Source organism: Papilio machaon, chromosome 6, assembly GCF_912999745.1.
Source record: "Papilio machaon chromosome 6, ilPapMach1.1, whole genome shotgun sequence".
NCBI lineage: Eukaryota > Metazoa > Arthropoda > Insecta > Lepidoptera > Papilionidae > Papilio > Papilio machaon.
The window spans coordinates 2,457,365-2,589,111 of record NC_059991.1 but is presented as its reverse complement, the minus strand read 5'-3'; the positions used below and the strand labels follow the sequence as shown (position 1 = coordinate 2,589,111).

At 33.0% G+C, this 131,747-nt stretch overlaps 8 protein-coding genes across 15 annotated transcripts; 4 read left to right on the top strand and 4 right to left on the bottom strand.

Annotated features, from left to right (window-relative positions):
* Positions 1–23,096: 23,096 nt before the first annotated feature.
* LOC106715984 (folliculin-interacting protein 1) lies at positions 23,097–44,113 on the bottom strand. 3 transcript variants are annotated; one of them, XM_045678224.1, is made up of 14 exons: positions 43,901–43,976; positions 43,393–43,740; positions 42,273–42,462; positions 40,472–40,584; positions 39,554–39,729; positions 39,159–39,269; positions 37,871–38,010; positions 30,999–31,123; positions 29,934–30,074; positions 29,413–29,562; positions 24,854–26,340; positions 24,583–24,709; positions 24,187–24,298; positions 23,097–23,964 (listed from the first exon to the last, which is right to left on the bottom strand). In XM_045678224.1, the coding sequence occupies exons 2-14, from the start codon at positions 43,401–43,403 to the stop codon at positions 23,758–23,760; spliced, it is 3,090 nt and encodes a 1,029-aa protein (XP_045534180.1). In that variant the 5' UTR covers positions 43,404–43,740; positions 43,901–43,976; the 3' UTR covers positions 23,097–23,757. The 3 variants fall into 3 exon arrangements, with proteins under 3 accessions (XP_045534180.1, XP_014364885.2, XP_045534181.1); XM_014509399.2 differs by lacking the exon at positions 43,393–43,740 and having other exon boundaries at positions 43,901–44,113; XM_045678225.1 differs by lacking the exons at positions 40,472–40,584; positions 42,273–42,462; positions 43,393–43,740; positions 43,901–43,976 and having other exon boundaries at positions 39,159–39,277; positions 39,554–39,627.
* A 468-nt stretch (positions 44,114–44,581) lies between these two features.
* On the top strand, positions 44,582–46,032 carry LOC106715999 (bifunctional peptidase and arginyl-hydroxylase JMJD5). The gene has a single exon (XM_014509415.2). It carries the CDS (start codon positions 44,842–44,844, stop codon positions 46,030–46,032), a length of 1,191 nt encoding a protein of 396 aa, XP_014364901.2. The 5' UTR covers positions 44,582–44,841.
* A 1,595-nt stretch (positions 46,033–47,627) lies between these two features.
* On the bottom strand, positions 47,628–52,323 carry LOC106715994 (isovaleryl-CoA dehydrogenase, mitochondrial). Its single transcript, XM_014509409.2, has 9 exons — positions 52,153–52,323; positions 51,344–51,470; positions 51,044–51,122; positions 50,849–50,954; positions 50,282–50,443; positions 49,305–49,460; positions 48,695–48,886; positions 48,177–48,345; positions 47,628–47,813 (listed from the first exon to the last, which is right to left on the bottom strand). Exons 1-9 carry the CDS (start codon positions 52,279–52,281, stop codon positions 47,680–47,682), a joined length of 1,254 nt encoding a protein of 417 aa, XP_014364895.2. The 5' UTR covers positions 52,282–52,323; the 3' UTR covers positions 47,628–47,679.
* Positions 52,324–55,529: 3,206 nt separating this feature from the next.
* On the bottom strand, positions 55,530–72,476 carry LOC106715985 (bifunctional 3'-phosphoadenosine 5'-phosphosulfate synthase). 2 transcript variants are annotated; one of them, XM_045678209.1, is made up of 14 exons: positions 72,344–72,476; positions 65,953–66,127; positions 64,178–64,350; positions 62,695–62,832; positions 61,649–61,768; positions 61,053–61,193; positions 60,626–60,688; positions 59,989–60,228; positions 59,410–59,565; positions 58,667–58,772; positions 58,191–58,333; positions 57,416–57,577; positions 56,664–56,772; positions 55,530–55,713 (listed from the first exon to the last, which is right to left on the bottom strand). In XM_045678209.1, the coding sequence occupies exons 1-14, from the start codon at positions 72,380–72,382 to the stop codon at positions 55,604–55,606; spliced, it is 1,875 nt and encodes a 624-aa protein (XP_045534165.1). In that variant the 5' UTR covers positions 72,383–72,476; the 3' UTR covers positions 55,530–55,603. The 2 variants fall into 2 exon arrangements, with proteins under 2 accessions (XP_045534165.1, XP_045534164.1); XM_045678208.1 differs by lacking the exon at positions 72,344–72,476 and adding an exon at positions 70,179–70,432.
* Positions 72,477–73,046: 570 nt separating this feature from the next.
* On the top strand, positions 73,047–78,419 carry LOC106715996 (putative uncharacterized protein DDB_G0291608). The gene is made up of 9 exons (XM_014509411.2): positions 73,047–73,274; positions 73,359–73,436; positions 73,613–73,751; positions 74,185–74,317; positions 75,533–75,698; positions 75,993–76,046; positions 76,605–76,882; positions 77,471–77,599; positions 77,927–78,419. The coding sequence occupies exons 1-9, from the start codon at positions 73,166–73,168 to the stop codon at positions 78,023–78,025; spliced, it is 1,185 nt and encodes a 394-aa protein (XP_014364897.2). The 5' UTR covers positions 73,047–73,165; the 3' UTR covers positions 78,026–78,419.
* A 10,209-nt stretch (positions 78,420–88,628) lies between these two features.
* On the top strand, positions 88,629–103,005 carry LOC106716014 (protein FAM13A). Of its 4 annotated transcripts, XM_014509438.2 has the most exons (12): positions 88,629–88,759; positions 96,376–97,026; positions 97,150–97,246; positions 98,180–98,455; positions 99,044–99,215; positions 99,473–99,609; positions 99,892–100,173; positions 100,625–100,732; positions 101,241–101,468; positions 101,687–101,800; positions 101,925–102,149; positions 102,536–103,005. In XM_014509438.2, exons 3-12 carry the CDS (start codon positions 97,223–97,225, stop codon positions 102,707–102,709), a joined length of 1,740 nt encoding a protein of 579 aa, XP_014364924.2. In that variant the 5' UTR covers positions 88,629–88,759; positions 96,376–97,026; positions 97,150–97,222; the 3' UTR covers positions 102,710–103,005. The 4 variants fall into 4 exon arrangements, with proteins under 4 accessions (XP_014364924.2, XP_014364928.2, XP_014364927.2 ...); XM_014509442.2 differs by lacking the exon at positions 97,150–97,246 and having other exon boundaries at positions 98,252–98,455; XM_014509441.2 differs by lacking the exon at positions 97,150–97,246.
* A 6,847-nt stretch (positions 103,006–109,852) lies between these two features.
* LOC106716006 (27 kDa hemolymph protein) lies at positions 109,853–116,184 on the top strand. The gene is made up of 7 exons (XM_014509424.2): positions 109,853–109,950; positions 114,091–114,200; positions 114,577–114,689; positions 114,882–115,045; positions 115,327–115,448; positions 115,700–115,828; positions 116,115–116,184. Exons 1-7 carry the CDS (start codon positions 109,911–109,913, stop codon positions 116,121–116,123), a joined length of 687 nt encoding a protein of 228 aa, XP_014364910.2. The 5' UTR covers positions 109,853–109,910; the 3' UTR covers positions 116,124–116,184.
* A 2,609-nt stretch (positions 116,185–118,793) lies between these two features.
* LOC106716007 (27 kDa hemolymph protein) lies at positions 118,794–128,942 on the bottom strand. Of its 2 annotated transcripts, XM_045678338.1 has the most exons (8): positions 128,675–128,942; positions 128,029–128,204; positions 122,366–122,478; positions 120,870–121,033; positions 120,147–120,280; positions 119,812–119,952; positions 119,323–119,364; positions 118,794–118,999 (listed from the first exon to the last, which is right to left on the bottom strand). In XM_045678338.1, exons 1-8 carry the CDS (start codon positions 128,709–128,711, stop codon positions 118,910–118,912), a joined length of 897 nt encoding a protein of 298 aa, XP_045534294.1. In that variant the 5' UTR covers positions 128,712–128,942; the 3' UTR covers positions 118,794–118,909. The 2 variants fall into 2 exon arrangements, with proteins under 2 accessions (XP_045534294.1, XP_045534295.1); XM_045678339.1 differs by lacking the exon at positions 119,323–119,364 and having other exon boundaries at positions 128,675–128,938.
* Between the last annotated feature and the right edge of the window lie 2,805 nt (positions 128,943–131,747).

The following is a 131,747-nucleotide window of genomic DNA, read 5'->3' as shown; positions in this document are numbered from 1 at the left end:
TTTGTAATAGCTACACAGTTTCGTAGAAGCTACAACATTTCGTAGTAACTACGCAATTAATAATTAGTATTTCATTATTTGTCGAATGTTAAAGACACTTTTAAAGGAGTATTAATATTCGATTCGATTTAAAACCTTAACTAATGTAATAAAAAACTAGTCTTTAAAATAGAATATTTTTTGGAAGTTCAATTTATATGAAATTGACTGACTGAATAGACATGAAAAACGCATCGCCGCACGAGCGCTACGCAAACAGTTGTAACTTCCGCTACATTCAGGTTGACATTTTCTATTTTTCATTCGTGTTAAAGCAACAGTATTTACCGTAGAAGTCCATTAAACGTGGTCAGTATATTTCAAACTAATAATAGTACCTATTCAATTGTAAAAATATGTTCATCATTTATGATACCATTATTTTAGTACCTAGTTTTTTAGCATGCCTTAATTCTACACTCGTCTTGTGTTAGTTAGAAATTCCCTTAGCGTAGATTTCTCATATTTAAACCACACTAAGAAACTTTATTAGTGACTGTTTAGCGACTCTTAGAATGACATTTAGTATTTCCTTGTAGATTATAATTATAAACCGAGGAAAGTTATACTTATTTTATATTTAAAGAAATAAATTTCGTTACCTATTACTTTTACTGTCTATACTGAATACATGCTTACTACTGATAAAATCTGTGGTACAGTAAGGGTCGCTCGAATATGATTCTCCCTTGTTTTACCTGGAATAATGAGGCCATCCCTAACATCCCCTTTACGAGGGCAAAACTCGGTCGGAAGGGATCACACCGTACCTGCTAAGTACAAAGCTTGTTTTATAAATTGAAATAAATATTTGCTGTAAGAACGCTGTTTTTTTAACCAATATTCAAATATTATAAATCATCCTAGTTGTATATTTTTTTGTAATTTAAAACTGTTTCTCAATAGTTTTAAAAAGTAATAAATACTGCCGACCATTAAGCTAATGGTTTCGAACACTCGAAGCGACCCTCGCAAAAAACTTTGTTTATGTTTGCTTCTGTTTTTTTCATTAATTAATTATAAAACTTCACGTCTTCTTGTTTCCTTTTCTTATTTCTAATTACATTTAGATTTAAAAAATAGAATCCATTACAACGTTGCTTTCTGGTTTATTCATTAACGAGGTTGATAAAAACATAGATATGAAAATATATGAGAGTACAATTACTACCTAAAACTGTCTTCTAAAAATATCTTCGTTAATTTTAGGGTAATTCCGATTCTAAGTCAGTGGTCTCTACGAATGGACTAAAAATAGCTATGCAAATAACTTTCTACATTATTATCAAGCAACAAGGCATGAAAGCGAATGTAAAATGTAATTTATTCACCGCTGCGGGTAATAAAACTGTCCTGCAGGTTGTGTACTCTATAATCTTTTCGCCTACAAAACAGCAGACGGGGTCACAACTCTAGGTTAATTATTTCTGTCTCTACCATTTTTTACCACTATTCTAAATCAACAAGAAATCTCAAAACATTTACACTTCCCTGCAAAGACTGTATTTATAATATTTAAAGGCTTTTTATTTACTTACATATTGTTATTTTCAATCTTTATTTTCTTCTTTCTAGAACGAACTGTTTATTGTGGTAATTTTTTTAAAATGTTACTATCATTTGTTCAAATTATATTAAATCAAATAAACAATAATTCATTAATTATTATTATTAATTTTCATTCTACATAACTAAAATAAGTAAATTAATTACACAGTAGTGTTGAAAATTTAATCAGCAAGAATTTGCTCAAGCGCGGTTAAAGTTTTTTATTTGACAACGTTCCATATAATGTGTAAACAAAGAAGCTTATACAAAAAGCTGAACGTGCTTAAAAACTTATTCTCCCGCCGGCTTTAAATACAGCAAAATAGTCTGAGTGCTCGCTAAGTTTTGTCGGAAAATTATTACTTGAAATTCTGTTAGCCCGTATATTGTTCTAGATTTATTTCACGTTGCTATATTACTATCTACTACTATATTCTACTAGGGATAGTGTAGCTTCTCAACAGTGATACAATTTTTCAAAACGGTTAAGTAGTTTCGGAACCTATTCAATACAAACAAACAAAAATCAATTTTACTAATATTATAAATGCGAATGTATGCATGGATGGATGGATGGATGTTTGTTTGTAGGTATCTCCGGAACGGCTCAACGGATCTAGATGAAATTTGGCACAGATGTAGAACATAGTCTGTAAGAACACATAGGCTACTTATTATGTTTTTTTTTTTAATTTCGCGAGGACGGAGTCGTGGATAAAACTAGTATTTTATAGAGAGGAAACTCTTTATAATATTAATATAGATAACTTATGCCAATAAATGTCTGCTAATGTTCTATATGATGGAATCCGACCATAGACTTTTGTTTAGTTTCTTATCAGACATAAATGAAAACGAGATTCAAATGTTCAATTTATTTTTCTAATACTTTCACTCATAAATGTCTTGAATATTATTGTGTAGGTGATCGATATTTCTTCATTGATTATAAGAAAAGTCTCGGGGGAAGGATTCGGACCAATCCTAATTGAATCGGTCACAAAGATATTAGATGGGGGAAAAAAACGTTGAAGATGAATGTTTTATGTATTATTCCTTACTTGATATTTCCGCGGCTACCCACTAATTCATTTCTTTTTTACATCGCCCATATTGGCAACTTCATACTGGGAACCTTCAAAACGTACATGTCCACATAGAATTACAGCTGATATTTGGTTATATTTTTCTAACCTTTGTTACGTTTTAAATAGGAGGTCTAAGGATATCTTTTTTCCTTACCCCTCACGATGAAATAAACGAAAAATACAAATTCAAATTCTCAATAGCGGATAACCCTTCGATATATCAGACTGGTAAAAACTTGTCTTAAATGTGTCCAACTATGGAAGAACCCAAAAAGTTTTAATTATTATCGCTCGACAGTTCCATTACGCGTTTAATGATGATGATGTTCGTGAGAGAAAGTTTTAATGTCGTTCCAACTAAATGTGTGCCACAAAATAGTTTACGAGATCGATATAGATTTCTTCAGTAATACTTGTATCAAAATAATATATAGACTTCGAAAATACTTGACTGGTTGTAAAATGAACATGAAGCCATGTAACCTATCTTCTTAAATAATAATAATAAATTAAATAACACACCAAAAAATACTATATTTCGTCGTAAAAGCGTTACGCTTCAAAAAAAGTAGTTCCAAAAGATACATACTTGTAATGTTATATTATTATTCGTACCAAATTGTCAAATTATTTGTCACGTCTTTTTAAATCTTACTAATATTAAAAATGCGAATGTTTAGATGTATGGATGGAAGGATGGATGGATGGATGTTTGTTTTGAAGATGTCTCCGGAACGGCTCAACGGATCTTGATGAAATTTGGCACAGATGTAGAACATAGTCTGAAAGAACGCATAGGCTACTTATTGTGTTTTTTATTTATTCCGCGCGGACGGAGTCGCGGGCGACATCTAGTTATGATTTTTTTTTAAAGCTAAGTATGTTGTTAATATATTTAAATGAAAGGAGTAATTTAAGCTGAGATTAAAATATCTTTTTTTCCGCTCTTATACAAGTTAATGTTCAAGCAATCTGTGTTCGCAGAGTTTTTACATAATTACGGAAGTAAAAATGAAAATTGTGAACGACATTATAAATTTAAAAAATCCAAGTTTACTTATATAGGGATACTTTTGTAACAATTTGTGATAGAAAACAAAATGTAATTATATTTAAACAAATTGATCTTAGTATTTTTCTGTGACAATTCATTAACTTTTTAACACTACCGTGAAAACCGTACCGTTTAAAATATATTTTTATCTCTGTTTTATTCAGAGATTTGGTCTCAGAAACCAACTGTAAGTATACCACCTTATCAGTTATGTTATTAATCTTCATTAAAGATATGAAAACAGTTATTAGGACTATAAGAAAATATTACTTTTGCAATGAAATGTAAAAAATAACATAACCTAACTTGAGAAAAAAATTCAGAATAAGAACAACTTTTTCTTGTAAAACTTTCTGAATGAGGGTTACCATTTAGAGTTTTCAAACTCTCATCAAAACTTTGGACCTTTTTGCTTTTAATTTTCTGGCTTATTAAGCAAGCAAGATTTACAGGGTTTGTTAGAATTTTTATAGGTATACACAAAACACATTTTATCCTTAATCAGTGCATATTCTTTTTAGCTTTTATAAAACTACCAGCAATTGTCCGAAACTTCTTCAGCGCAAGATTAAAAAATAAATTGAATAACAGTAAAAGTCCGACCCAATTGCCAACCTCACCTGCACGCGTTGGTTGCTTTAAGTAACCAATGGCGGTGGTCCACTACATCTGACCGCCGCGGTGCCCCCTGCTAGACAACAGACGAGGCTCTGGCGACCCAGAAATGGCGGTATAACCATACACCCGTTTGGGCAACCAGACGGAAGAGGCTATAGCGGCCTAGAAGTCTAAATAACTTCTAAAATGTCTAATGGAGAAGGCAACGGGAAACCACTGCATAATTTATTCCCTAGTCATCAGTTTACCATGGAGAAGTCAAAGAATGCCGCCCAACTATTTCGCCTCGCAAGGGACAAAAGAAAATATGGAGAACTGATCGCCAACCTTCGCTAGTCGAAGAGGCACTTCAAGAAGAAGAAAAGTCCCATGAAAATCGGTCCAGTCGTTTCAGAGATTACAAACGGAAAAACAGAAAAAAAATTGAAAAATTGTTATTTCTTTATAAGCAACTCAGATACGGTTCACGGAATACGAATTTTACTTTTCAATATTACCTACAGACACTCCAATTTTATTAATAATATGCATTTAACTACGATCCCATCTGAAATGAGTATTTAAAACATATTGTTAAGTCACTTATTCTAAACATAATGAGAGGAACGATAAAGTATTCTTTTGCTAGTGCTTCGACGGTAAAAACTCACTTTTAGGTAGCATGATAGGCAAAAACCGCCTTATTTCTAGAACAAAAGACAACTTTGGTACCGGTGTAGTTATAGTTCTCCCCGCAACCCGCTATATCAAAAATTATGTTCTGCGCTGCGACTCGCGCGAAATTAAAAGCCGCTAAGATATCTTATATACCATGTTAAATCTTAATACATTCATAAACGTTAATATGAAACAAAGATTATCCTTATTTCTGGTATCTGGTACTTGGATTTTTTTTGATGTCTTTAATTCAACTGAAGAAATGTCTGATTTTTTCTAACATCATTTAGAAAATTTCAATAATACCGAATACGATCAGTTTTTCGGTTAAAGAAATGTTCAGACTAAAAGAATCCATTGAAAAAATTTGTACCAAAAAAAAGAATGTTCACATCTAAAGATCAAACGCTTACCGCAAGAAGCGATCCTGTTAACTTTTTGCCTTTTGTTCGAACAATAATTGACTTTAACGAACTTTTCGAGCCTTTTCGCGATTTTTGCAATCGATATCAGGAACTGTGTAGCGTGTAATTACAAGATTACTTTACTTCTTTCCACTTCATTTATAATTATATAATAGCATACATTTGTACAAAAATACATATTTATTTGGATAATAGTGTAGTGAAATTGGTCAATGTTGCGTTAAGAAATAAAAATGATGTAAACAAAACTTTCATATCAAACAAATGTGGTGTAGGTTTGGCTTAATAGGAGATTTGTATAAAGCTTTGTTTATTTTATGGCCTGAATACAACTGAAATGATACGTATACTATATTCTGAAAAAAAAACTTTAGACAGATGACTAAATAACAACACAAAACGATTCGTTCAACAAAAAAAGGTAGACAAAATCTCTTTAATATTTTTTTAATATGTGAATATTTTACGTTGAGTCATAAAGTAATGTAAGTATTAATTACGAATGGATGATATTTTATTTTTATTTTTATTTAACTGGAAAACTATGTTTTTACAGTCTTCGCAAATAGACAGTAAAAAATGATAGTATCAAAATCGCGAAGAGAATAAGAACAATTGATAAAGAATAGGGAAGTATAAAATAATTCAAAAAAAAGTTGAACAAATTAAAAGTAAACAGGAAAGGTAAAAAAAAACAAGCGGCTAGCGAACCGGACAACCAAAGAATTCGCTGCTTAAATCGCTTACAATGTCAGCAAGCCTACGTCAGCAAGTATATGTTCATCATCATCAACCTGCCCTTATCCCTATGGAGGGTCGGCACAGTATGTACTACTCCTCCATACATCTCTATCAGCCGTCATATCTGAATTTACCCCTTTCTTACGCATATCCTCTTTCACACAATCCATCCATACTTTCTTTGGTTTCCTCTACCTTTACTCTATCATTCAATCTCATTACTTTTTGAATGTACGATATGTTGTATGAAAGAAATATAATTAACAAGATAACCATTACATTGCATGCGGTGATAATGAAGCAAAGCGACGCACTGCACAAGCCAATTACTGCGAACATGAGCTTCGTCGAGATAAACTAATTAACGAAGTTGTACGTTTGCGCATCACGGTATGTTTTATAAGTGTCAATATTAATAACACATTTCTATAGGCCTTTCCAATTATAACGAAAAGATTCAAAGCAAACTTTAATAACATAGTATTGATGGGATGGTTAAAAAAAAATGGAGGAGGCTTTTTCCGCTATTGGCGGTCCATACAACTGATTATAAGTAATGTTTAGTAGTTTATTACATACTTTGTAGTTGTAGACTAAATAAGTAATAATTATTGTTACAAGTAGTATATATGCATAAGTTGTAAGGAATCAACAAAGCTTTTTATTTTATTTATTGATGGGTGAGTACTTTAAACCTGCTTCTCTATTAATAAAATTGGAGTCCCGGTATTTAATATGGAAAAAAATACATTTCGTACATATGATATATTTTCGTAGGTGATAACGAACAACATTAAAAAAAAATCTGTCTGTTTGTATGTCTGTTTAAGAGGCTAGGTTTTACGGTAATCTCCGGAAAGGCTACATATTATTATTATTTAACTGTAGAATTAGTACTCACATTCATATTTGTGTTAACTGTTTAGGAAAAGCTCTTTTAAATAATATTAGCAAATCTCATTTATGGATATGGAATGCACGAGAACTATCACAATTCTGAATGTAATTGAGTGACGTAAGCAAATTACGCGGAAAATTGAACACGACGCAAAATATAAGGGTATAATAGTGTCAAACATGAATGTGCTTTATTAAACTTAACGTAAATTTTCACTGCCGAAACAAATATTGTTAACTGGTTTTTTTTTTAAATAGAATGCGAGCGTTGATCATTTATTTTTATATGAGACAGAGCTCTCTTAAGCACTTTTAATGCCTTAAAAATATTATTTAAAAAATGAAAGTTTTTTAACGCTTTGTACCATGTAAAAATATTACTTATCTATATTGCAATAGATATACGACCTTAATTCTAAAAAGGATCGTAAGAAGTAACATTTCGTTTTTACGGGTCTCGAGTTATACGTGAAATAAAAGATCTTGTACAATCCAACGGCAGTTGAATAAATATTTATGAATCTTTGGAATTCGTTTCGGAATCCCTTCTCAACTTAACAAATTGGTTTTACCTTTACCGAACGACTTCTTGTTTCGGAAAAAATTCAATATGAAAAATTAAAAAAATAATCTATTACCTACCAAACAAACATCTATCCATCCATCCATCTAAACATTCGCATTTGTAATATTAGTTAGATTGTCTCATTTGAAGAAAAAGAAGACAGTAGTAAGACTGTAAAAATGCCATGTTATTATATGACATCAAGATCGTAAAGAGGGAATTTCAGTAGTTTTATCATGAAATGGTTTAAATTAATTATTATTACTTTCTCAAATTATATTATATATAGTAAAAAAGAAAATAAAAATCATTACCTGTGTACAAAATAACATATTTTGCTTTTAAGATACCATCTCAAAGTAACGCTTTCATCACTTTCTTGATAATTTAATGAGAAATTAATTAATATAAACATAATTAATAAATGAAAGCAACACTTTCTTGCAATATGTACATTATGTAATCGAATACATAATGAACATATTTAATATTATAATGTGGAATCCTTAATATATTAGATATGTTCATTTCACGTTTGACTACGCTATTAATTTGAAAATTAGGTTTATCATCCATTTCATGTTTTGATTAAAAGTATTTATATAATATACCATATGTAATTCAATATTTATTTAGACAGTGTTTCAAATACATTTTAGGTTAAACATACGTCAACCTTTTGTGCTCTCTTTTTTGCTCTCGCTTTTATACCTTTTGTGACTCCAGTGCCCGGCCCAGATTTTCGACAAATCATGGTCATTGAAACGCGATCTTTACTAATAAATTATGAAGTACTTATACCGAAAGCATTGTTGTTGAGTAACTGTATTTTTTGGAATAATACAGTTAAAGTTTACGATTTTCTATATGCCGCTATCCTGACATATATCTTTTAGTGAAAAAAATAATTTAAACCAAATTGAAATTGTTTTTTGCTCAGGCAATATTTTCTAAAAATTAATTTGCTACCAATCTAACGCCATCGTCGTAAGGCGATGTTCAATTTTATTATCCTTAGATGCTTTTACCTCTTTTCCGAATAAATTGTTTAACGTATTTCTCTTCGCACCTTTTTTATACAACAAATTGATGTTATTTATTATTATTTACAACTAGCTGTCGCCCGCGACTCCGTCCGCGCGCATTTAAAAAATGGGGGGGGGTTATGAAAAATAAATGTTGGCCGATTCTCAGACCTACTGAATATGCTCACAAAATTTCATCAAAATCGGTCAAGCCGTTTCGGAGGAGTATGGCAACGAAAACTGTGACACGAGAATTTTATATATTATAAGATTTATTAAAGACCTTAAACGATTTTGAAAATAATGAAAAAGTAAAGTTTGTAAATTACAATATTTCAAGCATCCTTTTATATTTGCATTCATATTTTCTAACAACAAAGCTAAGCTTTTTCATTTACTTGTTCCTGTTTAAACGTAAGCGCGTATTAACTACGTTAGAATATTAAGACCGCTCGGTCGAGCGGCTTTGATAAAAGACGTAATTATGCAGAAAGCTCCGCTAAAAGTTAGCGTTACAAAGGCGATGTTTATTTTTTCTGTCCTTTGCAGAGCGGAACTTTAAGTAGAACATCTATTAAATGTTAAAGGTAGAAATAGAATGAATAAATGCACGCTTATGAAACTGGAGCTGGTACATTCCGCGATGTCATATTAAATTTAAATAAAAAAAAAATAGATTATAAATTCAAACACGTTTGATTTATAAAGATCTCTGACAATTTCAAATAGCGACATTTTTAAACTTATCTACGTATATTTAGTTATCTTTTCTAAATCAACGCATTAGATAAAAGCATTTAATAAAGTATGGTTTACTTTCGCATTTTAATTTAAATTAAAGGTCCCTTTTAGCCGTTAACTTTTTATCAAAGGTGTAAATCTAAATAAGTACTAAAATAGACATTTTTATGGCTTACAATTTTCAGAAAATGTATTACGATATGGCTTGTACACAAATATCCTAAAATATATACCCTCTTGTCCCGGTGAACGACTGAAGAGGGTACTAGTCCTTTAAATATCCTGGGACCCTTTTACCCTTCAAATCTCACATAACATTATTTTCTCAACGCTAAGTATCTCTTGAAATTCACCTTTCTTAGATGCCAAAATATACCTATCAGTGAGAGGATGAAATAGTCTCGTGTAATTAATTCTTATTATTGGTGTAATACTTTACAAGTTATACCGCAGCGTGTCTCCTCGGTAACAAAGCTTTATCATTAAATTCGTAAGCAAATTTAGCGATGTGCGTGTTATACAAATGTACCTAATGAACTTAGAATAACATCCCTATTTAATTATCTTAATTACTTTTTAAGAAAATTAACATTGACACGTACGTATAATGTGTTCACAGAGTATACTCGTACAGGTTCGATTAAATTTAATGCTTGAATTGAATATTAAAGAATCATTAATTCTATTTAGTTGTAAGTAACTTGTGATTTGGAGATTGTATTACAAAATATATTTTATTAGTCTTAAATCTTGATTTTTTTAACTATTATAAGGTGTTTGAATATAATTTTACAACTTTTTATTTGAGAGAAAGTAAAAAAAATCTTAATTCAATCACATTAAAAAGTGTTTTAATGTTTGCAAAAACTCTATCTATTGGCGTATTCTAAAACCAAGTCCAATAATGAAAACTATTATCGAATTGAAGATTGTTATTGAATAAAATTTGAGATTAACTATTGTATTCAGCCAGCAATAGCCATAAGAGTTTTTTAAACAATAAAAGCAGGTTTTAATACAATTATGAATTTTTATATTATAAGTCATCTTCTCATCCACCGACAGCGCTGCGCTACATTTGATGTGCATAATCATATTACTAACACTGTAGTGAACACATACTACGCCTTTGTGATTTGACGCCGAGCGCTGTTCTGTCTACTGCGTTATATGCTCCTGTGCTGATATGAACTATATATAGCTTTATTTACTTTACAATACCCTCAGTAACCCGCAGAGCTTCGCACAGTTATACGATAAAAGAATAGCCTATGACAGACGCTAATAACAGGGCTTTCTATCGGTGATTTTTCAATCATCATTTATGCGTTTTAATTATTTTTAATGTCTGTATTTTCATAAAAAGAAATATTAAAATTCATTAAAGAATAAACTATAAAAAAGCTAAATATATCAAACAATAAAAACATTAAACTTTTCTTCAGCGTAAAAGGTTATTGCACCTGAAAAGTTAAGACCTTTAAAGCGAGGTTGAGCTGATAAGCACGTAATTATGCACCGACCTAAGCTTGAAATTAACATTGCAAAAACTGGTTCATTTCTTATTTTTTATTACAAAGAACTGTGTAAAAAGAACTGAACAATTAAGATACAAAAATAGAATACAGTCCATTGTTTAAAATGAAATTTTATTTTTCGTTTGTATTTATGCAAACATTATCTCTAAAAATTGTATTTTTTATGTAATATAAGGTGGCAAACGAACAAGTGGCCACCTGAATAAGCCGAAATGGCAAAGAGACTGCTGTCCATAGACATCTGCAATTGTAGATGCGTTTTCCACCTTTAATCGACTGTGGAGGAGACGTTCGGAAATAGAAAGTTTCCCCCTCCTACGCGTCTCCTCATCCATAAAATTTATTTCGCCGTCCCGTGTTTTTGGACCGCTTTTATCAATATTAAGACCTGAAATAATAGAAAATAACCGTGCGTTTTCATGTGGTAACAAAATAAACATCATATCGCTTTTTATTTAACGTACACAATAAAAGTCGATCTTAATCATGTACTCCTTTTGACTGTTGATATTAAAAATGTAGACGGCCGTGAAACTTTCCTAAACTTAATCGTTGTTCGCACAAAGGCCTGACGAATGATAAGTTGCCCTTGTGGTGGGTTTAATGAATAACTTTAAACATTGTTGTTAACAAATTTTCGATAGCATTCTGATCAACGATAAAGTTTTCACGGTAAGTACCTTTGATGGATTTTTAATATAAGACGTTTTAATTATATTATATAAATTTGAATATTCTACGTTCCTGTTTTTATTACATTTATTTTTTATGTATCATTAATTAATAAATTTACTTTTGTACAGCCTTACTTAAATATGTTTACCAAAAAAATACCCGAAAATTACGTCGAATAGAAAGGACCATAAAAATATAAAGCTCAAAAGTATTTTGTGTTGATAAATTCCTCGGGACCAAATTCCATTGAAAATATTCATGAAAGAATTTTTTACTTTGGGTTAACAATATTTTAAGGATAAACCTGGATGAATTAGAATACAAAAGTCATTTGAAAGTATATGGATTTTAATGTTATGTCCTTGTTTATTTTCTAGTATGGTATTATTGTCATGGAATAAGTGTGAATCGTTCTATTTAGTTATATTTCTAGTTGGTAAAAGTAGGAGTAAGTAATAGTTAAATAAAATAGGAATACCAGTGTAAGATAGAATACAAATTCCCTCCTGTAATTCCATCCACTTTCGTAATGCGATATCTCGAGTTTCGTAGGGAAGTTGGAAAGTTAGACAACTCCACGAGCTATGTTCTGAATACAATGAGGAATATTTATTGTACGCGAATTTTGTATACCTATAGTGTATACATTTTGATTAAATATCAGTATAAAAATTAAATTAACAAACATCACGTAATTATATGAATCATCTTGAAACACTCTATTCTAAATTAATATGAACCGTGCATATATTTCTTTTACACACACTTTAATGTAAATAAGCTTATGTCAAAATGTAACTAAACACTTTCATTAACAAGTTTTTTTTTTATTTATTAAGTAGTAAGATTTCGTTAACAAGTGTCATATAAAATTGCCAGACGAAAAAAACTATGTTAGACAAATAAGACACAATTTTTCATTCTTACTCAGCCAGGTACACATCCATCCATCTCTCTGCTTCACATTGTGATTGACGGCTGTGTTGACTTTATCTATTTTAATTAGATTGATAACAACCATTGTTGATATATATATCTTTAGATACAAGATTATATTATACTAAAATGAAATAATTAATATATAAATAAGTATAACAATAAAAAATGTTTATTGTATATGTCCTGAAAATGAGTAATTTTTAATAGACTAAATTAAAAATGTCTCATATTCGTCACAGTTTTAATAATGTAACTGTCGCATTCAGGATTACCTCGTTATTAGTAAAATTATAATGTAATGTTAGTTGATATTTATTACACTAAATCGACACAAAGGATCAGTTAACGACTTTGACTGCCGCTGTAATTAAAACAACCTATTTCACGCCTAGTTCGGTGTAAGTACCAACAGTATGAAATCTAGTTTGTACTTACATCGAACTACGCGTGAATGAAGCCATTATTAAATTAGTTTACAAAGACTCGTTAAAAAATTCGACGTTAATTACGTGTTGTGTATTAAGTTCAGAGGTGACAAGTTATCTTTGACATAATTTAAGTGGCAATTAAAATTCAAACACTTTTGCCTGAAAATACTTAAACGTGTACTTAATTTGGTGAAGAGGTGGCGTCCTCAAAGTGTTAAGAGCTTTTGAGTGCTAATTGTTTTAGTATTTTACGCTGTAATTACAATGTGCTAATGAGCACATTTCACGTATGTAAAACAAATTCTTTTTAATATTTACAATTGCTCTAAAAAGACTACGGGAGTCAGATACGACACTTATTTGAGAGATTGTCATCGAGAAAAATGTAAAAACTGTTTTATTAGTTATTTACACCAGTGTCTTAGTCTTTGTCTCGACATTGAAATGAAAAAAAAAATCTTGGTAGTAATTTTTTAAGCTCAATACTGAAAAGTGACTTTTAATATCTTTCAAGTAAATGAAGCTTGATATTAATATCTTGTTTACATTACCCGGTGTCCACAGAGTATTAACAAAGTTAGGTCTGACAATTCCACCCAGTTACGCAGTTAGATGACGTAGTTATTTCGGAGATAACGCACTTATAGGCTTACGTAGGCTTTTTTTATCGAACAATAGGCGTATAGAGAGTAGAGTGACCTATTTTTACTATAATAGTCATAAAACTGTCGGATATCTTTATATTGTATATTTTGCTTTTTAATTTTTACATGCCTGTTATAAATATTGGAATATACAGATTTTATCTTGACATATTTAACAAAAGGTTCAAAAGATTTCAGCATAGTTAAAATATGTATTTTCAAAAAAAAAAACATTACTAAATTCGAAAAATAATTGTAGCAAACTTCACAACAGAATCACGAATTGCAGAATATACATTAATTTTACTTTTAAATTCCAAACATAATTCGTTATTTCTTTTATTTTTTTTTTCTTCCTAAATATATCTGTGGAAAATTATTGCTATACTAAAACCTGTCCGTTTAACCTCTGACCCAGTTTCCTTTGTCACTTGCAAGCTTTCAGACAGCTTTTGTGGTGGAGCTTTCTGTGGAAAGTGCGATTCATCGTCGACCAATAAAATGAAGAGGAAAATTTAAAAGACAGTTCTATACAATACCTTATTTCTCGTAACTATTATAACAACAAGTGAATTCCTTCATAGTTTTTGTTATTTTAAATATTTCCTTAAATTAAAAAATTCCTGATAACTCTCCTTATAACTTATCTTCGATTTAATTGAAGTCAAATCTCCAGCAATAAAAGTTCGGGTTCTATTAATTAAAAGACCACGACAACTTTGAAAGAGAACTTCAAAGAGGAAAGTTTTTCCTTGATATCTGAAATGTCAGTTTTATTAAATTTCGATTATTCCACCCGCTTTGAGATCCAACTACCTTAAAGTAAAAATGAGCGAAGAGCCACGTTGCAAATTATATGTATGTTTTGTACAAATAGCCGTGGGTTTTCACTGGCGGAGGACCTGTATTAAACAACATTGTTTATTCAAAGAAAATTACATGGATCATATTGTGGTTTTTTTATTACCGTTGGTTTCTGAGATCAAAATCTCTGTATAAAACATATCGTCATCCCTTTCATTATCTTTGACAAAACAGAGATAACAATATGTTTTAAACGGAGATTTTCGTCTCAGAAACCCACATTAAGACAGCGAAACCCCACTGTGAAAAGGACATGTACTGACATTTGTACTTTTTTGTAATTCTTTCTAAACTAAACTGGTAGAGAGTATTTTATTCAATAACCTATTTTTATTCTAAGTTTGTTTCGATAACACGTGCCAAGGTGTGATAGGAAAAGTTTCCAAACTCAATTGTACGCAGAAAAGACGAAAAGGTTAAGTTGATCCCTGTTGTGGCAAACGGTTCACGGATCACAGAATTTAGTTCTATAAATGTTTGCTCAGGCTAAAAAAGTTTATTTAATAGAACACGTAAAGAGCAAAATACGATCGAGGCGATCCTTTTCCTTTCGGTTGCAAATACACATAAACCCTATCGAACAAAACTAACTCAAAATACTCACGTGAGAAATTCTAAACGAGATTTTAGATAACTCTGAAATAATGCTCATAAAATTGTCTATTTATCCCACTTCGTACTTTAGATTGAATTCATAATTTGAAGTATTTGAAAATGATGAGTAAATCCGAGTCCGCAATGTTTTCATCCATTTACGCCAGAAGGGCCTAATCCCAATTCAAGTTTAAAATTTTCCATCCATCAGACCGCCGCGCCGGCGTAAATCCGCACCAAAATTTGTTTTGTTCGTTATGTAAATAAATGCAAAAACTTCGTACTTTCACTTTTTTATTTTATTTTATCGTTTCAAAAAAAATATTAATCTCTTTAAAAATACAGTTTTATAATTATTGTTGCCACCCAAAATATTTTTTATATAATTCCGTGCAACGATATAATTGAACAATGTTCACATTGCAACGTAAAATCCATCTTTTCTTGTTTATGTTCAAAAACATCGTTATCAAATTGCATTAGCAAAAAACCTATAAGAACAATTAAATTAATGTGACTTATGTTTTACCAACATTAAGGAACATGAGATGAGAGAGATAGACATTTATTTGTTTTTGTTCAGTTGTGTTGGCAATGAAAACCCATGGTTACAGGTTTAATTTGATCTAACTTTATCCTCCAATTTCCAGTTCATAGCGTAGTTTAGTTAGAAAGTTAGTACGAATATATCAAGCTGCGAGCTTGTTTAAATAGTTTTACTAAACATTCTACTAAAATCCTTTATTGTATAATTTTGTACGTGTTACATTCTTATGTGATAATATTTTTTTCATTATGTACATAAATATAAAATTAAACAAAGTACATAATAGACGACGTATTGTTTCGTTGGTTCATCATACCCTATTTTAGTTACAAACTGCAGACTGTAGAACACGGATGTATTTTGTTATTTTTTATTTAATTTTACTTTATTAATAGAAAATGTAAAATATTTTTTTACACAAGTGTAATAAATCTACGTATGAATGTAATAAACCTACTAGTATAATCTATTATTACCCGTAGTAATTCACCACGTTCAATACCTTACTCCAAGCTTCAAGGCTCGGTAGACGTGACACAAAACAGAATTTACATGTTCCGTGCCTCGTTAATATTCATATAGTTTCCATTGTAATGTAGGACTAAGATTGTGCTACACACAACAAAATTGATTGCAAAAAAATGATGATCAATTTTGAGTTTACTAGCATGTCATATTTATACATGTAATAGGAGTCGCCAAAGACTCCGTCCGCGCGGAATTTTAAGAAATTTATTAAGCTAATGTGTTATTCCAGATAACGTTCTGCATCTATATCAAATTTCATCTAGATCCATGCAGCAGTTCTGGAGTTACCTACTTCGACAGTTGATACCCATTGAAAAAGTACACACAAAATCGATACACGAACATTCAACTTCAAAAACATCTTATGTGGCCGCACATGAAAGGGTTTTATATAAATAAACGTTATTTGAAAGTTGTATAACTTGAGTTCTTTATCGTTGTGTACTCTACAGCGTATAATAGGGATCGTTCTTTTCACTTTGCAAGAAGGAATTGATCCTTATTCAAAATCAACGAGCATTAATACAATGCAGTGAAATTAAAATATAGATGCATTAATTTGAAATGCTTCGATTAAGGAAAATGAAAATCCATGACATGCTTTTTAACAATGCCTGGAAGACACTGACCATTATAAATGGACTGGCTATAAGACGTAGTATTTTGTGCCTATTTGATTTTCACCATCTTGGCGCCGATGGTTGCGGTTTGTAGCGGTGGTGTGGATTCAAAGTAATACGAGTAATATAGATAGAATTAACTGTGACTTAACATCAACAAGCACGTTTACATCGGAATGAAACAAAAGTTGTCATTTCCAAGCAATCGTCTATCTAATAATTGAGATCAGTGCTGGAAGAGTATTGTATATAAATTATCCACAATTTGTGGCAAGAAAAGCCACCGTATCGTTTTAACTCTCGGGTTTTATGTCTTCAAAGGATCTTTTAAACCACATTGTTTTTAATGAAATTAAGTTATTCAAGTGTTCCTAAGGGAAATCTACACTGCTCTTCTATACACTCGAGGATGTTAAGTGAAGAGATTTTATTTTTTTATATGTTATGAAAAATGAAAATTAATTTTGAATACTTTTTACATTTCTCTCGACAATAAACAGATTGATATTAATACGACTTTAAATTATACGAATACCACTGCATGAAATTTTAAACCTCCAAAATTAATATCACTAGAACAAACGTTGAGATTTACGATAACTACAAGGGTTGCGTTAAATAGGCTTTATTAAGTTTACCCAAACTTAATTGCCTTTGTTAGGGGAATATATCTCGTGATATCGCCATAGTTTCTGTCAGTTTGCACGTTTAGAAACAGCTAGTGTAATTAATTAACCAGTTGTATACTTAATGGATAGTATTTTATATATAAAAATAATATAAATAATCTTTAAAAGTAATAAAAAAATACAATTATACCGTTTATGAATTAAAAAAAATTAATTCTCACTTTGTTGTGACTTAGATTTATTCATAGAAGTGTAACTTATATGTTTATATGCGTGTATAGAAAACTAAACTCCAATGTGAAACGATGTTTGCGAAAAAAAGTCCTTTCTTACGTAATACAATAACACTATAACTATATATGTATATACACCGTGTTTGTTCACTATGTCGTCTCACAATTGGTTCTTCACCGTCTCTGTGTTACCATAATGTACAAGCTGTTGTAGAACTTGTAAAAACATTCATTATATTTCTATAAATAAAACGTATTTATACAAGATTCTGCTTATTTGTGTTTCATTACTTCTATATTACCCTATTAGTACTCGTTACATTTCTACAAAATTATCATTTTCTTTGAAGATGTGTGTTGAAGAATTTATTAAATAAACCACGACTATCTTCTACTTTGTTTATGACTTGTCTACGTAGCCAGTATAAATGTACTTTAATTTTTTTACCTCATAAACTCTAGATAATTTTGCCACATTAAAAGAAAAGGATATCCAGAAATTACGAGGATAAGTACTTTAAGTTTTGGCGATGCCATAGTATTAGAACATACTGTATCACATTTCCCTACGCACAAGCTAAGGCTTTATAAACAGGGTCACACCTTTGTGTCTTTTCTCTACGCTGTGCTCTCACCTCATTAAATTATGAACATCACTGCTAGTACAGAAGGCTTTTATCTCTCTGACGCTTTAATATCTAACTTAAGTTTATATAAAGGTTTTTAACACAAAACTTATTTTTAACACTTTCGTAATTGTCTATTTTGGAAAACCGTATGTAAAAAAAATCATTGAGTGAGTGAAATTATTAAAATTTTTGCAAAGAAGTGGATTTAAAAATCTATGTAATTTTATGGCGAAATACAACGAGCTACGTTCAAGTTCCGTCACTTGTAGCCCTGATTAAAATGTGTGCCTTACAGTACAATAGGTGAAATCGAAAGCTGACTTCGAATGTGGAAAATATTTGATAAATAATAATTTTGAAACAACAAAAAAAATTTGTTTGTCTTGACGAGGGTTCTAACGAAATGGCCACTGAATTTACTTCAAATGATTTCTTTCAAGTTGGTGATCTTTTATTACCTGTATTAATACTAATAACTATCTTGTTTCAAACATTTTTATAAGTATACGTAAACGATATTTTCATAATAGTATGCCAGAATAGTTTGATTAAAATGTGTTTACAATATAACAACTTATAAAGCACTAGCTGTCGCCCGCGACCCCGTCCGCGCGGTATTTAAAAAAACGTAATAAGTAGCCTATATGTTCTTCCAGACTATGTTCTACATCTGTGTCAAATTTCATCAAGATCCGTTGAGTCGTTCCGGAGATACCTTCAAACAAACATCCATCCATACATCTAAACATTCGCATTTATAATATTAGTAATATAGAAAATTACAAACTAGAGACAACAATACATTCGTCTTATTTATTTACAAGAAATATCACTAGCAGTAACTTTGTATCGCAAACAAAATAAGGAAAAAGAAAATCCACTCGTACGGCGTTTAATGTGATAAAAGCTTCACTTGCCGAGCTTCGAGCCGATGTAATTGTGCGTTGAAAAATAGCAACGACCCACGTGTTATTTTCCTCTACACACTTTGAATAATGTCTTTTACACGTAATTTATGCGATTTTATATAATGAATTTAAACAAACTAATAAGATAATGCTTTATGCTTTATTATCTTCCTTTTTGTTGTATCGTTACTTAAATTAACGCATTTAAAATTTAACTTTTAATATACTAATAATATGAAGGTAACATTTTTATATATCTTATGGTGGCAAGCGAACAAGCGGCCACATGAATTCGCCGTAATAGCGATAATACCAATGTTCTTATACATCGCAATTGCAGCTGCGTACCTTTAAGCGACGGAGGAGAACACACAAAAAGAAATTGAACACACAAAAAGATAATATTTCCCCTTCTTATGAGTCCCTTCCTTCGTCAAATCCCTTTCCCACTCCCATCCCTTCCTTATAATAAAAGGGTGGGAAGGGTAAGGGGATTAATATTGGGTACCTGATAATAAGTTTTCAAAAACAGGCAATGGAAAAATCATAGGATTTTATAATGTACATAAAAATTCACAACCACATTGTTCGGCTCATGAAAATTTTAGGGAACAAAGGATGTTTTGGGAACTTGTAGTATGTTAGTATATAATTCATAAATCAAAATTGTATTTTAGCTGTTCTTTGTTATACGTCGTACATACGATGATATTGATTGATATGTGAATAATAAACTACGTCAATTCAAACCTTCCACGTAGTAGAAATATTTAAAATAAAGACGAGTATGGTATGATTTGTTTTTTTTCCCGGGGTATCGCATAATTAAAATCAGGGTTTTGGTGGTTTTTAGTGCATAGATTAACAAAAAAGTATGTTATTGTTGCGGATCGCATATTTTTGAAAATTCTGTTATTTGACATGAATTTGTTACGGGAATGTATTATTTTTGCTCCTGTTTATGTTAAATACTAATTAATAAAACGCATTAGATGTTATTGGGTTCAAAAAATACGGTACAGTTCCAAGCGACCGTTCCAAAGTTTTACCATCAATCAAACTTTTACATTACCGAGACATTGCGTTTTATTACAACTTACCCAAACTCACAATAACCAACAAACAAACTTTCCTTTTTCTAGACAAAATGAAACAACGTTTAAGGGAGTAATAAATCGATGTTTAATAATTTTGATAAAAAAAAGATATGCACAAAATTAAACAATAATATTAATTAAAATATGTCATTTTATAACAAACATATCTGATGACGTTTACAATTTAAATTTTTTACGAGACGTTTGAATATTGTTTCTCACTTTTAAGACTACATGCCTTGTTTTTTCAATGATATTTTTTTACTATTTCAACATGCTTTTGTATTTGTTCACAAGAAATTCCCAGACTCTATTAAACCAACTTGTAAAACAACATAAAAAAAGTAATAAATCTCTAGCTAAGCGCCCCCAGCAAGGGTTGCTTTGAACATATTGTTTTTCTTTTGTTTTAAGCTAACACAAGCCGAGTGTGGGTTTGTTTGAGCCTACCTACGTTTTGTCATTGTATTACTCGGTCGTTCAAATATTTTACAAGGCAAAACTTTAAAATCTTGGATAGCCAAAAAAAAATCCATACAAATTTTATATTTTCTGTAAAATATATACATATACGTAAATACAATCTATACCGAATTGAAAATATTTTCTCTGTCCAAACGGTAACCTGATTATAAAGTAATCCAGAACTGCAATCGTATTAAATTGTGTTACTGCATACGTTCAACGAATACTAAATTTATGTGACGCGTGCCGGTGCACCGAACAACTATTATTACAGTAACATTTTACCATTTGTTAATTTCCCACGAGACTGGGCTTTTCGTGGTCACGTTTTATTAAAGACTAGCTTTCGCCCACGAATCCGTCCGCGCGGAATTTAAAAAAAAAACAATAAGTAGGCTATGTGTTCTTCCAGACTATGATCTACATCTAAGCCATCTTTCATCGAGATCCGTTAGGCCGTTCTGGTGATACCTTCAAACAAACATACATCCGTCCATCTAAACATTCGCATTTATAATATTAGTAAGATCGATTTTTAATACCTTAATGTGCTATTTGGGACATTAACTACCGAAAGTCTTTACTTATAATACTAGCATAGAGATGATTAGAGAATGTTTAAGTTTGGTATTTGAGGTTAGGTTTAATTTGTAGGTTTAGTTTATAACAGGTTATTAGGATCACAAGCTAAACCTTTTCTCTCAAACATGTCCAAAAGCCTAAAATGTATTTCAGGGTGTTAAAAAAAACTACATATTTGTAAGAAAAAAAATAATTTATTACATTAAAGTATAAAAATTACTTCTTGCAAAATGACAAATAAAAAAATAACCTGCACACAAATCGATTTCATAAATTAAGGTACTTATTACATGCGGAGTATTATCAGTGTGCTTGTTCCTTACATACAGATTAAAAATAACCAAATATGTAAAACGTACAAATAACCCTGAAAACATATGACGGATTAAAAGACTATAAATACATATAATTATGGTCAAAATTAATTAACAACGACAATTTAATTTCCTAATACTGAAGTTATTACTACATTTTCAAAAGGAATAACGAAGTCTTTGTAACAAAATAACGAATAATTTATCTGAGTTTCTGAGACAAAAATCCCAGTTTAAACGAATGTTATCTCACTTTTGTCAATAGTAATGACAGGTATGACGGTATTTGGCGGGGTCACGGAAGAAAGCAAAAGCGTTCCCGTGGCGCCCGCCATAATGCGTTAGAGGGCAGTCAGGTTTTAGTGGGTATTCCGGTCACCTTCTGTGGCCGGCGAGTCCCACACTCCCTACGCCATTGCACAGCCCGGCGTAGGCGTGCGTAAACGCATTTCCTGATTATAAAAAAAAAAAAAAAAAAAAAAAAAAAAAGGTATGACGGTATTTACACATAAGTTTTGGTCTCAGAAACCAACGGTTAGACAGTAAATACAAATAAAGGGCAGTATTGAAATGAACTTGATTAGATATATCACTCAATAGTTGCCAGTGTTTAAAACACTATTATTATGATTTAAAAATATATTAAAAATAACATATTTTCATTCCTAACACAATCACAGCAAAAACATCAAAAATCATTCCAATCAAATTGAATTACAATATAATTATACATGTATATATATACCAACTCTATTAAATCACAGATAGTCTCCCACTAATGAACAAAGCTCAATAAGCAAATATAGTACGCAGCATTTCACTTCGGACATCGCTCAAAGTGAGACGTATGGCAAATATGGACTGAATTCAGTTTTGTAGAGCGCTCTCTCTATGGCTCACTGCACCTCATATAGAGCTATTTAGTGACGTCACAAAGACAAAGACAACGCTCTACAAAACCGATATCTCTAATCCCCGAAGTGACAACTCAATTGCCTCGTATTACGTCGACGTTTGGAACATTAAAGCCAATATTGATAAAGTACCTGATAAAAATTTATTTGTAATCTATTATTATCTAATAAAATAAAAGTAATATGATATGTTCGTTTAGAAATGTTTAAAGCCGCTACTTCTCTAAATTTCCAACTACATTTATTATTGAAAAATCTTATATTTTTAACATTCAGATATTTAAAAAAATCTTATTACAAATGGAAAAGCCGACAAGCGAAATAGTAGATTCAAAGACAATTCGTATTTCAAAGTTAAAAAGAAATTTCATCAAACTTGTTTCCAACGCGTAACCTCAAATTTTGACAGTGACGTAAGTCATAATTTTGACAGTGACAGTTACAAGGTGGGGTAAGAAGTGAGCGAGGGATCTAAAGTTTAAAAAAGTTCAAAAGTCATAGATATAGGTCAGTCTTATAGCTATGGGGACGTGTTGAAATCAAGTTTGTGTGGTGGCCACGGCTACCTGTAGCTGATGCCGTAGCGATTGGCCAGCTGCGGCGTGTGTGTGGTGGCCACGGCTACCTGTAGCTGATGCCGTAGCGATTGGCCAGCTGCGGCGTGTGTGTGGTGGCCACGGCTACCTGTAGCTGATGCCGTAGCGATTGGCCAGCTGCGGCGTGTGTGTGGTGGCCACGGCTACCTGTAGCTGATGCCGTAGCGATTGGCCAGCTGCGGCGTGTGTGTGGTGGCCACGGCTACCTGTAGCTGATGCCGTAGCGATTGGCCAGCTGCGGCGTGTGTGTGGTGGCCACGGCTACCTGTAGCTGATGCCGTAGCGATTGGCCAGCTGCGGCGTGTGTGTGGTGGCCACGGCTACCTGTAGCTGATGCCGTAGCGATTGGCCAGCTGCGGCGTGTGTGTGGTGGCCACGGCTACCTGTAGCTGATGCCGTAGCGATTGGCCAGCTGCGGCGTGTGTGTGGTGGCCACGGCTACCTGTAGCTGATGCCGTAGCGATTGGCCAGCTGCGGCGTGTGTGTGGTGGCCACGGCCACCTGTAGCTGATGCCGTAGCGATTGGCCAGCTGCGGCGTGTGTGTGGTGGCCACGGCTACCTGTAGCTGATGCCGTAGCGATTGGCCAGCTGCGGCGTGTGTGTGGTGGCCACGGCTACCTGTAGCTGATGCCGTAGCGATTGGCCAGCTGCGGCGTGTGTGTGGTGGCCACGGCCAGGAGGAGGGGCACGTCGTTGACGTCAATGTTGAGAGATTTGGTCAGCGAGGCGATGTCGCAGAAGTCAGTCGTCATAAGCAGATCAGCCAACGTCTTCGATAGTACGCATAGCTCTCGTAATTTGCCCTCTAGATATTGTATGCACTAAAACAAATTATCAAACGATAAAACATTGACAACTAAATTATAATTCTCTATCTTCGATAGCTACTAATTTTCAACATTTATTAACCTCTGTATTATGGATTCGCAATTTTACAAAATGTCTGGAATTTAAAATTCTAGGCTAGTAACATAGCGACCACGCGACTATGTGATAGTAATTCAATATAAGTGTTAAAATGTGTTTGTTCAGTTCGTGTGTACCTGATAGGCGGGTACTTTAGCGTGTCGCATGAGAGGCAGCGCGTCTAACATCCCGCCCACCAACGGTGACAGCCCGCCCCAGCCACAATCCCGCCCCACCACACGCACCTCCCTGACAAAAATAACAAACAAATTTATTTATAATTTAAAAACTCAACATCTCAAATTACGATAAGATTTTAATCTTACTAATATTATAAATGGGAAAGTTTAGATAGATGGATGGATGGATGTTTGTATGAAGGCATCTCCGGAACGGCTCAACGGATTTTGATGACATTTGGCACAGATTTAGAACATAATCAGGCAGAACATATAAGCTACTTATTAAGTTTTTTTTCCACGCAGACGAAGTCGTCGAAGTTAACTAAGATAGATAATAATAATATTAGTTACCAAGTGTTAGTATCTCCAATGATAGCGACAGCTTGCATGGGCGTGTCCAAAGTTTTGTTCAGGTACGATGTGAGGTCTAGGTCCCGCCGCAACTCAGTCTCCCAACTTTTAGGGCTTGAAATTGTTCCTGGAATAGAAATGATTATATAACCAAAGATTATTCATTAAACATATTGGTCCTTCGAGCCGTATAACAGATTTTACTGCGCTATATTCAAATTCAAAGGAAAAATTTAGAAGCTACGGTAGACAAAAAGCTAATTCTACTCACCTTGTAAAATTAAATCAGGTATATAGTGTTCAGTGACACCGCCCAACAGAGACGCGTCGAATCCGGACCTCATCTGGCACTGGTCAGATCGACAACAAACACTTGGCAATGGAAATTCTAGAACTCGCTTCACATCTACTAGTTCCTTGGGCTTTTCCACGCGTTGTCTAAATCTAGGTTCCGGCGCCGGCCTCGGGTTGTCACTCGCGCTTCTTAAGTCTACTATAATAGTGTTCTCGTTTCGTTTTCTGACAAAAGTCTTCGGCGACATCTCGCGTTGCTCATCGCCCACGATAACCTCCTTAGCAACTTGTGGTTCAGACTGTCGGGGCATGTCGTTCATGTACTCCATTTCGGAAGCGTTCGTGGGCGTCTGCAGCAGCGACTCCATCAGCTGACACTTGTAGCACGTGTCGCACCGCTCCTCCTGAATGGGCGGTACTATCGTCGGGTCGAACTGGAAGTTGTCCAGTTTTAAGTTCCCCGGTTTCCCTATATAATGCCTATCTAGTATCTCTAAGTTTTTGCTCTTCATATAATTAGTGACTATCTGTGGGTACTTATCGAATTCAAACTTAAAACCGGAATGTTTTATTGGTTTGGAATGTTGCAAGGTCTGGCGGCAGCACTTGGTGGGGCTGTCGGCGCCGCACGAGCTGTCCTGTGTGCAGACGTCCTCGCCTCTCGCACAGGTCTCCTGCGCCGAAGGGACGGGCTCGTTGTTCACATTCGAGGACTTCTTCACGCTCCTCCCGCCGTTCGATTTGTTCTTCAAACCGACCAGCTTCTCGTCGTCGCCCAGAACGAACACCACCTTGTTCTCCGACTCCAAGTCCGACCCGGAAGAATCTAGGCTCGAGTCCGAACCTTTCAATGAGATCAATACCGTAGGGTTCCTCCTCATCCCGCCGACCGACTTTTGACTGCATATCGCCGGCTCCGAAGCAATAGAGAGCTTATCATTAAAATTAGAGAGCGTCGCCGACCGTTTGAGGCTGACCTCGCTCGAAACTAACGTGCTAACACTACTACCACTATTCTGAGTATTGAACGACGGCAGTTTTAAACTATCGGGCGATTTGAGTCGTCCGGCGCTACTCCCGCACGACTCGCTCCCCCCGAGGCCGGAATTCGGTTCGACATTGACACACTTGACTATGCTTTCTTGGAAATCACAGTGTTCGTATGCGAAATCGGTCCTGGTGACGTCACCGCAGCGGACGAAGTAGGTGAGCACGGTGAGGAGCTTGTTGATGAAGTGCGCGTTGGTGGTGCCGGCGATGATGGTCCTGGCGGTGCGAGGCGGACAGCCGATGCTGCCGCAGAGGTCGCCGAGCTGCGCCCACAGCGCGTTGTAAGGGCGGCGACACTCCTTGGCGGCCGGCTTCGCTTGCGCTCCGGCGAGGGTGATGGCGTCGTACGGGCTGACGGTGGTCACCCAGCCCAGGTGGTGAGTGAGCACGTTGCTGACCAGAGTGCTGATGAAACTGGAACAAACAAATTTTAAACTTTAATTATTGTACTCAATATTATTGAGTATACAAAACGGTATGTTAGCACTAAAAAAACTAATCTTTGTTTTTGACTAGGCATGCATCTTAGCATGTTTTTACAATAAAATTATATGTTTATAACATTCATATTTTTGATAATATTATCTCATCAACTAATAAAATTTTCAAACAAAAGCGAGTACTCTCACTTCTGCCAATTTATGACAACATTAACAAGAAATATTTCAAATTATAATACACATTTCGCCCACTTCTGTGTTGAATAGATGATATACTTACACATATATTTTACGTTATTCTAGACAAGAAACACGAAGAGGAAGATTATTTATGTTGAGATAACGGGAAGGGTGGGACATTCACCTCGCGTTCTTGGTGAATGAAACTAACATTTAAACAAGTAATATAAAAAAAAAATAGTTTTTACTTGAGCCATCCACATTCAATCTCATTACTTTGTTTATATGATTATCATCCCTCCGCATAACATGTTCAAACCATATGTCAAAATGAATTATTTATCATTATTATAATTCAGCGTCATATTTAAGATAGATATGTGAAATCCTATCAATCACAACACATAAATTTATTTTTAGAATTTATATGTAAAACAATACACTATTTCACACAATTCTGCGATATCACCTAATTAGATTCTCAGGCAATTTACACGAACAATGCGCATTGAAATACCAAAAGCGCGAGTATCACGTGAACCTACGTAAACACTCCATATAAAAATAACCAAAGAAAACATGCCCGAGCTAAAAATAAAACAAAGTTACAATATGACGCTCTCCTCATTCACACATGTTTCGTAATTGACGCTCAAACAGAATTAAGCCAGAGACAAGACGTTTTGCTTTTCTTTTTATTCAGCCGAGTCATTAATCGCACGACATATTGGACGAAGGCCAACTAAGAAAATATACTTTTTGGTAATTAATTGTATTAGATAAGCTATTAATAACAAATTCATATTGTTTTAATTAATTAACCTAACAGTTTTTGTACTTATTTCTGGCAATAAATTGAATTAGCATTTATAAATTTATTCAATATAATTATACGAGCATCCCAATCTCACAAATCATGTTATTTCTAAACATAAAAAAAAAATGTCTTACGTATTTGACTAGTTTTATCATACCTCATATTGTAGAAATAAAAAAATTGTATGTGAAAATTATTGCTGATCAGTGTGTGCTTACCCTTAATATCATGTGATACTATTGCCAAAGTTATCAAACAGGTAATAAAATTAATCTACGTCAGCGTGTACCATATAAAAAAATTAAAGCTTTACATATAGAATGAAATGTTCTTACCTACTGACTTAGTCACGTGTTTAGATTCTCAAATTATCGACTCTCGATATAGAATTTAAATATCGAACACTCGTGACCGTTACTAAGACGATTCGAGATATTTATGAAGATTGATAGCGATGGACGATTTACATTTTACAAAAATACTCGAAAAAACAACTCAATGAACACAAACAATGTAGACTCGTAGATCGTACATTCTAGAATATTTTCTGTTGTCAATATTAATATTAGTTTACATGACACGTCTTTTACTTTGACAATTACAAATGGTATTTGAAGAATGTATCCAATGTTTCAACGATACAAGAGTATGTTAAAAAAATACAGTCGAATTGATAACCTCCTTCTTTTTGAAGTCGGCTAAAAAATAAAACTATGCTTTAGTTTCGAAGAATTTAACCGAAAGAGTGAAATTTAATTGAAATCCAAAATAATAAGATAATTTGAAATGTGAATCTTACTAATATTATAAATGCGAATTTTCGGATATATGGATGGATGTTTTTTAGAAGATATCTGCAGAACGGCTCAACAGATCTCGATGTAATTTGGCATAGATGTAGAAAATATCTTTTTTTGTTTTTTTTTTTATTGATTTTGTTTTTTTTATTCCGCGGAAGTCATAAGAAAATAAGTAAAGGAAATTTCCGCATTTAATGTGACACAAGTGACTTCATTGATTTTTATTCCAAAACAGCCAACGTCATTAGTAAACGATCAATATATGTTTATTGAAATTTATCGTAGGTGTCCACAGATATATTGTCATCTCTTTTTATATGAATAAAATAAAGTCAAACTGTTCCGACGTAATTGTGTAATCTTTCACCTACACTTTGCGTTACAAATGGAAACCGCCCAAGAGAAATGACGCGCGTCCGAATTATACTGACAGACAAACTGTCGGAACATAATGTGCACTTTGGAAGGGCAAGCCAATGACGAAAAAGCTAAAGCTATATTGTTATGACAATCTAAGAAAACAATATTGAATTGTATGCTGAGGCAATACCACATAGTAATACTTACATCAAATTTTTACAAACATTTATGTTACATTGACAATAAAAGATGGTAAAATACATTTATATTCACTCAAAAAAAAAACATTATTAAACAAAGTTGGCAATCAAACAATAAACTGTTTCTAACAATGCAGGAAATCTTACTAATATTATGTATGAATGGATGGACGGATGTTTGTCAAAACATCTCCAGAACGACTGCATAAATATCGCTGAAATTTGGCATAAATGTACTATAGAAAAATTGGGCTACTAAGTTGTTTTTTATATCCGGACGGATTCGCGGACGACAGCTAGTTTAGTATTAAAAAAAAAACTAATGTGTCATTCATTTGAATGCTGTCATTACATCGGATAAATGTATTAAAGTCGTATAAAGTTGGCTGCGATCCACAAATACTTTAGCAACTATGTATTTGATACATTCTTATATAATTATAATCTCATTGGCAATAGCTCAGGCGCCAGAAAAATATTTATACATTAGCTATTTGTTACAGAAAAAAAAATCGATGACGTAATGTATTACGAAGATTTAAGAAAAAAAAGGGATTCATAGTTTTTTTGTTTTAATCCCACAATTTTCGACCTAACATTATTACATATGCTCCAAAAGTTAGACAATCTTCAATTAAACCTTACATAAATAGCGAAATGTGTTTGTAATAGTACGAATGTTTACTTACAAATTAGTATCCTTGGTGTCGGCCACTTTTAGCACTGCGCAGATATCCGACAACAAGCATTCTGACTGCTTAGCGCAGATGCGCGGCTCACAGCTCAGCAGGCTCAGCCACGACGACTGCAGCCGCGGACCGTACATTAAGTCGGATAACCTAAAACAAAACGCTAAACTGTATACAATATTTAAGATATGTGAGTTTATACGACTTTATAGGGTAATAAGATTGGTTACCCCTGGCATCTAGTTCAGGAGTAATCAACCGATGCATTTATTATTATTATATCACAGAACTATCACAGTTACCTTGTTTTACAGTATAAAGAGTATTCGACCACCCAATATCGTCAAAATAGCAAAGTAATCAAAGCACATAGATATCAACAATTCGTTAAGACAGTACGAGAAAATTGATGACCCTCAAAGGTAAATATCGTTCCCATTCTAGGAACAGAGTTAGATCTCCTATAGGTAGTCTTAAGATGTAACTGTGTGAGCATTTGTCGATTCGATAAAAGATCTCACCATCTCGCAGCATCCACCGCAGCTGTATGTAACGTAGATACAAAGTTTCCTCCAGCACCGGCCGCCATTGTCGCGGCTCGCAATCGACACACCAATGCTTGTAGCTGAGGCGAATGTTCCACACAACGACGTATGAAATCCCTGACAAATATACACTAACTCAAAATACAACACCTTCTTATGTTAATTACCGTGAGTTTCTGAGACCAATATCTCCGATTAAAAAGTTATCTCTGTTTTGATGATTGATGTAAAATAATAATTACATTGTTGACGATATGTTTTATACAGACATTTTGGTATCAGAAACCAACGATTAGAGATTTAAAATTATCGAGGAAATTTCGGAAAAATGTTAACCATTCGAATAAAATAGTAATACAACTTTTAAAACGAACTTTTATCATTCCGAAAACGACATGCATTATTTTGATAAATTAAATACAATATCCAGCTGTATTTGCAAAATCTCCATTTAAACATATGGTTTTTATCTGTACAGGGATGAGGATATGTTTTACTCAGAAATTTTGGTCTCAAAAACCAACGGTTATGAACCTAATTTATATTCGAGTGAATGTCAAAATTAGAGTGATGAAACGACATAACAGTATTATTTAACAAATCTAAACTCTATTTCGTATGCGTAAGGTTGTAAATTAATGGTAACGTTATATATGTTGTGTGTACGTGTTTGTTATGGCTATTACCATCATAAACCAACTGTCACGAGTTAAGGATAAGTGAGAGTGATAACAAACTAACTGATAATAAAGGTAGTAAAACAACTTCAGTCCTAGGCAAACAATCAAATATCGTGTTCAACAAACAATCATCTTAGCACTCGCAATATACTTTATATTCTGCTAAACTTTTCTGGCTCGAATGGCACAAGTGAAACCAAATTGCAATAGCTTATTGGGGGTCCCCTGTTAAAGTCAAAAATTTCCACAAAATCATAGTCTTGTTTTTGTATATTTCAATATATAGCGCCTCTCATCAGGCCAGATAATTTAGTCGCACTATACTAGTATATTGATTACGTTAGTAAAAAGGCTTACTTACATATCAGATGAATCAGGTACAGTGATCAACAAAGCTAATCCAAGCTTGTTCCTACGCGGCACTACGCCAGATGTTGCACTGAGGAGGCTGTCACTTGTGCCGCTCGTTGTACTATTTTTGTACATCTATGAACAAGAAACACCTGAAAAGTTTACATTATGTCTCTCTACTTAACGTATCCAAATAATTTTACTGGACTGGATGCATATTTTATAACAAAACATCAAAGTTATATATGCAAGCATAAAATATTTGGTCTATTGACGCGTTCCCACTGTCGTAAAAACTGTATTATAGCAATTTTTACATCCTTCTCATATTCTTTGAAAAAATAGAGATAACAATGTTCTTATACATGTTTCACGACAACTTCACACTTAAGCGATATTTATTGTACAAATACGAGTCCGGATACATTTGATTTTTATTGACACATCCTATCACAAGACCTTGCGCACCTCGGAAATGTTTCTAACGTGTTAACGCATTCAGTGTGCTCAAATATATTTTGTAAACATTAATAATACACTGTAACCGTTGAATTCGACTACCGTAAAAAATATATGTAATTTGAAATTATAAATGCGAATATTTGGACGGATGGATGGATGAAAGTTTGTTAGATGTCTCATTTTAAACATATTTCGCTGAAATTTGGCATACACGTAAGAACATAGTCTAGAAGAATACATAGGCTACTATTTATAATTCCACGCGATCAGAGTCGCAGGCGACAGCTAGTTAGGCTTAGTTTTAGACTCTCTTTTATCAGAGATAAATACAAGTGTCACGTGCAGGGCCGGCGTTTCGATAGGGCGCCGTTGGGCGACCGTCCACGGCGTTGGACATAAAGGGTCGCTACAGGACTGCAAGTTTCACAGTCTTACATAACCCTGATACGCCCTCCCCTCCAAAGACATGATAATAAAAGAAAGCGTCCTAGAAATCCCCTCAAGGGTGCTAATAGAATTATTATCGTTACTGGTCACGGCAATGGAGCCTTTTTAAAGCGGCCCTCTTAATTTACCTAAGTGTTTGTCTGAATACAATTTTACGTGGGTTTACACTGCAGAAACACCACAGACAACATATTTTTGTATAGATGTTTGTATAATGAAAACTCGGTGACTTTGACGAAAGCATATGAAATAAATCATATTAATCCTCCCGTCAGGGTTAGTCTGGATAACCATTGATTGATTGTCAAAGACTTATCGGTCAATGACGTCTACTGGAATATAAGGAAACTTAGCAGATTTTCATAGATTACTAGATGTCACCCGCGACTCCGTCCGCGCGGAATTAAAAAAAAAACTATGTGTTCTTCCAGACTATGTTCTACATCTGCACCTAATTTCGTCAAGATCCGTTGAGCCGTTCCGGAGATACCTTCAAACAAACATCCATCCATCTAAGCATTCGCATTTATAATATTAGTAAGATGTTATATTAGAAAGCGTAATAATAATAATTATTAAGGTTATATAGGTTACATAACATCACGCCACACAACTGACAAACAACGAAAGTCTACAAAAAAAAACAAATAACATTCTTTGTATAATGTTATCTGTGACAAATATAAAATGAATTGATAAATCGCAACTCAGATATAAAATCAAAACAAAGACAATTACATTAGTTTTTAAAAAACAAGTCTATGACACGGTAATAATAATACCGAGAGTGAGAGAGATACAGTTATACCCAATTCCTGTGACGTGACAAAGACAGGGATAACTATCTTCTGTCCCTTTCTGCGTACCAGGCTTTGGGGTTTGTTTGGAACAAAGGTTGTCCCCTACAAACAACCTAGGTTGTCCCTAACAAAGTTTGACATTCGTGCTATTTTTCGAAAATTGTGAGTACTTAGTGACTGTAATTGTGCAAAAATATTTTGATATTACAGTTTTAGTAAGGTAAAGTTTATAAAACATGGTATACTGCTGTATTGTCGGTTGTAAAAGCCGTAGTGAGCGAAAAGAGAAAAACATAACCTTTCACTCGTAAGTACTGAAACTACGCACCTATTCACATGTATTCATACTAAATAAGGAAGAAAATACAAACTAGTTGTTCTTTACAGTCTTTGTAATAACTAATATGTTAAAATACGTGTAAAATCAGCTAAAATAAAATGTATTTTTCGAACATTATGCGCCCAAACGCAGATGTCATTTGTGTCAAATAATATACTGTAGATCTGGGAAACAAGCGGCCATATTAAACTTCTTTTCAAATTGGTTGGTTATTACCCGTAAAAATAATACCACCATCTTGTTGTAAAAATTACCCTGAATTTAGGGGAAATAAATTATAGTATGTATAATGTATATAAATGAAACAATTCACATTTTTTATACTATTTTCAACAGATTTCAAAAGGAGTTTTTAATTCTGGTATATGCTGTGTTTTTAAATATTTGATACTTTCTTATCCCGTTGATTTTAAAGAGTATGCTTTTTAATTTGTCCCATGTAAATTTTGTTTCTTAGAAATTACAATCAAAATAGTTTAATATTAAGTAGTTTTACATGTAGTGTTCGCTGTAATGCTATACAGAGTAATTTAAAATTATATGACTATAATATTGGTATGTTTTTTGTAGCTTTTTATGAAGACTAAGGGCTTTGTGCATATCGAAGAAAAATAGGACATCGTTTGAATGCTCGTCTAATGGACCTAAGACTGAAGAGATGCCGCGCTTTGTTGAAGCGGTACGCGGGAAAAAAATATCGGGAAATTCTTTTTTTGGAGTCACTCAAGACATCCTTGATTAAGGCAGCCGCCGATATTGACATGGACCTCGTTCGTGCTGTGATAGACGACTGGCCGCGCAGATTGAAGGCCTGTATTCAAAATCACGGATGTCATTTTGAATAAACTTTAGTGTCATAAGAATCTATGTTTTGTTAAGTTCATTTTGGTATATAAATGGTCACATAATGAATAAACTTGTTTCAATTATTTTATATTAAACATGTGACAGAATTTATGACCTGACTAAGTATTACTAAAAAAATCTGTTTACGTAATCTTAGTCACATAAACAAAAATTACGCATTGTTTTTTATATTTATTACGTTTATTAATTACAATTTAATTGGGAATATATAAATTGGTCTATATTAAATTATATCGTAATTATTCATTTTCGGGACAAAACAAATAACTGGTAACCCCAATCCTTTTACTTATATATAGGTATAGTCTATAGTACTCTCTATCTGTCCCTTACGGGTGTACGCGCGTGTCATATCTATATAATTCTTCATCTGAGTTAAAAAACGACGCATGGTCGCGCAACTGTCATTGACAGCTGACAGGCTATTAGCATAGACTGACGTGAAGCGCGTGCTTGTGAAACTTCATTTAAAGATTTTCTCTTTTGGTATTGTGAAGTTTTTTATTTTTATTTTAATTTAATGGCGATCCTTGACAATTAAACGTCAAGCCAAATGTTGTCTCTAAATAAGAATTAAAAAAAAATTTGCAATAGCAGAGTTAAAAGCCGTTAGTTCAAACTACATGACCAATCGCAGTAGTTCAGGCTAGATGAAGCTAAGACTTTAAACAGCTAGAAAGCTGTCCTGTTTGTGGATCGAATTTTAAAAATCCCTTGTCAAATGAACTTATCCGATGTGATACATCACCATTATTCATAAGCGACTACACATTTTCTTTTTTTTTTGTAAATGAGAATGCTTATTATTCAGCTATACATTATAAGTCTATCTATCTATATCTATGCCTTTTCCCAATTATTTGGGGTCGGCCTTCCTTGTCCTAATTCTCCAGACAGCACGATTCCTGGAGTCTTGTTCGTCAAGGTCAATTTCTTTTAGATCCTTTTGGATCGTCGTCAGCCAAGTGGTCGGTGGTCTTCCGCGATTTCGCGTCGTCGTGGGCAAGTTTAAGGCCAGCTTAACCATGTGATCTTCGGGTCGCCTCTGAACATGACCATACCAACGCAAACGTCTCTCTTTTAATTTTTCAGAAATGGGAGCGACTTTAAAACTTCCTCTTACATATTCGTTTCTTATCTTGTCCATTAGGGTGACACCCGCTGACCAGCGTAACATGCGCATCTCCGTGCTGTGTAGCCGGTTCAAGTGTTGTTTGTTGGTGGCCCAGCATTCTGAGCCATACAACAAAGCCGGCCTTACCGCAGTTTTGTAGACTTTTCCTTTTAGTTTTAACGGTATTCTAGTGTCGCAAAGTACGCCTGTGAGTTGTCGCCATTTAAGCCATGCCGTAGCGGTTCTATGCTGCACATCATCGTCTATTTTTCCATCGTGGCTTATTATAGATCCTAGATATTTGAAACTATTAACTTTTGGCAGAGCTACTTGACCTACTAAAATGCGAATATCATCTCCATTTGTTACTCCGTCAAATACGCAAGACATATGTTCGGTCTTCTTCCTACTAATCTTCAAACCATTCCCTTCTAGAGCTTCAATCCACGACTCCAAATCTCTTTGAAGGTCGTTTTCATCTTCGGATATAAGGACAACATCGTCTGCATATAATATATTCCACGGCAGTTCCTTTTGACATCGTTTGCTAATATAGTCAATAGTGGTGTTGAACAGCAGTGGACTAAGGGCTGAACCCTGGTGTACCCCAACCGTTATTGCAAATTTCTCACTCGTTCCTGCGGGGGTAACTATTTGAGTTGTTATATTAGTGTACATATCCTGAATTAAAGCGATGTATTTTTCGGGCACAAGCTGAGCTCTTAATGCTTCCCATATCAGGTCGCGTGGAATATGATCAAAAGCTTTCTCGAGATCTATGAAGACCATATGGAGGTTAGATCGCTTATGTTTAGCTTTTTCTAGCAGAATACGAATGGTCTGTATTGCATCTGAGGTACTCTTTCCAGCTACAAAGCCACACTGGTTAGGGGTTAAAGTAATGATATTAGTCAGACGGTTATTTAAGATTCTTTCCCATATTTTAAAAGTATGGGCCATCAATTTAATTGCCCTGTAGTTTCCACAGTCTCTTACGTCACCTTTACCTTTATAGAATGGGACAAGAAAACTATTACGCCACGAGTTTGGTATCAGATAACCAGCACTTATTTTGTTAAAGAGCTCTTGCAACCATGGCGTTCCGTCTTTTTTCAAGCTTTTCCATACCTCTATGGGAATTTCGTCTGGACCAGTAGCTTTATGACTTTTCATTTGATGAATGGCTTTATGAATCTCGTCTTCTGTTATGGGTGCTATGGGTCCAGATACCGATTGAGGTGGTGTGTGACTAGTTGTTCTTGGATGTTTTATATTTAAGAGATCTTTGTAATACTCTACCCATCTGGATTTAATTGTCTCGTCGTCAGTTACCAGTTTGTTTGTGCTGTCATTTATATATTTAAACGATGTCATATCTTTAGAGTTATTATGTCGAATCTTCGCAATTCTATGTATGTCTCTTTCTGATTTCGACAGCTCTAAGTTGTTATAAAATTCCGCTCTAGAAACATTCCTTGTGATAGCCACGTGTCGTTTTGTTTCTTTCTTTATTTGGATGTATTTTAAGCGATCGACTTCATCTCCTGTTGTTTGCCAGGTTTCAGCTATACATTATAAGTGTCCAATATTTAAAAAATGTAAATTATTTTTTAATATAAATAGGCAAAGAATATAACTGATCAATTCACTATAATTACCGCGAATATGTTAAAGGTAATTTTATTGAAATAACTATCGTAAATAAGCTAAGAAATAGTAGACTAGTCCATAAACAATGTTTTACAATAGATATAATCTTACTAATATAATAAATGCGAATGTTTGGATGGATGGATGGTTTGTTTGAAGGTATCTCCAGAATGGCTGCATGGATCTCGTTATAATTTTGAATAGATGTAGTCGGGGAGAACACATAGGCTACTAATAAAGATTTTTTAAAATCCGCGCGGACAGAGTCGCGGACGAAAGCTAGTTTATTATATAAGAGAATTAACTGCGTATACACAAGTGCAAACAATTATGTGTATCTGTTAATTATCGGGGCTCAATTAGTTAATGATAACGGCTCACATGACTGGTGGCCGGTAGTCGATTCAGTCGCTCAAGTGACGTCACGAATCACGCGCTTCGACGCCTATAAAGACATTTTAATTTTAAACCAGCTTGATTACTGTCACGATGTAGTTATCTTGGTTTAGGGCAATGACGAATCAATATTTTGGGAACGTCAGTAATAAAATCAACACTACGATAAGTGTGAAATATCCCTACGCTGCAGTATGTTCCTTATAATAACGAAATTAAAATTATTTGATGGCATCAAAATTATTTGTTTATATGTAAAGGTTCGCTATCCCCAATTTATAGTATTCAATAAATGCGAGTAAATTAAAACGTTACACATGTTGTGATTAACGTGTACTAATTTTATAAAAAAAAACTGATAGAACTTTACAAGGAATGCATTATGAAGGAATAAAGGAATATACGACATTATAATTGAAGAAATCTATTATTTTAGATCCTGTACTCTGAGGCATTACTTAATAAAATTACCATCCATTTATGTATTAAATTCGCCTTAACAAGTTCCATGTCAGTGCCATTTTTTCATCTTACTTAATATTATAAATACGAATGTTTAGATGGATGGATGTATTTTTGTTTGAAGGTATCTCCAGAACGGCTCAACGAATAAATTTGGCACAGATGTAGAACATAGTCTGGAAGAACCTATAGGTTACTTATACTTATTAAGTATTTTTAAATCCCGCGCGGACGGAGTCGTTGGCAAAAGCTAGTATGAAAATAAACTCCTCAGGCAACTTGGTGACAATAAAGTTGTTAACAGATGAAATCTAGATAGAATTATATATCAATGGGTATGTTACCTGTGAATCAGAGCTGGTGGTGTTAGTGGGAACACTGAGGAAGCTGGTGCCGCCGAGGTCGAAGCGTGTTGCCATACTCTGGAAGGTTCTGCGTTGCCAACTGCCTGTACTTGACACGCTGAGCTTGCGACCCGGCGGACCTAAGGAATTAATTACTTTAAATACGCGTTATTTATGAAATTAATAATTTTTAAATGTTACATAATAGTAATAGTTAAGTAGACAACAAATCCATTTGAATTATGAAGAAAAACTTTTTTTTAATTCCTGCTTTTTAATAACTTTCATAACGTTCGCCATGTAATTAGTTCTTTTTTTGGCTTTGCTTACAGAAAGATCAACAATATGTCATCAGTTTCCGGTCGATACTGACGCGGATGCCCTAAATATTACACACTGGCAAATGTAATGATCGTAACAATGACGTCACAATTCGATCAATGAAATCGTACGTTCTTATACAACTTGATACTAATCCAATTATTAATTCATTATGCTGGTTTCACAAGACAGCAGAGCACTAGAACAGTGTAGTAAGACAGTACTCTTATTGTTTGAACAGTAGGTATGCGTTCAAAGAATAACAATACCGCATCATTTAATGTTCTGCCCTTGTGTGAAACTACCACTAGTCTCGTATTGGAACGAATAGAGAATGCGTTGTCAGCCAACTCAAGTTGAAAATAAAATCCCATTAGATCCTATTTAGTCTGTTAGCAACTCTAAACGGTACGTTATGAATGGTGTAAAATTAGATCTGATTATTTTTAGTATACAGTTTTAATTCAATCTTAAATTAAGTACGTAACTTTAAAATTTCTGAACGAAAATTTTACAGTCTTTTCGTTATTAAAAAGAAATAACTTATAGTAAACTGTTACGTTAAGTATTTTAAATAAAAATATTTATTTATCTAATCGACGTAAATCTATTTTTATATACTTAGCTTAAGGAAACATCATATTTCAAGCAAATCAGAGTATTGATAACGTTATCCGTCATCTCTTAACAGCATTAGGTGCAAATTGTTTAAAAAATCACATCACATGATTTGGGAACCTCGGATGCGAAATTTATAACGAAAATATTGACCTTTATGACATACGTGACAAGTAATGACAAAGATTATGACATTTATGACGATGCACAAGCGAAAATTCCCTGCCAAAGTTCAAAGTACCACAAGATTCTTTTCTCGTCTTATAACGTCTTATGTATTATAACACTGACACGTATACTTTCAACGAAAAGATAAATAAATCAGATTAACAATTAAAAAGTTACTCACAAATGAAACTCAACTCTTCCTGAGTGTTACTTCTATCCCCGGCGTCGTACATAGAATAGTGTTCGAAGTTGGACCCCACGCTGCTGTAAGGGGATTGCTCGCTGTAGAAACCTGCACAACTTTATAAACTTTATTTATGATCTTAACACATAAAATTAAGAACAGATTTCAATATAAATTGTGACTCGGACTATGAATAGATAGATTAACATTTTAGTGTTCACTTTTGTTGAAATACAAACAATTTACTAAAGCTAAGATATTACATGTAAATATTATCCAAAATTCTAATTGTCTAAGTTAGTAATATCTGTGAAATATTTTCTAGGGAGATTCGGCGACAATGAACGTGTTAAAATATAACAGAAAGATAAACTATATGTATACAAACTTACCCGAATCTCCCCTATCGATGGAGAAGCTCAGTGACACCTCCTCCCCTCTCCACGACGGCACGTTTAAAGGCGTCGAGGAGTTTCGCACCACGTTATTGTTGGTTTCGCTGGTCTTCCGCTCGACACGACTTATCCGTCGAGACATCGGTACACAGAACACTTTCGTGCACATAAACCTAATAGAAGAAATACGACTTTACAGTAAAAAGATCATGTTCAAGAAAGATTTGAATCAAAGTCCATTATTATTAATGTATCTTTTAGAATCTCAACACGATTTTTTTTTAAAGCCGTGGAAGCTTACAGTTATATGAACACCTTTTTGTATATGTGATTCATCAATGTAAACTAACTGTTTATATGTGAATATCAATAAATAAACTCTATATTCTAGTACAAGAGTTGAGAGCATATGAATGAAATTGTTTCGTATTATCTACACCACTTGTATTAAATCGTTCGAGTCCATTCCTGGCTGTTTGCCAACATCCTCCGGAATCTCGTAAGGTCAAGATCACGACAACATTATTCCGGAAGGTAAAAAATGGAACAAACAAGATACACTTTCGTACGAGAGTTCGCGAAACTTTAAAGAAACATGCCCTAAAATTAAACACTTCTGTATTTTGAACAGTGTAATTTACATTTGAATTTAATATTGTTCTCGTACTATCACAAGCGAGACATTGGAATAACAGTTAAGTAACGGGAAATTTGATAGATCCTTTTATATTTGTACTTAAAAAGTATACCTTATAGTATGTTATTCCCTGTACGTAACTAAGAGCTTAGGAGCTTTACACTAAATTAAAATTTACTTTTTAAATTCCTTGATTGTGGCTTTTCTTTTACGGAGCTTCCAGTTTCGAATGATTTATTTTATTTATTTATTTTTATTATTATTATGTACAGACTTACCTTTTAGGATCATTCATGATGTGAATCTTCAGCGAGACATTCTTAAAATTCATTGCGACCGCGCCGAATATCATGTCACCGAGAACGCTCGCGTCCGCCGCCGGCCCCTTGTACTGCGAAACATTACTAATGCTTATGATCTTCAATGCTTTCTACTGCAGGACAACGAACTGTGGACCTAGCACGAATATTTGTGACAATCACCTTCGTATCGTTAACGCCATTTATGTCAAAATTAGTATGAGGTTTTTGATACATTACACCAGATGATTGTCGCAAACATTTGTGCTAGGCCCTGGGCCCCATAGGTGCTCTATTTGAAACATTTATATAATTACATCTAAAAATTATTATAATGTGCCAAGGATATGATAATTTTAACGAAAATTTTCAGTATAGGAGATAGTTTCCGTAGTCCTATTTAATCTAGTAATCTAAAACTAGGATAATATCTATCTAATAATCTAAAACACTACTTACAAATCCCTTAAGTAGCTGTTTGAATAATTCAAATTAAAGTTAAATATAATTAAATGGCGATATTTTTAAAGAATTCGTTTTACGTGTTGGCAATATGTTTCTTTTTCTTTTCTTTTTAACATTTAAAATCCTAGATCAAACAATCGATGTCGTTGTCAACAAACATACTACGTGACAATTAAATAATCGAAAACAAGTTTATAAAAAATTCAACAAAAGATATCAGATAAGGAAAGAATTACAAATACACATTATATAAATAGATGAATCTATTGTTTTACAGTATAATAAGAACATATAATGCCATAAACGGTTACAATTATCGCTACACAAAAAAGTATATACATTATAGGCGAGTACTTTTATTAGTCCCACTTATGGCGTCCGTTATAATCATAAAGGCTAACATATAAAGTGGATCTAAATTTAGATCGCAAGCGATGCGTATAAACGTTGAATCGTACCGATCTCGTGACAACGATGTCTCAATTGTAAAGTTATTTTTATTCAGTTTGTTAAGGCTTCGCTAATTCACGGATGTTAGCAAACATATCCAAAAACAGGGACATATCAAGACATTATGTTTTATATATAAACAATAAATATTTTTACAGTTTAATTTTAGTTTCTTTTAAATTATTATCAATTCATATTACTATCTGAGAATCTTGTTGAACAATAGATTTATATGCAACATAACTTCCTTATAGCTTGCCAGAAAAGGTTAATATTTAAATTATATAATTGGCTTTAAAATACGTTTTGTCCCTTATTTGATGTGAACAATAAGGTTAATTAAATTTATACTCTACTACAAATTCGGAAAAAAGTAATTCAATCTTAAATTTTTACTAATATTATTAAATTTCTTTTCATCCAAACATTCACATCTATATATAAAAGAAAGTCGTGTTAGTTACACTATTTATAACTCAAGATCGGTCGAACTGATTTAACTGAAAATTGATGGGGAGGTAGCTTAGAACTAGGAGAAGGCCATAGGAACTTTTTTATCTTGTGTGCATTTTTTTTATTCCGCGCTGACGAAGTTTATAATATTATTAAGATTAGTTTAGTTTATGCCACAATAATTTTCAATCAATGAATATGTTCTCTAGATGGTTTGTATTTTAAGGGGTTAAGTATTTGTAAGAAAGGAAACAGTAATTGTACTAAATATGTAGAAGATTCACAGATAATAATAAAGAAATATGAACTAAACTCAACAAGTTAAGTTGGGTTGGATCATCAGCAAGTCACTCCACTGTTAGACGTAGACCTTCTCCAATTATCTCCCACTAATATTTAATATTTAACTTACCACATAGCTGTATCCATTTGCCACCTCCACAATACATGGGTTATCATTCTTCTGGTGTTGATCAAGTTTTCCATTCTTGTCAGCTGGGATTCTCTCTATAGTAGATGAATCAAAGAGAACTTTTCTTCCTCTCCAGTCACACTCTTTAAACAGTAGCAATCTCACTTGCTCTGGTGTTATCTCACAGGACCTTCATAAGAAATATATAAAATATAAGATTTCTGTATTAAGTATTCTTAATGTTTATATTTATCTATTATAGAATAGTTATTAATTTAAAAATGTTATAAATATCTATTTTGTGTGAATTAAAAGAAATAATAATGATCAATCTAAAAAAAATAACAATTGATAATAATTATCATATTGTTTTGTGAAGAATCTGATTACATCTCACTGTTCTTAATCATTCAAACTAATAAACTAAAAGGAATTTAATGTACAAACAAATTTACAGACACACTACTCCAAATTCAGTATTTCTGGGTTAGTGATATAAAAGTTTAATGATACTACAAATAGAAATAAGATACTTTTAACATATAACTATGACAAGGAACTTATGACATAATTGAAGTTTTTTAAACATCCAGAAATCTTTTGTTAAAAAACTTAATTTTGTTAAATTAATTAATGAACCAATGAATCCAACTGGACTTAAAATTCTAACAAATGTCAGAGAGAAAATTTGCTTTGATAAAAATACAGATTAAAATAATTGTATTATTTAATAGTGAACATATTTAATCAGAATCTAAAATTAAATAAAAATATCAAAAGGTTTCACAATCCTAAAACAAGTGAATTGGTTACATACTAAATATAGTATGTGCAAACTTTCTCTTTTACTCATAAGCAGTCACATGCTTCTTGTACATACAACAGTAACCTGTTTCATATGGTATTGTTTATGCATGTCAACAGCTATTAAATCTATAAACTGTACATTATTTCAAATAATGCTGACACATAATAAACCACCATTTAATTCCAACTCAACAAACAAGTTTACACTGCTCAGAACTACTTTATTTAGGTTTTAATTTACTATTAATATTCTAGACATGTTATAACTTGTGAGATGTCAGGTTATAATAAAAAAACACTGCAATTTAATTACCTAAATTTCATTTTATTTCATAGTCATGTATGGATAGACCTCACAGCTGTTCACTGACATGTAAAAAAGGAATCCTTGTCACAAACAATCACTGCCTTACAAAATGCAATTCAGAAACTTTGATTTTAAATGCACAAAGACTGCAGCGATTCGACTGGCGATCGGCCGACCGGAGTGGAATGTGCAAGTGTACTAGCCTCTGACTAAATAGTAAGTAAACATAGAAGTACGCCTCCCCTCTTCCTGAGTGACGCGATCGTTGCGCCCACGCCCGCCGCCCGCACCCCGCCCTTATCACATGCTCGTGCCTCCCGTAGTATTTGTCGGCTGTCGGTGACGCTCGTCCAACTGCCACCGATGTTTGCGTCAGAACCAATTCATGATACGAAAGTACGACGAACGATTTTAAAGAGAAGAAACGACGACGATTCGTGCGTCAAATATTTCAATGCATGCCACGCTCTCAAAAACATATCCTAAATGAATAAAAAGCATTCTCGACACCTACCTGGCCCAGTTTCTTGAGCCCCGATCAACGTAATCGAGTTTTCTCTTTGTTGAAAAGATCTTATCCAACAATGCCATTTCCTCACATTAAACATTTCACGACATTTTCATGGTCACATTTTCCATGCATCTTTAATTGTAACAAATTATCACAGGGCTATCAAAATATTCATTTATGTATTTCTAAAACACTTCGGATGTAAATAATCTGACACATCACGTGCGAAAGTCATATGATTAACCATAGACAAGAGTCTGTATTCCAATGCGAGGTCAAGGTCAATTGAGGATTTTACGTAAACTAGTTTTTGGAACCCTAAATCTTGAATTATTACCTAATCCTCCTAAAACACTGCCTTGTAAATTGAAAATATTATAAATAGGGTGTGTGTAAACTAAGTGAGTATTTTAAGTTATCTGTTGAATACCATAGACTAAAGACTCATATTCCTATTCACGCAAAAATAGATTCGTGGTTCAAGTAAAACCTTTAAAATTTCGTAACTACTAGCGATAAAATAGCTATATTATAAATAAATTTCTATAAACCGAAACATAGTTTTTTAAATGATATGATTTAAATTTAAAAATACTTGATATCTGAACTAATAATATTTCCGCAAAACTTTTACGTGAAATCGTCACTTGTCATTTGTCACATGTCAGTTTCACTACAAAATGAGTGAGATAAATATTTTGATTTTCGCAAACTTTTAATTGATTACCAACAACTTGTATCCCTTGTTCAAATATTGTTTTATTCATAAATTCCTACTTTTTTAATGTGAGTGTTATTCAAGCTGCGATATTAAATAAGTAAATAAGTATTTAAAATCTTAGTTTAAAATGTACAACCAAAACAATTTCAGGGTCACGTTTTTCCCATACTACTCGACTTGTAAAGTTATTAAATTAGAAGACTAAAAGTCTTTTCTTGTTATCATGGGCGAAATGCTCAATAGACTAGTCCAGTTTCAAAATCAAATTTTAGTTGAACTTCAAGAAACATCTGATCTTGGTTTTTCTAGTAGTTCACTACTAACAAAATATGTAAGAAACATTAACTCTTTAGATTCAACGACCTTGTTAAAAATTGAAGCCATACTTGATTACATGTATGAACTGATAAATGCTGGAAATTGGAAAGATGTGAAACTGTCCTGGCGAAAAACTATAACAGTAGCAACTTATCTAAAACTAATAGTTATTTTTAAGTCGTCTACTGAGTTAACAGAAGACTTATTCAAAGAATTATTCAAGATAATTGACCATGGTATTCTTTTTGGATGTCCTCTTAAAAATGAACCAAAGCTTTTACAAAAGTGTGCAGAAATCATGAATTCTTCTCGGCCACATGTTAATAATATTGAAAACATGAGTAGTGAAGTAAATGATGTAGATATTCAAAGCAACTATGATAGTTTATGTAAAATTGATGTTTTAAACTGCCCTAGTATGGAAACATTTTTCAGAGACTACATTTTAAAAGAAAGACCGGCTATTTTAGAAAACTGTATCAATCATTGGCCTGCACTAGAAAAATGGAAAGATCAAAATTATTTCATAAAACTTGCTGGACTTAGAACTGTGGCAATTGAGTTAGGTAGTGACTATACCAAATCTGAATGGACCCAGAAATTGATGACATTGGAAGAATTCATAAAAAACTATATGTTTAATACAGATGGACCTGTAGGATATTTAGCTCAGTACCAGCTTTTTGACCATATACCAGAATTGAAGTTAGATATTACGGAACCAGAGTACTGCTGTTTTTCCGATACAAATGAACCAGTAGATATTATGGCATGGTATGGCCCAAAAGGAACATTATCTCCACTCCACTATGATGCAAAAAGGAACTTGCTTGCTCAAGTTATTGGCAAGAAACATATGTTTCTATTCTCACCTAATGATACTGACTATTTATATCCTCATGATAGTCAATTATTACACAACACAGCGCAAGTTGATCCAAGGAAGCCTGATTTGGAAAAGTATCCTAAATACAAAGAAGTTAAGCCATATTATTGCACTTTGAGTCCTGGACAAATGTTATTTATACCACCCAAATGGTGGCATTGTGTAGAATCTTTATCTATCAGTTTTTCTGTTAGTTTTTGGTGGGAGTAGAATATTATTTGTAAATGTGAATAAAACTTTATATAATATGTCTCAATTAAATGTATACCAAACACTACATTGAGCCTAGTTAAATTTTTTTACTCCCCAAATAATTTAAACATTTAAATGAACTGAAAATGAAAAGTACTGCAAAATAAATATTTTATTGTAACATTGTAGAAAACATAACAGTATGTTAAAAAATAAAAGTTACAAATAAATATAAATAGTGATGAGAACATATTATTAATTGGATTACATTATTAAATGTATACATATTGTTTGCTTGAATGGAAACTGTCCTGAAATACAATAGTTATGGAATTTATGGAGTCTCCTTAAAATAAATTCGAAAGAAAATAATGTCTCCAATGGATATAGCTCCAGTTTGTTTTGACTTGCGATTTCATCATATATTCTTCTGGCGAAACTGAAATATTTTTAACACGTACAAACTTTGCGAAAAGGAAACATCAGTCAATTTACCTTTTAATATAGAAAATACAAGTGCTAAAAGAATTGAATTAGAAAGTACCTCCTTTGTCTTGTGATGCGTACTTTAGAATTGCCACCAAAACAAAATGTTAAAAACTCAACACGTCCTATAGCCACCAGGTGGTAATCAATGTGCAGGCAATGCAACTTGTGCAACCATTACATATTAGACCGAAAAAACAAGCATAGATTTCAAGAAACTGTTCTATGAATTCCAAATAGTGTGAATACAAATATGCAGAGAAAGATGTATCAAGGCATAAAACATCTTTGAAGATATTTTGAATGTTTGAATGAATGATTCCCAACAGCTTTTGGTGCCTCCATAGTAAGTTACCGAAAGAAAATAATTGAGGACAAAGTGGAGTGCTTGGATATACCAGAAATGTGCAAATAAAACCATTACGTCTAACGACAAATCAGAGATTTTAAAGAGATGTTTTAAGTGAAATGTGGTAGAAATGCAATAATAATTTATAAGTACTTTTTTATCTATATTCACTGTTTAAAGTTCTTCCTATAATCAGTCGTCTCACTTCAGACGTTCCCGCGCCAATTTCACCCACTTTAGCATCTCTAAGTATTCTTCCTGGTGGATATACATTGACGTAGCCATTCCCTCCTGAAAAACATGGAATATTACGAAACTATTGACTTGATCTATCAACATTTCGTAAATTTTACGATCGATCTACGTTACAAGTTACATTTCAAAACAAAATATGTCTGTCGAATAATGGGTGCGGTATCACCATCCTAGATGGAACAACGAACAGTAATGAAACTGACTGCGAATGTAATAAGTAAAATGTACTATACATTGCTTAACTTCTTTTTTTATGATTACCCAACGTATTAATGTAATAATTACCGAACTTAGAAATTAATATGCATCAAGAAATTTTTATTGCTTTTAAATATCGAAGGACCATTAACCAAGAGACATTATTAGCTTCGAGTTCGAGTACGTCAATTTTCCATTCAGCAAAATAAGTAGTACGAGATTTTAACTTTAAATAAAAACACAACATATCTACAAGACATATCTTGTTGGTATTTAAAATATGTTATTTATTAAAACCTCTAATTAGAGTAGCAACGCAGTTTTTTGTTGAGACATTAAAAAAACTATATTATTTTGTATAAACATATAATCATTATTTATTTGTATTCCCCGTTCAATGCTCTTCCTATAAGCATTCTTCTCACTTCAGATGTGCCAGCGCCTATTTCATATAATTTAGCATCCCTAAGTATTCTTCCCGTTGGATAATCGTTGATATAACCATTGCCTCCTGAAAAATCAATATAATATCACAAAGTTACAAAGTGAATCCTAATAAAAATAAACTGCGTCTCATCTGTTACAGATATAGCACAGATGATTTGTTTTTAATTCATAAAGTTCACGACATTCGTAAACTGTGTCCCGTTTACATCGTACAATTCGCCCTTTTTCCGTCTTCACCTCATCTACTCTTTTTAGTTTAATTCGATCAAATTTACAGGTCATCTCCATCATGTAGCTAAAATAAGGTCAGCCATATGATAGACTGATACCAAATTTATTCTTATTATAATGTGGTTTTATTACGACTAGGCACACTACAAGAATAGTCCTAATTTGTAATCTGTACGGGCATAGCTTAAGAGATTACCTAATATTTGTATGGCATCTAGTGCGAGTTGCGTGGCTCGCTCCGCGCAGTACAATATGACGCCCGCGCAGTCCTTGCTGTTGACGTGTCCCGCGTCGCACGCCCGCGCCACGCTGTATAAGTAGCTCCGGCTGGCGCTCAATGTCGTGTACATGTCCGCCATTTTACCCTATGTCATGCAAAAGTTATATACTGAAATGGGTTTCGTATTTTTCAAATATCACAGGTTGCTGTGCAGTACACAATTTTCGTTGTAGGGAGCCATAAGGGGATGCGAGGGAAGGGGTAAGGGACCGTAACACTGGTCACTTCATTTGTTAGTCTACAACATTGCGCGAATTTTGTAACTTATTTATTGGTTGCATTTATAAGAAGTGAGAATTTCCACATTATTAGATCACCACTATGACTTTTGTCAATATCGATTTTTTACGTTATAGCATTAGATTTATGGAACACAGATTTTATGTCTCTTGATCTGATCTGTAATGTATTAGGGATGCAAGAATCCATGTTACCTGTAATAACTGGAATTCCCCAATATTCTTTCCGAACTGTTTCCTAGTATGAGCGTATGAGAAAGCGGTGTCAATGGCGGCTTGCATGAGGCCGACGGGGCCCGCGGCTAGCACGAGGCGCTCCAGATCCAACCCCGACATCAACACGTACACACCTTTGTTCTCTTCGCCCAATAGATTAGCTGCTGGCACCTAAAAATATTTAATTTCTTTCAATTATTTGAAAATAGTTTAACATTCTATGCTACGTTTCTATACATTTAATGTATAGTTGAAGAAAAGAATGAAAAGAGAAAATGCGTCTGAAATGCGTATAATTTTAATATAGAAATGTGCGGTGACAAACGAATATGATAGAGACAGAGTTTGTAAAGAGAAACTTAAAAATTAAGGAGTTATTAACACCAAGACATCATTGAGTCTAGCACTAATATTTGTGACAAGCGCCATCGTATCGTCTTCGACAATAAATTTATCAAAATTTGTGCAGCGGGCGATACGAAGGAGCTTCTTGCAAATATTATGCTAGGTCCACAGATGACAATGTTTTGAAGAGAAAAGAATGACAAGTGACATGGAGAGTTCATATTAAAATAGGATATTATGGTACCTTACAATCTTCAAATACCAGTTCGCCTGTATTGGAACCTCTCATTCCGAGTTTGTCGAGTTTCTGAGCAGTAGAGAAACCGGGGAAATTTTTTTCGACCAAAAACGCTGATATTCCATGTTGCGGTTTGCTTGTTAAATCAGTTTTAGCGTAAACCTGTAATTAAAACGTGATAATAAACCTTAAGATAGTAATTTTAATTAGAAAAACCCTACATAAATCTATATCGTTTGAGTAGTTTTCGATATATCGAAGGTCAGTGAGGTCAAGAATTGTTCACTTTATAAAATGAGTAAAATGTTAACTTATATTTGCATTCATTAACTTGGCGGTCCAACTAATTAATAAGTATTAGTGAATTTGAATTTAAAGGCTATTAATTATTACGATAATTTCTGTCAAAATCTTCATCAAATTGAAAAATTTGAATACTTAATAAAATTTTTAATAAAATAGAAATCTTTAAGTGCATATGCACAGATGATAACAGATAATATTGATGACAATTTATAGTTACTCCGTCGCATACAAAAATCACAATTTCATAAGTCATATATCTTTATAAAGACAAAGGTCAGCCAATACGGGGACTCGAGTTTCATGTTTCTTAGTCGGTAAATACGTTAGTTCGCACTATTTAATATTTTGTAATGTATAAGTAAACATATGTCTGTGCTATACGTAATATGACATGGGAATTAACATAGCTATGTTGTAATATCAAAAATCTTATGATCTTCGGAAAATTCTTAGATTAATGAAAACGTTAATTTACTCTAAAGAAACAAGGGGACTACATGACATGCACCGCCTTTCGAATAAAAATTATGAAAATCGGACAACCAGGAGCTGAATTAAGAAGTAACAAATATTAAAAACAAAACACGAATTGAGAACTTCCTCCTTTTAAGGTCGGTTAAAAATATTTCTTGATAGTTACAAACGTTCAATCTGGAGTATAAAATGTAGGTACTCACAACTAAAACGTCAGCGTCTGGACCGTTTGTTATCCAGAATTTGTTGCCATTCAGCACGTAATAGTCCCCCTTTTTTTCGGCACGTAACTTCATGGAGACCACGTCACTGCCCGCTCCGGGTTCGGACATCGCCAGCGCTCCCATATGCTCGCCTGAACATAGCTGGAATGTCAAGGGTATATTCAAGAAAATTAAGGAGACCTTAAATACTTTCGATTACGTCTTTGTGCTTTTATTCAAGGTGACACTATGTTTTCTTTGAATGTAAGCAGCAACTGAAGATATATGACAATATAGTTATTGTTCTGGTGCAAAGAAATAGTGTGTATTAAATACTATTTAGACTTTTCTATAACAACTTCCGTACTAGAGGCCTAATTTTACTCCACGTTCCCTTCTAACCCTTATCATATAAAGAAATGGGAAGGATAAGTGCATTTTTAGGAGGACGGGACGCATCTTCAATTGTCATAGATGTCTATGGATGGCGTTTGCATAGCTATTTTGGCGAAATATAAAAATAACAATAGTACTAGGTATATGTATGTTCTGGTAGTTCTTACTTACTTTAGGTAAATATTTAGCCTTTTGCTCGTGTGTTCCGTTTCTATTTATCTGATTTATGCACAAGTTTGAATGGGCGCCGTACGACAGCGCAATGGCTCCCGAAGCCCTGCATTGCGAATTGAAAATGATTCATCTTAACATGTGAGTCGTCATGGGGAGGCAGGGGCTCGAAAGCAGTTGTACAAAGGACCTTACCTTGACAATTCTTCCATAATAACGCAATGGTCTAAATACTTCCCACCAGTTCCGCCATACTCAGGACTAGCAGTTATACCTTAAAATGATAAAGATATTTAAAAAAAAATTCTTAAATAAAATACGTATCAACATTATACTAAACGTGTATGGAATAAATGTAGTGCAACTACACGTTTTGTTATTTTAAAGTACAATTCAGCTTCTTTCCGATTTGAAAGAAAAATGCGTTTAATAGTTTTCTTTCGCATTTTTAAAATCTAATTAAATATACATTATCAGTGCAGGAAGAAAACATACCTAAAACACCAAGATTTCCTAGCTTCTTCCAAAACTCTCTTAATTCAGTAAAGTTGTTCGTCTTATCAATGTCTGCTGCTTTTGGCGCTAGTTCTTTTTGTGCGAAATCGAAAATTAATTGACGAAGCTGCAAAAAAAAGAAAATTTTGAGGTATTATATTGGATTTTTTTCGTAGAGAACATGGTCGTGTATTTCTTAAGTCAAATCTGATAATTCATACAACTGAGTGGTGTAAAAATATGAAACGTTATCATGATCATGATAACTTGAGTTTTCGATTGTTTGGCAGACACAAAAAACTAATTAAATTTCAATGCTTTAAAATGTTTCTAGAATCTAGTTAAGGAAGTGGAAATGCAGTCAACAGTATTATGATCTCTAGGTGTCCTGTCCGTAGTCTTTTTATGGCTTACGATATAATTCTATTAGTTCTAACAACTAACTAAAAATAACAGACGAATCTTAATAATATTATAAATGCGAATGTTTGTATGTGTGTTTGTTTGAAGGTATCTCGCTGAAATTTGGCATAGACGTATAACATAGTTGGAAGAACACATAGGCTACTAATAAAGATTTTTTAATCCCGCGCAAAAGAAGTCGTGGGGGACAGCTAGTTAATTAATATACTTAATTTACATTATATCTGTTGGTTTATCTTATACATATTGTTGTAAGTGACATACAACACATTTGATATTAAGATCGATAAAAAGGTCAAAATAAAATAAAGCAGTATATCGGGTTTCTAAAACAAGGCAAACTTGTTTCGTCATTCTACATTTGTTAAAAATTATATCATAAAAACCTGTTGCTGTTCACTTGACAGTCCAAATATATGCTCATCTATAGGATAGTGGGACATGCATCTTCCATTATTTGTTCCAGCACTGACACAACGACGTACGATCTTGCCACACAAAACTCTGACAGCCATACTGAACGACCACTCTCATTGGTAGCCAGCTTAAAACTGTCCCATTACAAACTAAACCGAAAACGGAAGATAAAACGCTACATTACTTGTATCTTATCGCTATAAACATAACGTCTAAAACGCAAAAGCTAATTTTAAATTAATTCAGTGATGATAATTACGTACCCATTGATAACGAATGCAAATAACAGGTTTATCGGCTCTATCAAATTATTTATGTTATTCCGATGGTGACGGAACGGTTCATGACAGACCAATAATCGGCAAGGTCTGTGATATGTATTTATAAAAAAATTTAGAGTTTCAGTACACTTTTATATGTAATAATAATACTTAATAATAATACTTGCTGTCCACAAGCCTATCCGCACGGAATTAAAAAAATTGGTAACCTAAGTATGTGTTCTTTCAGGCTATGTTCTACATCTGTGTAAAATTTCAGCAAGATCCATCGGCTGCATGGCTGGAGATAATTTCTAACAAATATCCATCCATCCAAACATTCGCATTTATAATATTAGTAAGATAATTAGTTATCCGAACGTTATTTTACACAAACATGATTCCAAATCTAGCCCTCTTTCCTTACTCGTCTTTTTCTAATAAGGATAGGATGAGAAGATATGGCAGAAGAGAGGATGTCCTTATATGCAACGTCTCGTGTGTTCATAAATAGTACGGAACACATCTTCAATCAAATAACTTAAAGCAGACTGATAAATAACGAAATTTATTAAAACTTATCGTCATGGATATATTTTAAAAGGGGATTTTGGTCTCATAAACCCACGACTAGGGAGTTATGGAATATAAAAGAAATTAAAACAAATGCTATTGATATGAATTGTACTCATACCGTAATATTCTACTGTTGAACAGTTGTTTATTTTTTAATAACGTCAATATGGCTTTATGCGCGAAGTCGTGGACAACTACTAGTGTGTTTATAAAGTGAATCAAAAATGAAAAATAACACATACAAACTAGTGATGTAACGAATATTCGCATTCGCATTCGCATTCGCCAATATTCGCATATTTTTCGATATTCGCATTCGCATTCCTATTCGCAAAAAACGATGCGAATATTTAGCGAATGTATTTAACAAACAAAAAGGAAATTATTATATGGTTGCATATGAAATGATAACACAACTGATAAGATTTATATATTTTTATTTAACCATACTTGAATTAAAAAAAATTATTATAGAACAGTCTTGGTAAGCAACTAAATTAGAAACACTTTCTCTTTTGTTCTTGTTAGTCTAATTAAAATATTAACAAAATCACAACTTAACTCCACCACAGAAAAAATAATGAATGTCCATGCCTTACATATATTTTGAAAAAAATCTAATTCTAAATTCAAGTATCTTTTGTGAAAACAGAACTTCAGAGATCCAATCAAATCTAAGTATAATATTAATTTATAACCTTTTTGGCTTTAATTATATATTTTTCCATCCCACTAGATATTTTCTAAGAATTAAATATGATAATGAAATATAAACTTAAAAAATCAAATAATGAATACTTGACTATTTGTAAATAAGCTTTTTACAAAAACAAAAAATATTTATTTCTATTTAAAATTGGGTTAAATTTGGGAAATGCAATAACACCAAACTAACCTCAAATCAAAACAATACTTTTCGAATGAACTTTCTGTGACTAACTTCGTTCATTCAACCTGTATCGGCTCGGCTATGTTCAATTTAAACATGGCCGACACGAAATGTCAAACATTTTGCGCGCGCTTTATTTGAAATTTAACATTCGCATTCGCATTCGCATTCGCGAATATTGAAGATGAATATTCGCATTCGCATTCGCATTCGCGAATGTGAAAAATCCAACATTCGTTACATCACTAATACAAACATTGTTTATCTTTTTATTTGTAATTTAATAATGTTCCCCGACAGTTGTGAATTTTATTTTCAAATAATAAATTGCATTTGTGCATAATTTTATTATCACAAAAACTGTGTGAAGTTATTAATCTATGCAATTCAATTGCCGAAACATTTATAATGGTACATATTATTATCTCTTTCTATTATAAGATAAAGAAAAAGATGCTTATATGTTTGAATATAAATAAATCGATAATGAAAACCCACTTTTAGTGAATAATCTATATATATAAAAGAAAGTCGTGTTAGTTACACTATTTATAACTCAAGAACGGCTGAATCGATTTGACTGAAAATTGGTGGGCAGGTAGCTTAGAACCAGGAAACGGACATAGGATAATTTTTACCCCGTTTTCTATTTTTTATTCCGCGCGGACGGAGTCGCGGGTAAAAGCTAGTGTATTATAAAGCGTTAATAACATCGCTTCGTAATTTATTATTTTATACGGAACAATCAAATATTCAGTCTTTGTTTGATATTACAAGGAAAATTTTAAACTCATTCATTCTTAGTATAGATTCCTGCAAATGTATGAAAGGTTAATATAAAAAAGAATTGAATGTTAATATAAAATAAAACAAAAATTCCAACTGAATAATATTTATTTGATAATTAAATAAAAACCATTTAGCTTTATAAGCACCATCATAATTATTATTTAAAATGTAACATTTTATTTATTAAACCTATAAATATATAACACCCGAGCAATACTAACACAAATAATAAAATTGTATATGTCACAGTGTAAATAAAAAATAACGGAATGTGTAATTTTACACATCTTTATACATAATAGAACGGGGAATGTACAACTCTGTGTAAATATTTTTTTAATTGCAACCTTTTTCTATTCATAAATTTATTACATAACAGATTATATATATCGTATTTTGGCAAATAATTTGTTCATTCAAAAATAAAATTATTAAAGAAACTAGAACAGTGAAAATCCACCTTAAATTACCTAAAATATTTTATTATGATATTTTTCTGTTAACTTATGAAATAAAAAGAATTAATACATTTTAAATTCATAGTAATTAATACTTTTTTTTTTACATTTAAATCATGATATGACGAAGAGAAATACGTATAATGCCACTGGAGTTTCAAAATTCCATTATTTAGTTTTTTTTAAGCCAGTGGTTCAAATATTAACATGTAAAAAGAAAAAAAATCTACATTAATCTACCCAAATGTCTCCTTTAATGATTAATTAACGATTTCAATTGTAGGTGTAAATTATTTGAATCATATTATTTCATTTATATAAATAAATAATTATTATTATTACATTTATAAATAAATCATGTCAAAATTGTGGTCCAAGAAAAAAAAATTAATACTAAAGTATCACCGTACTTCTTGTATTCCAATAGGAAATTATATAATTTAATTTATTAATTTGTATCCATTTTGGATTTGATAGATTGATAATACTCTGACAATACTTTCCATGCGGAAGACGCCATGAATCCATTGGGAGGTTCTTTACCTGCTTTAGCTAAACCTGCGGACAAGATCATATAAAACAACTAGAAAAAAAAAACTCCAAAATAAAAGTAGTAAAGTTCATTTCGTTTACATAACTAAAATATACATAATTTGTTACTAAAAAAAAACAACTGATACACTAAGACAGTGATTATCAAACTTATTTCTTTTACCACCCCCTTTGAAAATCAATTATTTTTCAGCACCCCCCATTTTTTATACACCCCTAAAACTTAAAAACTATAATTTCATTACTTTAATTAATTTAGTTATATTAGTCGGTTGTGATATTTTAAAGTACATTTTAAACTAGAAATTTTTACCAGTGAATTGAAATAATTTCTAGTGCAATGTAATTAAGGTAAAATTGCTCTAATTTTTTTAACTATCATCGATCATGTTCCTTTATCAGAAACAGCTTAAGCTGAAACTTGTTACAACTTATTTGTGTAAATTGTGCGGGATTTCATACAAAATCTATGTTAAGTATTTTAAATTTTTATAACATCATACAGAGTAGAAATATAAACTAATTATTCGTTATTATGTAGTATGTGGGTTCTAATTTTAGTTAAATTTAAAATCTATATATATAAAAGAAAGTCGTGTTAGTTACACTTTTTATAACTCAAGAACGGCTGAATCGATTTGACTGAAAATTGGTGAGTCGCGGGTAAAAACTAATACTATATATAAAGTAAATGAAATTACAAATTATACATCGACCCCCTAACCCACATCAACACCCCCAATTTGTTCTGGTCCCCTTAACGCCCCCCTCAAGGTTTCAAACGCCCCCAAGGGGGCATTATCGCCCACTTTGAGAAACACTGGTTTAAGATCCGACAACAGGAATCGAAGCGGAACTTATTAGAGAATTGAAAAATGTAAAACTACTTCAAAATTAAAGTGACTCAAAAACTACTAGTTAGTTTTTCATTAATGATTAAATATGGCGTCACTTACCTCGCATCCTTGTTCCTGATATAAAGTCGAAATCTTCTTTCCTGGTTGGATCAAAGAAGGCCATCTTGCCCACAGAAGTGTCATACGCTGCCACACGGAATGGAATTATCTAGAACAAAATATAATACATTGCCATCTGTTAGCTTTTTGAGTCAATTTAAGCGACTACTTAAAGTTTGCTAAACAAATAATTAATGTATTAATTATAAACTGTCAAAATGTTGGTCAAGGTCTTAATTGACAATAAATTACGATAACTTAAGCCTTAGTAATTTTTACATTAGTTCTAACAAAACTAATGGCAATAGTAAAATTAATAATAATAATAATAATAATAATTCATTTATTTGCCATAAATAGGGTACAGTTATTAAGGTGTTACAGAATCTTTGAGTGCGGCCTATTTGTTAATATAATATTAACATGCAAAAATTTATAATAATATTAGGTACAGAAAAAATAGTGAATACATAATTATAGAATTTCATAATCATTTAAAGTAATCAATGTCGCTTAATTTATTATTAGTAAAGGTCAAAATTTATTTATTGAAACTTCTATTATATTATTTCTATTATTATTCTATTATTATTATTATTATTCTATTATATTTATTCTATTAATTAAAACTTCTCGGGACAGAAATCTTTGTCAGACTATAGTATATTATAACAAAAATGTACTTTGTATGCTATTTAGGCTAAACAGTGAGTTGAAGTGTGATGTTATTGTGGTAGTGTTGTAACAGTAACCTCGAGGTCATTGAGTCCGGGCGCCATCTTGAGCACCATGGCACCATGGCGGGGGTCATAGAGGTCTCCGTCACCGGCAGGGTGGGGGAGGCCGGCGGGGTCACGACCCACTATGTAATGGTTGGCACCAGCGTTCATGCGACACTTTGCATGCCATTGTACCTAGATAGTTACACATGTTATCACATTTTCGAAGTAAAAAAAAAACATCTATAAGTTCAAATTAAAAAAAAAGTATTTTTTTAAACATTTTACATCAGCAAAATTATCTCGCGAATGAAGGGAATTTGAATAAAAATAGAAAAACAGCTATGAAAATGCTTTACAAAATATTACCAAAATACGATTATTTATGTGAAAGTCATTGAAATACAATCGAACCTGGATAAGCGAGAACACCTCTATAAGCGAGAATCGTTTGACGGAATTGACGGAATTAGCGAGAATCTCGGGTAAGAGAGAAACTTTGGCGAGAAAAATATCGCGATCTATTTATCTCTCGATTATCCAGGTACAATAATGCTTTTTTCATTCCATGGACCAATTTACTTAACCCTAAATTTAGAATGTCGTGGCACTTTATAAAAAAAAATGTATTTATTGCAAGTAAATCTTTACAATTAAGTTGCCGGGGCTTCCCAAAAGTAGTCAACTTTAATATGAAATCTACTGCTATCTTTGTTTTTTTTTTTTCAAATTTAATGAGAAGGATGGCAAATGTTACAAGATTGAAAATATACCGTTATAAAACAAATTCTAAGTATTTTATTATTACCTCAGTGGGTCCAGCGTACATCATGGGTGAGGGGAAGATGGCGAGAACAGTGGAGTCAGGGTCCAGCACTCGCTCTGCCAGCACCGCCTTGTGCTGCAAGATGCGCACCTCCAGCGGCACATCGTCGTCCTTCGTCCACCCACCTACATAACAACATTGTTACTTACACACTTGTTACCACAAGGTAACAACAAAGTGCTGACTACAAACTAAACTGGATTCCGAGACATTTTAACACTAGATGATAAATCTAGTTATTTTATTTGATTAAATCATATTATGATAATTGGTTATTTGTAAAAAAAGAGGCAGAGTTTAAGTTCAATGCAAAGAAAGAGACAATGTTTTTGTAACTTAAGCGAGACGGACATTGGTGAGATTTATCTAAAAATTATAAAATTAACTTAAGACGTCCTATTAAAAAAAAAAACATTGAAAACTAAATGAAATATGTATATAAGACAATCATAATTTACCTAGTGGATGCAGTAAGAGAACAGGTTTCTTGAAGCCTCTCTCGATGAGTTGTCGGTGTGTGTCCTGCATGAGCAGCGCGTGTCCATTGTGGATGGGATTGCGGAGCTGATCATCAAATAACCATTTATGAATTATAAGGGAAAAGGAATTTAGATAACTATTAACTGCGAATTGAATAAGCGAGAGTCCAAGACTTGAATCTATCTCGCTTATAAAGGTTCTCAAAACACGAGTTTCTCGCTTATGGAGGTTGGCCGTCAGGACCATCACTCTCACTTTAAGAGGTTACTCGCTTATCTATGTTCAACTCTACTTATATTGTATCATCATCAGCTCACTATACGTCCCCACTGAGAGGCTCGGAGCCTACCCCAAGTTAGTTGTGACTAGGCCATAGTCAACCACAGCTATGTGCTGGTTGAATTTCTTCTCAGATATGTGCAGCATCACGATGTTTTCCTTCATCGTAAGAACGTCGAATAAATGTACATATGTAAATCAAGAATCGAAAAACACATTGGTACATGGCGGGATTCGAACCCAGGACCTACAGATTGCAAGTCAAGTGATTAAACCCTGAGCCACCGACGCTCTACTTATATTATATGAAATATTTATCTTCTTCTCTTTGCGTTGTTTCCTCATTTCTGAGGATCTCTACTTCTATTTCGATATTTCTCCACTGTGAGTCTTCCTACAAGTCAAATATCTGTAATCTTGAGTTCTGTGTATAATTTAATACCTGGAATGCGAAGACTGCGTCAGCACCGAGCTGTCTGAACTTGCGCCTGAGCTCGTTGGGTGTGAGGCGGTAGGAGTCCAGACCGTCGTGCCAGAGGATGCGCTCAAACACCTCCAGGTTACCCCCCACCAGCCAATCTCCTGACTCCTCGATCATCTGCAAGTATAGTGTATTTTATTTTATACTTAACTAGCTTGTACCCGCGACTCCGTCCGCGCGGAATAAAAAATAGAAAACGGGGTAAAAATTATCCTATGTCCGTTTCCTGGTTCTAAGCTACCTGCCCACCAATTTTCAGTCAAATCGATTCAGCCGTTCTTGAGTTATAAATAGTGTAACTAACACGACTTTCTTTTATATATACATATATAGATAATTGACTACAGCAGGGATTCCCAAATGGGTCTATATGGTGTTGCTATCAGAGTGGACGATATGAATGAAAAATTAAGATAAATCAACGAATATATGTTCTGCTATACATAATATATGTTTAATTACATAAAGTGAGTAAAAAAATATAAAAAAATAAATGACACATAAAGATATTCACACAACAAACATGGCAACACTAATTACCTTAATATAAGGATGTCCGGTGTGATATATCCCGTACTGTCTGCAGCATCTCTCCTGCTTCCTGTGAGGGTAGAACTCGGGGCTCCTCAGTATGGCAACACAGCGACCGCCGTGCACCAGCGCCAGCGCCCCCGCACCAGACAACTGCTCCTTCACACTGCTCGTCACTGGCAACACCACCGGTACTGATTGGTTCACCAGAGAACCGTCCGGAAGTGTCAGACAGTTCGAATGTAGCGCCTAGAAAGTTTCACACGAAGAAAAATAATTAAAGCAAGATTAATAATTCCAGTCAGTTTTGACATTTCCAGTGTTGCAAGTACTCAAATAAATAGTGATGTGGTAGAATCCATTTTTTACAATTAAAATTTAGTCAAGATTTTTTTTTATTCAATATCAAAATGCCTTTATATAAATAAAAATATGTAATTTACAGCACCCCTTTTTTGTATCAATAAGTTGCACTTGTCATTTTGTTGACTAGAATTAATAATCTTACTTTACAATAGTTATTTATGTGGTTCTTTTACTTTTTAGCCGACTTCAAAAAGAAGGTTATGAATTCGACTGTATTTTTTCAGTTTATTTTAATCTGTATAAAAAAAATAAAAACAATTAGATTAATTAATATACTAACTTGTAAATATTCTGTTTCTCGCATGAATCCTTTCAGTGGATAAGCCCAACCTTCTGAAAGTACCTGTAATAAGAGTAAAAAAAAATTTGACATAACTAGTTGTCGCCATCGACTCCGTTCGCGCGGAATTAAAAAAAAACTTTGTAACATCCATCCACCCATCTAAACATTCCCATTTATATTAGTAAGATTACACTTAAACATAATTAAACTATAAATTTCAATATTTTTGACTATTTATTTAGGTTTTATACAAAAAAATTACATATTAAACGAACCTAACACCGTCATCCATTCAAAAATACACAAATATGATTCGTTTATAACTCACAGATACCGAACCATGGAGAAAAGTGTTGCCATATTTAGAAAAAAATACCATTTTAATGTTACCAGTATAAAAAATTCAACAATATATTTGTCTTACTTGAACCCACTGCAGATCTAAGTCAGTGAGCTGTATCTGCGGCAGTGTTGCCGCCTCCTCGATGGCGCTAGTGAGCCGGTTGCCATATATAAATAATTCTTCCACTTCTTGATTCCTCGCCTCGTGACGGGGTATAATACCCTAAAAAAAAATATTTATTTAAATTAAAAATTAAAATACATTTATTTAAATAAATCTTACATGTATTCTTTTGTAATAATAAAATGTACATTTTAATATTACCCTGGCCAAAATTATCTGAACAACAAAATTTAAATAACTAATAAAGGCTTAATTGGAGTTTTCTACCATTTTTTTAAAGTAATTATATCTTCCATAAAATTAAACTAGTTCGATAAGTACATATTTCCAGTTTCATATCGTCTTTGTTACTGAATAACTAATTTACTTTTTTTGTTCAATACTGTCGGTATATTGGACTTTTTAAGTAATTATTAAAGATTCTGAGTATGAAAAATAGCTTTTAATAACTGAAAACAATACTAGGTAAAAATACTAATGTTAATCGACTTCTTTATTGACATTTATATCAAGATAATAGCAAAAAATAATTTCTTTAAATAAAAAAGGCACACCTGTGATTCAAGTAGTGAAATAACTTCCATTGTGGACTCCTCAATAGTCCTGCCAACGGTTTGTATGACCAGCTCGGGAGCGTCCGGTCTTTCATATTCTTGAGTAATACCGGTAAAGCCCTGCGAAATACCACCATAGTTGGCACACTTGAGTTAGAACATACGGGGAAAAGTTTTCTTTGTCCTGATGTACTATATACAAAGTGTTAGATGGTAATTGATGGATGGACCTGTACAACATATTGTGATGCAGTCTAATCTGGAAAACGAGAAACCTCTAAAAGCGAGAGCCATTGTTTAATCCGACGGACGACCTTCACAAGCGAGGAACTTGAGTTAGAGAGAAAGCTCTATTACTGTAAGTCCCTTAGACTGTCACTTATTCTGGTTAAATTGTATTTATTTTTTTAAAGAATCCTATTTTATGTTTGACAGTGGAAACACACGGTTATAACATCTGGTATTAGAACAGAAAGTTGTACACTTCCTGCCATAAAACCTTGACATAAAAATCAATAATTATTTACCTTTCGAACGAAAGTCTAGTTATATAAAGTGTTATTAGATAGGTGAAAGTTTTCATACAATGTTACGGAAAGTTTAAGATAATATATGTAAATAAACAAGTTCTATATATTTTATATATATTATGAAATACGCAGGAACATAGACCTTTTTTTACATATTATATATCCACATGTATTAAAAACGCCGCTGTTCTTTGAACTATAATTGTACTTCCGTTTTCTTTTAGCAACAAACAACTTTTTTTCTATATTTAGACATTGGTAGACAATTTCTTGTATCAACCGGATGTTGTCATATTTAAAATAGAGAAAGATAACTTAAGCAACTGTTAACTTTGAGTTATTTGTTAATCCTACATTTTCGACAAGTTAATAACTATTCGAAAGCTAATTTGATGTGATCTAAGGTGAAAAAAACTGACGATCTATAAAAATAAAAACTACAGAAAATTCCTTAAGAAATTAATGAGAAGGTGCAGTTTTTCAAAGCAATGATCATTACTTAGTTGAAAGACATACCTTAATTTGTCCTTCCCTGGCTTTCTTGTAGAGACCCTTAGTATCTCTCTGCTCGCACACATCAAGAGGCGTGTCTATGAACACTTCAAAGAATGGCAGATGCGAGTCTGTATGGATGCGACGAGCCAACTCACGATCCTAAACAAAAACCACTCTATTTTCAATAACTTAGAGTTCACATTAGAATGCAATTTCATAACCGTGCCTCGCTAATAAGAGTTAATTTACAATTTACAGCAATCGATATAGCAACTATGAAAATTACACCAGTATCATTATTACTGAATTTTATACAGTAAGGTCATGGTAAAAACTTACTGTGGGTTTCAAAGACCAAAATGTCCTTTTAAAACATATTGTTAACTCTATTTTGGCAAAGATAATGACAGGGGTGTCATATTATGTCTTATACAGAAATTTTGGCATCAGAAACCTACAGTTAATCGATTACATACTATTTTCCCTATGAGACGTGTCAATAATACCTTTTTGCTGTTCTTTATTTGGCCACTAAGTTGTGAGTTACAGGATGTTAAAAATAGACGTCAACAAAGATACGGTTTATTTTACGTCTATAATTTTTGGAGGTCAAAATACAAGCCAGATTTATTTATATTTGATGTTAATGGTCCAGGTATTGCAATTGCTAATTAAGTGCTTTTTTTTAAATATTTTTGTTTGAAACTTTAAACCTGTTACTATCAGTAGGTCATTGATCCGTCGCGATCTTTACACTGCTCGAAAAGTGTACTATAAGGTTATTGTACCTTTAAAAAAACTCGATAACGTATAGTAGTGACACATAAATACACATGTGTATAATAATAATTGTTAATATCACTTTCCTATTCTAATGAAGTAACATAGAAAGAAGGGGAAAGACTAAACTAGACTATTTCACACTGAAGTATCCAGTAAATACTAAAAAAACACAATATCGGACATTCACTTACTCTTATTATTGCCTAATTTTGAATAGGTTCTTAACAGTGGTAAAAAGAAGAAGTGTGATCTGTCTCAGAACCGGGCATACAGGTTGAACCGTAATATTCCGTTGTACTAGTTCAATATCTATTCAATAATAGACAATAACATTGTACAACTTGTTAAAATTACTCTAAATACGGAAGTTGAAAGTACAGTAAATTGTTACAAAAACCGCAAACAAAACTATGCAACGTGACGTTTAAATGTTAAATCAGACTGAAGTGAATCGACCGTGAAATTAGACGAAATAATTAAAGGCCGAATGCAATTATCGATGGCAAAAAAAGTATAAGGAACTAGAGAGCACAGAAAACAATAGATATTTATTTAAACAACAAAGATTGTAGGGGCTTTTATTCTAAGACGAGGTCTCCAATGCCACTTTTGACAATTGTGGCCGAAAAAAAATATGTCAAAACTTATTTCATGACATATTTTGAATCTATAATTTTGACAGCTCTAATCTCTTATACATAAATATTTAAATGTTACATACCTCAGCAAAAGGCGATACAAAACTGCACAGACACACGACACCACTATCCGCAAACAGTTTGGCTACCTCTGCCACACGTCTGATGTTTTCTTCGCGGTCCTCTTTACTGAAGCCCAGGTTCTTATTCAGACCAGTCCGGATGTTATCTCCGTCAAGACCATACGCTGGGATACCTAAGACAAAACAAAAGTTTTTTTTAGATCGAAAATCTTAGGTGTTTTTGGATGACCTGTTTGTAGAAAAATGGAGAAGTACAGCATCTTAAATCAACATACAAAACGTATAAGTATAAAATCTTTCGTTTCAAATTGTTATGGTGGCGTAGTTATCTGTGGCGGTAGAATAACTTAATTACCATTACAACTATGGGATAGAAAATACATAGATATAGAAATTCCTAATACTCACGACGTGTAGGTGTGACTATAATGACTAGAAATTATGTAATAAATTTCGAGTTATCAATATATTTATTGATTATCATGCATAAATACCCTACGTCACTCGTAACACCCGCAACGGGATTAAGATAAAGGTGTAATATGATAAATAATGAAAAGTATTATTAAATGGAAAATTATTGTATTACTTCTACCTATTTCTTTATCTTACTAATATTATAAATGCAAAAGTTTAAATGAATCGATGGATGGATGTTTGTTTGAACGTATCTCCGGAAGGCTCAACGGGTCTTGATGAAATTTGGCATAGATGTAGAAGATAGTCTGGAAGAACACACTGCTACTTATTAAGTTTTTTTGTAATTTCGCGCGAACGGAGTCGCGGGCAACAGCTATTTAACATAAAAATAACTGCAGATATTTCGTCAGTCGTTTTTAGAAAAGACTTCTACAAAATCTCTACAATATTCGATTCCTTTGTATTTTGGTATCTGTGGAAATTACAACGCTTATTGACAGTGACTCTAACAATGGCCTTCATAAACCTACATCATAATAAACATGTAAAGGTCGAGGTAACAAACAAATAATCCATCGGTTCACTCTATCGGTTTACATCAAACTATTTGATTGGTTTTTATATTATAGATAAAGTTGATACCCGAGGGAGCGATTCAACAAACATTAAATAATTGTAGCTTATCTTTCCACAGGGGAGGGGAATACAGAATGTTTCTTTACGTCGTAGTATTTTCCTGTTTCTATGAAAAAAGACATCACTGTTTTCGGTATCTTTAACTTTAAACTTTACTTATATTGTAGAAAACATTATGAAATAAATAATATAAACATCGTATATACGGCAGATAGTAATTAGGTGTCCACGTGTACGAGGCAACAGTGTGGCAGTATCAAGTTACATTTATGCATACTATATAAAAGTAATCACTAGAGAACAATTACAAATCATATAAATCGAAATGATTTTGATTAGTTCGATGAGTACAGTATTAGTATTATACTTTGTTACATACTGATTAAGTAAAGATCATGTGTGTGTTGTCAAGTCAAGCAAGTGTTTATAAAAAAAAAATTACTTCTATTTAAAATTAACAATTAAAGTGTGCTTAGTGTGTGAAGATACAGTATTTGTGTATTTTGTTTTCTTTTTCTTTTATAATTTATAATTTCTCTTCATTCTTTTATTTATCATAATTCCCACACTTTCCGAATGTATAAAAATTATTAAATTTAAAGCAACTAATTAGAGTGTTGTCTCGTCCCTTGGTGGGCCCGTGGTCTCCGACAAATCTCTAACTTCAAGATAAGTATGGGAATCTAATTGCATAGTGTAATCAGCTGCATCGTTGTTACCTTTAGAGACAAGGTAAGCCTCGAGCGCGAACGCAATGCTGGTCTTGCCGGCGCCGCTAAGCCCCGTGAACCAGACGGTGCTGCCGCGGAAGGCGCGGCTGCCGAGCGCTTTGCCGCGCTTGGCTCGAGACACCTGGTGTTTCTGCTCAACCACGTTGGTCGCCACTTGGACACACTGTCGAAGAAATGTCAAACGTCACGTTAAATATTTCAGTAATAATTTTAAATTTTTACTGTAATAATGGCGAGATTTTGGCTATAATAAAGAAAGTTCGTAGAATTAAAGATGGACGGTGTATTCGTACATATGCGTGTAAAAGCATGACACCGGCAACGAACCTGTTACGTATGGTTTTTACAGACATTAAGAATAGCGGTGGTTTATCTCTAGATACGTATGTACTCGAAAACTTGCCCCCCTGAGTTTGTAAATTTCAAATTACAGTCCAACTGCAATAGATAAATCAAATGTTGTCTTATTGGAACTACTGGCTAATGCTATAAATATTCCATATTCTATCTTAAATGACTCATGGAATTTAAACGGTTTCCTTATTCCACAGATAAAAAATTGGTAAAAAAACGTAAAGTATTACAATGAGAATAGAGTTAAGGCCAAATCACGTTAACGTAACTGAAATGCAATAAAATTAGTCTTCCTGTTCCTTTCACAAGTTATTCTAATTCATTAAATAATTGAAACTGCCCATTTAACCTTGTTAAAATTGAACATTTAATACATTATTTAAATATTTAATACGGTATTTATGTTTCCATATTTACTATAATCACGGTATCGATAAAAAGAAGTCAGCGAGGACCGGTATCAAAAATTGCATTTAAATATTCAACGAATCCGTAGTCCGAACAGTAGAGTATATTTTTCCTATTTATGAGCTATATAATGTAGTAGAGTTTATAACTCTGTAGGTACTAGTTGGCCGCATTGATAACTCCAAATTGGAAAAAAGTGTACAAACATATACAACCTGAATCTTATGAAATAAAAAAAAATATAATATTAAATCCCGGGGATACTGTAACTTCCCAACAGTGAAAGAAGTTTTCAAATCACTTCAGTTATTTCGGAACCCATTTAATTTAAACAAAAAACTAAATCGTTCCTGCTTTATGATATTAGTATAGAAACAGCCTGTTGTTGAATGTTTAAAATATAATTATGCGTCATATTAACGGGTATAATAATAAATATGTTTCGAAGGCTATAATATAGTCGTAATCGTATGTGAGTGTAAAAGTAAAGATGAATCTACTAACAGAAGCAAAAAAGCTCAAAAATAGATCTCGGATAGCGTTGCCAGGCGTCCGGATTAAGCCGGACATAGGCTTTTTGATTACGTGTCCGGCCAAAATAAACGATTTTCCGGCTTTTGTTAGGCTTTTTACATTTCCCAAACGAGAGTGTACCTATTAATACTGAGACAAAATCCTAAATAATATAGGGTGTCCAACCTTTCTACCAATATCCGGCCAAACTGGCTGGTCTGTCCGGCTAGTAGGGTTGGCGACCTGGCAACCCTAATCTCGGACGATGAGTCGAATCTCGACCAGAATTAATAAACAGCATAACATAATGTATTCATATGTCATAGTCATATACTTTCGTAAAATACATCTTACTAATATTATATTATAAATGCGAAAGTTTAGATGGATGAATGTTTATTGGAAAGTATCTGCGGAACGGCTTAACGGATATTAAAATTTGGCACAGATGTAAAACCATTGTCTTGAAGGACACATAGGCTACTTACTAAGATTTTTTTTTAATTCCGCGCGGACGGAGCGCGGGCGACAGTTATATTTAATAGGGAGAACATCAAATAGATATCTCCACATTGTCACACAAGTGTTGCCGCATTTGTTTACATTATCAAATTCTTTACAAACAAATTACAACGTTTATAAAATGTGTTCAAATTGATAAACTCAAGGAAAACGGAGTTCAATTAAATCAAATAAGAGTCTTGATTATTTAGGTTGAATTATTTAAATTCAATTTTAAAGACATGTATTAAGATTACTTTATATGAATGATAATATAAATTTTTCATTAAGCCACTATTATATTGGCACGTTTACGATATCCAGTGCCTCAGTAACATAGATAATATCAAACCCCCATTAGATATTTTTATTATTTGAAATTAAAAAGTGAACTCATTCAATGATGCAATACAACGAAAACAAGTAGGACATAATCTCTGGTATCAGTAGAGAGATATTGTCGGAAACCTGCAATTTATAAATTCAGTCAAATCCATTTGATAAATAAGATAGCGATAATTTATCTACTAAAAAAAATAGGAAAATTACATTGACAAAAACAACTCAATTTACTTATATAGTCAGATATTTTTCTGAGATATGTACATTTGCTATTTTGCAGATTGTATACCCTAAATGATCATAGAAGAGGACAGACTGAAAATGAATTATTTCCATTCACTTTTTATCCTCCTCCCCCGTCGATTGAACTTTTCCTTCCCATCTTTATCATAGGAAAAGGAAGGGACTTCTTCACTTCACTCTAACTACTACTAATGGCAGGGTTACAGCTAATAGTGAGAGGGAGAGTATATTATTTAACACTTTCAACATACAGAAACAAGTTGATTGGTATATAACGGGCGCTATGTAATCGTTATGTTTTATATTGCACAATTCTACTGCACGCATAAAATAAACATCATAAACTGTTTTATTATACAAGAAAATTTTATATATTTACAAGCATATTTAAACTACAAATACAACAAATTATAAACTCAAATTAAACTCATTTTTAAGTCATTTTGACATCATTTTTCACATGACTCGTTCTAAAATTGTTTTCTAATAAAAAATATCATATAACTCTGTCCCCTTTTTTATTATACCTTTTGTCTTTAAAATAGAATAATTTAAAAGCCTACTTTCAGTACCTACGACATGACTTTCCTTTTGGTTAAAAATTCAAAATAAGAAAATTCTATTTAGCGCAATGACTATATTTTGAGTTACTTGTGGTTGTGGCATAAACATAATACAAGTAAAATCTTATTGACGTATTCTACTGCAATCTTCATATCAAAACAAGCTTTAAGCAAGTAGCTACTACACCAGGGATGGCGAAGCTTTATCAATTTGTAATTTTTCTAAAGAAATGTTTAAGGTCATAGGCGTGCCATCAAATAATTTTGGCTTTCTGATTATTGGAAACATTCCGTAGCGTCGGAATGACTCTCATTCGCCTGCTCAAAATATTGTATCCTGTGGCATTATCGTCACGCATGACATAGGTTCGCCATCCATGTACCTTTATATCTTTGAAACGTTTGTTTTTTAATTGTAATATTATAACAAGAGGTTATACCTAAAGATGAATAGTTTGACGTCTAATGGTAAGACTATTGAAACGTTATTAGCGTGCGTGATGCAAATGTATATGTCGCAGGTGGATTGTATAAACGGCGCCAACATTTTATATAAAGTCGGCTTATATATAATATGCCTTAGGAAAATTGTATAACACCGCGTCTTTTCATATTATGCCCTAACATTCGAATACGAATAAAACGACGTTTACAAAATGCCTAGGCAAATTGAAGAATTTAGAAGTAAATCACAAGCGTCGCTGATCCAAACAAACAAAATGGCGACAAGTAGTGGTTTTAAAAAATGAAAATACATACTACGTTTTTAAAGGACTCTAAAGATATTTACAATAGTAAATAAAAAAAGTTACGATTCTCAAACTTATTCAGACACCTCAAAAATGCTAAGGTGTTCATAGAACAATGGTTCTTGGAGAACTTGTACAGAATGTTTTTAATCAAAAACATAATTGGTAATTGCGTAATTGCCCACTAAACTACGAGAGCCTTTTTCTTTACTTTTTTGTTCCGAATAAGATATCTATAGATTATCTGTTATTTATAATTTTTTAAATTAATATTTACATTTATTCAATTTAAACCTTATTTTATTAACTTTCTCACGATTAAAAGGCAAATATTTAAAATACTTCATTTGACATAAAATGAAATGATAATGACAAAAAAGAAAGTTTATCGTCCATATCAAGAAACCAGTAGAACGTATCGTATCAAATACGAACAAGTAAAAGTGAAGCCGCTCTTCTGTAACACGCGAAATATTCTGACACAAATCATTAAAAATAAATAACGATAAACATTTTCAATTTAAAGCAAAACAAAACAAACCTTAACATCGTTGTCTTTGCCCCATTCATCAATTTTGAATTTTTCAAAAGTTTCCGCTACCTTCCTGTTCCTTTCTTCCAAACTCATGATTAAAAACAAAAAAAAAAAAAGTCAAAGTCAGAAGCGATACTTTCCCGCCAACAGAAGCTCCGTTCGGAAATGAGACCGGTTTGTGCGAAGCGGCAATACGCGCGCTGCCTTGCAAACCACTGACACCAATGCTTACAGTTCACCACAACTACATTTATTTACAATGAGCGCATTTTCCATAGTCAATGACATTGAACCGTTGTCAATAAATTGATTAATTTTTTGTCAATTACATCTATTAAAAAATAGGTACTTAAATTGCAACCGCGCATGACTATTTAAAAAAAATACGATTAGACTTTTTTTAAAGATTTACTGATAAACATTTCATACGCATTTTATGCTTTTTAGAAAGTTCTAGTTTAAAGAAAATTCGAGTGGTTCTAATAGCATCAATTTTGGAGTCTCGATTATTTAAAACGTGGCCTTTTAACAGAAGAAAGCCAGAAGAAACCAGAGGAAAATAGTAAAGATGATGTAGCCAATGGATGCCCAAATATCAGACAAAAACTAAAAGTATAAAAGTAACGTTTTGCAAATAGGGTTCTCGACAACAAATCTCATTGTGGTTTTTGGATAGTCATGTCTCATTTATCAGTGTTTGAAATCAAAACTGAAAAAATTAAAAACAAGTCATTAGTTTTCCAATAAAATCGTTTTTTTCATATCAATTATATTTGTGTCAACATGAGATGAGTTGCAAAATAACATTGTTACAAATACGTCAGTGAAAGATAAATTTATACACCTGGGTAAGCACGAAAAATTTCGCTTATCCAGGTTTGTGTATCAGGGTTTTAACTGTAAGAAATTTGGCACACTTAATGTGTTTTAAAACAGAAGTTGAGGACCTAAAATACTTTATACATGACATAAAATTACTAATTAGGAAATAGTCATAAAAGATAAAAGAAAGTTCTAACTTTCTTTTAATTATTATTGTAATTAACACACTTTGTGTAAAAATTATTTAAAAAATATATCATTTAACATGAAGGTCAAAATATTAATATTAAGACTTGTAAGTAGAGATAAATATGTATACGTGAGTTTGTGGACAGATTGTATGACCCTTTCATGGCTTTTTAAAATTTTAATTTGTAAAAATATGTCACTAAATACCAGAATTGTACAAAGTGAGACAAAGTAAATGTCATTGAAGCAATGAAATGAGTGACTGTAATAACCAAGTGATTTATATTTGAGAATTAGAATAAACAAAAATGGTTGAAATAGAAATTTGATTAGTTATAATATTTTTTTTACCCTCCAGGTGGATCCAAAACTTAATGTGCATGACGGAAAGTCATTGTATGTGGAAGGAAGAGGACGGCATATCGGAAGATATTGAGGAAGATCTATGTCTAGCAGTGGGAAAACAAAGATCGATGATAATCTTTCTTTTTCATTTATTCTTCAAATTTTCGTAATACAATTTTCAACCTTGCAAATCACCTATTGTCCAGCTCAGCCCTTAAAGAAATTCTTAGATAGGTGTATCTTTAGTTAAGTGTCACAGTAATTATAACTGTTACTTAAATTCCTCTTATAAACTGAGGGGACACTTAAACTTCGGTCTAAATAAATTCTAACTGGGGCCTAAATGCTGCTTACGGGACCCTAAATTTAATGGATTGTTAAGAAACATGGTCATGAGTACCCCAGAAATCCCTGTAATGATGTGATCAGAGAATGATTTCAGTGTGTTGGGAGTTATGTTTGGGAATCCTAATGCCAAATTTGAGTTAAAAATTCATAAAAACATTTCTCTGGTGAAAGTAGAAAGTCTAAAACGAAAAAAAACCTGAATCCTAGAACTTAAGCGTATTCAGAATACACGTAGGTTTTATTAGATAATAATACCAGCTTATCTTCTCATTTACATTAACTTATCTTTTTGACATATAACAATATACGCTTGTTTTAAATCATATTTATATTTCATACAATTTTTAAAAAATTATACAAGATTTATGAATTGTATTTGATTTACTTGACTATGATTTGAAAGCCTTTCAACCAAGGCATAGGTTATGCAGAACTGTCGACCTAAACAATATTTTCAATGTACTTACTGATTTGAGTTTTTTCTTGGGTCTTGAAGGTCCATCCATTTTCAAGTCAAGAGCTTTAGATGACGTAGACCTAGTTTTACTTAAAATGCAAAAAATTATGTACTTATATGATTGACATAAATATATTCTTATCTTACGACTTAAAATTTAAATCTCATTCATAAATAATTACAGATAATATAGCTCTCACGTAATATTAATTTAGAATTAATATTAAAGATAACGAGATAAGCAGTTTCAGAGTTTTCTGTTTTATTATCACTTATCACTTCATACAATTTTGACAAAATTGACTTTTTGGTTGTTTGATGTTTGATTTTGATAGATCTTGATTTAAACCAAAGATAACGTTTCTCACAGATCACAAAACCCTTTTGCTAAAAGCTTTTGGTGTAGAAGTAAAAATATAAGATGGAATTAACTTTCGTAATTATTTGAATTTAGAATTTATAAATTATAGTAAAAATTAAATAAAGCAATTATAACATAGTTCTATTTTTATTTAATGTTTTTAATAGTCCCACAAAATGTTTTCTGTAGTTTAGAAAAATAAATTTTGCATCTGTCATAAATCTTAATTCCTGATACTGATACTGATAGTGTTGTCACGTTCATGTTGTTTTGTTGTAATTATGTATTAACCGAATGAATTTAATTTTTAAAAACACATTTCTAAGTAAATATAAGTGATCACGGTGATATTGATTCAAAAATTTTAGTCGTAAATAATTATTTTAAGTTCCGTTGTCTTTAATCTGTCTTGTAATTTTGAAAACTATCCGTATATCATTTTGCAATAAATTTAAATCTTATATTGTAAAAATGCCTGCCGTGACATCACCATCTGATGATGAGCAGAATGATGCTGACCAGAAAATGTGGCATGCGCTTAAACGATATATTATACGTGAACGGCAAAGAAAGAAAGAAGGTAAATTCCAGTTATGTTTTTCATACTTTATCATTTCTTTTAATAAATCCATCGTAAATCAACTTTTCATAATTTACGTTGTAGAATATGAAGCCGAGGTAGAAGAAGAGAGACTACGAAAGGAACGTGAGGCTCGGGAAAGGCAGGATGTTATGACACTAGGTAAGATTGATGTAATCAATTATTTTAAAAAAAAATAACAACCATGTAAAAAAAAATATACACATGATACAAACTTTATGAGCAACTTTATATTATGTTCAAACTAGTAATGCTAAATAAAACACTTTCATCGACATATCTAAATAAATAAATCTTTGTAACTATTATTATTTCAGAGGAAACAAAAGAACAAATTGAACAATTAGAACAAAAATTAAAGCAATTGGAAAAAGAGAAGCAACAACTGTTCATGCAGTTAAAGAAAGTATTGAACGAAGATGAGGTTAGAAAACGACAACAACAGAAAGAATCGAAGTTAGTATACATATTGTTAAAACGGAGAATAAATAAGTCATAGAGATTCAATTTTAGTGAATCATACACCTCTTATAGCATTTAATTACCCATGTATAGGGTTGCCAGGTCGCCAAACCTACTAGCCGGACAGACCAGCCAGTTTGGTCGGACATTTGGGTAGAAAGGTCGGACACTATATTATATAGGATGTTGTCTCAGTATTAATAGGTACACTCTCATTTGGGAATTGTAAAAAGCCTAACAAAAGGCGGAAAACCGTTTATTTTGGCCGGCCACACAATCAAAAAGCCTACCTATGTCCGGCTTTATCCGGACGCCTGACAATGCTACCCATGTACCAAAATAATATTACATTACCTTAATTTTGCTAATAGTAAGTGAGCAAATGCATCATAAATCAATGTCTGAGTAAATATAATTTTGTTAACAGTGAAATGCAATCAATGAAGATGCCAATGGGCAATATTCAAATTCCAATGTTCCCAATGTCATCTACTGGTCAAGGAGAACCACCACCTCCGCAGGGCAGACCGCAGGCCATGTCTTCACATATACTTAATAAGGTACACTATATTTTTTATATTTTAAGTCTAGATAATATTGTTATTGCATATGCCTCCTATTACAGTAGTTGTAGTCATCTTACTATTATTATAAATACAAATGTTTAGATGGATGGATGGATGAATGTTTGTCACAAGATATCTCCGGAATGGCTTCATGTATCTTGTTGGAATGTATGGAAGAACACAGGATACTAATTAAGATTTTTTTTTTACTTTCATGGAGACGGAGTTACGGGCTACATCCAGTATAGAATATTTTATGTGTATTCTTCAGCATATAAAATTGCTAGTGATGTAAATTTTTCAGTTTTTAACGATCACATATTTGAACATCAAAATGTATAATTTGCTGATTGTAATTGCTTACATAAAAATTACCTGGCAATTATATGTTAGTTGTCTTTTTTAAATTGCTTTCTCAATGATTTCACATATTTTTAAGAAAGGTATATATTTAGTCAACTAAAACAATACACAGTTGAATCTAGATAAGTTGAACCTTTTTAAGCGAGAGGCATTGTACAGTCCCAACAGACAACCTCCATAAGCGAGAACTTCGGGTTAAAGAATAAGGGAGTTATATTAATATATATTTTATATCTCGTAAATATTGTTGTATAATGGAGTTATCAGTGACAAGCCTTAGCTATGTGAATATTAGATAATAATATTATTTTATGAAATAATCCTGTTGCAAAGTATCTGCTTCAGGGAGTAAAGTACAGATATGACGGCTGATAGAGATGTATAGAGGAGTAGTAAATACTGTGCCGACCCTCCATAAAGATAAAAACAGGTTGATGATACAAAGTCTCTTTGCTTCTATTTTTAATTTTATTACTAGAGTAATTAAATATAGTTTTTTGACACTAAAAATACCTTTTGTTAGCTAATTAGTTAGTTAGTTAAAAGATATACAGAAAAATCTTTTCCTATCTACTATCTAAAAAATCTAAAAATCTATAAGTATTTTTAATATGTATTACGTATAGCTATCGCCCGCGACTCTGTCCACGAAAATAATAAAAACGTAATACTTAGCCTATGTATTCTTCCAGATTATGTTCTATATTAATGCCCAATTTCATCTAGATCAATTCAGCCGTTCTGGAGATACCTTCAAACAAACATTCATCCATCCATCCGTCTAAACATTCGCATTTATAATATTAATAGTATGATTCTAACATATATTTTTCTTTTTCATTCAAGAATAAACATTCAAACTACATGCTGTTTCCGCAACAGCAAACTATAGTGCGTGGACCAATGCAATCCGGTGTTAAACGTCCACGTAGTCCATCTCCAACGTATGCTTTGTACGCACAAAGAATACATCCACCACCTATGAAGCATCAACAGGTTTATTCTGATCATAGTAAGTTAAAAAACATAATTTAATATTATAATAAACAAACGCAATTCTAGAACGGAAAATAATGAGTAAAACATGGTCTATATTTTTTAATATTCGGTATTCAGATATTAAAGATTTTAAGTATTTTGAAATTAGGATTTAGGATCAATAAAAACATCTCTAAAGATCTATGGGAGTTTAAAGTCTTTCCGTAATGTGATTAAAGTGAATTTTTTTCAATTATGCATTGTTAATGATGTAGGTAACATGTTAAGTGATGGAAAGGTGTTAAATGTGAACGTGAAATCTTTGCAGAAGTAGAAGATGGCCGCATGGGCCGTCAGATGGCCCGCGCAGTGCTTTGGAACAGTGAGTTAACTCTGTAGATGTCACTGTCGCTTATTTTCACGCTACCATTTTCTAACAGATTTCATCAAACTCATACATTTCTTGTGTTCTTCATTTAATCTTGTCTTGTGTCGTCTTTTCATCTGTCTTAGTCATTTTCTGTTCTGGTTTTTTTCTGTTATTAGCTTTATATTTTAGCTTTCGTATGTTGTAATTTGTTTAAAGTACTAATCTTAGCTTGATCTGTTCTAATCTTTTAATATAATATGGTCGTTTTACACAGGAGGTGTGTTTTTTAAACATACTTAGAACTATAGTTAAATTAACTTTTGTTAACATGTACATTTATAGCGTTAGAGAAGTCGTTCAGTAAAAGTGAGGAATGCTTCTGTTTTTATGTCCGTTGTATTTTGTGAAGGAATTGTTTGTTACATTAATTTGATCATCTTCAGTGCCAACTATATATAAATAACTACTAAAATTTCATACGTTCATAACTTTTTGCTGTACTAATAAATAATATTACCTAAAAAAAAATATCCGATGTCTATAAACTAAAACAAGCAATCCAATATCCAGAGCCGTCACAATACGCGTCCAACGTGGGCAATTCGTCAGTATCATCGGGCGCTTATTACGCGATGCCCACTTCGGGAGTGGTAGTGGGCGAGCGGCCGCCCACGCTGCTGTACCCACACCACGGCCACGCGCCGCACACGCCCCACACCCCCCACACCCCACACACCCCCCACCACACCAACCTGATGTATGCGCCCGCGCCGCAGCCGCAGCTCTACATCGATATACTGAAGAATAGGGAGGGACAACAACATCAGGAATCCAAGAAGGAACCTCAGGTTAGTTTTAATGACTTTGTTTCTAAATATATTTAATAAATAGGCTTCATCTCCTGTTGTCATACTTTTTATAAAATATGAAGTTCATGTCCTGTTTAAAAGATTGCGTAATTTTTATATCATAAGGAGGCAAACGAGCGCGCGGACACCTAAATTCGCTGAAATAGCGAAGTGATCGCTGCCCATAGAAATCCGCAATTGCAAATGCGTTGCCTACCTTAAATCGACGGAGAAGAGGGCGCATAGAAAGGGGATATTTCTTCTTCTTTCGTCAAATCCACTTCCTCTTCCTTATAAGAAAAGCGCGAGAAGGGAAAGGGGACTAAAATTAGGCCTAAAATACATTCATCAAACGAAACGTGGAAATCGTCACTTTACGACTGTCTTCTGTGTGGTCGTGGTATTTTACCGGGCAATCTGACCCATCCGACCTCTTCTACCACTGTTATTAATGTGAAGTGGTGAAAACGAATAAGCAGTCTTATATAAAATACCTACCATTATATACCTTATTTTTTAAGATATGTATTACATATTTGTGTATTCAAGTGATTTTTGGAAAGGAGCCTTGTCTATTTTGTTGAGCAGCCGCAGGTGCTGATCGGTTTGAGTGAGGCTCATCATCCATCGGTGAGTAGTGGCGTTGTGTACGCTCAGCCGCCGCCAGTCAGTCGACACATCGCCATACATCCGCCACCACAACACAACAACATGCAGGTACGCACTATTACACCAACTAATCAACTAATCAACTGATTGCTGACTGACAAGACTGCGCTCCTAATACTTTCGCAAAAGTTCAAATTATCTCTGTAAGATAGAGATGCGGGAGTAAAAGCTAGAAAAAGAAACACTTTCTAATTTTACCCACGTTATTTAGTCGCGCGACAAAAAAATCAACTACGCCTTACTACTAATATGTCGATGTAATCCCTTTAGGAAAAAATTTAAATGTCAAAAGACTTGTCACATTGCTAACTTCATTACTAGTTAACAAGCTTTCTATTCCACTGAACAAATATCAAAGCTAATTTGATATTCCAGACAGCGAAACCGGGCAGTATAACACAAGGGTACCCCGTGCAGCAATCCAACCCCAATGTGCAGAACCCAAATATATATCCCAATCGTCATCGATATTAGCTATTGGTTCTCCATCGGCCGCAGAACCTGCAGCCATCCTAGCATTGGAAGAAACTCATCGCACAAAGGTTACACGATGTTTAGTGCATACGGAAAAAGATACATCTTTAAACAGATGTAACTCGTTTCTTCGTTTTAACATCCATGTTCTCAGATCACTCCAGTATTTATTATACAAATAGAGAGTTATATATCTACTATAACGTATATAAGTAGTATTGAAACACACAGTTTCTTTGATATGTTTTTATTTTTTATAAAACGTCTTAAATAGATGGCTCCTACGAATAAGGGCCGATGTGCAAATTGACAACTTTTCAAGAGAGGCTCTTAAAGTTTTAACCATATAGGAAAATAGGCCGTATAGGCACTTTTAATTCAGCAAAAAAATTACATTTATACCTGTAAATGTGTTTTGTTTAGTGCATGTTGTTAACTAAACTATTAGGTAACTTTTAACGTAAAAAAGTCAAAATTATCAATTTGTTAATTTGGCCCTTATACAAAGGACCAATTGAAATAATCCAAGTGTTTAAATGTATATCTAGGTTTGTTTATCACTGGAGCATTTAATTTATAGTATACTAAAAACTTTCTGAGGCTATGGTGCGTGCATAACATTAGTGTACCGACTGTGCAGTGATTTTATAAAAAAAAACTATTAAGATTTATATATTTTTACGAACAATTAACATGAAAAAACGGTGCGTAAATTAGATATATACAAAAATAATTCCGGTACGATTTTGCGACATATTTAATAGTGTTTTTTTATTATTGTATTTTTTATTATGTACCTGTGGAGATATGTATAAATAATGATAAAAAATCAACAATTTTTTATGAAAAAAATATGTTTTTATATGTTTTATTTTTTATTTTTGATATTTAAATGTAAATAAATTAATAAATTTACTTAAATTCCAGTCAAGTGTTTGAAGATTATTATTTTATTGATTAAGTACGTTTTGTCGTATGTTGATTTTATTCATTTTTTTATAACTGTTAAAGATGTGGGAATTGCCTCACCATATTGTGAATGTATAAAATATGCAATAAAATGTACAGTGTTTCATGTAAGAAATAAAAGTAAACATCAGTCTTTTGAAATAAATATGAATGATTTCATCTTTCCATCCATTTGTAGCAATAAAAAAGAAACTATAAAAAAAATCTCGTATTCCCTAGTCCATTCCCTATTATACTGAAAAAGATATAGCAAGATACATTATAGTCGCTTCATGCTTTTGTACAAAATTAATCGCAATTAAATGCAAAAATGTTTACAATAGTATTAAAAGATTCATATTTTATAGCAGCTCGTTAGTTGTGGATAGAGGAAAGCAGGTGTGTGTCCCGCGACCGCCACCCATCTCGCGATACTTAAATTATGTACATACGCAGGGTCTCGTGTGAAATTCCGACCTGCCATAAAGTATTGGATAACACTGTATTAGAACTAGGGTTGCCAGGTCTCCAAACCTACTAGCCGGACAGACCAGCCAGTTTGGCCGGACATTTGGCTAGAAAGGTCGTACACCATCGTTTATATTATTTAGAATTTTGTCTCAGTATTAATAGTTACACTCTCGTTTGGGAAATGTAAAAAGCCTAACAAAAGCCGGACAACTCGAATACCGTTTATTTTGGCCGGACACACAATCAAAAAGCCTACCTATGTCCGGCTTTTTCCGGACGCCTGGCAACGCTAATTCGAACACAATAGTTGTGATATAATCCACATAAAATAATTATATTTTTGAGGCCATTGATATAAAAAAAATGTTTACAAACATATTTTTTTGTAATCTGTGAAGGCCATAAAAGTACTTCATATAATATCAAATGTAACAATTCAGTCACATTTTGTTTGTCAATATTTTAAAGCTGTGTTTTCCGCATTAACTCATGTCCTTCATGTAGTGCTGGTAATTTAAAAAAATACAAAACTATATCAATCAAACAAACTGTCTTTTATTTATTTAATTCTTTACGAATCTAAGTTTCATAAAAAATATATTTTAACATCAAAAAATCTTAATTTAAGGCCTTTTTAGCCGACTTCAAAAAGAAGGAGGTTATCAATTCGACTGTATTTTTTTTTTTTTATGTGTGTTACCGCGAAACTCGGCCCCTGGTGGTCCGATTTTGATAAAAATTATTTTAAACGAAAGGAAGTGGTTGCAGGTGGGTCCCATTTTTTTGTTTTTTTTTTTTTAAATAACTAGAAGACTAGTAGATTTTGAATATAGCTTCAAAATTTGTTGCGGAAATTAGGGACATTTTTGCTTACGTAGGCTAAACTATAGGACCTACATAAAAATGATGTATGGCGAATTGTAGCTCTTTAAATGTGCTAAATAAAAGTCCGCGATAGCATATATCTATCTTTTATAGTTTTCTCACAATAACCATTTTTTTCTTTAGAAACATTAATTAAATTCATGCCCTATTTCCGACGCTATTATTCAAGTTCAGTATTAACCCTTATGTAAATAAATATGTTCATTATCAAGAGAATTTAATGTAGATTATATTTGCAATTGAAACTATATCATTCTGTCTAATAGTTTAGGAGATATCGTAAGAATAAAATTACGCGGAAACGAAAAATGCTACATCGCGTTACAATGAATAGCACAAATTTGCTTTCTGGGCTTACGTAGGTCAAACTATATGACCTACATTAAAATGATGTATGGAGTAATATAGATCCTTAAATTTGCTAAATAAAAGTCTCAGGTGGCATATATCTATCATCTATGGATGTCTCACAAAAACCATGTTATTATGAACAAACTTCGATTAAATTGCACACGAAAAACAGCATCGCATGCAGATTACATTAGCCTTTAAACTATGTAATTCTGATCAATAGTTTGGAAGATATTAAATTATTAAAAACTACGCGCAAAAAATTAAAGGCACGCTACGATGTATTAGTTCGTTAATTTTCAATTTGTATACCGATTTTGATAATTATTTCATTGTTTAAAGGATAAGTGGTTATCTGGTGTATTCTAAATTAGTTTTTGAATTGAAGTACACACATATTAAATAGGAAAGTCCTTTTCTTTATTTGTCTTATTTATGTCCTTATACGTATTAAGGAAATTTGTAATTGAACTTCAAATTCACTAAAAATTGAGAAATAAAACAAACTTTTTAAGAAAAAAAAATAGCCGACTTCAAAACAAAAAAAAACTCTCTCAAACAAAATGCGCTCAAAAGTAACTTAAAAAAAAACAATTTCAAACAAAATGCACTCAAAAGTAACTTAAAAAAACAATTTCAAACAAAATGCACTCAAAAGTAACGTAAAAAAACAATTTCAAACAAAATTCACTCAAAAGTAACATAAAAAACAATTTCAAACAAAATGCATTCAAAAGTACCATAAAAAACAATCTCAAACAAAATACACTAAAAAGAAACAAAATAATGTCATGAAAACTTCTTTCTTTCTTTCTTCTCTCTTTCAAAAACCCTCTAAACTCTAAAGAAAGTTCTCTTCTTTCTTGTAACATGTCTATATTGTGTAATTATTGTTATTTTGGAGTCGGTTTCGGCCTAAGTAGGGACATAAACGTAAGTATGTCTAATACATCTCAAATATAAAATGTCACCTATTTACTTCGGCCGACACCGACTGCGAAATAACAATAATTATACAATATAGACATGTTACAAGAAAGAAGAGAACTTTCTTTAGAGTTTAGAGGGTTTTTGAAAGAGAGAAGAAAGAAAGAAAGAAGTTTTCATGACATTATTTTGTTTCTTTTTAGTGTATTTTGTTTGAGATTGTTTTTTATGGTACTTTTGAATGCATTTTGTTTGAAATTGTTTTTTATGTTACTTTTGAGTGAATTTTGTTTGAAATTGTTTTTTTACGTTACTTTTGAGTGCATTTTTATCATGCCCTATGAGAAATAAATAAATTTTATCTTAACCGAAGTTGATATTATTGAATCTGTTTTGATAATGATCACAATACTCTAATAACTATTTTGTTAATTAAATTGCATCAAAAAGTGTACAACAAAATTTATTACAAAAATAAAACGTAAAAAACCTTTCCTACAGAGATGAAAACTCAGCGAAGCGGGCTTGCCGTGTAAACACACAAAGCCTTTTAACGGTAATTACTTTCCGACCTAGGGCTAGCTCGAGGAATATGAACGAAACTTAAACAATTTTAATACGATATCTATATTCTTAAAATTATACTTTTATACGAGAAGTTTACATTGTATTGTTTATTATTTGTTAGTGTTTTAAAATTATGAGTCAACGTATTTTATTTGTTTTTCGAGGAAATTGTCATAACTTTAATGTTATGCAAATCAACAGTTCATCTCTATGACGACTGTTACTGTATTTCATTATTCTTGACCAGAATTTAATAGATAAAAATGTTTGAATGAACGCAAGGTGGGCGTGAGGGGCTTAGGGTGTGTCGGCTTTGCCCCCCGGCCGACGTACGACCTGCAAATAGGTCGACGTGCACCGGCCGCGATCGATCGCTACTGCATCTCGCCTCCCTGCAACCTCGAACATTCTGCCATAATTTTATTACGTTTCAATTTTATTTTTGTACCTAACTTTAATTTTTAATTAATACTTTATAACCGGTTCCAACCAGTAATCAATTTTACATCAATACAAACTTTTTTGTAAAATGTTAAAACAAAATTATGTAAAATAAAATTAAAAAAACAATGAAATAAAACCAACTGACATAAAATATCTAATATCACATTTATAAAGGAATGTTTTCTTAGCAAGGTCAAGGTCAGAGAACAATCACGGCTAATGTTTGCCGACTACATTTTCCCTGGAGACAAAAATGTGGCGTAGAAAATAATACACAAATAGATATTATCGTCAGTTTGCACTACCGAAACATGTGTACAAAATAAGTTGTTATACATAACATAATCCTCTTTAAGCAAAGATATGTTTTAGTAAACAGCCAGGCAGTGAGAACTCGTTTTTGGTTATAAGATTTGTTTATAAATAAGACAATTTAAATGAAATTGTTTCTATTCCAGTGAATATTTTCAAAAATTATTTTAACTACCACTTAAAGGGGATTTGAAATAACAATCCGTCAGACGAAACTGTACTAAACAGCGAAAGTTTCACCCGGAGGAAAATTTAATGTTCAGAACGAGACCGACATAATCCGCATTTGTCCCCGCAAGGTCGGATATCTTTGCATAAGAAAAACTATAGAAATGAAAGTAGTAGGATTACATTACACATTTATACAAGTTACAATTTTAAGTGATTTCATTTCCATCTAACTTACAATCCATTCAATGTTATTAAGTTAATAACTTTTTCGTAATATATTTTGATACGTAAAATATGTAAATGCATAAATCTAATACGTAACAATCTTCGAATTACTTGAATTGTCTTAATTTTGTATTGCCATTTTTAATACTTCTTTGTTCTATAAATGTAATGAACATTGTATAATGAATTTATTCCCTATGATAACTAGTTAGGGATCATTTTCGATTGCACAGAGCGGAAATTCATATTATCTTGCTCAGTTACTAGTTAAGTACGCAGGCGCAGACATATCGACTACCTCATCCCTCTTTCCCTATTCCAGTAAAACCTGAATAGTGCTTACAGGATATCTGATAAAGGACTAGTTAGGTATATCTTGGAATTTCTCATCTACTGCGCCATTGCGTAAACTACGCCTTTGTTAAACTATCGGCTTTAATTAGATCGGTTATCGGCTTCTATAAATTTTGTTAACAAAACTTATTTATTATAAAATCTTCGATGAATTTTAGCGATGCTGGGAAATAGTAAGAAATAGGTTTTGTAGTAACAACAACTGTAATTTAAAGATTAAGAAAACATGACATTTTTATACAAATAAGCCTTTCAAAAAGTTCTTTCTTTTACCTAATTCCATTAAAAGATAGATCAAGTTTAAGCAATGGATTTCATTAGTATTACGAGACTGATTGTATCTATTTCGAGCGATGCATCAAGCGTATGCCGTGTAGACGTACACTGCACCGACTTCCGGAAAAATAAACATCTTAATATACACGGATACTAACACTAGAAAATAGCGTTCATGTCTTTAAATGATTTTTTACGTAGATTATCATTTAATTAAACTGGAACAAATAATGTTATCTACTTCGTTAACTATCTTACTAATATTATAAATGGTGATGGAGGGATGTTTGTTGGAAGGTATATCTGGAACGGCTCAACGGATCTTGATCAAATTCTGTACAGATATAGAGCATAATCCGGAAGAACACATAGGCTACTAATTACATTTTTTTTAATTACGCGCGGACGGAATCGCGGGCGACAACTAGTATATTATAAAACTATTCTGTACATATTCTTTCGATAGCTTAACTTATTATGTCGATATAGAAAACTCGTAGTAAATCGCTACACAAATCACCATCAATAATGTATAACCATTGTCTACCAATATGACTGTAACAACGAATGACCTTTAGCTTTTGTATAGTAGTTATATTGGAAACTATAATTAAATTTCACTTTCAGGTTGTGTTATGTTATAAACTATAAGCGACTTTATAGTTTGGTGTAAACGTACATCGTTCGATAGCGTCGCTCTATCCTGTCGCTTTAGTGAGTCACACATTACCCTGTTTTCCCCTAGATGACAGGGTATCTTATAAAGGTTTCTCCGCCGATACCAAAAAAAGTTATGAGAAATATAGGAAGCTAAAAGATACTAGACAAATATATTATTAAAGTTTTACTCCTTATGTTTATCATAACTTACTAGGGTAAGATTTTGCTCAAAAAATCCCACTGACACAAATGATAAGTCCAGTACAGCATTGACCTTAAACTTCTTCAGAATTCAGTTAAAGATATTAATGAAGCATTAATTACTTTCGACATAACTATGTAATTTAAAAGCAATTCTAATAACTTGCATTACAATTATGCTACAATTAAAATTAACAATAAATTTTCTCTATGATGTAGAATGGTAGAACATAAACATTTCAAAGGACGAACAAGTATCATTTCATATATCTATTATTTCGAAATATACCCACAAAGCACTGCCAAGGTCACATCGATCGGAATAAAGTGTGAAAGAGACAATTCTATCGACTGAACTTAGTCCTTCATCGAGAGGGAAAATATGGTGGAAATTTTAATGGTAAGTCTGTTGACAAACATTGGGAATGACCATGGCCGACACATTTAATGTACTTCGGCCAGTAACTACGCAGATAATTACAATAAGTAGGTAAAAATGTTACGTAATATCCACAAAATTCATGTTTAAACTATGTTGTTTGAAAAACTTTTGTAACAAACTTTTGGTAATGGTGGCTTACGTTTGGTTTCTGAGACCAAAATTTCTGTATAAAACAAGTCATCTGACTAAACAGAGATAATAATATTTTTTAAACGGATATTTTCGTATCGAAAACCCATGGCCATTCGTGCTATGTATTTGTGTTCATACATTGTATTTTACATAATTATTACATGAGTGTAAGTAACAACGTTACATACTTTTTAGTAGTCAACAAGTAGATTTATTAAATTACTAATCTTGTTTATCTAACAGCCTTATTGTTTACGACATACCACATTAATTCCATAAACATCTGTCTTTAACAATTAATATTGGAGTTAACAATTTAACAACTAATATACGAGGTTAACATTCTGTAATAAATTTTCGTAATAAAAAAGGCTTTTAGATCCGCCCATCAATATACAAATTATTTTAATGGAAAAGTATAATTTTATACAATAAAAGTAATTTATGTCTTTCACAGCGATAATTCATCTAATGACAATTAATTACATTTGGCCAGACCTTATTTTTACCTAGAGTTTTTTTAAACAATCACTAACTTTTTTGTATCCAGATTATTCTGTAAGTAAGAACTGATACAGCAACAAATAGCCCAAACTATTCCTATGGGTGTAGAGTCTTGAAATTTTATGATACCGCATCCTCAATTTATAATTTACTTAACCTGAAATATATTTTTATACGATGCCAAGTGAAGGCAGCGTCTTAAGTTATAGCTTATGTTAAAACCATGAAGCCATTTAAATCATATATATATTTACATAATATCAATAATGATTACGATAACATAAAGACAACTCATCAAAAATAAATGTTTAACAAGTTCTTAGACGAAAGGTACGAAATATAAAATACTAGCTGTCGCCCGCAACACCGTCCACACGGAATTAAGAAAAAATAAGTAACCTATGTGTTCTTCCAGACTATAGTGACTAACTAATAGTTAAATAATGTTATAAAATAAAATAAAATTGGAACGACCAAATAAAAGTGTTATATAATTCCTGTTATGCCTTTTAGTCCAGTCATTTAAGCTAAAATTAGGTAAGAATCTCGGAATTCGAGATACCCAGCTGTAAGTCTGTAAATACTTGTATATTGACACCCTGAAAGTTGTCTCAAAACCTACATATGGTAGGGTGTAAGCAACTATTAAATTTCAAGGTCAAAGGTTATAAAAATCGGTTTTTCGCGCTTTTTTTGGAAATATCTCATTTCCTATGGGTTTTTTGCTATTTGTATTTCTTTTCAATATTGTAGAAAACAAAATTCTCTACAAATTTTGTTTAAAATTTTTTTTTATACGGTGAACCGTTTTCGACATAGAGGGCGGAGAGCGCGCGGTCACAGCATCACTTCAGCCTCCGGTCGAAAACGCGCCATATAGTTGATGAACTATCAATAAATCAATTATTATAAATATATTTGTCAAATTAATTAATTACTGACAAATTTGGATGAACTAGCTGCAGCATTTGAGGAAGAAAATTGTTCGGCCCAGAAATTATTAGAGAGTGGAACTCAAACCTTATTGGCAGTCTATAATGCTCCGAAATCTGTGAAAAGTCTCGATCATCTTCGTTACATGCATTACGTCAAGTCTACAAAACTTAATAAACCTGTGCAGCTTTCAAATATTCCACCAACAAGTGCAGCTGCTCATCAACATTTCAACCGTGTATATTATCAAGTTCAAACTTGGTTAGGACATGATTTGGAACCCCAGGTATGTGGTTGGGCAATGCGACACGATTTTCTGGAGCCTATCATGACAATTTTACCACCTGCTCCAGAAGATTTGCTAAATACAATTTTCTGCAACTGCAAGAGTGGCTGTGGTTCGCGATGCGGATGCAGGAAAGCGGGCTTGCAATACTCTTTAACTTGTGGCCAATGTAATGGGCAAGCTTGTCTCAACATTCAGAGCGACATTAACGAAGATGGAACCTTTGACCCAGAAATCATGGAAGAACTTGAGACAAATGCCGTTGAAGACGATAATGAAGACCAGTTTGAAATTTACCAGCAGCCAGAAGACGACGATGAAGAGGAAGAAGATGATTAAAATTATAAATTGTAGTTTTTGTACCCATTATTCCATTTTTTTTACTTTCAATAAAAATTAATGTATTCAATGATATTTTTTAATGAAATGATTAATTCATAATTTATTTGTTTTTTTTTCATCATGTAAGAAGTTATTAATATTAATTAGGTTAAAATTCAAATATAATTCCTATATTTTCATTAACAATTCTGCAATTACATGGGCAGGTAAGTGTTGTTAAGTAAATTAATACTGAATAAAATGTGGATAAGTTAGGAAAAATAATAAAATATAATATAAAAGTTAATAAAAATTGACAAATATATTTATAATAATTGATTTATTGATAGTTCATCAACTATATGGCGCGTTTTCGACCGGAGGCTGAAGTGATGCTGTGACCGCGCGCTCTCCGCCCTCTATCTCGAAAACGGTTCACCGTATAAAAAAAAATTTTAAACAAAATTTGTAGAGACTTTTGTATTCTACAACATTGATAAGAAATAGAAATAGCAAAAAACCCATAGGAAATGAGATATTTCCAAAAATAGCGCAAAAAACCGATTTTTGTGACTTTTGACCTTGAAATTTAATAGTTGCTTACACCCTACCATATGTAGGTTTTGAGACAACTTTTAGGGTGTCAATATACAAGTATTTACAGACTTACAGCTGGGTATCTCGAATTCCGAGGTGAACTTACTAAAATGACTGGACTATTTGTTAATTTTTTTGTTTGACTTGTTCTTATTATTAGACGAAATGGGTTCCATGTCGAGGAGGAATTGATTGGTTCAGGCTTTACAGAAGCTTTCTCCCCATCCTCCGGTAGAGGTCGCGCCGGCCGGCGTGCGCTCCTTTGTTTACGTTTCAGTTAACAGTGATGTCCTGATATCAATTTTATCGATTACTTTGTTTATATTTATTATGTTCCTATTTTTATTTTATTCATCCTGTCCAAATACGAGAAATAGTAAATTGTTGTTCCAAAAATTGTTTCATAAGATGTTGAAAAAATGTTTTCTCATCATACAAAATCTTTACATAGTCTTTTAAATCTACTCATTAGAAAACGCTGGGGAATAAAAGATAATTAGGTTCCTGTTTATCGATACATACCGTCATATCGATAAAGTAATAGTACAACACTATTTAGGTAGCTCCGCCCAACCTCCTTTCAGTCACTCTCGGCTGGCGCGCGCGGACGGACATTTTCATCCGCCATTTTCTTTGCGACGCCATTCCGTGATCTGACATCACTTCCTTGTTTACCAAATCCGTCAGAAGACAAGAAAATTGTGATTTGTCTGTATCCACAAATGCGGTAAGTACCTTTCTTCCCTTCCATCTAACTAAATTCCGTTTTTATATTATTTTTTAAAATTATGAAATCGATTTTAGGATTTATAAATAAATTTTTGACAGCTTTAATTTAAGTTTAACTATTTTTACATTGTACAATTTAAAAAAACCGCTGATGAAAGTGATAACTATTTTAAAAATCTATATATATAAAAGAAAGTCGTGTTAGTTACACTATTTATAACTCAAGAACGGCTGAATCGATTTGACTGAAAATTGGTGGGCAGGTAGCTTAGAACCAGGAAACGGACATAGGATAATTTTTACCCCGTTTACTATTTTTTATTCCGCGCGGATGGAGTCGCAGGTAAAAGCTAGTATAAAATAAATGGAGAGTTACTTTTTAATTTTGCAATCGTATTGCAATCGTATAAAAGTATTAAAATATTTATCTTTTAAAATAGTTAAAAATGTTTTGAATAAAAGTAATTTTATATTTATTTTTTAATATTATTCTAAATTTTAATCTAATTAAAAAAATACGTAGTATGTTCTTGTAACAATTCAAAATAATATGATGTCGTCAAATGTTATAAAAAATCAAAGTATTACAAATAGTCAACAACAGTAATTTATTACTGCTCAAGCTCTTACCGCACGGATATGCGACACGCCCACGCGAACGTCGAACCCGGATGAAAATCGGGTCAGACATCATCGCAAATACTCAAGATGTTAATATAAATTTTAATTGTAGACCGAGAAACCGCTTTTTTATTGTTCTTTTATAAAAACAGATTATGTTAAACATCCAATCTGTTATTAAATTACATACCTGAATGGAATATTACTACGCAGTACTTGCTATTGTTACTTTCTGCCTCATTCATACTCTCTAATTTGGTACTGAAAAGAAACCCTTAGTGTACATTATTCATACTTAATTTAAATTAAGTGAGACTTACCATTTGACAACAATAAAAGACTGCTATTTTACTTAGAATAAGAAGAAGAAGAGAGAAAAGGAAGATGGTCAAAATGTAGATTGTGATTTTTCCTTAGTCTAAGAGCCCTTATTCAAAACGGCTTTTCAAAAAAATTTATTGTAAGGTAGTTTTATAATTTCACTAATTAAGGGTTAAGCGTTTTTAGCGAGTACATTAAACAACTTGCGACAGTCGTCTATATTTCTTTTATATGTTTTTTTATGTCTTGTATCTGCAGACATGTTTGCGTATGTAACAATGAGTACTGCGCAGTTATGTTCAGTGTAGACATAACAAGTCTTTGAACACCACCTAAATATTTAATACAAGCTGACAGCAGTTTGCAAGGAGAAAGTTTTTTTTATTATCTTTATAAAGTTGTGAGAGATTGTATCATTTTGTGTACGAGTATAAACCCTTTAAATATATCGAGCCTAATAATTTTGTAGCGTATAAATAAATATTATAGTTTATGTAAATAGATGAATGTTTTCTTTCCTGAAATTTGAATATGTAGTATTTTTTATTTCAAGTAATATTGACTTTTAGCTTAAGAAAGTTAAAAAAATTGTGCCGTGGCATACAAAAGAGCAATGTGTGCATAAAATGTATTCGTTAGCTCAAAATTTTTGCAATGCAACGTTGAAAATGTTGGCGTTTTGCCATAAATTTGGATCAAGTTCAATCTATGTCGTAAAAGTATACATGTCTATATAGATTTCGTGTTTTAAAAGCTTTAGTGCCTGAAATAAAAGTTACAATCGATGTATATAATCGTCGTATATACTAAGTACATAATATATTTTTGGGTTCGGTATAGAATATTAAATTTCAAAATAGTAAATATTTTTAGATGGGATGACTAATGAGAAAGCTGTACCTTATGAATCAATAAGATTAGATGACGTAAAGCAATACCTATTGTTAAAGGCGTAGTAGGTTGTTACATTAGTACTGCAGAAGAATTTTAGTAGGGCAATTTATAAAAAGTACATATAAAGAAAAAAACTTTAATGTAAGATTTAAATAAAATCAACTAAACCTTAATATCACGAAAAAAGTAAAGTTTCATCATTTGTTAATACCACTATAGTAGACAATAAGCTCATCAAGTCAAACGAAAGTTCGTAGCAACTACGTAGAACTTGCTACGAAAGCCGCTACGTAGGTCAAAATATGACGCAATATGTGTTTTCTATTGACGCTTTTTCTTAGCCTTACATATCTTATTACAGGTTAAGTAAAGTTAAGGTTTTTTTTTTCAATTATATTAAAGATCGAAACTACCGCCATTCTAATTTGTATCTTTTTCACTATCCGTCAAATTTTTTTTAAACATTTTATACTACCAAAAAGAGTAGTCTGCTTAGAAAAACGGTCAAGAAAAACATTTTGTATTTATATGTTTTCAATTTAATTTGATCGGATACGAATATAGAATCTAGAAATCCGAAATTAAACACCGTTTTACATACAGTGCTTCCATATTGTTATATAAATAGTCAACACATTAACTGACGCGTGCTAATTACGCGTCGGATGTGAGATTGTGCAAATGTTGAAACTCGACTCGTATTGTGTATTGAATTACTATGTTACATAATCACATTGTTTTGTTGACGTTGATTTATTTATATACTACTACATTATATACCAGTGATTTTTTAATGACAAAATATATGTATATAAACATACAGCTGTCATTCACGACCTCCACGACACGGATAAAAAAAAACTTAGTAAAGTATGTATTCTTCCAGACTATGTTCTACATGCCAAGTTACAGCGAGATTAGTTTAGATGTTCTGGAGATACGTTATAACAATCCATCCATCCATCTTACTTTTGAACTTAAACTTTCGCATTTATAATATTAGTAAGATTGTTATAGTTTTTAGGTGCAGACGCGGTTACCTAGTTCTATGACTTAAGTCATAAAGATATGCAGGTTTTTACCATTTACGATATACTTATTTATTAACTACATCATAATATTGAAGCTAAATGTGTAATGATTCTTTACATGTTGAATACGACAATTTAGTAAAAACACAATTTAACATATTATTGGGTGAATTGATATGACTTACATTTGTCCGATTTCATTTAAGAATGGGAGCAACTGCTTTAATATTAGAATTCTTAAGTACAATAGTATATCAACGGCGCGGCGCCGGAGGACTTGTGTCATCTTTTGTTATGATTTGACATCTAACAACCCATTGTAATGTTTGTTATACTATTTCCAACTAGCTTTTACCCGCGACTTCGTCCGCGCGGAATAAAAAAAACGCACACAAGATAAAAAAAAGTTCCTATGTCCGTCTCCTAGTTCTAAGCTACCTCCCCATCAATTTTCAGCTAAATCAGTTCGACCGATCTTGAGTTCTAAATAGTGTACCTAACACGACTTTCTTTCATAAATATTACTAGCTTTTACCCGCGACTTCGTCCGCGCGGAATAAAAAAATGCACACAAGATAAAAAAGTTCCTATGTCCGTCTCCTAGTTCTAAGCTACCTCCCCATCAATTTTCAGCTAAATCAGTTCGACCGATCTTGAGTTCTAAATAGTGTACCTAACACGACTTTCTTTCATAAATATTACTAGCTTTTACCCGCGACTTCGTCCGCGCGGAATAAAAAAATGCACACAAGATAAAAAAGTTCCTATGTCCGTCTCCTAGTTCTAAGCTACCTCCCCATCAATTTTCAGCTAAATCAGTTCGACCGATCTTGAGTTATAAATAGTGTAACTAACACGACTTTCTTTTATATATATAGACTAGCTTTTACCCGCGACTCCGTCCGCGCGGAATAAAAAAAAAATAGAAAACGGGGTAAAAATTATCCTATGTCCGTTTCCTGGTTCTAAACTACCTGCCCACCAATTTTCAGTCAAATCGATTCAGCCGTTCTTGAGTTATAAATGGTGTAACTAACACGACTTTCTTTTATATATATAGATTAGGAATGTTCCGATAGTAGGTACAGTCAGCTTCATAAATATAGTGGCAGTCAAGATATCCAAATATATAGGAACACCTAAAGTGATCAATTATATAAGTACAACCAAAGTCATCAAATTAATTGAAGCATCCATTCTGCTCAAAAACATCGGAGCGTTCACATCGTCATATATATGAGTACATTCAAAGTGCCCATAATTATAGTAACAGACATAGCGTCAATAGTAACGAAGCATCGAAAGTATGCAAAAATATCGTAACATTTGACAAAATTGAACTCTATCTCTTCTATTGACTTAAGATACACTTTGAAATATACTACTTCTGTTAAATTCATTTGACATTTTATATCAAAACATTTTTTTTGCTATTTACTACAAGTTTACGTCCCGCATGACAGATACTACATAGATAAGCAATATCAAATTTTAATTTGTCGCCATATATGCCAGTTTGGCCTTACGGCTTAATTGCTCGCTGTAATACGCAGTTTTGGCGATTCGAATCCCAAACTTAATTTTACATTTTTAAGGTTTTTAATGTTATTATCAAAGCGTTATATAAAATTGAACTTTATCGCAACAATTATTGGTTACTATTCGACATCTTTAAAACTTAAGGAACCTCAATATTCCTTGTCCTTTTTTTTAACCGAGACGTCATTAGCATGCTTTTTTTATTGTTCACGTTTGTTATTGTAAGTTTCGTCATTTAATTCCGCACGGACTGTCACTGGCGACATCGAATACGTGTAATAAATCTATGTTTGGAAAATTCTACTGCCACCAGACTGAAGATACCTAACAGTAAGAGAAAAATATTTTGATACAAATTGTCAATTAATTTAACAGAAGTTGTATACTTTCAAAGTGTATTTCAAGGATATGGATATACGAGTATAATTCAATTTCAATGACCGCAATGACAAGTGAAAACACTCTCCGCCCACTCGCTTTATCCCGAGATGGCCGAACCTAATCGTTATTAATTTTATTTAAATATTTAATACCCCAAAAATAAAAATTTAAAATTGTTTTTGTTAAGTAAAAAACATATTCTAAGTAAATTACTAGACTTTTCCTTTTCATTAAAAAAATTAAGCTCTATACATATATTGATAATATTGAAAAATAAAAAAACCTTGTATGCCTGGGATTCGAACCATTAAACTTACGTACTGCGGCGAAAATAGTAAAACACTGAAACTAGCACATATTGTGACAGAATAAAATTTGATATTACTTACTAGCTTTTTCCAGCGACTCCGTCCGCGCGGAATAAAAAAAAAAGAAAACGGGGTAAAAATTATCCTGTCCGTTTCCTGGTTCTAAGCTACCTGTCTACCAATTTTCAGTCAAATCGATTCAGCCGTTCTTGAGTTATAAATGGTGTAACTAACACAAGTTTCTTTTATATATATAGACTAGCTTTACCCCGCGACTCCGTCCGCGCGGAATAAAAAAAAAAAAGAAAACGGGGTAAAAATTATCCTATGTCCGTTTCCTGGTTCTAAGCTACCTGCCCACCAATTTTCAGTCAAATCGATTCAGCCGTTCTTGAGTTATAAATAGTGTAACTAACACGACTTTCTTTTATATATATAGATTAGGTATCTGTCATGTATCGTAAATTTATAAATTTTAAGCGTTATAATATATATATAGTTATAAGAAGAAAAATGTTGGGTTGTCCGATAAGTTCGTGCTCATTTTTAAGAGAAATTTTAAAGGCCCTTTAGTTTTGGCATACGTCTTTTAAATTATATTTGATCGATTTTATAGCAAAACGTCTTATGTATTTCGGCAAAAATTAAGTCAATCAGTTTTTATAAAACTGATAGAAAAGAACGAATCGTGTCCTACCATTTGACAAAATATGGCTGAAGTTACCCTTTTTAGTATGTATGTGTTATGTAAACATGTCATATGTTTTCAATAATTGTAATATATTCGGGTCTATTCTAAGATAACTATTGAAAATCGGAACGAACTTATTGGACAACCCATTATGTTGATACAAAGCGTCAAATGAATTTAACAGATGTAGTATATTTCAAAGTGTATCTTAAGTCAATAGAGATAGAGTTCAATTTTGTCAAATGTTACGATATTTTTGCATACTTTCGATGCTTCGTTACTATTGACGCTCTGTCTGTTACTATAATTATGGGCACTTTGAATGCACTTATATATATGACGATGTGAACGCTCCGATGTTTTTGAGCAGAGTGGATGCTTCAATTAATTTGATGACTTTGGTTGTACTTATATAATTGATCACTTTAGGTGTTCCTATAAATTTGGATATCTTGACTGCCACTATATTTATGAAGCTGACTGTACATAACCTACCAATACGGCTAATGAATTTAAAAATAATGAAAAGAAAAACTTTTAAAAACAGCTTTTCAAATATACACTGTTCGTGAGAAATGGGATTCTTACCACGATTAGGCTGTTTGAGCTCCCTAATCCTTATAATCGTGGTAAGAATCCCGTTACTTACGAACAGTATATTAGTAAAAACCACGAAAGTTTGAAGCTTTTAAAATGTTTTTGTTAAGTAAATGAAATAAAAATTTCAATAAGTCAAATTATTCGTACAGATGATTCAAACGAATCCAAACTCGATGAGGTTGTATCGTTTCAATACGAAGTTCCTATGGCCACCTTCCAGCTCCATGATCAGATCAACACCATGTCATCATAATATTGTCACGCGATTTATACAGCTGTGTAAAATTTCAGTTCAATCAGCAACCGGAAAGTGGAACAAATTTAATTAGCATGATTTAATGACAAATATCAGGATACTTGAAATAATACTAAACTGATATTTCTTTTCCTCATTTTACCACAGTGTACCTTCTCTAACATAAAAAAACAAACTATATTTGAATATTCATAATCTATATACCTATATATAAAAGACAGTTGTGTTTGTTACACTATTTATAACTCAAGATCGGTCGAACTGATTTAGCTGAAAATTGATGGGGAGGTAGCTTAGAACTAGGAGACGGACATAGGAACTTTTTTTTATCTTGTGTGCATTTTTTTTATTCCGCGCGGACGGAGTCGCGGGTAAAAGCTAGTTAGTTATAAATATGTACAAGTGTTTCTTTACAAGCAGTTAAATATTGACGTAGTATAAAGTACGTTTCGTTAGTTGTTTAATGAAGTACCGTTCTATAAATAAAACTACTAATTTACTGCATCGTAAAACACATTCAGTATCCCGCTGTTAAGGTTCATTTAGACATAAGCCGGGATCGTACGTACAGTTCGAACTGTCCGGCGATGACGTCAGTAGCAGTATAGCGCTTTCATGAATTCCTATACGTTTGTCTCGCTCTGAAGCGTTTGCCGAACGTTGTTCGTACGATTCCGACTTATGTCTAAATGAACCTTTATAATCAGTTTTAAACGTAATAAGAATCGATCCTTGAAAATATGCCAAAATTTTGGGGCAAAGATTTGTGTATTTACTGCAATCCATTTATGTTTAAGACATAATTTGTCTTGTTTACTTCGTCATTTCGTAGATAATTATTTACTACGTGTAGAGAGCCTTATTATATTAATTTTATTTAGTTGTGTTGCGAGTTGCGCAATATAAGCAGATCATCCAATAACGACGGTTTACATGGAATTATAATTACCATTAATAACTTTCTTGTTTCAGATTAAGTGACATATGAAAACAGAGAAGATTTTATCAACTAATCAAAAATCTATTGACTTCATTTGGAATAATCAAAGCCGACGATTAAATAATGATAGACAATAACTGAACGAAGATTAAATATTCCATATTTTCAACTATCCCGATAAGAAAAACCAACAAAATGGGAAGCATGAGAATTGAGAACAGCTTGTAGGAGCTAAGGACTCTAACTACATATTTCAAATATCAATGCTAAATTATAGACTGGTGTCGACGCATTTTCTGAAGCAACCGTAAATTGTATTCTGGACGATTTTTATAAAACTATAAGTGACGTCACTAAACTATGTGCCGTGATCGAGATATGCCAGTGCAGAGTGATATAATCAAATAAATCTGTTATTTTCAAACTACTAGCTGTGAAATTCCAGTGTAGAATTAAGTGTTCCGCCAAAACGGCGCGCGTTTATGATCCACCGTTACGTTTTGTTTCTTTCATTTTGTTTTACATCAAGGGATAAGCAATAGTTTATTTGTTCTGATAGCGGTCGCGGATTGTGGAAGGGGTTTTGCCTAAAAGCGGGCCCCGTTCACTCGACCCTGGCCAGCCGCAGATACAATTTTTCTAGAATCTTGGACACCATTGTAGAGGCTGCAAGATACTGTATTGTAAGTGTCTTGATAATTATAAATTATATTGAATACTTAATATTAAGATATTGTAAGGTTAGCAGACAATTTCTAGTATATTGTAGAGGGCGCCGACTGCATGAGCTATTGATGCTTTTTCAGAAACGCATAACGGCCGAAAACTTTTGGAAATTGTGGGATTTAGTTACAAGTGTTAACTTAGCCTGAAGCGATCATGATACTGTTGGAAGTTACTCAGGTACTTGTGAAGCATTAGGCAGCGGGGTTAGAATCATAAATTGTTTTAGTAGATATCACAAGTTAATTTTTTGGACATATAAAATATCTTTATAAGCTTAATATTTTTGAACGCTTGCGCAATTATTTAAGGGTACTGGAAAAGTAAATAAACTATCATAAATTAATAAAGAAATATACAAAATTACAGTGTACAGTACTCTATTATAACTAGAGCGACATAACAAGGAACATAAAATGTAGATGTAGAATACAATAAAAAAAAAAGTTGATATTTAGTTTCTCGATTCAATATTTTTCGTACCACTTTACCAGTCACCCTTTTCTATTTCATACACAAATGTTCGAGATCCCGAGGTAGTAAATTTTGTATTAGCTTTTATTATAAAAAAAATATAAAATTAAATAAATTGGCAACACTAAACATTATTGCTTTTCAGCGAGAATCGTCTGTAAATTTTTCAACATGTAAAGACAACTATGTTATTTTATGTACCTAATTTTTCGCAATTATGTATATATTTTAATGACACTAATTCACATGATAATAAGTTTTTCATAACATGCAATTGAAATATAGCTTTGTCACTTGTAAAGGTTCAAAAATGCGATAAAAATCATAAAAAATATTGCTTTTTAACATCATAAAATACTTGTATTCATTAGTTACGTTTAATATAGTACAGACGAGTAGAAATAGCGATTTATGTAGTTAATATCTACTTAAAAAAATTATTTGATAAAAAAATTTCGTATTCCTATGATTGAAGTCAAACTTAATTTTGTTATACTTTAGTCGGATTACGAGATTTTAGAATTATGAAAAGACTTTAAATATCAACGCATTTTTGAACCATACAATTACACAAAAAAAAAAACATATATTTCATATGACTGTACACTGACAGACACTAACAGAATTGGCTATGGTTAGGGCTACGGGCACAGCACAGAGTGCTCGAGCGAGCGGCGGGTAGTAATATCTGAGACCGGGTGGCGTGCGCAGTGCGAGCGGGAGCGGGAGAAGACGGAAGATATGGCAGCACCCGAGTGTGAGCGTGAGGCGCGCAAACGACGCGAGCGCCGCGACTCTGGCTGCGCGCACGAGCGCAAGGAGCGGCGGCCGCACAGCGAGGAGCGCGCCCAGCCCCAGCCGCCGCTGGCCCCGCTGCCCCCGCCACCGCCGCTACACGACCACAACCGTATTGAGGTCTCTGACTGTACAGATAAACGCAAATTTCTTGAACATGAATGTCAGGTGCAGTAGTCAGGGGAGGTTCGCGTTCACCTACACCGAAAATGTAACAATAATTTTATTATTATGCTGTGTGCTTCATCATCATCAGCTCACTATACGTCCCCACCGAGGGGCTCGGAGCCTACCCCAATTTAGGGGTGACTAGGCCATAGTCAACCACGCTGGCCAAGTGCGGGTTGGTTGACTTCACACATAGCATTGAATTTCTTATCAGATATGTGCAGGTTGCATCACGATGTTTTCCTTCACCGTAAGAACGTCGTGTGTGCTTACCAAACAAGAAAAATATTCACTTTTGCGCATTTAAAGTCAGTTCAAGAAGTTTGCCGGAAATTTTACCTCTTGTTAAAATACTACGAAATACATAGAATTACAAGCAAGTGTTCGAATCTCTGCTGCTTCACAAAGTTACATTCACATCACGCCATATGGGATTGTTTTGATAAAATCTCTGCTTAGCAATTGCTTAACAATAAGCCACAAGTAACTTAACTGTCAAAATTTAAGAAATCATACATTAAGTATCGTGTTACTGTGCAGTCGGAGCGTCGCGCAGAGCGTCTGTCCCGCGCACGTCGTCCACAGCTGGGTGGCAAGCGTCGCCGCCCTCCCGCCCGTATACCACGACAACCCAAAGAGAACGAGATCTTCCACGATGATGTCCGCTGCGATACACCACCACATTATGAGTGTCTTGTTCAGAAGCCAGAATGTAAGCTATAGTTTTAATAGAGGTGCAACATGGATTTTACCGGTTAAATACCTCATCCCCATTTCATCCCGGCACTCTCAGGATCAATTATCTAGTTCCAGTTTTTAAAACGTGATGACGAAAGGTCCAAAATACCGCTAGAATTTTGAAAGGACAGTTATCAGTTTTTAACTCCTTTGGCTGTGGCACCTCAACTGTGAATCAGTAAGGTGTCCCCGTACAAATTGCCATCAACAAAGATGTTATGTAATTTTTAGTGGGCCCAGAGTTGGAGCAGCTGGAAAACGTCGGCCGGCACGAGGAGGTGGAGCACGCGCGACGCGACGAGCGCAGCGTGGCGCCGCGGCGCGTCCAGCCCACTGCTGACCGACGGCTAGACAAAATCAATAAGAAGGTAAACGCTATTTCTCATTTGATTTGATCTATCGTGTTAAACGTCTACGGACTACGCTATATTCTAATTATCATTTGTAAGGGATTGTGACATGTTGAGTATACTTAGTTTAGAGTCTAGCGTAATTACACTCTCTCCCTCTGTCTATTCCTCATTCTTCACCCTTGAGGTCGAGACTAAGCCCTCGTCACTTCTGTTTGAGCTTACAGAAAAGGGATATCGATGTAATATAAATATAATTTAATCCTAAACAGATCATTAAATAACATTCTTAATTTTCAGATAAGCGTCTTAAAGAAGAACATTGCAAAGTATGAGAACGAGTACGAGGTGCAGAACGGTCGCGCCATCACACCTAGCGACCGCATCACAGACGTGCAACTGACGCGAATGCACGAAACTCTACGCAAGCTGCAGGCAGAAAAGCGCTGTATAAAAACTGATCCATTAGAGTACGCACTTAAAGCTAAAGCTGCTAAACAACAGAAGGAGAGAGATGCGAAGCTGGACGCAGCGCTTAACAGCGATAAACCAATGGCTGAACTAGTCCGTGATATTGAAGAGGTACACGTAAATGCTGTGATATGAATATAATGTAGCTAAGACTTTTGTCTTTTTACTCTTTTATATTTTACCATTTTAATTGTAATATTATAATGCACAATATCCAAATAATCTAGATTCTTTTTAGTCTGCGCTTGCGCATAAATATTAGGTAAATATCTTAATGCTATCGCTGTATTTTTTAGAACTGGCTAAGCGTACTATATTAGTTTCTCTATTTAAATGGATACGTTTTGATCTATTTACAATTTAATTAATCGTATATTTTTTATTTTCTGCTATTCAGATATAATAAGGTTATATATTAATGTACTAGTTTTTGCGTAAAGGGTAACAAACATAAAGTCGTTCAAGCTTAGAAATTCGTCGAAATCATCAAGACAATGCGAATGAGATATTCAAAGCCTTTGGTTAGGTTTCTGTGTATTGCAAGTTAATAATGTTGTTTTAGGAAGCTGAGGAGTGTAAAATGTTCTCTAACGGTAGGCACTATGACGTAGCGTTACAAGACACTGCAGACATTGAGGGGAGCTCATTGGGCTCCGCCTGTGCGGATAAGGTGAGAGAACGGGGCACACCACGCAATAGCCGGTTTTTATTGTTTTGTCGCACAAGCTTTGCCATCAAGCAATTGCCCAACCTTGTTAAAACACAGAAAAACGAATCAAATCAAACGAACACACAACTAAAATAATAAATCTTTATTTCAAAATTAGGTGAAATTGACAACCAATGCAGGCCCAACAGAGAACAAACATATTGAATTGATCTGCGTATCATCTTATGAGGCTTTAATCTCATTCCTCTCTTTTCTCTATCTTTATTATGTACATTTATATCTGCTTCCCATAAAGTCCAATGCGACTACTTTCTGATCATACCGTGTACCTCATTTTGCGTGATGTCATGATGAGTGGTCAGGTAAAGTAATATAAAATTATTTGCGCTACCATTTTACAGAAATATATTTTAATAAACATTGGCGATCATGCAGGAGAAGACTCCTCATCTCTTCCAAATTACACCCATGGATACACTATAGTAGTCGTGGATTTAACTTGTTGCAGTGGCTGCAGGGATGCCGTGAGATGGACGGTCGGTCCTCAGTGGCAGAGGCGCGGTGGTCGGGCGCGCAGCTGTCGGCAGAGAAGCTGTGCGTGCAGCGCGCGCTGTTGCGGCTGGAGGCAGCACGCGGCCGCCCGCCAGTGCACTCGGCAGACCGCGGCGCCGCCCGACATCTCTATGAACGGTATCGAGCTGTTAAGAGGGCCCTCGCCGCCACGCGCAATGATACTGTAAGCATTCTGTATATAGGTATCCAACATCCACTTTAATTTCGAAAAATAGTTCTGCGCAGGTTTCACTTAAATGCTACATGGAATAGTCGTATACCTATCAGATTTAGCGTTACCACAGCTCAAATGAAATCATTTGAAATGAGGAAAGATCACTGAACAGTTTTTTAATTGTGAGAACGTAGAATGAGATTGATTTTTTCTAATTTAATGTTTAGATAATAGGCACAAACGGCGAGTTGGCGACCATCCACGAGCACGAGGCAATCGTGTTCAGCAGCAGCCTTGATAGCTCCAGCGACTCGCAGGAGCGCGCCACCGACTCCTCGCAGGTCTGTCTGTATATTTTTACGTAATAAAAACAAAAAGTAGAACATTTGGCAACAAAATCTAAATTTTAGTTTATAATACCAAGATTTTGTTGGTAAAATTTAATTTCGTTAAATATGATTGTAGGATACCGCAGAGGCTATAGTTAATCTGCAGCCGTTACGACGACGTGAGGTGCGCGAGGGGGTCGAGGTAGTAGAAGGGGGCGAGGCGAGCTCAGCGGGGGAGGAGCTGCCGTCCTCGTCGTCTGCGCAGTCGGCCGCCAGCGACGAGCAGGCCAATGCCGGCCTGCACTGCCTCGGCCTCGACGACCTCACGCGCGCGCTCGCCGAGGCCAAGCTGCACAAATGTGTATGCACCTTCATGATATCATTGCACCTGATTAAAGCTTATGGCCAACAAGAGAATAATAATTCTATAATTTACCTTTTTAGCTACTATCACTTAACTCACTATTGAATAATGTCTTAAATCCTAAACCTTCTAAAATTTAGGTAAAGATGCAAAAATTCCTTTCCCATTTTCTCAATTTACCATGTTTGTCATGAGATGGGTCTACAAATTATATCTCCGAATAAACATAAACATGTACAAACGAAGTGGTGACTTTCTTGTAACAAATCCTAAATATCTAGACTTTTACCAACTTTTGTTGTAAGTGTTGCAAATTAGACGCCACATTTATCAATTCCAGGTTATTATTACGCGATTCTTCTAATTTCTATCGATGTGTCCAGGTGCTGCGTCGCGGCATCAAGGAGTACGAGGTGAACTTCGAGCAGCAGCACAGCAGGAAACTGCAGAAGGACGACAAGAAAGGCAACGAAGAGGAATACATTCGCTACAAGGCGATTAAGGCCAGGATCAAGCTTCTTAACGCACTTATAAATAAACAAAAATCCAAGGCTTAAAGTAAACATTTTACTTTGCCCTTCGGCTGTGGAAACACTTGTATACAATAATATTATCATCCCTTTCTTGCTCTTTGAAAAAACAGAGACAACATGAGTCAATACAAGTGATATGACAGTCGCAATTTCATTAGGATTTATATTTCATTCCAATTCCAATGCATATTTTTCATTACATATGTAGTAACATGTAACAATAGCAATTAACTTCAGACGTATTCTTTGTATAATACAATTAGATTGCAAATAATAGTTTCATACATTTTAGTAAACAGTAAGATACATTTTGAGGATTCACGTAATACGTCAGTAGAACTTGTCATAATTTGTAGAAATTCGGTATATTTATTTAGTAATATGATAATGAAATAGTTAAAAGAATTAACATGTCTAACATGAACCCTGTTAGAGATGAAAAAATTATATCCAAATGATAAATATATAACTAGAATTATCTACTGAAGTCTAGTACGCATCGTGTTGATTAATTCAACATTCATTCGAAAATGCGAACCTAAATTATATTTTGAAACAGAGAAAAAAATGATTTGAAGAGTGTCCTATGAAATTACCAGCTAAGTAACAGCACAGTATACCTTAGGTCACTAAGTGATATTCACAATTTCGGGGTCCGGGGTTTTTCAAACATCTTGAATAATCAGATGCACTAGTACGGTGCAATCGTGTAGTTGCTTTTTTTTATATGAGAAGGGGGCAAACGAGCGGCGCGAACACCGAAGTGATCATCGACACCCATGGACATCCGCAACACTACGAGAATTGCAGATGCGTTGCCGGCCTTTAAGAAAAAGATATGCTCGCTTCTTGAAGGACCCTAAGTCGTAGTGGTTTGGACATACCGCCGAGGACAGACCATTCCACAACGCGGCCGTGCGCGCCAAGAAATTTCGCGAGAACCGCATTGTTGTGGAATGCCAGCCATCCAGATGGTATGGATGGTACCTGGCGGTCTGTCGGGTCGTCCGATGACGAAACTTGGCGGCAGGAATCGTTCCAAACAGTTCTTCGGAACACTCCCCGTGGTATAAACGATAAAAGATGCAGAGGGAACTGACGTCCCTCCGCAAGGCCAGAGTATCAAGCCGATCGGTAAGAGCTTGGCGTAAACCAATTCAATATCTACGGAATTAACTACGGTTATTTCCAATTCAGTACTCAATGGTACAAAGACGTCTAAATATCCCTATTTCGTGAAATTAGTGGAAGAAAATAATAAAAATGGCGATGAAAACTGTAATCGACTATTTTGTTTCAAAAGTCAAAAGTATTCGAACTTCGTATCGTGCGGCAACTACATATATGGAGCATTTAGTACAAAACATTTGAATAACTATGTTCTTACTAAATGTTAGTGCTAAGATTCTAGAGGATTTTGATTTGTTAGTTATAATTATCTACATTGATTAAGATTGTTTAAATGGACTACATAACTTTATTAATATTTTACGTTTTCTACTAACTACATATTAATTCAAGGTGCAACGCATTTCTACTTTTCGTGAATCTTTATCTTTACACCAAAAGCTCTTACAAAAGATTTTACTGTTTTGATGTTTTAATTTCTTGTAATAAGTTTATTTTTATTATTTATGTTGTTATTTCGAATTGACAAGTTGTGATTATGTTTATTTTTCAAATATTGGATCCAATCCTTTTTGTATTTAAGAAATCTTATTTTTAAATAACAAAACAACATTAACTGATTTATAAAACGTGTATTTAATGTGGTAATAATATATATTATTTTATATTAAACATTAGTCGTAACTATCTTTAAGGTTAACCGTTTTTATCAATGAACAAAATAAATGTAAGAAATATGATTTTTTTTCAAAGAAATATCGTAAATTTCTGATAATAATACACATCTTATATTAAGTGATTTCACTATCTATGTAACTGTAAGATACTGATGTAATATGTTCAAGAACTTCAACATTTAAACCACATCATCATCATCATTTCAGCCTCGTAACGCCCACTGCTGGGCATAGGCCTCCCCCAAAGATCGCCAGGATGATCGGTCCTGTGCAATCCGCATCTAGGATACTCCCGCAACCTTGACCAGATCATCGGTTCATCTTGCGGGAGGCCTGCCCACGCTGCGTTGACCTGTACATGGCCGCCATTCTAGTAATTTGCGGCCACACACACCACATAACCTAAAATAATTATCATGACTCACAGTAAACTTTTCAGTTTCGTGCATCTGTAATTATTATTACTTTCAACTTATAGTAAGTAAGTAAAAAAAATAACTCGTTGCGCCTGAAAAAGTTTATGGAGCTTTTATGCGCGTTGAGGTGTTACATTTATGAGCATAGACTTATTAACAAAAACTCATTTATTTGTAAATTATTTGTCCTTTTGCGACATTATATAATGTTAAGTTTTCTTTAACAGTATAATTTATTAAGGAAACTTATGACGTCATAGCTACGTTCACGTACAGTGTACAAAAATGTTTACCTCATGAAATCTTTAGAGACTAATGAAAGTTCGTAAAGCTTCGTCGCTCGGTGTATACCACTCGTAGTGTATTCTTTTTTGTATTTTCTTTCTTATACATTTCCTATATTTATCTTCTTAGAGAGGAAACATTATAAGTTGTATTTAAAATTTACATAATTAGTACATAAGGACTTACCTGTGATTTTATTATATTATCTTGTGTAACAAGATTCTATATATGATTTTCTATAGCTGTTATATATTGTGTTGAGTTTAACATAGTTTTTTTTTCGTTAGCATATTACATGTATTCAGTTGAATTATATAAGTTTTATTTAAAATTAAATACATAAGTGAGCAAAAGTGTAAGAATTTACATAAATATGACTTCATTGACAATACAAGGAAATCTGTTAAATGTAAATAGAATGCTCGTTCTATAAAATTTCAGTGGCAAATTCAATTACTCAGTTACATAAAATATCAAGGATGTATTTTGTATTAAATAAAATATTTTAGCATTTAATTTAAGCAAATTATCAATTTTATTATCTGGACATAAGCGTATTTTGTATTCTCACTGATTTGAATATCTGAATAAATACGGATATCAGTTATATGTGTTTCGTTTGGGAGACTTCATACGTAATGTATTTAAGACATATATAAGCATCGTATTATAATTTATTCCATACAACCAAAGACATACGAGTGTGTAAAAATATTTACAATTGATGAATTAATTGAAATAAATAACTTAACAATCACATGGATGCATGTTTTTTTTCATACAATAAAAAGCCTGTATATTGAGTAATAATTATCTAAAATATTTTTCATACTTTATAAACATTATAGCTAGGCAATGTATGCATTATTCTATGCAAGAGTATAAAGTTGTAATTCAGAACAAACGAATGTTTCGCCTAACTTGTTGATAAGCATGTTTAAAAAAATAAATAAGAAAACACTTGTAGCGTTCTATAAAATGTCTTGTAATTCATATAATATTATGTTTAAAATAAATGAACCGAATAATGACTTGTTTTTTTTTTAATTCTGTGATAGTGATTTATTTTTATATATAGGTGGCAAACGATCAAACGGCCACCTGGATTCGCCGAAATAGCGAGGCGACCGTTGCCCATAGACATCTGCAAATGCAGATGCGTTGTCTACCTTTAATGAACGGAACCCCTTCCGCATGCAAAGAAAGAGAATATTTCTCCTTCCTGTGCGTCCCCTCTTCTGCCAAATCCACTTGCCCTTCCCATCCTTTCCTAATAAGAAAAGGGTGGGAAGGGAAAGAGGATTAAAATTAGGCCTCCGGTACCACATTCATCAGACGAAACGCGGAATTGCTTCCACATCACGCATGTCTTCTGTGTCGTGGTATTTCAACAGTCGACCCGACCAATTCGTGCATCTAAACAATAATTGTTTAGATGCACGAATTGGACGAAACGAACGATAATTACGTAAAATCCGTATCTCGTCATCGTATTAGAGTCAGTTTATAAAAAACCCTATAGGGACTGTACCAAGCTGGTGTCCTAAAAAGAAACCACTTGAAAGTCACGTCACTTGTATATTTCGTCTTATTGCGACTAAGACTGCGTTTGCATGTACCCTATTACCTATTAGATCGAATTATAATTCTTATCATCAGAGAGATGAGACGTCTTCCCATTATGTATGAGGTTACAGCTGCTAATTGTTACAGTCTCACTAAGATGTTATTTTATGGACGTATTCTAAGAAGACTGAGATATGTTCAGGGTTCATAAAGTGATATTGGATACTGTAGTCATCTAGAATTATTGGAAAAAAAAACAATTTTACGAGGGTGTTAAAAGAGCCGTAAGAAGCTTCGAAAAATGGATGGTTTGGCGATGCTCTTCACGCCACTGTTACATTAAAAAAGTTAGTTTTTAAGTTTGTTTCTATTGCGTTGAGTCATTTTTTTTCCTTTTCTGTTGTTTTCATATTTAACTAGTTGTCGCCCGCGACTCCGTCTGCCTAAAATTAAAAAAACCTTAGTAAGTAGCCTATGTGTTTTTACAGACTACGTTCTACATCTGTGCCAAATTTCATCAAGATACTTTCAAACAAATATCCATCCATCTAAACATTTGTATTTGTAAGATAAAACATTAGAATTAATGTTTTCTTTGTTCATTTATATAATACGAAACTTTAGAATTATCTTAAATGATTTTAATACTAAATGACCTTTATAGCGGTCAAAATGTGTAAACGGTGTACAGATTTCCTAAGGTTAAGAGTTTATCTATAATTTCTATGTTCATAACGATGCAGAGTTTGTCTTATTAATGATATAGATTAATATTGAAACTCTGTTGTAAACAAGTAACGATTATTTCATAGAGATGTTTAACTAGCGGTCGCCGGCGACTTCGAATTCGTCGGCAGGAACTAAACGCGGCCTTGCGGACAAACATTTTGAAAATTGGTTTATCGTTATTAGCAACGCATCACATGTACGAAATATGATTTTATTTTCTTGATATTACATACAGACACTCCAATTTTATTAATATGTATTGATTTAGAAGTAATTAAATCATTGCGATATTAATATTAAATAAAAAAAAAATTAACATATAGAGAACTTGTTGGCTATCCCTCTGACAAAGTTCTATCTAAACAGATAAAAGTTAAGTTTGTTTTTTCATTCGTAATTTTTGCAAATATTTAATAATTGAAAGCAATAACGAAAAAGAATCATTTATTACCAAATATCATTAGTAACAATTATAGTCTATTAGGTGACGTTATATAAAACTAGATTCTATAATCTATTAATAAGTAGAACTAAATTTAATGATGTTACTTGCTCTAATCAGCAGGATGTGGTGGAGGGGAGCTGCCGTAATTCTTTTCCAAAACATCTTCTGGTAGAAAAGAGCTTACAATTCGCCATTCGGTGTTGAATATATTAGACAAATGTTCTTTGAACGCGTGCCTTGGGTTTTTGGCTCTTATCTCCGTTATGTCAGTCACCTCCAAAATTTCCTGACTAAACATTTCATTCGTTATCGACTCATCTTCGTTCTCCTCGCTCAGAACTTCTCGTACATCAGCAAAAACTGAACAGAACATCACGAACAAAACACTGAACATGAATATCACTCGCAGCTCTGTTTTTAAATAGTCCATTTTACACTTTAAATGCGTCACTTGTAAGAATTTGATCCGCTTTTAACATATATTATCTATTGAATAAATGTCTACAAAACATGTTTGCGATGAAGAGATTTGTGACCGGCTCGCTTATCATTCCCTCCATTCGTGCTAAGAAGTACGCAGTTGTAACAAACGTAAAATGAAATGACACATTATAACTGGGTGCTGAGTGATAAGGATGCCTTAGCTCGAACATTGAACACGATATATGATTAAATTCATGACTTGTTTTTAATAATATTAATAACAAATGCAGAAGAAAAAAGTTTTATAGTCGAAGTCAATGGAAATGAGAAATGAAAAAAAAAACTATTAAACGAATTTCACCTTTATAAGGCTGTTTACATAAAATGTCTTACTAATATTATAAATGGGAATGTTTAGATTGATGGATGGATGATGTTTGAAGCTATCTTCGGAACAGCTCAACGGATCTTAATGAAATTTGGCACAGATTTAGAACATAGTCTGGAAGAACACATAGGCTACTTATTACGTTTTTTTAATTCCGTGCGGATGAAGTCGCGGGTGACAGCTAGTTAAAATATATATGTAATTGCTACCGCTAAAAGCTGTATAACTAATTATAATCAGTTTTTAAACAAAAATTAAAAACGATAGTTCTTCTTCTAACGTACTGTTTAATTGAGGGTAAAAGATAATTTTGTTAGCAAATTTTGGAATAGAGAAAACCTTGGTCGTGGTCATCGAAAAAAGACACCCAGTATCACAAATTCGTAGCTAATTAGCGATCCGTTGATAAAAAAAATGAATCAGCTCAATGTTGGTGAACTGAATTTAGTGAACATGTTTTGTTACAATGAGAACCTGATGTGCAGCAGATAACCCGCGCTATCAGACCAACTTCGCGCTTGGGGTCAAATTATCTGCTCGTAACGTGCGGTCGTTAAGTTGTCATTGTGCCCGGTGGGCTATTTTGAAGTATTGCGATATTTTCTGTATCGTTTTTGATGAATTGTGTAAAAAAATATTAAATGTAGGCGTATTTTTCAATTCCTACAGTAAATATAGATGATACTTCATATACAGCTTTTCTACTTCAAAAATAAAATGACTAAAATGAAAAGTTTGTTCGTTACGTAAACAGGAATTAACTTTTGGTTTTTTTGTCTTCCTTTTCTATTTTTTTTTTTTTTTGATAAAAGATTGATGATTTATGAATTATTGTTTCAAAGAGAGAATGAAATAGGATGTAAATAGCTACTATGATGATATTTATTTATTGGCTATTGGTATTACGTACATTTGTTGATGTCTTATAAATGTTAATTAAATACTTTGACTCAACGCAAGCACAACTATTACGTATTAAAATAAATAACCAGTAGTCCCCAAAATATCAAATGCCTAATATTAAAATTCATTCCATGCGATATTTTATCGAAAGCTTTCATAATAGTAACACTTATGTGATACCAATGCAAGCATTATATATAGTAGTCCTAGGACATTGTGTGGTTCAGTTGACACACGACTTCAGAGCAACGAACACACGGACAACATGATTTGGAAAATTGTTTTTATTACCTTCATGGCCGCTGGTGAGTGTTAATAATAATAATAGAAAATTTATCTTCCGTCTACTTTCTAATACTTCTACACAATTTAATGACCCCCTTTGTCATGTCGCTTTTTGTGTGGGTTGTGCTTGCAATTAGACACATCGAAAGTGTTTTTTTTTTCGCTTTTGTACTCACAAAGAACAATGTAATATATATTTGTTTATTTGTGTACGAACTGTTAAATGTAAGTCATAAAATTATTTTTTATATAAGTAAAATTTAAAATAGTACAATTTTATTTACAACTTCTTTAATCTTAGAAACAAAGAAAAGTTTTATATATTTTTTATATCTACCGTATATATGTTGTATACCTAATATATATGTTAACTGTAAATAGGACCAATATATTTAGTATATCTATTAGTATATTGAATTGAGAACGTGGTTGAGAAGCCTTACATCTCTTGATTACTTCGCACTATATAAACTACATGAAACGATTGCGTCACGTGTTTTAGAAATCTGTAGGTATTTTTATAATTCCACCGATTTATGCTTTTAAAAATCTTATTAAAGTTGCTATTTATAAAAACTCGCGCCGTTTCAAACCTAGTATGCCGGTCTTTCTAATTATAACTATAATTTTTAAACTAATTCTGGTGTTTATTAGTTTAATTTTAACAATGTCCAAATATCAGATTAAGTGTTAGCGAGTGTCGCCATTATTTAGTTTATGTCTCACGAAAGTTTAAACAATTTAATGTTTTTTAAGTTTCTTTTTTTACGGTTGTTCGGACACTGAAATTCTAAGCCTACACTACACATACATGACTATAATTTTCATTATTAAGAGAGAATAAGTACCTTAAAATTCTAATTGAACTTAATTCAGTAACAAATTAAACCTTTGTCCAAACATTACAATAGGATTAAATTGTTGTAACACATGTATTTATACAAATTGTACTATTATTTTGATACAGTTGCAGAATTGTTTTAGTACAGATTGTTTATCACGTCATTAAAACCACTGTTACGTTAGAACTAACTTGAAACTAACGCTTGATGAATACGTGATGTACTTAATCATATGTACATACTAGATGCTTATCTCCTTGTATAGTATATATCGCAAGTGTAACATATTTAAGATTCCAGCAGTCTGAGTCTAGAAAATTGTTATCAAAGTAAGAATGAAGAATTCCCATAATAGTATATTGATTATGCATAATAAGTTCTGCTATAAACATTGTACTAAGTTGACATTTTAGTTAAACTAGTCGCCAATTGATCGAATTAGACCATAGTTAACAAATATGTGCTTTTTTTAATTAAAAATAACTTTATGCACTTCTATTTCCTATTAACTTTAACATATTTAAGTTCATCCGTTCATGCAATTTCTTTAAAAAGAGGTACAAATTTTCACTTCACGTAGAAACGCCAAGTCTATTTCTCAACAGATTAATTAATCAAAACAAACTCTTACAGCTTGCTGTAACACTAAATAACTTCAACTCTTATGGTAAAGTGATGATGGTACAACAGTGGAAGTCAACTGTTATGTCATCAAAGTGCACGAGCGTATTCTTTGTTCAGATTCTTGTGACTGAGTTTTCTATGAGTAGTGAGACTGTGAGATATCATATCATAGTAATATTATAAATGCGAAAGTTTGTATGGATGGATATTTGTTACTACGTATAACGGCTTAACGGATTTTGATGAAATTTGACACAGATCTAGAACATAGTCTGGAAGAACACATAGACTACTTATTCAGTTTTTTTAAGACGAAGTCTCGGGCAAAAACTATCTTACTGATATTATAAATGCGAATGTTTAGATGGATGGATGGATGGATAGATGGATGTTGGTGAAGGTATCTGCAGAACGGATGCATGGATCTCTTTGTAATTTGGCGTAGAAGTAGAACATAGTCAGGAAGAGCACATAAGCTACAAGATATTTTTTTTAATTTGGCGCGAATGGAGTCTTTCTTGACAGCTAATGTAATTTATAAAGCATTGGGTCAAGATCGATCTCAAGTCAGTACAGTTCAATACTTTTATAAAACTAGTTAACATTGACTTTGAAATGAGCGCATTTGTACAGTATTGCTTTCTTCCTTTTTTTAGTAGGAAACATTTTTTTTATATCCAACCAGTTCATACATACGAAATGAGTAACTTTTTAAATATGTTACGCGGTTTTAAATAATTCATTATAAAATTATTAGTTTTAGGCTAACAAATATTGGAACTTGGATGAATATCAACGTGATTATTGATTCAATTATTTATTGCAAAGTTTTTAAAACCAATTATAGCCTACACGTAATAGCTTAGTACTTGAAAATCATTACAATAAAGTTAATAAGGGCATTAACTTCACTACCAATTGGACTTTGCATCAAAAACGACGTCTTACGATTTTAGGCTTAGAGCGAATTAGGTTAAAGGTCATAATCCCGTACGCGGATTTGGTACGTCCGCCGATTGCATACGGCTGGGCACTAAACTCCTGCGTCCCCACATCCTGCTGCAGACCGAGTCATTTACCAATTTACGTCGTCAGAGCGTCGCTGACGCTAATGTACGGCTCGCAGGCTATTTTAAAACACATTTTCGAGGACCTTTTACGAGTTACAATCGACGGGAATCAACAGGAAATCTTCATGGTGTATTGTTTAAACAACGAAATCCGTTTTTGAACGACTATAAACTATAATGTAGTATATGGTTGAACCACAACAGTCTACAGCAAACTATCTAATCTATATATATAAAAGAAAGTCGTGTTAGTTACACTATTTATAACTCAATAACGGCTGTACAGATTTGGCTGAAAATTCATGGGTATGTAGTTGAGAACCAGGATACGGACATAGGTTACTTTTTATCCCGTTTCCTTTTTTTAAAATTCCGAACGGGAACGAAGTCGCGGGCAAAAGCTAGTCTATATATATAAAAGAAAGTCGTGTTAGTTACACTATTTATAACTCAAGAACGGCTGAATCGATTTGACTGAAAATTGGTGGGCAGGTAGCTTAGGTCCAGGAAAAGGACATAGGATAATTTTTACCCCGTTTTCTATTTTTTTTTCCGCGCGGACGGAGTCGCGGGTAAAAGCTAGTCTAATATATAAAATTCTCGTGTCACAGTTTTCGTCACCGTACTCCTCCGAAACGGCTTGACCGATTCTCATGAAATTTTGTGAGCATATTCAGTAGGTCTGAGAATCGGCCAACATCTATTTTTCATTTTTTTTTAACTGCTCGCGGACGGAGTCGCGGGCGACAGCTAGTAATTATATGAAATACACAAATCCATAAACATTTTGTCATTAAAGTTTGAATGGAACTTTTCTTATCATAAACTGTATTAATTAGTTATCACAATGATTAGTTACTTAGAACGTTGTTTACAACATGAAAGTCAATATTTATTACTTTGTTATTATCATTAAACTGTTCATTATTTAATTATTTTGAAGAATAATTACATACCTTACATGAAAAAAAAGAATAAAAAATGAAAGTTATAGATCCTCTTTGTACTCCTGTTTTGAGATTATCCTTCATTTATCTAACTTTCTTACGGTGAAGGAAAACATCGTGATACAACCAGCAAATACCTGCGAAGAAATTCAATGTTATATTTGAAAACTTAATAGTCTGAAGGCTTAGTAACCTCGGTAGGGACGTATAAATGAACTGACGACTTAATAGGTATCGTGTGTTCAACAATGTTCAACATCATTGTTCTCAATTTCCACAAATATCAGTGTAACGGTCACGAGAATTAAAGGCAAAGCCAACAAAAACCATTTCGCTCATGAATCTCTTACATAAAATTGTTTAGTTTAGATAGGAAAGTGGTTTGATCAACAAGGTCATAGAGCATTGATAAAAGCTTTAAATTTAAAACAAACATTCAATATTAGCGTCGGTGTTGACTATTTGTGTTTAAGTAGGTATTTTGTTGCTTCAATATGATTAAGGTCGGTGACTTTTCGGAGATTTTGTATGAATATTATATTTATAAATGCGAAGCGGGTGACAGCTATTTGTAGTAAAGATTCTTACTAACAGTTAAATTCCCAGCAGAGACACTTTCTTTCCGCTATTGGAAACTAATCTTTATGTTTTATATTAATAAAGTCTCATTTTCCAAGGTGTGCTGGCGGAGTACCAACTGACAGAGGGTCAGAGGCAGCAGTACAAGGATATGCTGCGACAGCAATGCAAGAAGAGCGGCAGCGAAGACAAAACTGACGATGTTGAGGTAACTAATTGTTAATTAAAAAAACAAGAAACTTAATAACTATGATAATTATCAGAAACAACACACGGGGGCGCCGCTGCGCCACCGCTAATGCAAGCATTGTCGAACAATTATTTTCTTGTGGCGACTTTGCTGCACTTTGATATACGTGTAACCTTTGTGGATATTTCACGTTACAATCCGGGTTACACCTCGATGTGTAACAATCACTCGATATAGGTTTCTATCAAGAGAGATGTAGTAAAGACCACAAATGGTAAGTACACATATATTCAGAATAGAAATTTGAAATCTCTCAACTACCTATAGATTATCTATCAAAAATGAATTTAATTGCCTATTTTTTAAATAATATCTTCTATGCATTGATCTTCAGAAATCGATCAAGACTTTTGTGGAATGTGTGATGGGACTGGTGGACGTCAACACGCTGAAGCGCGAAATAGAAGAAGCCAAACCCAACGGTGCCCTTGATGAAGTCTTCAAGAAGTAAGTTTACAAATTCAAATCTAACTCAATCATCCTACTTTATCTAAATGTACTAGCTGCCACTTAACGGCTTTGATCGCAGGAATGAAATCCATTTGGCATGACAAAATTAAGTTAGTTTTTTTAATAAGCGCCTACCGCATACGAGACAGCAATGGTGAGATATAACGATTTGCAATTTGTTTATCGCAGGTACTGCGCGAAAACGCCTCAGCTGAAGAGCTGTATTCACAGCCTGACCGCGGGCGTGGCGCCTTGCCTCGACCAGAAGAGCAGGGACGGCATCGGGTCTGCCAACAACGCCACCGATCAGCTCATTGACTTCGTCTGCTACAAGGATGGCGACCGCATTGCTTGTGAGTCTCACTTTCAAGAAATATTTAAAGTGTAATTTTTGATTTCTCTGTCAAGAATTTCAACGTAAAAGTACTCAGTCGCGATTGTACAGAGCCAACATGCCATCGGCCTAAAACATACAACATTCACATGTGTATACTGAAATGCATCGCACAAATACGTAGATATATAAATAATTTATCAATTAATTAGATATTTAGTCAACTATAAACTTGATTGGACTAACAATCTTCTTATAACGAAAAATAATAGATTACACCGTATGCCAATTTTTTTTCAGTGTTCATTGCGGAAGGCGGTCCAGAATGTTTCCAACAGAAGGCTACTTCCATCAGACAGTGCGCCGAGAAAGTTAAAGGCAGCGTGGGCTCTATTGAGGCAGCTCAAATTCTGACCCTTAGTGTAAGTCATTTTATATACTAGAATAGGACATAAAGATTGGCAACCCCACACTGATTCATTCGGTAGTATAACTTTATAATTGTCTTTGAGAATCTACATCACAAATAAAATAATAAACGAGTTTTAACACTATTGGTAAAAGAAGTAGTCAAAGTTTGATTTATTCGAATTCGGACGCATTCAATGGAAGTAACATATTGATTCTTATAAAATAGGGATAATCTATGTTTTATTTGTATATTATTGTACAGGACCAGTGCGGTAAATTTGAAGAACTGACAAGCTGTATCGTGAAAGCTCTGGAGGAGTGCGACACGCCGACACCCGCCAATATGGCCGAGTCATTGTTCAGATACGTACGCAATGGAACTCCCTGCAAGGTCAGTATTTAACGCTCCAATCAGTCTTACACACACAAAACAAATATAGTATGCATATTTATTCAAAGACTTCGTAACTTTTGTGCGTGTTTACGATAAGAAAATCAGCGGCATGTCACTACCACGACCACACAGAAGACAGGCGTGAAATGGAATTAATTCCGCGTTGCGTCTGATGTGTTTTTGTGTCCGAGGATATATTCTAGTCCTCGATTGTCGCATTTTATAAAGAGTTAAGCTTAAACGTTAATTTCTATTAGTACTTATTAATTGTTGTTTATTTCAGGGACAGTGAAGACCAGAAGTCTGAAACGCTGTTAAAAATCATGTATCTCAATAAACGTCTTAGTGTATAATAGTGGGTTTTATTTTGTAACGTTAACCCTATTTCCACTAACGTTTGTAGCCGCGCGACTGTTATACCACCAATGTAATATTTCCACTGAGGCGGACTGCGACTAGTAAGTAGTATAAAGTGTACAAAAATTTAGGATAAAGTGAAATAAAAATACCAATAAGTACACCACCATAAATATATTTCTGAAAATGTCCAATCTATTATTTATCACAAAGCGACACATATCACAATTATGATCTAAACATCGCTTAAACATCTAGAACAATAAGCTGGGAACATATTGAGCCATTTTTAATATTACACATTTAATGATTTTTAAAAAGTAAAAACAAAAAAAACTTTTACAAAATATACAAAAAATAATGTCATTACAAAGATTTCAAGTTTAAGGAAAACAGTAAACTAAAAAAAAAATGAAATATAAATATTTTTAGATATGGGTCATGATTTTTTTATGAATAAAATTTTATTTTTACTCTCACATAAGTCAATTAAAATGGAGGAAGATTTGTTTAAAGTATTAATAAAAAATCAAGTAAGCAAAAAATAATCAATTTTGCACATACTATCGGGCAATCTGGCGATATTCCGCTTTAAAAGGGACAGTCGTTTGAACGTTTTGTTAAGCATTCAAACGACAACTCGGAAACAATAACCAACAAGACCTGCGTCTTTTAATTCTGTTATGAAAAAAGATCCATCAGTGTTTACGACTGTTACTTAATTGGTTATTTGGGAAAAGGTAGTTTGTCTCACCGCAAAGTACAAGGAAATTTCGCGTAAGTGGAACACCGCGAAAGGCCCTGACTGTACAAGAAATGGACTCTTTGTATCATAAAAATTAATTCGTCAAATTATTATCAATAGATAACTCTGATCTAAATCCATTTCTTATTATCGCTTTTACTTTTGTTAATCCATATCAATTTTACAAAAAATCTGTATTATGTAACTAACAAGAATATAATGTTAATATTTTTCAACGAAAAGTTTGAACTGAAATAGTAATAAATCGTTTAATTTGTAATAATCATTTAAAAATATCCAAGGCTATAGAAAATATTTTTTTTTTTAATTATACATTTTTAAAATTATCAAAATTATCCTTATGTAATTAATAAATGGCTCCTAAGGAACTGAAATGGAGTTTACAAGTTAATGTTACTTATCAAAGCTTAAAAGCTAATAACTGAGCATATCATGGAATAATATTTAAATGTAGAATGTAGAAAAATATGTAACTTACATTTCATATTAAATACAAATGATTTAAAAAAAAACTATTATTATTAAAATTATTTTGAACAAGTTAAACTTATATAAGAAACATAATTTATTTATTTATTTTTAGTTCATTTTCTTAATAAGTTAACACAAAATAAACTTTAAATGAAACTAATTTTTACTAAACAAATGACCCGCACTATAAAATTTTATTAAAATATTAGCTCATTGAAACGTTATAACGTTAATAACTGTTTAAATAACTACATTATTATTGAGGCCAACCTACCAAATATAAATATGGGTTGCTAGTTTTCATAAATAAACACTACCATTAAAAATAAACACAGTTTTGACCAATTATTTTCGTTGGAATTTTATAATCAGTTTTGACCAATTCTTTTCGTTAGAATTTTATAACTTAATTAAAAAAAAAATACATTAGGACAGTAAAGATCTTTAAAAGTGGAAAAGACCTTTATTGAAAGTATTTCACTTATATTATGGTTATTATGTTCACTAACAATATAAGAGAAATAACATATCAATTCCTTTTACGGCAATCTTAAATTTTGGCACAATTTGACAGTTTTTTTTTTTTTGTAATTATGTAAGATATTAATTGTGTTTTGTGACAATATTCATCTCCTCAACAAGAAGCCAAAGAGTAAGGATAAGATCTCAAAAAATTACCTTTATGAGAAAATTTTAAAATTTTTCAAGAAAAAAAAATTAAAAAAAATTATTTTTTTAAGATTTTTTTAATACTTCAATGATTTGGTAGGATATAACCTTTATAATGTAGTTTATACGTATTGGATGGAAGCGAATATTTTGGCAAATTATTGATAAATTCATGATACAGGGACGATATGTTGTTCACGAATTGGCTTCAGCCCTAAATCTAATTCTTAAATCTAAATCCTTTGATTATGTCATGTCATTGTAAATTATATGAACAAATTAATAACTAAATTAATCATTAGACAATTACTTATAGTTCTACTTTAATATCATGAAGAATATTTTAAAATTATAAAAAAAATCTTGAACGATCTTTTTTTTAACTTCATTTTTTTTAAATAAATAAAATATTATGCTTTTGTACTATAGAATTAAGATAAAAATTAATTTAAACTAATAATTAATATCATTCAATGAATTGAACAAATGAAATGAAAAAACAATACAAATTAATATAAAAACGTTTTTTTATTTTGTATTAAAGTTTTTAATTTGGCAAACATTTTACTATGTAACTTTCATTGTCCTGTTTAAAAAAATTAGGCCGTATACAAAAAACGTTGACTTTTTAAAGAACAAAAAAAAAATAGAAATTTAAAATTTTTTATTTTAAATTTTTTTTTATAGAATATTTCGTTGTACTGTTAAAAAATACATTATTACTAATTCTATATAACATTAAAAGCTGGTCACACGTATTAAATAGCAGACTATAAAGTTGTCAAAGTACCAAAATGACATGACACAAACAAGATTTAAACGAACATGTTAGCAACAATGGCCGCGATAATGGCGAGAGATGCCACACCAACACGACTACCAGAGTTTGGTTTCTCCGTTGTTTCCTGAAAAGTTTAAATTTTCTTATGCATAATTATTTTTTAAACTTTTACGAAGATCATGAATTTAACTATAAAAAAAATCAATATTAAAAATGCAGAAAGAAAATAAACAATCGTAAAAAAATCACATAAAAAACTTTCTTTTATTCAACATGCAATCTAAAAAGTTATTCAAACACAATTCGATTTCTACATAAAAACTATATAAAAAATAGCGTAGTCAGGTTTGCAGATAATGAATTTTTTCCTGTTTGCAGCAAAAAAATGCAAAAAAAGGTAAATTAAAAAAATGCTAGAAGGCACTTTAAATGTAACACTAAACTTACAGCACTTTGGTTAGCATGAGTGCCTTCAACATCCTCGTCATCCTGTTGTATATTTAATAATAAAAAATAACATAAGTATTTATTTTCATTATCAATTCCTAAATAATTAAACTTTAATTAAATATATTATTATTTGGATTATAGACGGTTTCGCTTTACACGATTCTAAGACCCCTTTTCCACTAGCACGACCAGCTCTTTGACTGTTAGAGCAATGTACGTAATATTTCCACTACCACGATCGCAACTACTATAAAAAAAATCTTCTATGCTATTCTAGGCTTGTTTAATGGTTATTGCAGATGTTTCCCGTTGGGCCGATGGACCCAATGGAAAATCTTTCCGTTGGGCTGATTTATTCTATGGATTCGACCGGCCCAATTGAAATAAAATTATCATTGACACAATCGATCGGTAGACTGATCAGCCCAACGGTAAACACCCTAATTTGCAGTGTCCCTGAGTGTGAGATTTAAGATTGATACTTACAGGTATTTCCTTGCATGGCAGCGACTTCCTGGCGAACTTGAACAGAGACTCGACGATATTGGCGGAGGTGGGCACCGCGCATGTCTCCAGCGCAGACACCACACAACTTTGCACTTTTGTTAACTGGTTACATTCTTTCTCCTGAAAAAAAAAAAAACCAGAACATAAAAGAGTCAAACTTTAAAGAAAGCGCATGGTTCCGAAAACGCATGTACTGAGGTCTATATTTAAAATTATGTTTTGGACGGCTCCTTACGTATTCATTTAAAAATACATATGAGCGTGCTATAAAATTGGGATTGCGTTTTACTATTGGCTAAAATTGTGTCACTTACTCCAAACTTAATCTCTGGTATTTCATCAGGTATGTTGTCAAAGCTCGGCGTCACACTGAATGTGTTGTTCAAGCAATCGTTGATCATACCACTCTTCTCTTTCAGACATTCAGGTCCCTTTTCCGCGATGAAAACTGAAATATATTCGTTTCTAAAATAACCAACTTATTGAGTTTAATATTAAAATATATGTATATTTTATGAAACACCCTGTAAAAGTTAGTTGGCAATATTTTATTTAAAAAAAAAAAACATCACAAATGACACCTCACTCGTTCACGATTGAAAAAGACATTGACCTCTTGTCAGTAGAGTAAAGTTCACTATTGTCATTAGCTGGCGGAGTATCAATGACTCAGTGATTAAAGCATTTGACTTTTTATCTACAAGTCCTGGATTCAAATCCCGCCATGTACTAATTTGTTTTTTTTTCGATTTACATATGTACATTTATCCATCGTTCTTACAAAGAAGAAAAACATCGTCATGTAACCTGTTTATATCTGCGAAAAAATACAAATATACGTGTTTGACTATGTCTAGTTGTCTATACTAGTCACCCCTGATTTAGGATGGGCTCCAAACACCTCAGTAGGGACGTAAAGCTGATGTTTATGTTAATACCCTTACGAATAAACGTAGAGTAATGTCATTTGACACTGTCCTGGCACACCTTCGCTTATTCCACATTCATGCAAATATACTAAAATTATCTTGACATACGAGCGATCCTGTCTCCATCCTTAAAGCAGATGAACTCGGCGAGCTGGTGCGTCATGTTAAGCAACGGCGGCACATGCTGGCGCTCCTCAGCGCTGAGACACGTCTCCATCACATCCGTCAGATTGTGGAAACAACTCAGCAGCACCGGACGCTTGTCACAGTACCTTCCAACATACAGTTGTTAAATCAAGGGAGAGGGCAACATAAGTTTAATCAAGGGAGAGGTATGTAAAACGGAAATATACTACTTCCTGTACCACCTCTGTCCATTGAAGATATGCATCTAAAACCTCACACCTTTTATTTCTAAATTATATCATAGAATATGTTTTCATACTAAATTTAATATAGTATTTTTAATTCGAGAATAGAACAATCCAAATAATGAGATCATGTAACTAAACAGATTTCATTATTCTTTCGTACTATAGTATTTATCTTTTGTTACGTTACGCTTTCTTTTAATGTCCCTACGATATCGTTCAATTCATTACGTCATCTTTACAATAATATTGTTGATAAATTAAAGACAAAGGAATGTTGCGATTGTTAAAATTACAAAAGCAATCCGAAATTTGAAACTATTTTTATAAATATCTTGGCGGCTCGTAACTTTACGGGTATCGCTGCGCAGAAAATAATGCTAGGCGTAAAGAGATGTGAAGGATGGCACTGCGCAGCGAGCAGATGACCTTGAGCAGCCAAGATATTTGAAAAGACATATACCAGAGATTAATCAGCGTTATGGGTGTCACTTACAGCCGCACTCATAGTCCGTAGGATGTCAATTAGTGTAGGTTTCACGAGCTAAAACTACACCAAAGGAGACTACTTAAGGATTCTTCGATATATTTATTACACTATAGCTATGACATAATCATGATATATCATAATAATTGAATGTGGATGGCTATAAAGGTAGAGGAAGACCAAAGAAATTATGGATGGATTGTATGAAAGAGGATATGCGTAAGAAGGGGGTAAATTCAGATATGGCGGCTGATAGAGATGTATGGAGGAGTAGTACATACTGTGCCGACCCTCCATAGGGATAAGGGCAGGTTGATGATGATATAATCATATATTAAATATGTATGTTGCATGTATGTATGTACGTAGATATCAATCATAGGTCGGTAGCTGATGCGCGACCGCACTGAGGCCGACGCCCTCAAACTAAACAACGATGTCAAATTTCGCAATCACCTCACAATTAGCTTACGATAATATAATTGAATATTCGATATTTAATCGTTGCTAAAACAACTCATATAAAAACATGAAGATATCAAATATAATCTTTTTTTTAATTGAAATTTCACGGTAATTTAAATTTCGTTCTTAAATCTTATGGACATTAACAAATACACACATTATTAAACGGTGGATTTAAATCATATTGTTATCTCTATTTTATCAGAGATAATGACAGGGATGACGATATATTTTATACATAGATTTAGGTCTCAGAAATCCACGGCTAATGTATTACTTACTTTTTGAATACTTCATCAACCCTGCCATCGGGCTTAGCCTTCTCTATTTCTTCATCGAGGGTTGAGAAGTTTATCAAATCTGTGACACAAGTCTTGAAATTTTGTACAGCTCCCTGAAATCAAATATAAAAATGTTATACCATTTTTCGAATATTATACAATTTCAGACGAAGACATTAAACATATCAATAGACAGGACAACACGAAACAAACTGTAATGAACTCGTTACTACTGGGTAACATAAATAGGCTCGTCTGAAAGAGTTACATCTTCTATGCCTCTGTCAAATATTTTGCCATGGATGCAAGAATTAGACACAATATTTATGGCCGCGGAGTGCATGATAGTTTACGGTACAGCACTTATACACATGAGATAAAATTCACGTGCATCGGTCCGCGCAATTCCCTTAAAAAATCTTACATTTTTTTTCACAATATCACATATGGGTAAGTACTGGCCAGTTTACACACACTAGTCTACACGTATATTCATTTACACAGTCGAAAAATAAAAAAAAACACTGTCATCTGTTATTTCAAGGACAACGAAAAGGATAGAACTAATTAAATTGTTTACTTTGAACAGATTATATTCGATATCTTATTTGTTTCTTGCACAGATTAAAATCATTGTTCAAGTTAATTAACTTACATTCTTTAAAGTGTATATGGTTTCTGCATCTGTTATTATGCTAATTATAGTTTTACAATGTCAATTATAAGAAAGGTCAAGGTATTACTGTGGAAGAATTTCACATAACTGTCCCGCGTGGAGGATAAAAAAAAAACAAACACTAAGTTAAGTGTATCAAAATGTATGTTTTATTTTCCTGTTATTCTGCATAAGGATAAATATTTGTTTTTACAAACATTACACCGGGTTCAAACTTTGGAATAAACCTTTAAAATGCCGTCGTAGTAACAGAAATATTTGTATAAACACGTATAGGCCATGTGGTTTGGCTGTGCATTGATATATCAGAGTCTTCTTTTACATATAGATAAAAATAATATAATTATTGTACAGATATAGATATAATAAGTAATTAGGTGAAACGAATCGTTATCAAAAAGGTATATCGCAATGTTCTACAAACATCTAACATCCTGCAATCGGACATTCGAGGTCGTGATTATTGAAACGACAAATTCAGGCATAATAATTACAACAAAACAATTTCATTTGTTTGTTGTAAAAATAAATAACAATATTTTTTTTCATTTGAGTATATCTATCTGTAGGTTGCACATATCGTTGGTTTCTGAGTCCAAAATCTCTGTATAAAACATATCGTCATCTCTGTCAATATCTTTAACAACACAGAGATAGCAATATGTTTTAAACGGAGGTTCACAAACCCAAGGATAACAACACAACTGCGCGTGACGTAACCACTCGGAAACAAAAGACGCGTCGGAAAAGGTTATCGTTTTGTCCATTTTATAGTTAATCATGAATCAGACTACAAACCTAGAACGAATATAGACATCGAAAATGCTTTTGATTGTTACATACATAAAAATGTAAACGTGAAAAATTTATGGTTGTCCTACGTGTTCTCCGATCGCGTTTTTATCATTTATCAACCGCATACAAACATGTTATTTTATTATTAAATGCATTATCAATTTCGTGTCTTTTCTGTTTTGAACAAAAAATTAAACACTGAGTCATATTTGATCACCTTCCCCTTCGGGGGTCCTTAAACTTTAAAATAAAACGATTCGGAAATAAGAAGGTAATTGGCGTGAACCCATTAATCGAATTTACTTTCCAAGTATTGGAAAGCTTCCTATGTTCGGGCCGAGTTCAATCTACTTCCAGATAGGGCTGCCACTTCTTCCAGTTTGACGTGGACTATTCGAATTTTCACTGCATATTCGGACTTTAAGTTTGACATCGGTATCCAAGGTGGATAGTGCAAAACAAGTAACTGCACTTTTTTATTACAAGTTTTAGGTACTATGATAAGTTAAAGATGGCAGCCCTACTTTCAGATTACAGATAACGAACGCTTTTAATCCGTCATTATAAACGAGATCAAATCTATAGATTAAAAATAAACCTATTAATGGGATGTTTTTTTATTCCAATAATTTTGATAGGAAAAAAAATCCCATCGGGCGTATTGAACGGCAAACATCCGATTTATGACTAATTAAATTTTGTACAGTCAGGTGCATAAATATGTAAACATTTACTAAAATGTTTTTCTAAAGAACGATTTCACAAGTACTTATGCACCGGCTCGAAAGCATAAGAACAAACACGTGCATACAAATTTTTAAAACCAAAGAGCAAAGACCTATACAAGTTCCTAAATCTTTGTAAATTTATACATATTTAGGTAGCTAACTGTACATTTATTTATTAATGTTTTGTTTTGAAACTTATTACTATAATTACTAATATTATAAATGCGAATGTTTAGATGGATGGATGGATGTTTGTTTGAAAGTATCTCCAGATCATCTCAACGGATCTTGATGAAATTTGGCACAGATGTAGAACAAAGTCTGGAAGAACACATAGTTTACTTCTTAAGATATTTTTTGATTCCGCGCGGACGGAGTGTGGGCGACAGCTAGTCATTTATAATTTTTTTTTTATATATTTAAATACAATACTGGCATGTTGTAAAAAAAATGTAACGACGTAGCAGCTAGATAATGAAGTCTGCTTTATTACTCATCGACACTATTTTAGGCACAATGGTCGGAAGGAGCCAAAACATTGCTATAATTTAGTATGTAGGTATTTTAACTTTGTAGTTAGTCTAATTTTAAACTCGAGTGAGTTAAAAGGGCTTAACAACTTGTAAACACATTTTATTTCAAATGCATAATGTATATGTAAACACGTCGGAAACATGCGCATTTTAAATAACAATAAAAAAAACTCGCCTTTAGACTTTGACCTCTCTTTTGTAAGTATAATTGTGACAACAGTGACTTGTTCCCAGACCACTGGCAATCGAATAACTTTAAATTTTATCTCTGACTAAAAAGAAGTGGTTTCAAACAATCAGAAACATAAACGTAATAATAAACCTGTTCTGTTGTAACAAAAATATGTTTTTGCACAAGTTTTTTGACAGTGGAATCCGAGAAGAATCTCTTACCAATAATTTTATCTAGCAATTACTATAAATGGGATAAATAGTCGCCAATCAAAACTATGTAATTAACAACCGGAAGAATTATAATCTATATTAAATAATATTTCATTAAGATATAAAAGATTTCCAATGTACAGAAGACAAGGTCAATAACAAGGCAATTAACCTAACGATATATCGTAAGCTAAGCAAGTTGTGGGATAACTTGTCCCTCACAAAAACAACTAGTATTAATATATGTATACATCATAATAGGTACTTAAGTTATCATGCAAAAAAAACTGGTAATTCCGAAAAATTCCATATTAGAATATACGAACATCTAATATATAAAATTCTCGTGTCACAGTTTTCGTTGCCATACTCCTCCGAAACGGCTTGACCGATTCTCATGAAATTTTGTGAGCATATTCAGTAGGTCTGAGAATCGGCCAACATCTATTTTTAATTTTTTTTTATTTAATTTTTTTTAACTGCGCGCGGACGGAGTCGCGGGCGACAGCTAGTATAACAATAAAACTGTGGAGTTCGTTTGTTTGTACTTCTCAGATTTAATAATCTGATTAGTGTTTTTTGACTCAGATAATCCAAATGTTACAGAAGGTCATTATATATACGACGTTTTGCCAAACAGAAAGAGAATAATGTAATAGGATGCGCAAAAGATAACAAATGACGAGAGAAATATGCAATCAGAAAATTGTTCAAATAATATATAAGTACATATAAATGTTGCATCCACCATCTATATATATAAAAGAAAGTTGTGTTAGTTACACTATTTATAACTCAAGAACGGCTGAATCGATTTGACTGAAAATTGGTGGGCAGGTAGCTTAGAACCAGGAAAAGGACATAGGATCAGGATAGGATAGGAGGACAATTTTTACCCCGTTTTCTATTTTTTTTTTCCGCGCGGACGGAGTCGCGGGTAAAAGCTAGTATCACTATAAAATATTGTAAGTAGTATAAAGAAAACCTTTGCAATAACTAGCTATAAAATTCAAAGTTAGCGAGGCAAATCAGGAAAAAAATGATCATTGCCACATAAGGAAGCAACAGCTTAAAAAACAAAGAAAGAAATCTAGTCAATTAATAAATATTAACAAAGAATTTCGAAAGAAAATTATAGTAATCAATGATATTATTAAAGTATAAGGAGAGTAAGGTAAGTATCACATAAGTTTCATTTCATAACCATTATTATAAGTCTGAATGCCAACAGAGACAGACAGAAATACATGGAAGGATATAAATATATTGAGTAAAATACTTTTTCATCAGTCAAAGATTGAATAATAATTTATAATTTCCAAAATAACGATGGGGTTCTATGTATAAGGGTCAATGTAAAAAATTCATGATTTTTACTTTTTTGTGATAAAAGCTACCTTTTAGTTTAATAATAATAATAACATGCACTAAACAAACTATACATTTACAGGTGTGAACGTTATTTTTTTGCTGATGTAAAAGAGCCTATACGGCCTATTTTCCTATATGGTTGAAACTTTGAGAGCCTCTCCTGTAAAGTTGTCAATTTGCACATTGGCCCTTATTCGGATGAGCCATCAATATACAGGAATACTTGTTCATTTTTATTTTATATTATTGTAAACAACAATTTTGATTAAAAAAATCTAGAGAATTTGTTACACTATTCTCAAGAATCAACTAACTGTTTGTGCATTTTATAGGCCAACTAGCTTTTACCCGCGACTTCGTCCGCGCGGAATAAAAAAATGCACACAAGATAAAAAAGTTCCTATGTCTGTCTCCTAGTTCTAAGCTACCTCCCCATAAATTTTCAGCTAAATCAGTTCGACCGATCTTGAGTTATAAATAGTGTAAATAACACGACTTTCTTTTATATACAGTCAAAACCGTTTATGGCGACATCGTTTAGAACAACATACCGGTTAAATTGACCAAAATCAAAGGTCCTGGCTGAATGTTATATACATATCTTTCCTATTAATACCTGTCACCGGTTGTTACAACTATCGGTTTTTACGACTCAATATGAGTAGTCCCTTCGATGTCGTTATAACAGATTTTGACTGTATATAGATTACTTAACTTCTGGCTATCAAAATTACCTTATTAAGGGGACTATAATTTCTGCAACACTGCAACTAATGTAAGTGAGTAAGAAAAGCTAAAATTAACTAAATTCTCTGATTTAATAAATTTTTCTAATACCTTAAAATAGAAAATTATACTAGTCACTGTACTTTGACCTACATATACATTCAAATTGCTTTAGCAAAGTTTGTTATGCAAACTGCCAGCATGTCTCGAGAGAAATCACCTTCAGTTTGCTTTTGTCCTACACTTGTATATTATGCATATGAACATATTTATTTGTTCACAAAATATATTTTTTGTTTTTATAGTATCACAGGGTGTTCAGTTCATATTTTGTAATATCCACTGCATTGGAACTTGAATTAATTATGTATTTTCATCCCTTTAATTGTCTTTGACAAAAGAGAGAGAGAGACAAAAATATGTATTAATATTTGAAGTATTAACACTGACCTCAAGATTCATGAATGCATCAGGCCCACCATTGTTTTCACACTTTTCTTTTATCACTTTGCTTGTTTTATTTTGGGCATCTTGTATTTGTGTGTTATTAACTACATCTTGAAGTTCTACTGGTAGAGCTTTTAATGCATCACTGGCTGAAGGATCTATCTGAGCAAATACAGCTCCTAAAACAATTATAAAACAAACTATAGTATAGTGAGAAATTAAATAGATAAAAATTATTATTTTATGTTGATATTTGATGACCACAGAACATACAGTAATACTTATGACATGTTTAAAATTGCTATTATAATTGCAGTATAATTGGAGCTAATAAGTTGACTATAAATATAGATCTATGATATAATTGCACACTAGATAAAACACAAATTAAAATCATCAATAGTGCTCTTGTACTTGGCACGATTTTGTATTTTTTTTTCGTAGTAATTAATGGAAAAAATGAAACAATAAAAACAGAGATTGTGATAAATAATACCAAATACAATTATTAAAAATCATCAAGACTGACATGGGACGGTATTTATAAATATGTTAATTTTTTAAAACTGTAGTACATTTTAAACAAGCTTATATGAATAGGGACGAATGCGATTGTAATGGACAAATATAAAATATAAATTAACCTTACCGATGCAAATGGTATAAATAATAAGTTGGATACCCATTTTTAATAAATTTACACAATAAATCCTGTGCACGACACTTAGTACGGCAATCGATTTTTATTAATTTTATTCACCAACAATAACACTGCTTCCACTGATCTCTACAGATCTCAGCAGTGGACACCGAACCGAACCGAAGCCGAATGCGAGAATGGAATGGAATGTGATTAACGATTACGATTGATTACTGTTCCTATGCTGCCGTGCTGACTTGAATTGCTGATTGGCAGATTGAATCTAGATCTTGGCTTGGCAGTTTGGCAATGACAGTTGGTGGCAGTGACAGTTGGCACAGAATACACACAAAGCAAAGAGCATATTAAAAAAACTGTGTAAGCCATAGACTTCTAGACGAGCGTTCGATGCGCAAAAGACAAAATTGATGCTTTTTGTGGTAAAATCCCAATGTTGTCATTTAATTTACTTACAAGTAAAAAACGTAGTCGTGAACTTGAGAGAATTTAATAGGATCAACTAACTTAAACTAATACCTGTACTAGTTTATACTTAATTAAATTTCTGTATCTTGGGTAACTTCCGGACATCCAAATAAGCCCTCTCTGCTTTTACGTATACGTACGTATACGTCACTACTGAGGGGCACGCAGCCTACCCTAATTTAAGGGTGACTAGGCCATAGCCAACCACGTTGGCCCAGTGCGGGTTGGTTGACTTTACACATATCTTTGAATTTCTTCGCAGATATGTATGTGCAGGTAGTTTTCGTTCATCACAAGAACGTCGGATAAATGTACACATGTAAATCGAAAATTGAAAGAAAATATTGGTAGATGGCAGAATTCAAGCTCAAGTCCTGCATGTTACAAGTCAAGTTCTTAAGTCCTGAGTCACCGACTCGCTCGTAGGCGTATTGCGCCACACGAATGTTTATTAAGTAACAATAACAAATCAAAAACTTAAAATGTTACAACACACTTATTTATTCCTTACATTTAAGAAGAAATCTATTAAGTTAGAAACCCTAGGCTCGACACGGCGCGTAAAGTCGCTGGACACAGCTAGTTCAACTGAATCCTTACGCGCTTGCAAATATTCTAAAGTCAAGTCAAATAAATAACCTTATATGTGAGGGTTGGGCTTGTGACACACTACCATGTCAAGAAGAAACTTCATTATGTCATCAAACGTAAAGTTGTATTTAAAAGTCATACAATTGTGTTATTATTATTCGAGGTTAAAAATTTCAGTATGTGTAATATTTTTAAAAACATCGACGGCTAAATTGTGATTCGCAAAATGTTTGTTAAATCAATACTCAGCAGTACTCGAAAGAATTATCTCTTATAATAATTAGAAGTGTTTACTTTGTTTACAGTATGAAAGAAAAATTGATACCACTATCAAGTTATGATGGTAAATTTAATGTTTCTTAGTAAGATGCAAGTAAGTCCCGATAAACAAATTCCGGGTCTCGTAAAATCTAACGAGAACGGAGATTTTATAGATGGCTGTCAGGAGAAGCGAAGCAATGATGGTTTATTAAGAAGACGAAGGCATTCGGAAAATGTTATATGCGGATGTCAGAATAATGTAAGAAAACATAATAGTGAAATAAAGGATGTAAAGACGTGTATTAAGCTGTCACAACAAATCACACAAAATATAGTTGATAATAAATCTCTAGTGTCTCCATTAAAAACCACCAACAGTCCACAAAATGACGTCGAAATAAAATACAAACCACGTATAGATTCAGCTAGCAAGTACACATTGAAAAGAAGGAAAAATATTAAACGTGAAGTGTGTACAAAGTGCAAAGAGATACTAAAATATATTGATAGATTTTTAAATAACAATAATGATAAAATAATGATTGGCCCTAGACAAAACCATACAGAGATTATCCACAATAACGGCAAATTAAATAATCAGAGCGATAACTTAGATATATCAAATGAACAAAATAAAACTTGTGTAGACGCTAAGCAAAATGAACGAACTAATATTGATTGCCAAAGTATCCTACGACTGGACAAATCTCGATGCGGAATTGGTTTAAATAATAATAAATCTACAAGTAAGGAAAACTGTACAAACAACAAAAAACATGATGAAAACAAAATTGAACAAAGTGTTAGCAGTAATAAGACATTGGAAAAAGACAATTCCACCGTTGTATGTAATAAGCCTGTTAGTAGTAAATTCAATAGCGATGCGATGTGTTATTTTGTCGATCTAGATAACACTTGTCCATCTTATGTTTGTCCTGATAAATGTAGACAACCAAAACCATTTTGTTTTAGAAAAAAGGTAAATGTAGGTACAGACACTGATTCTTGTTACAAAAAGCCGTTTTATAATAGGATCGGGAGTTTTTTTAGTTATGTAACTGCCAAATTTAGAAGTCGGCAAAATAATCAAAATATAGAATGCAGTAATCCTCTCAAAGATAGAAAGAATCAGACAAAAAAGCTTACAATTAATATTAAAAAGGAGCCGGTTTGTATTGTGTTTGAAAATGCCTCGGGATGTAATGATAGGTCCCCTGATATATTCGGAAAAGTTCCGAAGAAAAAGGTTGCTTTTCATGACGAATGTATTAATTTGCCTAAAGGATTAGTTGCGATTAAAATTGATCCGAATAATAAGCGAGTTATTAATAAAAGGGAGCTAAAATGCATATTGAAGTCCTTGCCAAAGAGGGAAGTTAAAAACTGCCCTATATCAGCGTCAACTTCTAAAGTAGAAGTACAAACTATTTTGAAACAAAAGTCTTCTCCGATCGCTACTGCTTGTAAGGGGCCAATGTTCGTAATTAAAATAGATCGCAATAATATGCGCATACTAAACTATCCAGAAGTTAAATGCAAAATAAGTAATTTAAATAAGATGTGCACCAAGAATCCAGTTTGTGAATCATGGGTAGTAACAAAAGGGAAATGTCGTCATAAAAAACAAAAAGTTCGAAGCGTAGAATCAAAAATGTCTTTATGGGATAGATATCACAGAAGCAAATCAAAAAGTCCAAGTGCTCCAATCAAAAAGAAACATTCCCAAGGGAAAATTTATAATAAG

Excerpts from the sequence above, each read along its gene's own strand:
- LOC106716006 (XM_014509424.2), top strand. The coding sequence starts at position 109,911 with ATGATTTGGAAAATTGTTTTTATTACCTTCATGGCCGCTG. Across the intron at positions 114,690-114,881 it reads CTTGATGAAGTCTTCAAGAA|GTACTGCGCGAAAACGCCTC; the intron begins GTAAGTTTACAA and ends TGTTTATCGCAG. Across the intron at positions 115,046-115,326 it reads GGATGGCGACCGCATTGCTT|TGTTCATTGCGGAAGGCGGT; the intron begins GTGAGTCTCACT and ends ATTTTTTTTCAG.
- LOC106715985 (XM_045678208.1), bottom strand. The coding sequence starts at position 70,265 with ATGAGTTTGGAAGAAAGGAACAGGAAGGTAGCGGAAACTTTTGAAAAA. Across the intron at positions 60,689-61,052 it reads TAGATCTGCAGTGGGTTCAA|GTACTTTCAGAAGGTTGGGC; the intron begins GTAAGACAAATA and ends CTCTTATTACAG. Across the intron at positions 58,773-59,409 it reads ACGCAGTCTTCGCATTCCAG|CTCCGCAATCCCATCCACAA; the intron begins GTATTAAATTAT and ends TTTGATGATCAG.
- LOC106716014 (XM_014509438.2), top strand. The coding sequence starts at position 97,223 with ATGATACTGTTGGAAGTTACTCAG. Across the intron at positions 99,610-99,891 it reads TAGACAAAATCAATAAGAAG|ATAAGCGTCTTAAAGAAGAA; the intron begins GTAAACGCTATT and ends CTTAATTTTCAG. Across the intron at positions 102,150-102,535 it reads AGGCCAAGCTGCACAAATGT|GTGCTGCGTCGCGGCATCAA; the intron begins GTATGCACCTTC and ends CGATGTGTCCAG.
- LOC106715984 (XM_014509399.2), bottom strand. The coding sequence starts at position 43,977 with ATGGCATTGTTGGATAAGATCTTTTCAACAAAGAGAAAACTCGATTAC. Across the intron at positions 40,585-42,272 it reads CAAATGGATACAGCTATGTG|TACAAGGGGCCGGCGGCGGA; the intron begins GTAAGTTAAATA and ends AATGTTTCGCAG. Across the intron at positions 29,563-29,933 it reads GCGGTGGATGCTGCGAGATG|GTTATCCGACTTAATGTACG; the intron begins GTGAGATCTTTT and ends GTTTTGTTTTAG.
- LOC106715999 (XM_014509415.2), top strand. The coding sequence starts at position 44,842 with ATGGGCGAAATGCTCAATAGACTAGTCCAGTTTCAAAATCAAATTTTA.
- LOC106715994 (XM_014509409.2), bottom strand. The coding sequence starts at position 52,281 with ATGGCTGTCAGAGTTTTGTGTGGCAAGATCGTACGTCGTTGTGTCAGT. Across the intron at positions 50,955-51,043 it reads ATTATGGAAGAATTGTCAAG|GGCTTCGGGAGCCATTGCGC; the intron begins GTAAGGTCCTTT and ends TTCGCAATGCAG. Across the intron at positions 48,887-49,304 it reads TGGTATTTGAAGATTGTAAG|GTGCCAGCAGCTAATCTATT; the intron begins GTACCATAATAT and ends AAATATTTTTAG.
- LOC106715996 (XM_014509411.2), top strand. The coding sequence starts at position 73,166 with ATGCCTGCCGTGACATCACCATCTGATGATGAGCAGAATGATGCTGAC. Across the intron at positions 73,437-73,612 it reads GCAGGATGTTATGACACTAG|AGGAAACAAAAGAACAAATT; the intron begins GTAAGATTGATG and ends TTATTATTTCAG. Across the intron at positions 76,047-76,604 it reads CCGCGCAGTGCTTTGGAACA|AGCCGTCACAATACGCGTCC; the intron begins GTGAGTTAACTC and ends TCCAATATCCAG.
- LOC106716007 (XM_045678338.1), bottom strand. The coding sequence starts at position 128,711 with ATGGGTATCCAACTTATTATTTATACCATTTGCATCG. Across the intron at positions 120,281-120,869 it reads GGATGGAGACAGGATCGCTC|TTTTCATCGCGGAAAAGGGA; the intron begins GTATGTCAAGAT and ends AATATATTTCAG. Across the intron at positions 119,365-119,811 it reads TGCCATGCAAGGAAATACCT|GATGACGAGGATGTTGAAGG; the intron begins GTAAGTATCAAT and ends AATATACAACAG.